The following is a 120,000-nucleotide window of genomic DNA, read 5'->3' on the forward strand; positions in this document are numbered from 1 at the left end:
GTTGATAATTAAACAGCAGTCACCCTTCCCTTTTCAAATGTTTTATATCATCCACAGCACTTGAATTAATCCATGTTCCTTTGTCATTTCACAAAAATAAAAGTTTAACACAGTACTACAATCAAAGCGAGCATCAAAAGAACATGGAAAATCCACAAAAGAAAAATATACAAAAACATTAACATTTAGTACATTTACTTTCAGTCTGTTATACACAAAAGAAAATTCCACACAGTTATGAAATTGATTAAAAAAAAGAAAAAGAAAATCAACATTCTACTATTCCCTTTATATTATTTTTTATTATTTCAGTTCAGGGTCAGCAACTCTCATGCACCTCTAGCACCTCTGCTGGAACACTCCATCATCGCATCACAGCCCTATATGAAGAAAAGGCAAAATGGTACACAAAGCCTACAGATGGTCTGCTAAATATAGTAGGCGTGGCTTGATTCTCCCCTCCATAATTAATTGGAATCCTGAAAATTAACATTTTTATGTCATTTCAAATGCCTTTAATTATACTTGTGTTGAAGCAATGAGCTACTAATTTAGACTGAAGTAATAACAGCGGGTCATGTTTGCAATGTGTTGTGGAATTGTAAACAGCTGAAACCAATATTATATCAGTAATCTGACATTAACATTAAGTGAAGGTGGGGGCCGCACGTGGCCCCCGGGCCGCCAGTTGCCCACCCCTGATATAGACCTATCTGTGATATCTCTTATTATATATATAACTATACATCTATCTAAGTAGACTTGTCATGAACCATATATTGGAATAGAGAGCGCCTTCTATTATAATATGTGTTCTTTTTCACTCCAGGTTGGCTTGGCCGCGGACAGACGAAGCTGACGCCCGACGTCATTTCGGCTTTTTAGACAGCTGGTGGATGGAAAAGAAGCTCCACCCCCGCGGCTGACTGGCTGACGCGGAGGAGAGCGTTTCCGGGAATCTGTCCGTCACGTCAGTCATCCGCGGAGGTGGAGCTTCTTTTCCATCCACCTGCTGTCTAAAAAGCCGGAATGACGTCGGGCGTCAGCTTCCTCTGTCCACGACTGTGCGCGAAGGTGTGCCCCCGGCCTGTGTCTGACAGCTCGTCGGGGAACATCACTATGGTCTTCCTCCGACCCGCTACTACGTGTGATTACTATAATGACGATATGTTTTAGTGTTGGGAGGATTTAAGGTAATGCTCCTATGTACATAATACATGTAATAATAATAATAATACATGTAATCTGGCACCACTGCCGTATCAGGCACAAGTAGTCATTACTGAGATTTGACAGTTTGTAGCGGTCGAAAGTACTTGCGCGCTCTGCTTGCGCACTAGTAGGCCATTTATGGCCTACTAGTGTGCAACAAGTAAGTATGCACTCGACAGAGTGCAGTTCTAGTTTGACCTATATTGTTCCGGACGCCCTTCGGAAAGGCGTTGTTTTCTTTATTGTATTTATTTTGGTTTGATTGTTTAAAGAGCCACTATTGTAAATTATTTTGAGTAAGGTTTATTATATATACATTATTATAATAAAACCTCGCATGTGATCATGGTTTCCTGTTCCTCCTTCTAATGTTGCATACTCATCTTACCCCTAGACATAGCTCTGGTCGATTCTTGGTCCTCTGCTGTTCTCCTTGTACATACTGCCATTGGGCGAACTCATTACCAATTACGGAGTCAATTTTCATTTCTATGCTGATGATACCCAACTATATCTTTCTGTGGCCCCAGATGATCCCTGTGCTTTAGACCCGCTGTTGACCTGTCTATCTAGCATCAAATGTTGGATGAGTGAGAACTTTCTCAAGCTAAATGAGGATAAGACAGAAGTTCTCATAATCGGATCTAGCGAGCAGAAAGAATCAATAATAAGCAGACTTGGCAACCTGACTGTAGAAAGTAACAGTACAGTAAAGAACCTGGGGGTTATTATTGATTCTGAATTGAATTTTAATTCACACATTAATCATGTTACCAAGATTGCCTTTTTTCACCTTAGAAATATTGCACGAATCAGAGCCTATTTGTCCTTGGACGATGCAAAAACGCTAATCCACGCCTTTGTTTTTTCTCGGCTTGACTACTGCAATGCACTCTTTTCAGGACTGCCTAAGAAAACAACTGACAGATTACAACTTGTCCAAAATGCAGCAGCTAGAGTTTTAACTAGAACTAAGATGAGAGAACATATTACTCCAGTTTTGGCATCACTGCACTGGCTTCCGGTTATTTTTAGGATTGATTTTAAAATTATTTTACTTGTCTATAAAGCTCTCAATGGTCTCGCGCCCTCCTACCTACATGACTGCCTGCATAAATATGTCCCAAACCGGCCCCTAAGGTCTTCCACTGCTGGCCTGCTCGCTTTGCCTAGAGAGGTGGCAACTAGAAAATACGGGGAAGCAGCTTTTTGCTTCTACGGGCCGTCGGCATGGAACAAGCTCCCACTGTACATTCGTCAGGCAGCCTCTGTAGACATTTTTAAAGCTCAGCTCAAGACCCACCTCTACAACATTGCTTTTAAGTGATTTTTTTTTTGTTATTCATGTCCTCACTGTATTGTATTACTGCTTGTTTTTTATTGTCGTTTTTTAATGTCATTGCCCTGCTTTATCTGTTCTTATCTTTGTACCACTGCCTTCTCCTGATTTGACACTGCGCTATTGTCCTATTGTTTTAAACTGCATGCCTGTTTTAATGCTGTTTTGTTTTGCTTTTGTTTTTATTATTTTTTCTGCTCTGTAAAGCACTTTGAGCTACATTTATGTATGAAAGGTGCTATATAAATAAAGTTTATTATTATTATTATTATTATTATTATTATTATAGCCTTCTACTGCTTCGATTCTGCCCTGCAGTAAGGCTATGTGACTTTCCGTTTTAAATCTCAAATCGAAATCAGACCAGCCTCTCATCTTTTGTGGAAATTTCACGAACGTTTGACCTACTCACCAATATTAAGACGGGTTGTGTCAATAGAAAGCCTACTTTCCTTAGTGGACGCACTCTGAGCCCCCCACCACACGTATAAACGGTACTTTTTGGCCAGTAACTTTTAGTTACTCCGCTGTGCCCTCTACCGATATTGCCCAGAGAACTGCCTCATAGAGAATATCTTTCCTCCGGTGAAAATAAATCCCTTTCTGGCCAAAAAGTAGCCTACCGTAGAAGGCTCTGGATCAGAGCTACCCTAGACATATGGGATAAAGAATTGTCATTAACAAAGTAGATTTTCTCCTGATTTGTCTCGCTAAAAGAAGCCATTTTACTATGAATTTCTTGTAAATATTGTGTGCCTTGTGATGATTGGGTCCAGTATATTTAGTTAGACCAGTGTACATGGAGTTAAGGAATGGTTCAGAAGCTCTGTTCACGTTCACTCTCCCATTGGAAATGAATAGACTACAACATTCTTCCCGTCTCCTAATAATTTTACCACCCACCTCACGCAGATACGGGAAGTAATAAAGCAAAGTTGGCCTCTCTTGCTCTCCTCTTGGCCTATAGAGCGTCGCAGTCCCGCCCCCTCGAGAGACCCGGAAAATAAATCGCCGTTCATTTTCCTCATAGGCATTTCTTACAGTATTTATTTAAAGACGGTTACGCCGCGGACAAAGCCAACTCGGATCGTGACAATCATTAGAAAGAAGAAAATAAAGGCAGGAGACAACACTATTTGTTTTGTTTTTCTTCTTATAAATTATTTGATCGGCCCAAAACATTGTGTTCATTGTCATGATTCGTCACGATCCGAGTTGGCTTTGTCCGCGGCGTAACCGTCTTTAAATAAATACTTTAAGAAATGCCTATGGGAAAAATGCATTGCGATTAATTTCCTGGGCCACTCGTTGTTCTGAAAGGGGGAGGGACTGTGACGCTCTATACACAAGGAGGGGCAGTGCACCAACGCATTATGGGAATTGTAGTCCGGGAAGGAAGTGTCTGTGACATCATGGACTTTGCTGAAATGTAAAATATCTAAAACTACATATTACACACATAAAGACCCCAGGAAAGTGTCCTTTAAATCCACAGAGGGGTGCCTTGGGCGCAGCCACTAATGAGGTGTAAATCAGCATAGCTACACCTGGCCATGCTCCATGGATGTAGTGCCCTGTTGGCCAGGTGTAGCTAATAATGGCTGCACCCAGGGCACCCCTCTGTGGATTCGCCTATACGAATCCACAGAGGGGTGCCCTGGCCGCGGCCATTATGGCCATTACTGAGCTGCATGTACTATTAACTGAATGAACATAATATTAACATAAGTGCAGGTTTTCATATCAAGGCCCATTATTTATTCAGCATTTGATGAGATTTAGCCTCTTGGACGCAAAATGAAAGAATATTTTGTTGTCGTTGGATAAGGTTTTGTCCACAATCCCATGCCTATATAGGTAGGACATATAGGTCATAACATGACAATTCTTTTACATTCTCTGGTGTAAACTTCTTGGACATTAAGTAGGCAGACTACCCCTGACTACTGTGGGTCTGGGGGGTTGCTTTGAATGCCAGCATCAAAGTTTTGTATTCAGGCCCAGGCCGTAGCGTAACGGTCTGGGCACCGGACTGGTGATCCAGTCGCGGTGTGCCGCGGGTTCGACTCCCGGACCCGACACGGCCTTTACCGCATGTCATCCCCCCATCTCTCTCCCGTTTCCTGTCAGCCTACTTTCTATCCCTTAAAAAATCAATAAAGGCGTAAGCCGCAAAAAAAATATCTTAAAGTTTTGTATTCTGTGCGGGCAGCCAATGGAGGGAGCGGAGAAGGGGAGAATTTTGGCTGGTTGAAGACCAAGCGAGCTGTAGCATTTTGGATCAGTTGGAGAGGCTTAAGTGCACATGCCGGTAGGCCAGTAAGGAGGGAGTTAGTCAAGTTTTGACAAGACTGTTGTCTGGATTAGGAGCTGGGATGACTCCTGGGTGAGGAACTGTCTAATTCGTCGTCTGTTATAGAGTGTAAATCTACAGGATCGAGTGACAGCTGTGATGTGTGTTTTGAACGAGAGCTGACTGTCCAGGATAACACCAAGGTTCCTGGCTGTTGGGACAGACGTCACCGCATAGGGCAGGAGTTAGCTGGAAATCAGAGAGAAGCTCAGTCTTGTCTAGGTTCAGCTTGAGGTGGTTGGAAGACATCCACATTTATTAATAACTTAAAGGACAACTTTAGTTTTTTTCAACCAAGGTTCATGTTTTAGGTTGTTATTAGAGAAAGTAACATTTATTTTTTATGATGATGATGATGATGATGATGATGATGATGATGATGATGGATCGCAGAGACGCCAGGTGAGCAGGTGAAACAATGCAAAGATGCGTTGTCATTATTTATCCATCTATGTACGTGTTGTCACTGTGTATAGTTCCAACTCGGCTAGCCGAGTTCGCAGAGGGGCGGTTGTGTTGCTGTTTTCCTCCGAGGTAGAAAGACTGGTGTGAGGCGGTTAGTGTTGCTGCCCCCCTCCAGTAACACAACAGCACGTATTTGCATTGTTCCATCTGAGCGTTGATCATCATCATAAAGAAATAACCGCCCACCATCCCTCGCCGAGTTTGCCGAGGGACGATACAATCCGTGATAGTTTTCTTGTTCGAGTATGCAGAAGAAAAGGAGACATGAATCTGACCGACTTTAGATCAGCCACCATGTTCCGACAGACACTCACACTACAACTACACACAAGACGCCCTTTTTTTGTTGATCAAGTGACCGGAGTGTTGTGGGATATCTCGGGGCTGTTTGAACTATTGTCCGGGTGTGTAGAAAGACGATTGAAAGTGCTCGAAACGTATTAGTATGGGTCTAGCATCGGACGCATGGCTAATAAAGAACGTATTAATATGCTTATCGCGTGCTGTGTGTTAAGGGCCCATTGGGAACCCACCTCAGGGTACCTGTCTTATGTCTGTAGGGGTCTGTGTGTATGGACAACTATTCACTCATGTATGGACATGACATCACACCACTGACATCATAGTGCTGATGTCATAGACTTGCCTCCAAGCATTGTGACAACGAGTACCGACACGCATGGTTGCACTGCATGGTAACATGCAAAGTTGATGCAAAGATGCAAATGCACTGGGCACTGACGCAAATTATGCAATATTATGACAAGTGCCATTTGTGTCTCACTAATTACGCCATATAATGTCATGAATGTGATATGACGTAATATGACATGAACGACATTATATATATATATATCCTGTATAATTATACTTTCCGCGAACAGAACTCAGACAAACATGAAAGAGACAGTCTGCCCCACTCTCCTGAATGATATATAGATTACAAACACAAAGCCCACTCAGATTGTACCTCGGTCCCAGGTGTTATACTCATTCCCATCCCACCGGCCCACCTCTTCCAAACTGGAAGGAGGAGAGCAAAACGAAGCCGAAGGCTCATCCTTCGCGCTCCGCCACAGAACCACAAACCAGTCAGAATTACCTACAAACGGCACGCCAACCTCAGGTTCCAACAAGGGGATTTCCGCGGGCAAACAGAGAGGGGCTGATGACGAGAACGAAAGAGAAGCGAAGGGAGAGGGAAGCGGCGACGAGGGCTTCATGGACAAAATGGAAGACTTCGTACAGAAGATGTGGGACGGCCGGTGGCGTGTCCGCTCCTTCGACATGCTCCCCGAGTGGCTGAAAGACAACGACTTCCTTCTTGACGGTCACCGGCCTCCCATGCCGTCGTTCAAGGCCTGCTTTGGGAGCATGTTCAGGATTCACACGGAGACCGGGAACATCTGGACACACCTGCTGGGCTGCGTGTTCTTCCTGTGTCTGGGGCTCGTCTACATGCTGAGGGACAACGTGTGGTTCGTGGCGCCACTGCAGGAGAAGGTCGTGCTCGGCTCCTTCTTCCTGGGAGCCGTCCTCTGCCTGTGCTTCTCCTTCCTGTTCCACACGGTCTACTGCCACTCCGAGAGGGTGGCCAAGGTCTTCTCCCGGCTCGACTACGGCGGGATAGCGTTCCTAATCATGTCGTCCTTCATCCCGTGGCTCTACTACGCCTTCTACTGTTCCCCCCAGCGGTGCATCACCTACATCACGGTCGTCTGCGTCCTCGGCCTGTGCGCCATCATCATCTCACAGTGTGAGTTCTTCGACACGCCGCAGAACAGAGGGGTCCGCGCCGGCGTCTTCGTCGCTCTGGGTCTCAGCGGCCTCGTTCCCACCGCCCACTTCATCATCAGCGAGGGCTTCACGAAAGCCACTGCGATCGGTCAGATAGGCTGGCTACTGCTGATGGCGCTGCTCTACATCACGGGAGCGTGTCTGTACGCCACGAGGATCCCAGAGAGGTTTTTCCCCGGCAAGTGTGACATCTGGTTCCATTCTCACCAGCTGTTCCACATCCTGGTCGTCGCCGGGGCGATGGTCCATTTCCACGGAGTCTCCAACTTGCAGTGGTTTCGTTATCAGACCGGAGGAAGGTGTGATGCAGAGACATAATAAGCACAGCAACAAATGGAAACGTACACACATTCAAAACAAAATACAGAAGATGTCATTCATATCAGGTTGATATTTTCTTTTCTTTTCTGCTTTAATGAGAAAAGAACAGAGCTACATTTATTTTTCCCCATGCAAATAAGATGTGTAACCTTGCGGAAAAATAATGATGAATTAAGATGATGAATAAATCAGGAATAATCAGAAGATGGAAACTTCTCAAACCAGTTGTTCTTTCAAAGAGGTGAGACGGAGACAGACAGAAGAGAGATGGACAGAGAGTGAGGGAATGTCATGATATAATCTGGTCAGATTACAAATAAAACAACACATGAATGAAACACCCACGCACAGCAGCTGCCGGTAGTCCATGCTTCCTCTTGTCTTATACAGCGCAGACACTGGGCTGCTTTCTCATGGCTTCTGCTCACATTCATCTGATTTTTTTCATTTTATTTTTTGGGGGGCTCAGCTTTGAGGGTTTGTGTGAATACAAACGTTGGCTGATGATTGGCTGATCACCCCATAGCGATGAGCAAAAGTATACATATATTGAGGATACAAGTGATGGCAGAAAAGTGAAGACGCCAAAAGTGATTGGCCGCCGGAATTACATTTTGTGACGGTTTGATTGGCTGAGCACGGAATGTGATGTATGATGATGGACAATGATAAGAACGCCCCTCACTTCACACGAGTGTGATTTTTCTTAATTACAAGCAGCTCCTGTATACTTGTAAATCACTATAATTTATTTTTTCAGAGAGAGATAGATATGTCTTTCACCCCCCTAAACCCTATCCAGAAAGATCACCACCCTCTTCAGTCTCCCCTCCCCTCCCTGCAAGCAGGCCCAGCTATTTGTTTATTTACAAAACAAGCTCTCACTGATACTTATAATTATGTCGTCAGTGTCGGGCAGAAATCCTTGTATGACCAAAACTGACTTTTCCTTCGTTATTATTATTGTTTAGTCATACCTTTTCATTGATTCAGCTTATCCACAAAACCCACAGATTTGCCGTGATCTCCCCCCCCTAAAACATGATCTTGATCAGGTACTATGTCTAGAAAAAGTGTACAGAAAGTGTTAAAATGATGTTTTTATGTGGCCACACCTACCAGTTAATTAAATTCGTTTTTAGCACCATCCGCCTGAACTTCCACTCTTCCACAGCTGTTGTATGATGATGGGGGAGTGGTTAGGGTCATGATGTCACTAAAGTAGTGTATTTCAATTGGGCCGTTCGACTCAAAGGCTTTCAGATTTCAGGAAGAAACCAAAAATACACAGGGAAGACCTATTTGAATATTCTAACCCCACCCTTCGTTAACACAAACAGTTAACAATCAAGCCACTCCATCTTTAAATGTCAGAATTATCCAAGCTCACAATGCTTTGCATTGTGACACAATGTGAGCTAGTAGATTAGCAATCTTTGCTCCGTTTGTATGACAAAGCACATAGCAGGGCCATACTGTACATTGACAGAAAACAAAACATGCATACAAAAGTTGAAACGTAGAGATACTAGGTTTCTGCCCGACAGCACGTCCACACACGCTGCCAGGCTTAATATGGCACTATTCCCAGAACAAGCCGGGCCCTGTTGTTCTGCCCCTATAGCTTCCTCAATCCTGTCTTGATGAGGTAAGGCCTAATAGGAAAGATCTAATCATCTGGATCTCAGGATCCGCATGGGAACCGTGTCCCTCCTCTGTGAATCTGGGACGTCAGATCAGCCTGTGACTTCAGCAGTCTATACTGCTGTATGACAGTGGATCTCAACCTTTTCAGACCCTCACCCCCTTTTCGGACCCCTCCAACATAATCATAATATAATTATTTTGAACTAGGGAAACCCACACTGACACCCTGACAAGCATTTGGAATTGTAGAAGTTGACTCGGCAACTTGTAGATCAGCTATTTTCATAATGTTTTTCCTTTTATTATTTGATTGACAATGTTGGCCAATGTTTGACTCGTTTTTATACTGTAGTATAGTGTGTTTATTGCTTTTTATGCAATAAAGTTCTTTTTTTTTTCATTTACTGCACTATGACTTCTGGTCTGACTGTATCGCCGTTGTTGGGGGAAACCTCGTATCAGATTCTATTAAAAAAAACCTTGAGGAAAGAGGCAGAGGAGAAAATAGTAGGCCTATAGAGGATATGCGCATGACATCATCACCAAACCAGGAAGTTATGCAGGAACGCCTACTGAGTGGCAAAAAACTACTTTCTGACCTTGACAGCCCGTACATCCAAACAGAAAAGTCCTATCTGATTGCATTAAACGACATTAAACAATGTTAAACTCACTTTGCATGTTGCTTTGCCACTCGATGGGCCATTCACTTTAAACATGCGCATACCCACTATACTAAGCCTACAGTCTGCAGGGGAGGTGTGGCTTGGGTATCAAGGCCACTGTGGCTGGACATGCTTCAGTCAAATCCGAGCCCCATTACTACTTCAAATACAATTGTACATTCAATATTTCACCAGATGAATGAGCATGGAGCCCCCAATGACAAGGTGAAACCTCAGGGATCTGCTTAAAATGCTGGTGTTTCACCTGCGGGCGGTACCTAAATGTCCTGCATTTAAAGCTGCCTACAGGTAGCACCGATGGTCGGCGTGGGAACAAGGCTAAAAGCGTCTGAAAGCGTCTCAATCTCAACTCTCAAGTCCTATACCAATTGATTGATTGACTCCTTGCCAGATTCTGTGAGTGAAACAAGTTTCCAGCAACCAGTTTCACCACATGAGCCCATAAATACATCAGCTATTTTCAAAAACGATTGTGAAAGCAAGCCCAAATAAGCAACTACACTTCAGAAACAAAGCCCAGACTAAAGCAACGCGCAACCATGAATATTTAAGCTATTTTACAGGAAAACTAACCCAAAGTCGCATAAGCAGAACTGGCAACACTGTAAACCAAACCAGCACTGCAGGCTAAAGAATGTAGGGACTTTAAGCAACGACGGTTTTCAGGACGGCTCCGCTAGGCGGAAGTACGGGGGCTATGGGCCTGATTTCGGCTCGTCAGACATTTTCAGTAGCACCGAAGAGCCGACTTTAGGACGGTACCCACCCCCGAACCTCAAATGACGTCACATTGTAGGCTCTACAGAGCCGAACCGACATTTATTCGGCTCTAAAATAGGAGTATGAATCGCGCCTATGTCGCCGTAGCTGTCAAAATCGTTAAGCAAACATCCGTAGGCGACGGCGACATTGGTTCCCATGGTGACATGTCTATGCAGCATGTGTCAAACATAAACGCTTCTTTTTTTTTACACCCCGTCTAACTTGCCGATATTGCTTAATTCTTACATGCACTGGATGGACATGATCAGCAGCTAGTGGAAAGAGGAAGGTGCTCGAGCAATTCTGTGTTATTCTAAAACCGTTTTAATAAACATGGTTAATATGACATTATTTGACATTATGGTATTAGTGTTATTCCTTCATTCAGAGCATGCCAACACATTACACAGCATAAGAGAGGTGATGGAGCAATCGGTGTAAATGTATGACAGCTATAATTTCAACAAACACGGTTGTGACACGGCGTTGTAGACACTACACGTGGAAGTGTAGGTTCTGCAGTATACTATAGTAGAAAGGACTGCGACGGCGAGCAGGTTAATCTATCGAGCACTGATCCATTTCTGGTTGCCAGAGCGGACTGCCGTAGCCGTCGTTTCTTAACCCATTTTGAGCGGGAACCCATTTTGGTGGTTACATACATTATGTTATAGATATTGAAAAATAGCAGATCTACAAGCTCAGTTCATAGCGCGCCAGTCTGCTATTTTTGAAAAACCGTTAAAATGTCCCTCAAATATTTCAGAAAATTGTCATGATTTAGAAAACTTTTTATTTATTTTTCGACGTCAGGCCTAAATGGGTCCCTCTCGTTTCATCAGCCGACTGGTTTGTGCTAAACTATAAATGCTAGCGTGCAATCTGACAGTTTTAAGTATGGAATTCTCCTTTAAAGGTCCTTCCACACCAAACTCAGAGCAGTCAAAGACTACTAAAAGGCTTTCTTACCTTTCTTGTTACGTCCCCATCAAAGAGGTCCAGGTGTTTTGTTTGTGCAAAAGCTCCTAATTGGCTATTTCCCCTATACCATAAGCCCTAAATGAATTGCATTGAATTGAATGGGAACTGAATGGGGCTATGGGGTGTTGTGCTAATTCGCTTATTTCCATCGCTCAAAATTATATGTTTTTGTATATATCCTCTCTTCATAATGTAAATAATATCCCAAGCACACTTTACTACTTATTTCGATGGAAATAAGTGAATTAGCACAACACCCCATAGCCCCGTTCAATTCCCATGCAATTCAATGCAATTCATTGAGGGCTTATAGGGGAAATAGCCAATAAGGAGTTTTTGCACAAAAAAACACCTGGACCTCTTTGGTGGGGATGTAACAACTACAAATAAAGGTAAGAAAGCCTTTTAGTATGGAATTATTTTTTAACAGTCCATCCAACTAATCTACAGTATAACTAATTATACTAGTTATACTGTAGATTATTATTATATTAATATAGGCTATTATGCTATAGCTGATCTACAAGTTCAAGGTCACACTGTGACATGTTGCATGCTTGTAGATCTGCGTATACCTATTTTTGTAAGACACCGTTGTACGACGGAAATATGGCATACGTATATGAAATAGGGCATACGTGGTTAATCAGACTACATATTGTGTACATGTGAATGTGTATGGATGAGTACAGACATACAGTACTAGATATGATACTATGCCCAATGGTACAGCATCCAGTTTTTTGTACTTTTTCCCTTGCATGCGTGGCATGTATTTCTTTTTGTCTGTGCGTGTACTGTATATACTTTTTCATATTATGTGTTCACCCACCCACCTATGTGTTCATTAATAAGCACCAGTATAATGAGTACCAGTAGGGGCACTGTTTGCCAGAAACAGAGAGAGAGAGACAGTGCTGCACTGTTGCCTGCTAAAGAGAGAGAGTGAGAGAGAGGGGGGGGTTGCAAACCGCAACACATTTAACTATAATTTTATAGTGTAAGTCAATGGGATTTCTTTTCTCCAATCATTTAAGAAACTGCAGTAAATTATATGAGGACAAATGACCTTGAGCCTCTTCGTGGTCACGCGGACGTTCAAGCTCAGGGGCCCCTGGATAATCCTCCCCTGGACTGTGAAGTCAGGAGCTCTTGTAACTATGATGATTATACACTAGAGCTATTAATAATGCCTTAAGTATGTTTATAATGCATTATACTGTAGACATGAAATGCATAACATTTGTGTAACAAGTGTTACCCATTGTAATCACATTATAATCACGAGAGGTGCATTTGCAAATCACACTAATAGTCATGTTCATCCTCCAAAGAACAGAACAAGAAGTGGAAATACTGAAATACCATGCTGTCGGGCAGAAACCTCATCTCTATATTTGTATTATTTTTTGTGTTTTTGTTCGTAAATCACCCTACAGGCCTACACCCTACTTGATCATATTACGGCATCACACAAATAAAGCATCAAAAGCAAATCCACAAGCTTTTTTAAATTTAATTCAATTTTTTATAGCTTTAGCTATTCATTTATTTGTATTTGAATCCTGGAAAGTAACAGCTTTGGACGTCTGACAGAGACGACATGTAAATCACATCAGCCAAACAACAGTAATCATTGTGAAAGAGAGGAAGAGAATAAACCCCCTGCAGGGACGTCAACCCCAGGGGGATTCACAAGGGATCGATACATCAAAACAAGATGAGTCACTTGATAACGTGACAAGGGAATAGGACTCTTTAAAAAACATGTAACACAGCTCGGAGCGCACATAGTAAGTAGCCTTGAGCCATGAGGCCCATAGGGCAGGAGGCTATCTCCTGTTTATGTAGCGTAAGGCAGCTTGATGTACAAGTACACCCCCTGGACATGACGCTAGTGTGTCGCAGGGACAAACCAACCCTTGATGCTGAGTGTCAAGCAGGTACTGCGTCCCATTTTTACAGTCTTTGGTATGACCCTGCCCGGGGATTGAACCCCAACCTCCCAGTCTCAGGGCGGACACTCTAACCACAAGGCCACTGAGCTGGAGTGGAGCGCACATAAAGTGACGTATAAAGACAACCTTAGCCAATATGACACTGGGAGTGAGAATGTGTCGAAGGGAATCCAAGAAGTCTGCATAAATAAAACAAATGTGTGTTTTTCGAACGATTCATTAAGCCCCCTTGTAAGGTGTCAAGGCAAACACACCTGCTTTCTTTTTTTGTTCAAATTATTTTTTTCCCCACCAATTTGTAACCCAATTTTTCACCCTGTGTCAATTATCTAAAGTAATCCTGGGCGCTTACACTTCCTCTGCCAACCTGTGGGGGCAGCGGACTGACCTCATGCTTCCTTATACGCATGAGGAGTCCAAGCTGATTTTTCGCCAAACCCATCTAGGGTATGGGCAGTGGGCACCGATGATGCGGAGGAGAGAACACACCCCCATCATCCCGGTGGGAATCGAACCCAGAAACTATAGGTAATAGTTAATATATATATATATATGTAATTGTGGGAAAAAGTCTAATGCACATCACACAATACAAAATTAACATTCTGAGGGTTGCACAAATTTCACTTCCTTAGTTTATTTATTTTTCTCAGATATAGTCTGCTGACGTGTGGGTTTTTTCCGCAAGGTTATTTCTTCACTGTTCAGTTCTTGCTTATGAGACAAATACTTACAATAGAATAATGATGAGAGAGCTCTATCCAGTTCCATGTATGGCACACAAATACGTATAGTGGCTGAGATGTCAGTTCCTTATTTATTTTTCTCAGTTCTCTTTCTGCTGGAAAGGATTCTAGTCAAATGATTTGTGGTTTGTCAAAAAGGGTCTTTCCAAGTTCCCTTTCTTCACCAATGAATAGTTTCTTCATCAATGAATAGTTGATTAATTTTCCCATCAAAGATTTGTTGTCTTTTATGTCCATATATCACTACGCCTAAATAACAGTTCCATGTGATAGAGGGGTCAATGTTGAACAAAAGTTGCGCTATAATATTTTAGAAATTGGTCAACAATTCAAATGATGCTATGGTTTTGTGGATTAATTTACTTGTAATGCGTGGCCCCAGTGTGCCCCCCACAACATGACCGGAACTAATCAATATTCACCAAAACCAGAGCAGAAAGTCAAAGTCAAAGTCGTACAATGTGTCACACACGTTACCGCAGTGAAATTTGTTCTCCGCATTTGACCCATCTCTTGCCAGCCGTGCCGCACTCGGGAATCATTTGATTCGTTGATTTAGTTGAACTCCCACCACGCGGGACTCGGGCAATCAATGAATACAGTTTCCATACAACTTAAGTTAAAAAATTGTGAACTATCCCTTTAAGAGGGAAAACAACAGGCTTGTCAACTTCATAAAGGTACAATAGAGGTACAATAGACGGCTCCAGACGATTGTGACTCGGGGGGTCTATTTAGTCGGGCTGGCTATTTAGTTTGTGAAGTTTGGTTTACATAGAAGTCAGTCAATTGGGTTTGTGGGGGCTATAAGCGTCCACCAGAGAGGACATAGCCGTCCCTGCAATAGAGAAAGAATCTCACCTTAGCCCATAATCACACCCCTCCCTCCTCTTTACAGCCATATACCTCTGCAGATTTATTATTTAGCAGTACAGTAAGTAACTTCTTCCTTATTATCTATAGATAATAAGGAAGAAGTTACTTACTGGACTTCTAAATAATACACTAACTTGTAAATGTATGATAGATATTTCTATACCAGTGAGCTGGTCACAACAGTACATTTATTCTGCAACGGTGTACAGTTTTATCTACGTTATATTGTAACTGTTTCATCACATCCTCTCAAATGCACTTTGATACTGTCACACCCCCTTCCATTGCTTCACAGGCATATTAAAAGCTATAACTGTTCTGTCCAGGGTGTCATTTATTTGGACCTCTCTGTCCAACACAATGCATCTCATACTCATACTCATCCTTGGGCTCACGTTACCAAAAGGTAAGAATCTTTTAAATGAATGTTTATATATATATAGTTATAGTTATTTTCTATGTGGCAACCATTTATCACCTATAGCAGGGGTTTTCAACTTATTATGAACCAGGGACCACCACCCTAAACTGAGAATCAACCTGGGGACCGCTGTTGTGTTGGGAGGGGGGATCATATGGGTGTTGTGTGGGGGGAAAATTAACCTTCCATATTAAAATCATGTTGCTATTGTAACTTACTGTATGTATGAGCGAGCAGACACATGCAGGACACATGCAGTTAATTATGGCCACATTTCCTTATAATGACTCAACCAGGCAATCCGGTAGAGTTTCCCTTGAGATTCTACCTCCCTTTTCTGTGGAAATGCTTGACGTCCGACTTGCCAGTAATTGACAACATTGACGCGTCATCATATGTCACCACGTCATTTACTGCATTGTTTCTCAACTTGTGGTCAAATACAATAAATTAAAATACAAATCTTCACTTTCCTACATTATTATCATTGCAAACTCTACAGTATGTACAATTTCTTACACCCGAATAAACCATCAACCTTTGCCAGTGTGCAGTGGAAGTTGGCATTCAATGGCCAACCCATCGCAGGTGGTCCCATCCACGGACCATCCACTGCAGGACCACAGTGCGCCATCTACAGGTAGGCCTACATCTATACAGCCCTGTTATTGTCTCCACCAGGCCGAAGGCATGGGGGGAGAGTATGTTTTGCACTCTGTCCGTCCGTCCGTGTGTCCGTCCGTGTGTGTGTGTGTCCGTGAGCAGCTAATCTCGGCCACCGTTAACCCGGTCGATGCCAAATTTTGCACACACACTCCCTAGATGCCAACGATGCCCCAAACTTTCCAGAACGGCCTGTTATAGCGCCACCAGGAGGCCACTTTGTGCAAAACAAGTTTTTGCACAGTACACCTACAGATTTTGTCCAAACATCACGCAAATTGGTACACAGTCTCTCTAGAGCCATTCAACGAAACTGGTCTTTCAGATTTCTCAGACTCCATCCTGATTGGTTAAGATTGGCTTCCAAAGTTCACAGGAGTGCTCAGTTTCAAACAAAATGCTGCAAATCATGAACACATCACGTGATTTCCGTGAAATTGTGCACCCACATTCCCACTAGGCAGAGGACGAAATGCCACATGAACAATTTCAACTCAGCCTCAAGGTGGCGCTATAACTGGCCGAAAAGTGTTTTTATTTACTTTTGTTGCCCTTTTATCCAACCACCAGATGAAGGCAAGCTGCAATGTCCTACATTCCTATCCTGGTGGAGACCTGTGCCCAGAAGGGCACTTTTTCTAGGGCACTTGTTAACCCTCAGTACATTTCTATTGACATTTCACAAAATACGAATTGCAGACGGACGGTATATAAATGACCCCTGAGAGTTTAATTGAGCATATGAATGATTGATTGATTGATTGCAATTGATTGATTGATTTCAATTGATTGATTGATTGATTTCAATTTCTATTAACAGTATGCAGAATGGGTACGCACAAGTCAATACAAAAACTGTTACTGTGAACGACACCATGATACAGCATTACACTTGTTTACAACAGGGTCCACCATTTTCAATTCATCAGAACATTTAGAGACATTACAAATATACACTTCTATATAACCAGTAAGACGCCTTAAAGCCAAGGCGAGAAGCGACCGCAGGGCTGAGACACTCTATCGGAATAATGTCACTTCATTATGTCAGCGCGACAGCGGAGCGGACAGACAGTGACATCTCTACCGAAGTCCTGATGTCACTCGCTCATCCCCTGGTCCATGCAGGGCTGTAGAAGTTTCATTTTAAGTCTCATATAAGGAAAAATAAATAAACTGTCTCAGCGATATTAAATGTCCCGAAACATTTAACAAATATCGGCCGTGCGTGTGTGTGTAGTGGCGTGTCGCCAGTGTGTGTGTGTGTGTGTGTCTGCATGGGAAGTCCCTGGCAGTCAAATTGACAAAAACGATCCTTATAATCTTAATACTTAGGCACAAACCAACAATTTTATAAGAACAATATTGATGTAACTAAGAGAGTCGACGAGTTAGCTATATTGTATATACAGAGAAAGTCGTGATGGGACAATTCCTGGTTTAATGCGGGAGGTCGCATATAGCGCTCCGCTTTGACAGCTTCGCGTGACATAGTGGAGGGCCAAACCCTCAAAAAGAGGCTTAGTTTTCGAGGTACCCCTCCCTCCTCATATCTTTAGGATGTCCCCTTCATGAAATGAATTGTCCCGAGATTTACTTTTACTGCAAAGGTCATGAAATTGATCCATGAAGTTACTCACCACATAGGCAAAAAACGCCTACTCTAAAAGATGGAGTTCCAAGAAAACCAATTTAGGCATTTAGCAGACAATTTAGGCATTTAGCAGACGCTCTTAATCCAGAGCGATTTACATTTAAGCAAGAACAAAGCATGGGAATACATCACATAAAAAGCATTTATCATGAAACATGCGTAAGCTAAGAAAGTAACAGTGGAATATTTATATAGTGAAACTATACATACACTATACATATAAACTATACATCTTTACTACTATGCTATATATGTGTACTATGGCGTGCTATGACTACATACAATACAATTACAGTGCTGTCTACATAACATGCTATAAGTCTGTATCAAATGCTATATAATCCAACAGAAATTGCCATTTTCTACCTGTTGCTTGTTTTTTCATCAAACTTGCACAGATTGTCTACATGTAGTGTCCCTACAACCCACAGCAATCAGAATGCAAATATTTGTTTCTATGTTGATTCAGCAGCCTTTTATATAGGACTTTCTATAGGCGGAAATTACATTTCTGAGGAATGCTCCCTTGTAATCCTGGTGATATCTTCTATAAGGGGTAGTACAAAGATGCTTGCTCACGGATGCTTGCTCACCCAGATCTTTTTGCAAATTATGCAAAATATCATCGGAGCTGTCTTGCACGTTATATTGCAGCAAGAAATATTGAAGCAGCCAAACGCAAGTCTTTGTCAGACCCACAAACTGCCCATGACAAAGCATTTGCTGAGTTATCAAAGGAAATAAACAACACTGTGTTATCAAAAAGAATGACCGTGTCATGTCTAAGTTCTCTCACTGAAACATATCGAAAGAATCTCCAAGACCATGCAGTCGACGAGCCAGGGAGGTACACATCCTGGAAGGTGAAAGAAAGGCTGACCAGGCATTATGGCAATAAACTGGTGTTTGTGAAGTGCTCAGGATTTTCAGACCTTGTATGCTCACATATGATGCCCATAGGTGATGCTATGAAGCAAGCTTCAACCCTGGACCAAAATGACAATGAATGTGACCCCACTGAATGTGATGTGTTGAACATGGATGAGAATCTAACGGTTAATCAAACACAGAGAATCAGGAATTATAAGGAAAGCAATGGAAAGTGTTCATCAAAACCCCAAATAGTATGCAAGCAGTGATGACCTCTCTTTCTCACACTGCTGTGACTTCGTGCCAAATCCATTGTATGATTTCATACATTGGTGTGTTGATGAAAAATCATTCCAAGCTGCTCAGACCCATGAAGAGACAGAGGAACAAAGGCAAAAACTGCCACATTTGTCACAATATCATTGCACAAAGCTGCAAAATCTCTACCCCCATAACACTTGGTCTGGCCATTCTTGTACACTATGAGTTTGGAAGCAAAACTATCATTAACGAGTTGCATGGATTGGGTCATAGTGTGTCCTATAAAGAAGTGAGACAGTTCCTCACGTCTGTTGCTGCAGACCAGATCAAAATAAATACAGAAGGATGACAGGGGTTTCATGTACCTATTCATGCAGCAATAGACAATTTCAATCAGAATGAGGAAACACTTGATGGGAAAAACACCACTCATGCCATGGCAATAGTTGTCTATACATGTGGTGACAACTCTGCTGATGTTGACCGCATCTTCCGAGTTCCTGAGAAATCCCTGAATGCCTTGGACACCTATGATGTCAATGAAGATGTCATTCAGAGGTAAGTACTGGGAAATACATTACAACTCACTAAATATTTCAAATACACAGTATGTAGGCCTACATGAAATTACATTAGAATGTTTAATTAATGTTCTATCATTCACCAATTCCAGATACCAAAAGCCTCCAGTACGACCTGAGCCTCCAGGCATTGACAAGGCGGAGAATTCACAACATTTTCAACCTGCAAAAAGAGACGCAGCTTGGAAAATGAGCAGGATAATGAAGGAAGGTCCGCAGAGTATCCCAGCATGGTCGGCTTTCAATGAATTTGTCAGTTCACCAACATGTAAATTAACAACTGTGAAGTACATGCCTTTCTTGAGAGCACCTCCAACAGACCTTTCTTTTTTTTTCTTTTTTTTTAATTTATATTTTTTGTCCCACAACTTTGTAACCCATTTTTCACCCCTGTGTCTCTACACACCCTCCGCCAACCTAGGGAGAGCAACGGACTTAACTCATGCTTCCTTCATGCTTGAGCATCCAAGTTGCTCCTTTACACCTGACAGGGGGGAGTTTCCCTGGTTGGATATAGCGCGTGGAAGGAGCACTTTATTCCAACCAGTTCCTTTCCCCGCCATCAGGCGTCCCGGCTGGCCAGGGGGAGGCAGTTTAGAGACCAGGATTACTGCATGTTTTTGTGAGGGTACCTACCCTAGGGGACACGGGGAGAACATGCAAACTCCACACAGAAAGGCCCTTTCGCCAACCCCGCCTTCGGGTATGGGCACTGATGACGCGGAGAGGAAACACGCCGCCAGCACCCACAGCGCCCGAGCAGGAATCGAACCCAGGACCTTCTAGCTGTGAGGCGACAGCACTACCAACAGTGCCACCGTGCCCCTCAACAGACCTTTCAACAATTTACACATCACTCTTAAACCTAGTGGAGTTAGCATCAAAATTGGGGCAGAGTCATATTTTTGTGACAGCAGATTTGGCTATTTATAGCAAAGCCCAACAAATACTTTGGGCCAATTAAGCCCCAATCATTGGAGGGCAGGGTCACTATGAGACTTGGTGGCATGCACATCACGATGGCATACATCGCCAGTATTGGGAAACTATATGGAGATGGTGGACTCCTTTCCATGATGGTTGAATCGGATGTGTATGCTGAAGGAACTGCGCGACAACTGATCCAGGGAAAACAATTGTCACGTGGAGTTCGATGCATCAAACTCACCCTGGAGGCTTTGTTTCGCCTCTTCTGGAAGGAAATTACATCATGGCTAACCAAACAGGGCCGGACACTGATCTCACGTGAGATGGAGCAACACCTGAGAGACATTCAACATGCCTTTCAGGCAAAGAACAAGGGATCAGCAAAGCATCTGGTGGACGATTTAGAGATGAAGCATATTGATGCCATTCAGAGTGTGATTGAGGAGTTTTCTGAAATTGGAAGCAAACAATCGGCAACATTTGCATACTGGCTGAGGTTCATGGAAGGAGCAGACCTTTTGTTGAAAATGATCCGTGCAGAGCGTAGTGCCGACTTTGAAATGCATCTGAGATGCATGTGTGATGCTTTGCCATGGCTCAGAGCAGCGGGAAGGTCCAACTACTCAAAATATCTTCCCCTGTATGTGGCAGAAATGAGAGCCCTTGAAAAAGAGAGACCAGAGGAATATCAATTCCTAAAAGAAGGGGGTTTTGTTGTCCGCCAATCAGAGGGCAAAAACTTCAACTGTGTCTCCACAGACCAAGCACTGGAGCAAAGTGTGAATCGTGAAGGGAAGAGCCAAGGTGGAGTAGTAGGATACACACTAAAAAAAGGCGCTCTCACAAGATGGCTCATGACAAGGCACAAGACTGCAGAGTATGTGAATGCTATGAAGCTACTCTGTGATGATAATTCACAACATCCGGAAACTCGTCATGAGCATGGAGCATCGAGGATGGATCGGGATGAGAAAGATGTGGAATAAATCATGGAGGTTATGGAAGAAAGGCAAAACCCATTTGACTTAGACACCGTTCCTGACATGCTCATTAACATTGCAACCGGGCAGCTGGCATCAGATAAAGTTTCCAAAGAGTTGTCAAACTTCATTGAAGATGGAAAGAAGCAGAGCATGACATTCATTGAAGAACGGTTGGTCAAAGAAGTCAAATCTAAAAGTTTCTGGGCTCCAGAGTCCAGAAAGTGTTCAGCCACCTTTGCTGATATGAGGAAGACATTGACTTCTAAAACAAAAGGACAGATTGCAATGGATTCAGACATCCTCTTCAGAAGATTGTTGGCAGTGTCTAAACAAAGAGAAGTATGTATGGAGGATGTGTTAGCCCATGAGCTGGCTGCTGTTCCACCTTCTCTCTTTCACGATGATGGAAGTATGCGGAAAACTGCCAAAGCAACACTGGCAAAGAAACTGGAGGCTACTGTTGAAGATGGAAATCACTTGCCAGATGCTGCTTCACCATCTGCTCATATCATAGATGGCATGGTCATGTTGCAGAGTTTGAATGATTCTGGATTTCAAACATTCAATGATCTTGGAGAGTGTGTTGCGGAAAATTCTCTCTCTACTGAATCAAAGTCAGAATGTAAACTGTGTCACCATAGTTTTTGATCGATATGATAATCCACAGTCAATCAAGTGTCTTGAGAGGGAGAGAAGAGGAAACGTAACAGACCGCAAAACACATCATATCACAGGCACAGGAAACGTTCCAAATTATAGACAGTACCTTCAGAGCTGTGGTAACAAAGAAGCCCTTTGCTTGTTTGTGTCTAACTACGTCATTGGAGCACAATCAAGACTCAAAGACCAAGATTCCATTGTATTGGCAGGAGGATTTGAAAATGGCCAGGAGGTCAGGATTGTTGACCATACAGGAGTCCGCTGCTTGCCAGAGTTGTACAGCACCCAAGAGGAGGCCGACACCAGAATGGTACTGCATGCAATCCACCTCTCTCACAAATACAACACAATCATTGTGAAAAGTGATGATACTGATGTGCTTGTGTTGCTCATCTACTATGTCAGTCGACGACTCCTTGGAACAGCTACCATTTTCATGCATGCCGGTCATGGGGATAGACAACGATACATCCCAGTGTCTGCTATTTCAGATAAATTGGGAACAGCTTTTTGTGAGTCTTCCAGCATGCCACGCATTGACCGGGTGCGATACAACGAGCAGCCTGTTCAGAATAGGCAAAACCACAGCTTTTAACAAGCTGGAGAAACACATAAATGAGCTTCAAGGTCTGAGAACCTTTGGCTTGACAGATAGTCTGCCAGAGGCTTTAACAGGTGCAAGACAATATGCCCTCACTCTCTACGGCCTAAAAAAGAAGGCAAAAGGCCAGCCATGTTCCAGTCTGGATGAGCTCCGTCATATTCTTGCATCAACGACAGACATGCCAGTCTCACATCTGCCTCCCACTGAGGACAGCACGTTCAACGGGCTATGTACCAAACTGGTATATGGTGCCACATGTCACCAAACCCCTTCTGTGGAATCCAGTTGGGAAGGGCTGGGTGCTAAAGGATGATGCATCACTGCAGCCTGTCCTGTTCAAAAAAGAGCCTGCACCAAAAGCAGTAAGAGATCTCACCCATCTCTACTGCAATGATAAGGATTGCAGTCAAAGTAGAAAGTGCCAATGTCTGTCTGTGGGATTGCACTGCACAGAATATTGCTCCTGGGTTTACATGGACTGTCCTAATGCTTGTGACTAATTCAACCTGCTGAACAATTTACATAATAAATACATTGCTCAGTCCCTCTCACACTATTCAAAATAGTTGTTGATTTGGAAATGAATAAATGAAAATGAGAAATAAACTGTGGATTGATTATTTGTCATTAAGAATGACACATGACCCAGGCCACAGGTGTATAGTGGTCTGCATTTGAGTGTTGCACATGTAGAGAAAATATTATGTAAATCCAACCAGTTAGTGGAACATGGTGCATGATTAACTTGTGGGGATGTTTCTGCTCTTTTTTGTTAAATCACTTTATTGAAGACTTTCATGACTTTTGCAGTAAAAGCAGAACTTCTGGCCATCCATTTCATGAAGAGGACAAGTCAAAGTAATGAAATATTTGTCCCTATACTGCCCCTTAAAGAAGAGTATCACTAGGAATCAGGATTACAAGGGAACAATCCTCAGAAATGTAAATTCCGCCTATAGAAAGTCCTATATAAAAGGCTGCTGATTCAACATAGAACCAAATATTTGCATTCTGATTGCTGTGGGTTGTAGGGACACTACCTGTAGACAATCTGTGCAAGTATGATGTAAAAACAAGCAACAGGTAGAAAATGGCAAAGGAGTGAAGGGGAACTCCATCTTTCAGGTTAGGCGTTTTTTTTTACCTATATGGTGAGTAACTTCATGGATCAATTTCATGACCTTTGCAGTAAAAGTAAATCTCGGGACAAATCATTTCATGAAGGGGACATCCTAAAATATGAAAAAACTATGTCCCGATTTGTTATACCTCGGGGAGGGGTATAGTCAACTTTTGGGGCTTTTGGCCCTCCACTAACAGCTTAGCGTTTCAGGCAAGCATAACGGAAGTGAGCGTATAGCGTAACAGAAGTGCATTACAGGCAAGCACTCTCTATGGTTGGCCCATAGCAGTGTTGTTTTCGTCGACTAAAACTAAGACGAAAAATGTTTGTCGACTACCTTTTTCCACTCAGGAAAACTAAATGGAAACTAAATTAAAACTAAGCTATGATGACTAAAACCAAGACTAAATATACTGACAATTTCGTCAACAAATAAAAACTAGACTAAAATGTTAGGAAGGGACTTGTGGACTAGAGATCCAGTATAAGTCATTTTACACGTTGTTGCATGCTGAAAATAGCCGATCTACAAGCTCACGCGCGACGCATTGTGAGCTTGAAGATCGCTTGTAGTGTAAAATCAGCCATTACGACGTCATCAAGGCCCGCCGAAATAAAAATTTGTCGACTAAATCAACTGTAGATTTAGTCGACTAAAGTCTTATGACATTTAGTCGACTAAAACTAGACTAACACCAAGACATTCCAGGTGACTAAAATGTGACTAAAACTAACTGAAAACTTTTCAAGAGACGACTAAAACTAAAATCAAAATTTGCTGCCAAAAACAACATAGAAAGCTATGTAAGCACTGCAGGCAAAGCGAGTACAGGAAGTGTGACAGTTTTCATACTACAGTAACTGCGACCTGTGGTCGCAACAAAAAACAGTCTGGAGCCTTGTTTTGAGGGCCTTTGAGGTGCTGTGGTACCAGGTGCATGCAGTCAAAGAAAACTTGTACAAGGGCTCCTGTTAGGGTCTTCAAGGTGTGAGGTTGACGAGATAGGAATCTTGTTCTTTGGTTGACTTTATTTAGTTACGTTGGTGGCCATTTTATCATCGGAAAGATTTGCCTCCAGGATGGAACCTAGGAAGGTAGGTGATGATATTGTCACCAACGCTAACCAAGAAGTCATCTGCCTTGCTGAGATTAAAATGTGATCCAACGAGAATGGATTCAGTTTTTTTCCCAGGTGTTATCAGCGAGCCAGAGTTCAGAGCTGAGGGCCTTCCTGTTCGGGGCCCGAACAGGAACAAGTTGCAGTCACACGCTGATGTCATGTCGTTTACATATATATGTAAACATATCATTTGTTTACATATAATATATGTAAACGATTATTATTAGGAACAGTAAAGTATGCTTCCTTGTGGAACGCCACAGCTCACTGGGAGGGGGGGGGGGTGGGGTGTTCCGTTCACCTCCACCATCTGTTCTCTCCCCTCCAGGTAGGATGGCATCCAGCTCACTGCTGTGCAGCTCGTGTTAGTGAATGGTTTCCCCCCATATGCGATTGTAAATTTGTTATTCCATATCGGAAACTACTTGCATGCTTTTATGAATTTCTGTACTGCTCTAATCACCTGTAATAAATACATTGAGAACCGGTATCAATAAACTTATCGAGCATAGCGGCCCATAACATCGAGGTTCAAGGTTCTAGCCTCCTTTATTACTTGCGCAAGCAGAGCGCGCAAGTAATAGTTTCGACCGGCTCGTACGCACCGTCCCAGCCAACCCGCCACTTTTGATGCGTATGCACCGTCCCAGCAAATTGTGCCTGATTTGCTGGGACCAGATTACATGGTGTGTATCTAACTAGCTCTCAATGATGACGTAAGAAATATGTGTATTAAAGGACCCAATGCCAGAGTGTAATTGGTTTTCGATGGTGACGTAATGACGATATGTTTTAGTGTTGGGAGGATATTAAAGGTAATGCTCCTGTGTATACATGTATGTAATCTGGCACCACTGCCGTATCAGGCACAATTTGCTGGGACGGTGCATACGCATCAAAAGTGGCGGGTTGGCTGAATGGTTTTTGGCGCAAAGTAACCAGAGTATGCCGCTAATCAACTTACAAATTACATATACATATATAGTATATGTATAACTAGCTCTCAATGATGACGTAAGAAATATGTGGATTAAAGGACCCAATGCCAGAGTGTAATTGGTTTACGATGGTGACGTAATGACGATATGTTTTAGTGTTGGGAGGATTAAAGGTAATGCTCCTGTGTATACATGTATGTAATCTGGCACCACTGCCGTATCGGGCACAATTTGCTGGGACGGTGCATACGCATCAAAAGTGGCGGGTTGGCTGGGACAGTTTTTGGTGCAAAGTAACCACAGTATACCGCTAATCAACTTACAAATGACACATATATATAGTAATATATAACTAGCTCTCAATGATGACGTAAGAAATATGTGGATTAAAGGACCCAATGCCAGAGTGTAATTGGTTTTCGATGGTGACGTAATGACGATATGTTTTAGTGTTTGGAGGATTAAAGGTAATGCTCCTGTGTATACATGTATGTAATCTGGCACCACTGCTGTATGAGGCACAATTTGCTGGGACGCTGCATACGCATCAAAAGTGGCGGGACGGCTGGGACGGTGCGTACGGCGCAAAGTAACCATAGTATACCACTAATCAAATTACATACATGTACATAGTATTATGTATAACTAGCTCTCAATGATGACGTAAGAAATTTGTGGATTAAAGGACCCAATGCCAGAGTGTAATTGGTTTTCGATGGTGACGCAATGACGATATGTTTTTTACACCTAATAATTAGAAATTTTAAACGTTCCTTCACAGAGATACTGAGATTTGACAGTTTATAGCGGTCGAAAGTACTTGCGCACTCTGCTTGCGCACTAGTTGGCCATTCATGGCCTACTAGTGTGCAAGTATGCACTCGACAGAGTGCAGTTCTAGTTGTTATCTCAAATAGTCTGCGGTTGAGATGGAGGGGCATTGTATAGTTGTACACATGCATGTTTAAACAATAAAGACAAAAACATGCCTAATTTCTACAGGAAACTCCATGACATCTACAACACCTCCGGCCACATCCCTTCCGGGATGGATGAATGTCACTGCCAAGCCACCACGAGGGGGAGACGTTCGACTGGTAAACGGAGGAAACAACTGCTCTGGCAGAGTAGAGATCTACTTCCATGGAGAGTGGGGGACAGTGTGTGATGATAACTGGGACATCAAAGATGCCCGGGTGGTGTGTAGACAGTTAGGGTGTGGCCAGGCGCTGTCAACTCAACAAAGCACAAATGTTGGACCAGGCAGTGGGCCCATCTGGTTGGATGAGGTCAGCTGCACAGGCTTTGAGTCAGAGCTGGCACGGTGCACGCATCGCGGGTTGGCATCCCACGATTGTAGTCACATAGAAGATGCTGGTGTTGTCTGTGCAGGTAATATTAATACAATCTCTCTCTCTCTCTCGTTGTGTGTGCGAGTCGCAGCAAGTGTCTCTGTAGTTGATTAGATTTTCTACGCCTGTCCTGTCTGTGTGTCTTTTCTTTTTTTGTTTAGAGACATATCTAGCTGTAATGCAAATGTTTACTTTCCACAGAAAACTCCGACAAGCAAACACCAGAGGGAGACATTCGACTGGTAAACGGAGAGAGCACCTGCTCTGGCAGAGTAGAGATCTACTTCCGTGGAGAGTGGGGGACAGTGTGTGATGATTACTGGGACATGAATGATGCCCGGGTTGTGTGTAGACAGTTAGGTTGTGGCCAGGCGCTGTCAACTCCACATAGCACTCGTTTTGGACCAGGCAGTGGGCAAATCTGGATGGATGATGTCCACTGCACAGGCTTTGAATCAGAGCTTGCACTCTGCACACATGAGGGCACACATGTGGGAGACCACAATTGTGGTCACGAAGAAGATGCTGGTGTTGTCTGTGCAGGTAATATTAATACAGCAAGTACAGTAGGTGTCAAGGCAGACAGGGAAGTTGGGAACCCAAATGTAGACAGAGACAAGGAAACATCGTATAATGCCAAAAATCCAGAGTATTTATTTACTCAAAAACACAGTAGGTCTTCCAAAACTTTCAAGGCAAAAATTAACTCAAGTCCAAGTTTCCAAAAGCAGAATACTTAGGTCTTCGGTTGGGAGCTGCATGGAGAGGTGGTCAGGCTGGCAGGCAGGCACTGAGGAAGGAGACCAAGAATTAGAAGCAGGCCAGTAAAGGAGCGGAATAGGTTCTTAAGTCTTCACAGAATACAACTGACCTAGTGCATAAAGCACAGAGGTGCACTGGCCGAAGGAGGAACTAGCACTGAGCACTGCGTGCCGTCACAGCAGGTATTTGTAGACAGCCAGCAGCCAGGTGATTGCCAGATGGAGACCAGCCAGGTAATTGCCAGGACACACCTCCCTGGATGTGGAATGGCAGTTCCAACCTAAAAAGACAGAAACAGAAGAGTCAGAACAGACAGCCAGTCAAGCTGCCATGACAGTAGGCCTATCTCTCTGATGTGTTAATACCCCTCTCTCTCTCTCTCTCTCTCTCTCTCTCTCTCTCTCTCTCTCTCTCTCGTCAGAGTTTGTGAGGTTGGTGAATGGGACAAGTTCGTGTTCAGGCAGAGTGGAGGTGAAGTCTAACCAGTCGTGGGTCTCAGTGTGTGAAGATGCTTTTGACCAGCAGGATGCAGAGGTGGTCTGTAGGGAGATTGGCTGTGGCGCTCCTTCAGTCCTCCAGGGGGCGCTGTATGGAGCGGTGGAGGCTCCAATGTGGACCAAAGAGTTCCAGTGTCAAGGCAACGAGTCTGTTCTCCTGGACTGTGGAACCTCAAATTCAACTAGAAACACCTGCTCACCTGACAAGACTGTTGGACTGAAATGCTCAGGTAACAAGCTGCACTTTGGGATAGAATAATAATCCAAAAATATAGTTTCTCTATAATAATCCAAAAATATAGTTTCTCTTTTACCTGAACCATTAATTGAGCCAAATAGTCAGTTTTCACTGCTTACTATTATTTAAAGGCGAATTCCGGACCAGCTGTTTTATTATTATTATTATTATTTATTTATTTATTTTTAGCTTAAACGACCACTTCACCGCTTTTCAACCTATGTTCATATAATAGGTCCTCACTAATAATCATGATAAAATGGCACGATTGTTTCTGTCTGTGTCTCATAGGAGGGCTGTGGGCAGTCATCATTAGGCAGATCCATTTTCATTATCGTGAGAACGATGGCTTCCATTTTCGCATTGCAACTTTTCAGGACTAGAAAGCCAGAAAGCCTGCAGTTTCTGGAAGACGGTTTCTGAACTGCCCACAGCCCTCCTATGAGACACAGACCGAGTAGAAAGAAATTGCGCCATTTTTTTTATGATTATTAGTGAGGACCTATTATATGAAGATAGGTTGAAAAGTGGGGAAGTGGTCCTTTAAATGTATCCATTGTGTATGTATCAATCCAGGAAAAACTCTTCTTCAATCGGGCGTTTTTTTTATTTCTTTTTCTTTTTTCTGTTGTAGATGATGTGGAAAATAACTCCACAGAATGTTGTCCTTTCATTGACAATGTTGACAATGAAGGGAAAATGTACGTCAATAGACGTCATAGGCTACAGCTTTTATTCTCACACGTCTCAATATTTGCCACTGGCAATGAAAAATGTGGTTGTTCATGAGATGATGTATGATGATGTATCATGTTAAGAGCGCCCCTCATTTTGAGATTGAGATGGAGGGGGCATTGTATAGTTGTACACATGCATGTTTAAACAATCAAGACAAAAACATGCCTAATTTCTACAGGAAACTCCATGACATCTACAACACCTCCGGCCACATCCCTTCCGGGATGGATGAATGTCACTGCCAAGCCAACACGAGGGGGAGACGTTCGACTGGTAAACGGAGGGAACAACAGCTGCTCTGGCAGAGTAGAGATCTACTTCAGTGGAGAGTGGGGGACAGTGTGTGATGATGACTGGGACATGAATGATGCCCGGGTGGTGTGTAGACAGTTAGGATGTGGCCAGGCGCTGTCAACTCCACAACGTTTTGGACCAGGCAGTGGGCCCATCTGGTTGGATGATGTCAGCTGCACAGGCTTTGAATCAGAGCTTGCACGGTGCAGATATCCCGGGTTGGCATCCCACAATTGTGGTCACGGTGAAGATGCTGGTGTTGTCTGCGATGCAGACGGTAATGCTAATAATGTCAGGTTGGTGGGAGGAACCAGTAAATGTACTGGCACAGTGGAGATGATAGACCTGGGACAGTGGAAACCAGCTGGGAATGATCACTGGAACCTGAAGTTATCATCTGTAGTGTGTAGAAGTCTGGACTGTGGGTATGCTGTTTCAACTGTGTCAACGCACAGCCGTTTTCCAAATGTATGGAGGATTTTATCTTCCTGTGTTGGATCTGAATCTTCACTGATGCAGTGTGGAACAAAGACGTTGGACAGATACAAGAACGGTGTGGTCGTGACCTGTTCAGGTAACCAACAATGACCTATACCGTCATTTATATTCTATCTATCTATCTATCTATCTATCTATCTATCTATCTATCTATCTATCTATCTATCTATCTATCTATCTATCTATCTATCTATCTATCTATCTATCTATCTATCTAACTAATGATGATGATGAGGATGCACACGCATATTAGACACACTGACATGCGGAAACAACGGTCGGACATGGGGTGGAACATGCACTGCTCCCGTGCTTGTGGTTATGGTTAGGTTAGGGTTTGAGGTAGGTTGTCTGTCTAATGACAGTCGGACCAATATGAGTATTTATATTATTGTAGGCTCAAGTAAAGAGTCGTGTAGACGACACATAATAATGTCAGTGTCTGAATGTAAATCATTGCAGTTAGCAGAGTTCAACCTGACGGTATTCAGGCCAGGTTTTTAAAGACCTCTATGCAAGTTGGTCTGCGCCCCGGTTGCCACCTTCGATATTTCCGGCACTTATTACCATTGCTTTCTTTTTTTTCTTTTTCTATAATTATGAATTCTTCTGTTTGGGGATTGTAATTTCCTCATTTATTTAAATATTTTAGAGACACCACACCTTACACATTATGTAAATGTACTTTCTCTGATGTGTTAATAATTTAAAATTCTCTCTCTCTCTCTCTCTCTCTCGTGCGCATGTGCGAGCGTGTGTGTGGGGTGGTGGTGGTGCGGCGAGTGAGTCTACAGAGTGAGTGAGTTTCTTTCTATATTCTTTTTCATGCTTTGCTGGGTTGCTCTTTAAAGAGGTTTTCTCTTTTATTGTTTAGCGTTAAATCCCCGCTGCAGTCAGCGGGTCTTGTGGCTCTTGTGCGCCGCAGCAGCGGCTGCTGCTGTTAGCGTCATGGTGTTTGACAAGTTGACGAGGAAACATGGCATTAAAATCTCGCCAAACTTCCCGTGCTCAGTGGAAGACTGTAGCCTGGCAGTGGCCAAGGTGGTCGGAGCGGCCAGTGTAATATCCGCCGCAAGAATGAACGGTGGAGTGGTGATTTTTGTGGACGGGGTGGAGAAGGCAAACACTGTAGTAACAAATGGTGTGGTCATAAAGGACAGGAAAGGATAAAGGTTTGTGTCCATGGCGCCCCTCGCTACACCAGCGAAAAAGGTGATGTTGTCGAATATCCCCCCGTTTATAAGTGATGAACTTATTGTGAAGGAGTTGTCCTGGTTTGGCAAAGTTGTGTCACCAGTAAAAAAGTTGCCATCAGGCTGCAAATCACCTGAGCTGAGGCACGTTGTGTCGCACAGGACACACCTGAGGGAAGCCAGCCTGTTGATGACAGTAATGTGGAGGTGTTGAACGCCGTGTTGGGCACTCAAGACAGCAGTCTAAGCGCCGGCCAGGCGGGGGAGGGGGTGAGTGTTGCAGGGGGTGGGGCTGGTTGACATGAGAGGCGAGGAGGACAGCTTAAAGGCGCAGTGAAATGAAAAAGACATTTTTCACACTTTTAGACCATATCCGTGGTCATCATATGGGCATACCTAACAATGGATGCCATTTTTTTTTGAAAATTCTCATTTCTGTGTGTTTTTATATCAAAGGTCCATAAAAACGATTGTATTATTTATTTATTAAAACGAAAGCGTGCTGCGTGATGACGTGTAGAGATACACATCGATAAAAGCCAATAACAATGAAGCTCACCCGTTTAATTCCCCATATTTGCACCTCCGTCCAACACAGCTGCTACTGATTACAGAATACTCCGTTTTTATTTCCATTCCAGATAACATCCAGGCAGTGTATTACTCGGTTTCAACTCAATCATCACGCTAAAATATGTACCTGAAAACATTATAGGGTAGAAATAAGCCACATAACAGTAAACTGGTACAGCTGGCCGACCATCTGATTTATAAACAAACACATACCACGCTGTTGCGCATAGCATAGCCACCGTCCCTAGCTACCGTCCCATCGCCTGAAGGGATGCGACGCTCTGATTGGTTCAGACCGGTGTTTCATGTTGAAACACCATTTTCATGTTGTTCACCATTTCCGTTTCACTACACCTTTAAAAGTGGGTGGGCAGAAAAGAAAGGCAAAAAATGACCCCACTGCAGGGTCACAACCAAAGAAGGCGACAGAGAGTAAAGCTGACGGGCTGATAGAACGGGGAGAGTTGGTTTGGGATGGTGGTGAAACTGGGGAGTGGGAAGGTGAGATGTCTGAATCCGAAGACGAGTCAATTCATTACAGCCTGGCAAAAAACAGTTTTTACAGAAAACAAAAAATGCAAAGGGAGTGAAGTTGAAGGATTCTTTCCCTCTGATAGAATCTTTCAAAACGTCAGCAAGAGAAAACATGAAGAAAAAAGGAAGGGGGGCTTTCACAGAACAAGAGGTCTATAGAATCAAAACGTTTCTACAGAAAGTGAATCTCGATCAAGAAAGTAATGATGTCTATTTTTTTTGTTTGTTTAATTATTTGTTTTCTACTGTCCACATTGGTGCCCTACTTTTCACACATGTCTGAGTTCAGAATTGCCACCTTGAACCTGAACGGAGCGAGGGATATTAGAAAGAGGGCAATGTTGTATGAACTGGCAAAAGTTAAAGGCATTGATGTAATGATGGTGCAGGAGACACATACTGATGGAAAAAATGAAACTGATTGGAAAGTAGAATGGGAGGGTGAAGTTTGCCTGAGCTCTTTGAGCTCAAACAGCGGGGGGGGGGGTTGCAATCCTGTTCTCCAAGAGCTTTTCTCCTATTTCGTATGATGTTCAGGTCAAGGTGGAGGGGAGGCTATTAATCGTCAAAGCAAAGTATGAGAAATATACAGTTGTTTTTATTAATGTCTATGCACCTGTCATTGGACAAGACAGAGTGATGTTTTTAAATACTTGATGATTTTTTGATGACATGTAATTCAGATGATTTTTTGTACCTCGGGGGTGATTTTAACTGTACTCAGAACGACAAAATTGATCGCAATCATGCTGAACCTCACAGGCAGTCACAAAGAGCAATGAACAACATTATTGAGACACATGATTTAATAGACATATGGAGAGAGTTACATGACACCAAGAGACAGTATACATGGGCTCACGTAAGGGACAATGTGATCTCTCTAGCCAGGCTGGACAGGCTTCATTGTTTTAAACACCAGTTCACTGTCGTTAGGAGGTGTGGCATGGTGCCAGTGGGGTTTACTGACCATTCTTTGGTGGTGGGGGATTTCTTCATCACCAATGTAAAACCAAAGAGTGCTTACTGGCATTTCAACTCCGCTCTGCTCTTGGATGAGAACTTTAAGGAGACTTTTAAGTTTTTTTGGAAGAGCTACAGAACCAAGAAACATAGCTTTGAGTCTTTAAGGCAGTGGTGGGACTATGGAAAGGTTCAAATTAGACAGCTTTGCATGAAAGCGCAGGGGGCATTGGTGCGGTCTAGGTTCTAGGGCGTTAACCAGATGGATGCACCTTCCAGTTTCTTTTTTGGTCTAGAGAAAAAGAATGGGCAGAGCAGGTTCCTGCACACGCTACGGTCACCGGGGGGGGCAGGAGCTTACGGATGCTGGAGAGATCCGGCGCACGGCAGTGGAGTTTTACTCTGACCTGTACAAGAGCGAGTACAAAGGCAATGAACTGTTGTTTGCATCATTCTGTGATGGACATCCCCAGATTCCCCCAAACGAAAACCGTGGTCAGGGGGGGACCTCTGACACTGGCTGAGCTGAGCGTTGCTTTACAAGGCATGGAGGGGTGCAAGGCCCCTGGCATCGACGGGCTGACAGTGGAGTTCTACAAAGCTTTCTGGGAGGAGTTGAAAGAGGACTTGTTGGGGGTGCTGAGTGAAAGCTTTGGAGAAATGTGTTTGCCGCAAAGCTGCAGGAGAGCGGTGCTAACTTTACTGCCCAAGAAAGGTGACCTTAAAGACATTAAGAACTGGTGTCCAGTGTCCCTCCTGTGCACAGACTATAAGGTTCTGTCCAAGGCTCTGGCCAATAGACTCAGGGAGGTGCTAGACCAGGTCGTACACCTAGACCAAACCTACTGCGTGCCTGGTAGGTCTATTGTAGACAATGTGTCTCTTATTCGTGATGTTTTGGACGTCTCTGGCTCATTGGGGTTAGATGTTGGTCTTATTTCACTTGACCAACTCAAAGCTTTCGATAGGGTGGAGCATCAATACCTGTGGAAGATCCTAGAGCGGGTTGGTCTACATCCTGGTCTTACAGCTATGATCAAGGTTCTATACCAAGACATTGAGAGTGTGCTGAAGGTGAACGGAGGACTGAGCGCTCCTTTTAGAGCAGAGCGTGGGGTCCGTCAAGGTTGCTCGTTGTCGGGCATGTTGTATGCTCTATCCATCGAACCATTGTTGCATAGATTACGGTCTGGCCTTGGTGGTCTGACCCTACCTGGCTTTAACACAGCACATGTTTTATCAGCATACGCAGACGATGTCGCAATGCTGGTCACCGAACAAAGAGACGTCGATGAGCTAGGGAAGATTGTGAACGATTTTTGCTTTCTAACCAAAGCAGGGGTAAACAGGCAAAAGAGTGAAGCCTTGGCAGTGGGTAGGTGGTCTCCCAAAGCTCCCGGGAGGCTTAGAGTGGAAACGGGGGGGTATCAAGTATTGGGCATCTACATTGGTGATGAGGCAACCATGAACAAAAATTGGGAGGGCGTAGTGGACAAGGTACAAGGAATATTGAACAAATGGAAATGGCTGCTGCCAAAAATGTCATTTAGGGGGAGAGCACTAGTCATCAACAATCTGGTGGCCTGTACCTTGTGGCATCGTCTAGCATGCATGGAGCCACCAAGTGGCTTAATGAGAAAACTCCAGGCTTTAATGGTTGATTTGATGGTTGACAGAATGCATTGGATACCTCAAGCAGTTCTGTTCTTGCCAAAAGAAGGGGGGGCAGGGACTGATTCACATTGAAAGTAGAATTGCAGCTTTCCGGGTGCAGTTCGCACAAAGATATCTCACAACTGGATACCAGTATCTCATCTGGAAGGACGTGGCAAGCACTATCTTGAGGAGGGTGGATGGACTGGGGATGGATGCTGCAATGTTTTTTCTGAATGTTAATGTTTTCAATGTGACTGAACTGTCGCCTTTTTACAAGGCGGTTTTTAAGGCTTGGGCTCTTTTTAAGTGGACGGTAGAGAAGCCAGTTTCATCACTGCACTGGTTTTTGGAGGAACCTCTTGTTGGGGGGGCTAGGCTGGACATCCAAGACAGTACAACACCTAACCTCACTGACACTCTGTGCGCTGCTGGGATGGTGACGTTGAGGATCTACAGTGAGGGGGAGGAAACCCCGGATGGAGAGGACCCTTTTCCTGAGTTGGAGATCTGGCCTGATCTGAAGGGCTGTTCAGGACCTTTGCTGGAGGAAAAAGAGGGTCAAGGCATTGATTTGTACACAGTAAATGGAAAGGGGTTGTACATGTGCTGTGTTAAAGCTCTTAACAGCTCTTCTGCAGCCGACGAGTTCTCTCGTCACCTGGGCCCCCCCCTGCCCGATACCCCCCCAGTGAATGATATGGTTCAAATTTTTAATCTTAAACTAGAGTCAGCTCTTGATATAGTGGCTCCTTTGAAAACAAAAAAGAAACATAACACCAGAGTAACACCCTGGATAAATGAGCATTCACGCTCACTGAAGCAAGAATGTCGTAGAGCTGAGCGAGCTTGGAGAAAAAACAAACTCACCATCCACCTAGAGATTCTTAAAAAGTCAACAGTCGCCTATAACAAAGCCTTGCGTCTAGCAAGGCAGGCATATTTCTCTGGCATTATTAATGAGAACAAGAAAAATGCCAGAGTCCTATTCTCTACCATTGAACGACTTTTAAACCCCCCCCCCCCCCCCCCCAGTCCTACAAGCAGTCATTCCCGGCCTCTAAAGCTAAGTGTAATGAGTTTGCATGCTTTTTTGACAACCATTTTTTTAACATTAGAGCTGATATTATGAATGGTGCTGCTGCTAGCGCAAACCTTCAAACAGCAGCTAATGGTCCCAGGGTAGATCTCTCCAGGGGGAGCCTATTATCGTTCTGCGCAATTGATGAAGACGAACTCCGCAAAACCATATCACAAATGACATCATCCTCCTGTTCATTGGATACAATTCCCACCACCTTTCTCAAAGAGGTCTTAGACAGTGTGATTGGAGATATCCTAAAAATTGTAAACAGCTCGCTACAATCAGGCGTCTTCCCAGACTCACTGAAGACTGCTGTAGTTAAGCCCCTTCTCAAGAAACACAATCTTGATCCCTCTGTTTTGGGTAACTATCGACCCATTTCAAATCTACCCTTTCTGGGCAAGGTTTTAGAAAAATGCATCTTTCATCAAGTGTTTCTACAGAACAATAATGTGCACAACAAATTCCAATCTGGCTTTAGGAAAGGTCACAGTACAGAAACAGCACTTGTAAAAGTAATGAATGATCTTAGGGTGTCTGCTGACAAGAAACATGTATCCGTTCTCTTACTTCTAGATCTAACGGCTGCATTTGACACGATTGATCATTCAATTTTAATACAGCGTCTGGAGCACTGGATAGGCCTGTCTGGTACGGCCCTGTCCTGGTTTTCCTCCTACCTATCAAATAGAAGTTACTTTGTCAATCTAGCCGAGTTTGACTCAGACAAACACAACATCAGTTCTGGTATTCCACAGGGCTCGATTCTTGGCCCTCTGCTTTTCTCCTTGTACATACTGCCATTGGGCGAACTCATTGCCAATCACAGAGTCAATTTTCATTTCTATGCTGATGATACCCAACTATATCTTTCTGTGGCTCCAGACGATCCCAGCTGTGCCTTAGACCCGCTGGTTACCTGTCTGTCTAGCATCAAATGTTGGATGAATGAGAACTTTCTCAAGCTAAATGAGGATAAGACAGAAGTTCTCATAATCGGTTCTAGTGAACAGAAAGAATCAATATTAAGCAGACTTGGCAACCTGACTGTAGAAAGTAACAGTACAGTAAAGAACCTGGGGGTTATTATTGATTCTGAATTGAATTTTAATTCACACATTAATCATGTTACCAAGATTGCCTTTTTTCACCTTAGAAATATTGCACGAATCAGAGCCTATGTGTCCTTGGACGATGCAAAAACGCTAATCCACGCCTTTGTTTTTTCTCGGCTTGATTACTGCAATGCACTTTTTTCAGGACTGCCTAAGAAAACAACTGACAGATTACAACTTGTCCAAAATGCAGCAGCCAGAGTTTTAACTAGAACTAAGATGAGAGAACATATTACTCCAGTTTTGGCATCACTGCACTGGCTTCCGGTTGTTTTTAGGATTGATTTTAAAATTATTTTACTTGTCTATAAAGCTCTCAATGGTCTCGCACCTTCCTACCTACATGACTGCCTGCCTAAATATGTCCCAAACCGCCCCCTAAGGTCTTCCACTGCTGGCCTGCTCGCTTTGCCTAAAAAAATGGCAACTAAAAAATACGGGGAAGCAGCTTTTTGCTTCTACAGGCCGTCGGCATGGAACAAGCTCCCACTGTACCTTCGTCAGGCAGCCTCTGTAGACATTTTTAAAGCTCAGCTCAAGACCCACTTCTACAACATTGCTTTTAATTGATCTTTTATTTTTTATTTTTCTGTTATTCATGTCCTCACTGTATTGCATTACTGCTTGCACTTTGAGCTGCATTTCATGTCATGAAAGGTGCTATACAAATAAAGTTTTATTATTATTATTATTATTATTATTATTAACAGGGAGAAGTTAAATGGGAAAGACGACACAATGTGGAGAAGGTATTTTGATCAATCCGACGAAAGTAAACCAGGGTGGAGGGCCTTGTACAAACTTCCCTCAAAGAAACAGACGGGGGACTTACAATGGAGGATTCTCCATGGGGCGGTGGCTGTCAATTATTTTGTGTCAAAAGTGAACCCAGCCATTTCAAATGAGTGTCCTTTTTGTGGGAAGGTGGAGACTATTGCTCATTTCTTTCTAGAATGTGGCAGGATCAATTAATTATTTGGTGTGTTAGAGAGCCTGTTTATTCGTTTCGAAGAGAAGTGGTCTGGTTTATTTATGGAGCGGGAGGAGGATCAACGCTAACAAGTGGCAGTTGCTCAATTTTCTGTTAGGGGAAGCAAAAATGGCAGTCTACTTGACCAGGATAAACCAGATTGAAAGGGAAGCAACACAGGACCTGGTCAGTGTTTTTATCTCACTGGTTAGGGCGAGGATTTGGATTGATTTTAGATTTCACCAAGGAATGAAGAATTTGGACACTTTTGTACAACAATGGTGTTTTAACGATGTCATTTGCTCAGTTGTTGATGAGACTCTTCTTTTTGGTTTGGCTTTTGTGTAAGAATGCCCGTGTTTTGAACCTCAAATGTCTGTTTGAAAACAACTGAAGTGTCACTGGTTTTTAGTTTGTAAATAAAAGGGTTTTAGAAAAGTCAAAAAGTCTCTCTCTCTCTCTCTCTCTCTCTCTCTCTCTCTCTCTCTAGAGTCTATGAGGCTGGTGAATGGAACTGGTTTGTGTTCAGGCAGAGTGGAGGTGAAGTCTAATCAGTCGTGGGTCTCAGTGTGTGAAGATGACTTTGACCAGCAGGATGCAGAGGTGGTCTGTAGGGAGCTTGGCTGTGGGCCTCCTTCAGTCCTCCAGGGGGCGCTGTATGGAGCGGTGGAGGCTCCAATGTGGACCAAAGAGTTCCAGTGTCAAGGCAACGAGTCTGTTCTCCTGGACTGTAGAACCTCAGACTCAACTAGAAACACCTGCTCACCTGACAAGGCTGTTGGACTCAACTGCTCAGGTAACAAACTACACCTTTGGATTAATAATACTAATTATAGAATAATTGTCTTTTACCTGAACAACTGAGCCAAACAGTCAGTTTTCACTGCTTACTATCTTGTCTCTTTAAAGTTTCTTATGGTGTCAGGTTGGTCGGAGGAGCCAGTAATTGTACTGGTATATTGGAGGCGAATCACGAGGGAGAATGGAGACCAGTGGAGCTTTCCTATTCCTGGAGCCAGAAGTTATCATCTGTGGTGTGTCGACAGTTGCACTGTGGCTCTGCTGTTTCATCATCTACAAGGCGTAATGGCTTTAAACCTCAACGTGTATGGGTGATCTCATCTATTTCCTGCGTTGGATCTGAGTCTTCACTGATGGAGTGTGCGACAATGACATCTCATCGGGAGGCATACTATCATCACAGCCAGAGCAGAGCGGAATTAATCTGTTCAGGTACTGTAGCAAACAATGACAGTAGTCTTAAATAAAATCACACCTGTGTGAAGTGAGGGGCGCTCCAAAATTCTCCATTCATTGTCAAAGGGAATTTAATGTTTGTTTAAGACAAAGTTTGTGGACTGTAACAAAAAGCTGGATGTAGGAGGGCCTCAAAAAACAGCCACTGGGACACTGTGCCCACATAAGGTACTGGAGCATTCGGTTATCTTAAAGAGATGTAAATTAGGTGCAAACAACATTTCATTGCCTTGTCTATTAACAATTTTTTGTTAAAAATGCAGTTAAGCTGTGCCACCGCTGCGTCCACTTTAACAGGATCAGTTTCCTCTCCCTTTCCAGCCCCCTGCATTGATTGATTGATTGAAATATTTATTAACAGTTTGCAGAATTACAGTATACATTTCAAGCACAAACTCAATACAAAGACTGTTAACTGTGAGTGGACGACCCAATTAAGCATTGCACTTGTTTACAAGAGGGTCCACCATGTTCAATTCATCAAAACATTTAGAGACGTGTACAATTAGACACTTCTATATAGTAAAAGAACAGAACAGGAATTCATCATAATGGCGGTAAAAAGGGAAAAGATAACATATACAGTGAGGGGGAAGGGGGGGGGGGGGGGGGGGGCGGTGGGGGAGTGCATACACTCACTGCAACCATTTGCTATCATTAGCATTAGCGCACACTGTTTACCTCTCGTCCAGAAACGTTTACATGTTGGGAGCGATGCGAGCCAAAGTTACAAATGACATCCGAACTTTGGATGGCTGAGGATCCTCACTAGGGACAGCTCTCCCAGATTTCAGAGTTATGGAGGTTTGAAAATCCTGCTTTGAACTGAGGTAAATGGAGAGGATTTTTAACGTCCGATAGCTGGTGGTGACGGAGGCGTTGCATAGCAACCGGATCAATGCTAAAAGCAGCTCTGGGGTTCAACCAGTAGGCGTATATATAACGGAGTATACGAGGGGGTACGTATTTACTTAGCAAATAACGTCCCATAGCTGGGGGGTACGTATACCTGTTAGAGAAATAATTAATATCCTGCTAGATAATGATAAGATAATACTGTATAATATCCAGCATGGTGGAATGTAACTAAGTACATTTTCTTAAGTAGGCTACTGTAATTAAGTACAACTTTTTTTTTATCAAAGTTTATTTTTTTTAATTCTTCAAGTCACATACATATGAGTCAAAAATAGCATGCAACATTTTTTGAACTTCTTTTTTTACCCCTAGCTCCCCCCAAAGTTCCCGCTCTGAAAGAGCCACAACCCCGGGATATATTGTACCATTAACAATGAAATAAAAGGCACATACAAATATACATATACATATTCAAAAATAGAAGAAATTAATCAAATGTTGGACACAATATGCAAACAAATAATAATAATAATAATAATAATAATAATAATAACAATAATTAAGTAGCCTACACATTTGAGTTATTTGTACTTTACTAAAGTATTTCAAATACTTTTTCTTATACATATATTGAACTTTTACTACACTACATTTATTTGAAAACTTTATACCAGTAAGACGCCCTGAGGGCGAGGCGCAAGTGTGCACGCATCCGCCTGGGTGACGGCAGACTGCTGGGCGAGCGCTGGCGCTTTGCAATGGGGGGTCAGATCAACATAATGGAATGAATTCTGTACTGGCCATATATGGAGCATGTCTTATGAGTGTACAGGGTTTAATGAGGTCAGATCAACATATGGAATGTCAGAACAGGTCAGCTCCATATATGGATATCTAAGGGGTGGCAGCGGGGATCTGTGATCTCTGTTGTGCTTGTGAAACTTTTCTGGGATTAGCTATATGTAAAAAATATATATATTTGTATTATTGAAATGTATAACATTTCAGAGTTCATTTAATGTTATCTACATTATTAATCTTTAGATCTGTGTGTTTATGGACTTTACATCAGGAATTTCTGGTGTTTACTGTAAAGTTAATTATTATGCAATCAAAGTTCCTATGAATTTATAGTTTTTGTAAATAAAGGTATATTATTTCTTACACATTATTATTATTTTATACAATAAAATACATAATTTTGTAAAGCTTGTTCTATTGTCTGTGTACAGAGTCTGATGTCAGGTTGGTGGGAGGAACCAGTCACTGTACTGGTACACTGGAGATGAAATACCAGGACAAGTGGAAACCAGTGGATGGTTTGTCTTACTGGAACCAGAAGTCATCAGCTGTAGCATGTAGACAGCTGGAATGTGGCCCTGTTGTTTCAACAAAATGGACTCATTCTACATCTCAACCTGTATGGAAGATTACATCTCCCTGTGTTGGATCTGAGTCTTCACTGAGGGTGTGTGGTCCAGTGGAGTCTGCTCCATCTTCCTCCAGGAGGGAGGTGACCTGTTCAGGTAAGCAATTGCTTCAACAGTGACAGTAATCAATACATTATTATTATACTAATAATAACCAGTAATATGCCTTAAAGGCGATTAAGTGACCACTAGGGCTGAGGCACTCTACTGGGATAATGTCAAGAATGGGTCAAATTAATTCATAATCATGGAGAAGAGTAGAAAGAACAGAGATGAGAATAATGTATGTGTTTGACAACACAAATGTTTATTATTTCTGCAGGTTGAAATGTAACATAAATATTTATGTAGGTTCAAATAGTTTTAAATGCACTTTGGCACAAAATTCAATAATGCAACAGTGTAAGTCCAATTTAAAAAAGCAACAGTCTAAGAGCAGCAGGAGGATCCCACTAGCATCATTAGAGCAACCACAAATGTCGAACACATATCCATTGAATGACTCACGGAATGCTGCAGGTTCCATGTTTAATTCCAACGTGTGTAAGCTACATTGTTTAAGTGACAGATCATGCATGGTTTTTATAATGTAAATATCCTATTGTCGCTAACGTGGCGACTAGCACTTTGACAGCTCATCCACCGTAGCTTGTTTACTACTGAAACGGACTTCCTGTGCAGAAACTTCCTCATCAAAATAAGAGCCATGCACTTGTAATGATTAGTCAACACTAGTTTTATTTCTAAGTGTACTTACGGGACGCTCGCATCTCATTTGAGTTCCTTTTGAGTGCCTGTCAGCAAAGACAAAAGCGATGCGACATTTGCAGGAGGATCCCACTATAGCAGCAGCTGTCCGTTTATCAATAGCTCAACCACAATAGCGCTCCACTGTTGTAGCTGACCCTTTGTGGAGCTGACACTTTGTGGAGTGGGCGGTGGCAGTGTGTAGTGGCAAAACACGCGTCACCCGTGTGCTGTGTATGGCGTGTGTCCCGTGTGTTGTGTGCGTGCAGCAGCAGCATACATGAAGAGCGTGACGGATGCAAGCATTACATGCTTCCTGCATTACATGCTTCCATGTAATTGGTGTATACTGACCATGGTATTACTGTGCTTAACTGACCAGCCAACTGGCCTGAGCTGAACTGAAAAGGTTTTTTTATGTACAATGAATTGAGTATATGTGAAAGTTGAGAAAACAAGCCTGAAAGGTTCACTTCTGTGGACTCTAACATTACACTCTAAGTAATATTTCATATTTACATTTCAGCTCTGACATGTATTCCAGACATGCTGTGTAGTATGTGAAGAGTCTGCCTGTGCTACAATATTAACACATTTAGGATTTAAAAATAAATGCTGTTTTTCTCCTCTGGTGAAAAGCTGTGGCTGCACGATGGCAGCCCCTCAGGCAAATCCTGCGGTCACAAATAGTTAACAAGTTAATTCTCCATTTTGATAGTAATTATTGCCACACAGTGATTGTTCAGTAACAGGGTCCCGTCTCTCCAGCTCTTTAATAAAAAATCACACCCGTGTGAACTGAGTGGTGTAGCTCCCCCTCCACCCCCTCTCTCTCTCATTAGCAGGAAACATTGCAGCACTATCCCTCTCTCTGTTTCTGGCGCCCCCTACTGGTACCCTATAGTCATATACTCGTGCTCATGGCCACATAGGTAGCCACATAGGCACATAGATAGGCACGGACATTGCTGGTTGTAAGAGTGGTTGCACCACTCAAAAATACATTTAACATTTTCACTGCATGCATATTCTATTGTCTGTTTAACAGAGCATGATGATGTCAGGTTGGTAGGAGGAATCAGTCCCTGTACTGGCATGTTGGAGGTGAAACACCAGAGTCAGTGGAGACCAGCTGATCATCAGAGTTGGAACCAGAAGTCAGCATCTGTACTGTGTAGACAGCTGGACTGTGGCACTGCTGTTTCAACACAAAGGACTTCTGATTCTGCATATAAACCTGTGTGGTTGATTACATCCTCCTGCGATGGATCCGAGTCTAAACTGAGGTGGTGTGGAAGACTTAATAGCAACATCAATGTGAATTCTCTTACTTCCACTACTAAGAGACTTGAGGTGATCTGTTCAGGTAACAAACCATTTATTTAACAATTATACTGAAGCTATTTAAATGTTATTTTGTCCAATGATGATAGATAATGTTAACACAAAATAGAATACAATTAGGGTGCTCTATTATTGAGACATTTAGATCCTGTGTCTAGGTTTGACAAGACCCTTGACATGATCCTGTTTCTGGTTTTACACACATTTTGACCCAAAGGTCAAAATCCAAAAAGCAAGCAGGCAGGATCTATTTGCGTAACATTTTCAGCACTTGCACTAGAGATCCAAGTTCACATAAATCCAGTTCCAAATCCACGTTTCATAGTGCAGTTTCAAAATTTAAAGTTTTGTATACCGTCTGTCTGTCTGTCTGTCTGTCTGTCTGTCTGTCTGTCTGTCTGTCCCTTGTTCGATTGTCTGTGTACAGAGTCTGATGTCAGGTTGGTGGTAGGAACCAGTCACTGTACGGGTACACTGCAGATGAAACACCAGGGAGAGTGGAGACCAGTGGATGGCTTGTCTTACTGGAGCCAGAAGTCATCATCTGTAGTGTGTAGACAGCTGGACTGTGGATCTGCTCTTTCAACAGAAAGGACTTCTAGTTCTACGCCTTCATCTCAACCTGTGTGGTGGACTACATCCAAATGTGACGAGTCTTCACCGATGGAGTGTGGGTCAAAGAAGTCTGTTACTTCCACTGACATACTGAAGGTGATCTGTTCAGGTAACTATCTGCCTATCTATCTATCTATCTATCTATCTATCTCCGCTTTCGCAAGGCCGGCCTGAGCATTTCATTTGCTGTTGGATTACTTGGGGTGCGCGCGCTTATCCGACACACCAAAAGTCCGACATGCGCAAATCACCCGTTGCTGCCGACATGCATTGAGCCGTGCTTGCGGTTAGGGTTTGCGGTAGGTTGTCGGTCTAATGGCTGTCAGACTGTGAGTATGGCGGAACTTATGCCTGTATACCCGGATGACTTTCCATATTGTGGATGTTACTTTATTTCAGATTACTTCTGACCCACACGTGAAAATAGTTGCTAAATTAGCGCATGTATGTTCTACACCTTGTACTGTTCTATTGATGCATCTGTAGGCCTACACATCTGCGTCTGCTGTTATATAACATTTTACAATATCACCATTGTAATGGTTTAATAAATGGATCTCTCTCCCTCTCATAGTATCTCTCTCTCTCTCTCTCTCTCTTGTCAGAGTTTGTGCGGTTGGTGAATGGGACAAGTTTGTGTTCAGGCAGAGTGGAGGTAAAGTCTAATCAGTTGTGGGTCTCAGTGTGTGAAGATGACTTTGACCAGCGGGATGCAGAGGTGGTCTGCAGGGAGCTTGGCTGTGGGGCTCCTTTGGTCCTCCAGGGGGCGCTCTATGGGGATGTTCAGGCTCCAATGTGGCCCAAAGAGTTCCATTGCGAAGGCAGTGAGTCTGCTCTCATTGACTGTGGATCTTCAGGCTCAAATAGAAACACCTGTTCACCTGACAGGACTGTTGGACTCACCTGCTCAGGTAAAAGACAAAGTACACTTTGTCTTTTTATAATGAAAATGTTATAATGAAAACATTATTACATTTTCCCTGCTTAAACTCTTGTCTCTTTATAGAGCCGAATGATGTCAGGTTGGTGGGAGGAACCAGTCAATGTACTGGGAGGCTGGAGATGAAATATCAGGGAGATTGGAGACCAGTAGATGGTACTTACTGGAACCAGAAGTCATCATCTGTAGTATGTAGACAGCTGGACTGTGGCTCTGCTGTTTCAACAGAAATTACTTCTGATTTTACACATGAACCTGTATGGTTGATTAATGCATTCTGTGATGGATCTGAGTCTTCAGTGAGGGAGTGTGGAACAAAGCAGTCTTTTACTTCCACTAAGAGACTGGAAGTGATCTGTTCAGGTAACAAAATCTTGAACAATTATATGAAACTTTGATTATTTAATCAATCAACCTACCTACCTACCTACCCCTACCTACCTACCTACCTACACTACCAGGTGTGGGTTCTAAATAATTCGACCCGCACATCACTATTGAGTGGAGTCCCCCAGGTGTCTATACTATACTCTCTAGATCAAATCTATTCAGAAAAAGCCGATCTACAAGGTCACAACACGACGCATTGTGCAAACGCATTTCAGCAAATGTTTGCCTATTTTTTGCCTAATGTTAACCTATTGTGATCAGAATTGGGATGCAATGGTTCAAGTGGTAAACTAGTGGTAAAGTGGTAATCACTTCACGATTACACTTTCACTATTATTACATGTAACATTTCTTTGTTGGCTTTTTAAAAGATGTCTTCCATCCATGTGTTTTTTGGTTTCTTCCTGAAAGCTGAAAGCCTTTGAGTCAAAATGCCTAATCGAAATACACCGCTTTAGTGACACATTAAAATCAGCCCCTCTCCTTATCATACAACAACAGCTGTGGGCACGGCTTCAGGTCAGGTGGGTGGTGCTTAGGTGAAAACCAGGTATACTTAAAGATGGAGTGCCGTGAATTTTTCTTGTGTTTAAGAAGTGACGGTACTTCATTAGACCCCTTGGTGTGGTTGTTATGTGCAATGATGTCTTCCCTTTGTATTTAGGGTTTCTTCCTGGAGGCTGAAACCTTGACAGTCAAACGTGCCAATGAAAAATAAAACAGTAATATAGTGACATCACACTATCATCCCCTCCCCTAACCCCTCCCCCTTTATCATACAACTACAGCTGTGGGTGCGGCTTCAGTTCAGATGGATCACCACCCATCACCACCCACCAGGCAAACCAGGCATACTTAATGAACTGGTGGGCGTGCCCACATAAAAACGACAATTTAACAAATACTGTACACTTTTTTGAAAATAAATCTTCCTCCTTATATAACATTACGACCTGATGATCATGTTTTAGGGTGGGAAAAAAATCACAGCACTTTAGAGCAGGGGTGCCCACACTTTTTGACTTGAGAGCTACTTTCAAAATGACCAGCTCAACAAGATCTACACACTGAAAGAAATATTATACCGTTGCTGAAAATAGTTTAAATATACCTGAGGGGGCTTTGGAATTGCGGCACTGGGCCACTGGCGTTACATATAAGACAAATGCACTGCCACTGTTTAATAGAGGGGATATGCTCTAACGTTTAGAGCAAATGTGTGGTCATCATATGGGCATATACACCTAACAATAGATGCCAAAACAATGAGAACATTTACATTTTGTGTATTTTGATATCAAAAGTCCATAGACACAAGTCCAATTTTGTCCCATTATCATGCAACGCTCTTAATTGGTACAGAAAGACACAGACTTCTGTTTCAGACTGAAACTTAAAAATTAAATTACCGAAAAAAGCCATTGCACCCTGACTTTAAAGGTATATTCAGTGATTTCACTTAATTCAAATATCACTTATTTTTTTGTTTTTTTGTGATAATCCTCTCTACTATAGAGTGTGCTGACCATATAAGGAGTTCCTCCCTGTCCCCAGTTAACCTCTGGGGGTCAAAAAACCTTAGGTTTCGTTTTTGGCTCTCTATCCTGATTGGATGAAAGGCTTTGGGTCCCAGCCAAAAACGAAACCTAAGGTTTTTTGAGTGAAATCACTGAATATACCTTTAACTAACTGGTGGGTCTGGCCACATAAAAACTTAGTTTTTTTAACACTTGCTGTATACATTATTAAAAAAACATCTTCCTCCTGCAGGTAAAATCATAATAGCCTATACCTGATGAATTTAGGGGGAGGAATCACGGCACCGTCTTTAACAGTCACTGCCTTTCAAAACACAAATAATAGTAGCCGAATAATGCCTCTCATCTAGGGTGTAGAATATGCATTTACTCAAGTACTGTACTTTAATTACTTGCGCAATCAGAGCGCGCAAGTAATACTTTCTCCCGGTCTGTGTGCACCGTGCCAGCCAACCCGCCATTTGATGCGTATGCAAATAAAACAGCAAATTCATGCCTGGTTTGCTGGGACCAGATTACATAAATGACCATATGTCTTACGTCATCATTTAGAGCTAGTCATACGTAAACTATATACATAATCAGTAAAATAAAATAGCAAATTGTGCCTGATTTGCTGGGACCAGAGTACATGGTGTATATGACTAGCTCTCAATGATGACGTAAGAAATATGGTCATTTATGTAATCTGGTCCCAGCAAACCAGGCACAAATCTGCTGTTTTATTTGCATACGCATCAAGTGGCGCGGGTTGGCTGGCACGGTTTTTCGCGCAAAGTAACCACAGTATACCACTAATCAACTTACAACTACATACTCTATATAGTATATGTATATGTATACGTATGTCTTACATCATCATTTAGAGCTAGTCATACGTATACTATATACATAATCAGTAAAATAAAATAGCAAATTGTGCCTGATTTGCTGGGACCAGAGTACATGGTGTGTATACAGTATGTATGACTAGCTCTCAATGATAACGTAAGAAATATGGTAATTTATGTAATCTGGTCCCAGCAAACCAGGCACAAATCTGCTGTTTTATTTGCATACGCTTCAAGTGGCGGGTTGGCTGGCACGGTTTTTGGCGCAAAGTAACCACAGTATACCGCTAATCAACTTACAACTACATACTCTATATAGTATATGTATAACTGCTTTGAAGGTTGTTAATTGAAGTTAGAGACACATATTACGCTGATCATGATTTAGTATTAATATCACTATAGTCCAAGATGAAATACATTTAAAACAATTGACAATTTACAATAAATAATAAAATAATTATACTGTATAACATATTTTAATTCAGTTTATATACCTTTTTTCATCACATATCAATGATTTATTTTTCTTTGAAAAACTAAAAAGGGATCTAGAATATTTCTAAATTGATAAAAGTGTATTTCTTATATAGATAGAAACTTGAACCATACTTAATAATACTAGATGTTTACATGCATAAAGTAGCAAATAGTTACCACCTAATAATTAGACATTTCAAACGTTCCTTCACAGAGATACTGAGATTCCACAGTTTACAGCAGTCGAAAGTACTTGCGCGCTCTGCTTGCGCACTAGTTGGCCATTTATGGCCTACTAGTGTGCAACAAGCAAGTATGCACTCGACAGAGTGCAGTTCTAGTTTAATTTCTAGTTTAATTTACTTATGTCCTACAGTATTTGCTTGTAGATCTGTTGGGGGTTTTTGTTTTGACAGATTTGTTCATATTTGACTACAAAAGTGACATGCTGTTTTTAAATCTCACAGCCGCTCATGTGACGTCCAGCGTTATCACAACTACAGTCACAGTGGTGCTTCTGGCCATGCTCTTCATCATCATCATCATCATCATCATCATCATCATCATCCTCTATCGTCTTAGGGTCAATAGGAAGGTACAGTATACTATTCATCCACCCAAAATAATCATATTTGAACTGGAGATGCCCCAAATAATCATATTTGAACTGGGGATGCCCCAAATAATGATATTTGAACTTGTAGATCCGCTGTTTTCACAATGTTTGCCTCTTTCTTACATTATATTTGCCAATTTGGTAATGAAAAGGTCTTAAAGGACCACCTTCACCAATTTTAAACCTATCTTCATATACTAGGTCCTCACTAATTATCATGAAAGAATGGCGCAATATTTTTCTACTTGGTCTGTGTCTCATAGGAGGGCTGTGGGCAGTTCACAAAACAATCTTCCAGTGACATCATCGATGGGGAATCCAAGCTAATAGAAACTGCAGGCTTTCTAGTCCTGAAAATTGCAATGTGAAAATGGAAGGCATCGTTCTCACGATAATGAAAATCTAAAAAATTGTACAAAAATCTTGTTTAAAAAAAAAATCAGCCTAATGATGTCACTGGAAAGTAGAAAAAAGTAGAAAACATCGTGACATTTTATCATGATTATTAGTGAGGACCTATTATATTATGAAGATAGGTTGAAAAGTGGTTATGGTCCTTTAAAAGTAATTACATTTCAACTTTAGAAATGTGCAGATACCCTGTATACACAGTTGTTTACTGTTGAGTGGAGAAAACAATGTTGCACATTAATCTAATCACCCCCATCCCCAAAATAATTATAATAATTCGGGGACCCCCTCTGTTTGAGAATCACTGCTATAAGTAAAACACTGCTGTGTTTCTCCAGGCCTCCAGAGGGCAGAGTGTAGGAGAGATGACTGCTGAGATGGTTTCCTTCAACAGTCTGGAACAGGAAGCAGAAGAAGTTCATCTTATGTCATCATGTAAATCACTAATCAGTGGCGGGACAATAGCAACGTAGCCTACATGGGCGCCAGTGGCTCAGGGGTAGAGTGACCGGATGGCAACCGCAAGGTTCCCAGTTCGAACCCGGGCTCCCCCAGAGTTCGTGTCGAAGTGTCCTTGAGCAAGACTCTGAATCCCTAATTGCTCCCGATGTACAGGTTGGTGCCTTGCATGGTTTCCTCGCCATCGGTGTGTGAATGGTTGAATGTAATGCATCTTTGTAAAGCGCCTTGGATAAAGGCGATATATCAATGCACCATTTACCATATCGATTAAATTCTTTCAGGGGCTTTCTGACAGAAAGGCTGCTTTCTGATACTGTATGTGTACATTCCTTACTATCAGCCTAGTTTCCTATCACGTCATAAATAGGCTATATCACAGGTTAGGTCTGAGTAGGATCTAGAAAAACATACCCATGCATTCATCTTCACTACTGAAGACTTCACTACTGTCGACCTGCAGGTCTGTTTACAAGACCTATCGGACCACTGCAGTTGATTCAGAACATTGCTGCTCGAATCTTTCTACTAATATCAATAAAGTGAAGCATACTGTATCACTCCAGTTATAGAAATAGAATTTGCTCCGGTCTATAAAGTTTTCAATGGTTTAGGGCCAAAATACATTTCTGATCTGCAAAATTATAACCATCCCGATCTCTCAGGTCATCTGCGCTGCCATCGATTGAGTATTTTTTTTCCTCTTCTGCACTGTAATCGTATTTGTTATTTGTACTTATTTTTGTTTCATTGCATCCTAATACCATTGTATAATTGCGTTTTCTTTGCTTGATGTTTGCGTAAAGCACATTGAAATGGCTTGCTGTTGAAATGTGCTATACAAGAATACAATTGCTACAGATAGATATTGATACAGTGCAAAGGTCAAAGGTTACATGTGGTCCATTGTGCTCAATGAATCAGGAATACTTATACAATACAAATACAATGACATGATACAAAACATATTGTGATAAAGCTGATAATCACTTTTTATTTCCACTCTGAGGAAGGCTGAGGCATTGGCACTCAATAAAAAAAGAATGTGCACCCGAGCCTGCATGTCGTGCACTTATTTTATTATTTCTGGAGTGCCACCTTTCCCACTTATATTAGTTTGGTGCTGTTTTTGTATATTGGGATAAAGCTCAGAACAATCATATATTTACATAGAACGGAGGGGTGGGGGCGGAGGGGCAGAGGACTCCACTATCAATATTAAGCGACTTTGAGTATACCTTGAAAAGCGCTAAATAAATTGTATGTATTAGATGTATTGACAAATCTAAAGTGGCAGACCATTAAATGATATACGTAGCTTGCGGAGTTAGTTCAGTCACATATACTCGAGGGGGTTCATGCCGTGCGCAAGGGCGCATTCATATACTCAAGGGGTTAACATGCTGCATTACTATGCTGTTACATGCTGCATTGGCTCCCCCCCCCCCCCCCCCCCCCCTTTATGTTTTATTAATGCATTTCTATTCCAACCTGTACATATAGATTTAGTGTGTTTGAGAAACGTATTGTTCGTTGTCACTGTTGTCATTGTGAATGAATGCATGGGACCCGAATGGAAACAAGACCGCAAGGTCTTTCTTCGGTGCTGTCCTTTTGGACCAATGCTGCACTTGACTGTACCCTGTACTGTTTGCATCTTATTGTCTAATACAATTATCAATCAATCAATATAAAAAAACTATGTGGGTGTATTCAGTGTGTGCAAGACCCACATGTCATTCGCTGATGTGGCAGTCAGCTGAACAATTAAGCTCACTAGACTGCATGCTCTTCCTGCCTTCCTTCTGCTTATGGTTCCTGGTTGCTGTTATGTGACCGGTGGTCTCTGTTATTTATGTTCCCCATGGGGGGTTTTATATCTCTCCCTGCTCTTAATGTTTAACGATGGTGTTTGATTGTGACAAGATAAAATATTATATGCACACTTGTATTCTCATTCTATATTAAATATTGGTTAATTTGTGAGTTGTCTGACTGAACTATTTTTAACTAGTGTGGCTTCTTCTCTTAATTAGATTATCTCTTCCCAGTTTGGTTATGCAAGAATTGCTCCATTTTATGATAAATGTAAGACCAGACCAGAACAATTTACAGTAAGCAAGAACAACACAAAATGCATAGAAATAGTCATGTATCAGAATTAAGTAAACTAAGAACCTAACATCAAGGCTGTGGACTTTTGTCAGATCATCACAGCAGGTTAATGAGTAATGCTATTACGACACAGCTCTTCTGAGAAATCACACAGTCAGTCTAATGCGACATTTCAATATAATGTTAGTGAGGGAATGTTGACTCGCTTACCGCTAGAACCGCACGCCACCATCACCGGAGAGCTGTCGGCGAGAGCAACGAGACGGTAGTCCTTTTATTTGTTTGTGAGGCTGCGCAGGTGTTGCTTATCTGAAGGTTTCCATCAGGTAATTTGGGAAGTACCTGCCTCCGATTACGTGGCCCAGCCCTCGGCGCTTCCGCCCCGCCTCACTCTCTCTCTCTCTCCCCGGGGTGGCGCCGCTGTGGTGCACGGTCCCGCCGCGAGACGCCACAATACATGTATGTAATCTGGCACCACTGCCGTATCAGGCACAAGTAGTCATTATGTGATTCGCTGGGACGGTGCATATGTATCGAATATGCTGGGACGGTGCATACGCATGAAAAGTGGTGCAAAGTATTTTTTTACATGCATGAAGTAGGTAGGTAGCAAATAGTTAAACCTAATAATTCAACATTTCAAACGTTCCTTCACAGAGAAACTGAGATTTGACAGTTTGTAGCGGTCGAAAGTACTTGCACGCTCTGCTTGTGCACTAGTAGTAGTACTAGTGGGGGGGGGGGGGGGGGGGGGGGGCAGAAGCAGCCTGAGTGGTGGTCTTTTGGTGACACTTGAGGGAAAATTAGAGGAAGCAGGCCAGTTTCAGTTCCTCATTTCAGTCAGACAACTCAAGGAGGATGTAATATATATTTATTGAATATAAGATAATCAATGCAATATATTTATTATGGTTTGGCGATGTATTGGATCTGCTTTTAGGTACTCAGGTCAAGCGCATCAGTCCCAACCATAGGGACTCTGAATCCCCCGTACCTAAACAGTAGATCCAAAACGACAGGTGGTAGCTGGGGTGGAGGTGGGTGAGCACTTTGTATACAGCAGCACGCAGTATACAAAAAGGCAGCAGCAGCAGAATTGAGCGCAGGATGTATGACAGCAGCACGCTGATACAACAGCAGTAAGCAAGCAGAATGAGCGCAAGTTGTATGACAGCAGCACGCTGATACAACGGCAGTAGGCTAAAGCAAGCAGAGTTGAGCGCAGGTTGTATGACAACAGCACGTTGATACAACAGCAGTGTAAGCAAGCAAGAAGGCAGAGGACTGCAACCCCTCTGGTTCAAGTAGCCGGTATGAGAGATTGGGTGAGCGTGTGATTGGCTGAGTGAATCATGTGGATGAGAGCTTGATGCTGCGGTGGCCCAATTAACGGCCGGCGCGCTGACTGAGGTTCCCTGACTGAACTTGCTCTGCGCATGTCTACGACAGGCGCAAATGCTCATTTCAGTCAGACAACTCAAGGAGGATGTAATATATATTTATTGAATATAAGATAATCAATGCAATATATTTATTATGGTTTGGCGATGTATTGGATCTGCTTTTAGGTACTCAGGTCAAGCGCATCAGTCCCAACCATAGGGACTCTGAATCCCCCAACAGCACAAAACATCCGAAACCCCCAAAAAGCAGATCATCACCAACCCTAAGCTATACATGTGTACAACAGAGCACCTGTTGTTTCCTGTAACAGGAAGACCATACCGATATCCATTCCGCGCAGCGACAAGGGTCATAGGACATGGATCAGACATAGGTCATGCTAGCATTATGTGATGACTAGTCAATGTGTTGGACAGTACAGCGCCTGTTCGACAGTACAGCGCCTGTTCTAGCATTATGTGATGACTAGGTCAATGTGTTCAACAGTACAGCGCCTGTTGATCCCTGAAATTCAGGAGTCCTAAACGGTGTCCTGGTTTGCTGCGCGCTGCAAAACCAACATGACCCACTGCACAAATAACCCAACCCAACCAGGATCACCGAAAGGGACATTCTATCATTATCATTAATATCTGAAATCAGTACCCAGTAGTCTACCACCTGGAGCTTCAAATTTTAGCTTGCAACATGATCGCATGCATGATCATGATGCTGCAACGCTGCAATGCGGCAAGTTCTGCAACAGTTATACGCAAAATACAGTTTTAAGAATGAATTGTACTTATGTAGTAAGTAAGAAAAAACAGCAGCAAATTACACACTATTCACGACTAGTTAGTATTTGAGCCTGTAAAATATCTTTCAAGACTAGTCTAACATAGCTTTCGTAAGCAGCAGAGACCACCGGCCTAAGAAACAGAAAGATCATGCAGAAAAACAGTTAAGAGTATTAATAATATCCTGCAGCATAAGGAGCAAAATAATGAAAATATGTAGCAGCAGCAACGTAACCAACATAATTCAGAGCTCATTAGTCTGAGCCTGAAAAAAGCATCCGAGTTTAGCAGAGCATAGCTTTCATCAGCTGCAGAAGACCACCAGCCCAAAGCTTGTAGCATTTGGTGCTGCTGCCGATCCTAAAGAGTGTGACGTGTAGCGATTAGGAGGCAGCCCACAGCCTTGACACTGAAGAAGCAGCTTTTGCAGGACCGGCCATGGCTTCCCGGAATCCATCATGAATAGGGGCTCATGACATTGCGGATGGACATCATGGCAGAAAACGAGGCATGGAAGAGAAAGGACAAAGACCAGTGTTAGTTGCTGTCACAGATATACCTTAATGAAATTAGTTGTTTTGAGTGATTTAATGGTGGGCATCCAAGCAAAGTCAGAAGTGGAAATATCATGCATAGGATTCGCCACATAGAAGGTATACAAATAATATATATATATATATTATAGAATGCCAGTAGATAACTCACTGAAGATCTGGAGTAAAGCTGAACGCCAGTTATAATGCCTTTGAGATTTAAACAATTAACTAAAAGCACTACTATGATAGGATACACAGAAAGCAACTTGGAAAGATGAATAGGACCCTGCAACATACTGTAACCTCATGAGCTTGCAGCTGCATTAAGAGAAGGCAGGAATAATTTACCATGGTTTGATTTAAGGTTACCAGGCAGCTTCGAAACCATCAGCATGGCCTCTGAGCTAGAACATGAAATTAACAGGACAAGCATCTCTATGTTGACAAACCTGGAATTAGAACAGCTCTTAGAATGAAATAATCCATAACACAGGTCCAAGTTATACCACTGAGCGATGGTCCTTATTGATGGGTGATGCTGATTCCTTCATTATGACTGATCCGTTTCCCATTCCAGGTTTTTATCCGACCAAAAGCATGCTACCGCTGCTTATAAGGTAGCTCAAATAACACGGAAGACTTGCATCTGCCGGCAAGTATTAAATTCAGCCATTTATCTGCAACCCATCTCCCTTCATACTCTTCCCCCAAGACCGTAGAAGGAGCTGCGTCCATGTCAACATATCAAGGATACAGATGTTTCGACCGAAACACTACTTAGCCTAGGTGAAGATGCGGATTGATTAACTGATGACCTGCCTCATGGTTTCAGTAGCAGCAGATCCACGTATAACACCAATGTGAGCCTATCCGATAATGGCTGCAGCTGCGATGAAGACTGTATGCAGCAACCCATGGGGAGGACCTTCCCAGCATCCAAGGTTCATCTCATCAGTATAAAGGGCTGTCGCTCAGGAAATGGAGACAGAAGCAGCATGAGAACAGCTATGAATCGCTTTAAAATGACATGGATATAGCTAAAGTTGACTTTAAGGCAAATTAGCTTCAGTCACGGTGTAGTATCATCTAAGCCGTAACACTGATAGAATTCAAATCAATCATTTAGCAGCAGTGTTAGCAGCGTGGTAACGCCATACCTCTTTTCCTGGCTGAGCATAGGAAAAACACCACGCCTCTGTTCCTGGGCTAAGCATAGCAGAAATGTTAGCAATGAGCCAATTCCTGTCTTTAAAGACAGACTGTGCGTTTAATTTAATGTTAAACACTTCCCTGGCGCACCATAAGTACTTACCTGTAAAACAGACCCATAGAGTAAGACGGAGTTACGAAACTCAGTTCACTTCATGGGGCCAGTTCAATGGCGTGGCTCTTCTTCCACAAATGGGTAGAAGGGTACAGAAGCAACAGCCCAGCTTTAGTATTCTTAAATCCCTTATTTTAGATTGTTTGTAGTAATCGTATGACAAACACATTACAGAGACTTTAGTCGTCCTGAATAATACTTTTAAAACATGTCATGTTGCACACATGCCTAAATGGCTTCTTATTTGCACTGCCGTCGTTGAAAACAATGTATTCGAAACTCCATTTGTCCGCCTTTCAGGCTGCATGAACAGTGCTCGGTTTCTGCCCGCTCATCGTAACTCTTCTATTAGATGGCTCTGCTGCAACCCATGCCGCCTATTTCTCCAAGCATAGGCATCGAGTCGTGGGTGCTTGAGGCCTGAAGCGCCCACTGACACAATGGGCGCGTTCGGAAATAGCGCACTGTGCAATGCAAACAAATGGACGAGTGCGCTCCCGCACTGGGGCCAGTGGGGCGGGGGGGCACCCACTATCAATTAGCATCCTAAATACCTCATAATAGGCCTACTAAAAATAATTGAGATCCCTGAATGTGCAAGCATCCACCTTATAGCCAGGTAAATCATTTATTTGAACAGCAGGATCAATTAGTTTATAGGTAGTTAGCATGAATCAATGGCATGATATTGATTCCTCCAGCCAAAATGAAAAAATAATATCCAGCATGGCTCTGCCCAACACTAGGTGCATGATACGGTACAATTCACACTGACATATTCCTTGGGACCCAGGTGCCATGTGGGCCTATGCAACCAAGAGCAACCTCACTGCTCTCTCAGTTGCTCTGGTCAACTACATTTACTTCTAACTGATGCTGCATTGGACGTTTCATTCTGATCAGAGAACTTGTGTTGCCATATGTGAAGAAAAATACACTGCAGTACAAACAAACAATAATAGAAAAACATTAACTAAAATAAGCAGGCTAATTAACATAAGAAAATGTACAAGCAAACATTTACTCACATAATGTAAATAAAAGAAAGAGGCAAAACTATATCATAGTTCCATATATATGCATAACACAAACAAACTTACAAGTATTAGGTGAAGAACCTCCAAACACAACATGCATCTCTGAATGTGAACATGAAACTGACAACAAACAAGACGGCTCTCTTCTACACTCTACAGAACAGGAAAGCTAAAGATATACTGCCCCTAGTGGACGGCAGACCCTTCAATATGGAGGAGACAAGCAGCTGGGTCAACGAAAACAAGCCACAAACTATCTTGAATCATTATGAAAACAATCCAACAACGTCAAATAAGTTTATCATCATATAAAATTGAGGGTGCCTCAAAAGAACCGCGGGTTTAAACAACGTTGACTGTTATAATGTGCAGACGTGGCAACATGCCTGACAGACGCGATGCGGACATACTCCCGAGTAATCTAGTAATAGTGGCGACATTAGTGTTGACTCACTTGGCAACAATGGAATGCGGAAGTGCTCGTTCTATCTCAAGGGATAGTTCCAACTTCCAGCCAAAGGAACAATGTTGGAACTATACAAAGCGTGTCGCCACTCTCCTACTCTATACTGTGGACGAATGTATGCTTTTAATCCCGTTGCCTTGAATCTATATTACGTCCACATATTGACTAGAAGCAGCCGAGACAAGAATGCGCACCAAGCGTGACCACCGTCATAAAACTGATTATAAACTTTGCCTGGATTTACATGTGAAGAACGGCGGAAAGCAGAGCAGACGGCAGGTAAGATGCTTCCTTGACTAGTGTTGTGAGCAGGACAGGACCCGACGTGAAATGCATTGGCTAACGCGATCTCGGTGTGATCGAGGCACAACGATAAAAGCAACAGAAGAGAACATTTAAGCAGCAGCTTCAACTTATTTCCGTCGGTGAACAAAAGCAGTGCACGTTCTTCCAACCAATTAAACTCACTGACTTACCAGAATTGTATGAAAGCAACGTTTAGTGCCTAGCCTAATCGCCCAGACGCCACAGCAGTGGCGAACTGGTGACATTAGCAGCAGTAGTAGAATTGAGCACTTTGTATACAGCAGCACGCAGTATACAAAAAGGCAGCAGCAGCAGAATTGAGCGCAGGATGTATGACAGCAGCACGCTGATACAACAGCAGTAAGCAAGCAGAATGAGCGCAAGTTGTATGACAGCAGCACGCTGATACAACGGCAGTAGGCTAAAGCAAGCAGAGTTGAGCGCAGGTTGTATGACAACAGCACGTTGATACAACAGCAGTGTAAGCAAGCAAGAAGGCAGAGGACTGCAACCCCTCTGGTTCAAGTAGCCGGTATGAGAGATTGGGTGAGCGTGTGATTGGCTGAGTGAATCATGTGGATGAGAGCTTGATGCTGCGGTGGCCCAATTAACGGCCGGCGCGCTGACTGAGGTTCCCTGACTGAACTTGCTCTGCGCATGTCTACGACAGGCGCAAATGCTCATTTAGGTATCATTTAGGCCCATGGGTTCCAATGTGTTAAGAGTATGAATCCAGTGGGCCTCTCTGCATAGCACTTTCTTGATAATGTCTCCACCTCGTGAAGAGGCAGATCTTTTCTATACCCCAGAAGCGTAATGATGCTGGGGAGCCCTGGTTGGCTTGTATGTAGTGCCTATAGCCATGGCATATTCTAGGTTACCAGTGCATATTGCTGTTTTGTGTTCCCCAATTCTGATTTCATGTGTAGAGTTACAATTGATGAAGGATTTAATTTTGCCAGTGCGGGGAATCGGGGATGTGTGATATATTTGGTGTTAGAGGAGTTGGGACATTGGGCGCAGTTCCCGCACTTGTAGAAACCCTGGGGGGGAGGGTTGAAAGCCAAGAGGGGGGCCTGGGGTGAGGTCAGAGTGCACCAGACGGTCTCTCTGGCTGCGACTGCGTCTGAAACAGAAAAGACGGGGGTCAATACAGATATTGGACACTTGTGGATCACTTTGAAGGACATGCCAATGTTTTAAAATTATGTTTTTAATAGAGCCTGCTGCTGGTGTATATTGAGTGGAGAAACAGAGTCTATTAGATGACTTCTTAGGTTTCTTTTGTAAAAGGGTCTCACGGTCAGTGCGTAAAGCTCTGTTATATGCCGAGTCAATTAATGTCTGTTGTGGCATAACCTCTCTCTCTAGAAAACGATTAGTGAGCCCTGTGGCTTTGTTTACAAAGTCTGGAGTAGAGCTACAGTTTCTCCTAAAACTTTGGCCTACAGGGATGTTGCCCTATGAGCCGTTTAGGGTGGTTACTGTTGGCTATAAGGATGGTGTTCCTACTGAGGGGTTTTCTATAGTTTCCCATCATCCCTTTTGAAGATGGTGAGGTCTAGAAATTTAATTTGATGGAGATCATGTTCCATAGTGAACGACAGGTAATCAGTGGTGGAATTGGCATATGTAAAGAAGATATTTAATTAATCTTGGCTACCTGTGTAGATCTATGTTTGTAGATCTATGTCAGTTTTATTTTATATTTTTGAAAGTTTTAAATTATTCTAACAGTTCTGTTATGTTATATTTGTTTGTTTGTTTATAAAGCCCTGAATGGTCAGGCTCCTGCTTATATCTGTGATCTTTAAACTCCCTGGTCCTAATTCATTAAAAATGAAATATGCCACCGTTACACTGTGGCGGAAACAGATATCGTATTTATCCGTCCGATCAAGCTGCGTTGAGATGACGTGTTATTCAGAGAGTAGTGTGTAACACAGGTGCACAGGCGTATCGCAGGTGTATGTCATACTGAAAGCAGCGGGTGCAAAGTGATCGGAAAAGCAACCGACAACCTCATCTGCATAGATCCACGCCCCATATCGACCATAAAAGGCTTCAAGCATGACTCAGCAGACAGCAGTTTGTCTGAGATCACAGCCGCGGTCACTGCTATATCCAAGCTTAAAACGGTGCGTGCTCCGCTGAAGCAATATAATTATAATTTATTTAATTAAGTTCGGGACCAAGGCGGGTGCTCACTCACACCTTTGCAGAGGTAAAACATATCCGATATTTAAAATATCGGATATGTCAATGCAAAAGTCGTCTTTTCAGAGAGAGCGAGAGAGAGAGAGAGAGACGAGAGAGGGAGGGGGGCTGCATGGGCCCTCGACACTGTTGCGCGATAAAGAACAGTAGCCCATACATTCATAAGTAAATATATTATAGGCCTACCTCGTAGGCCTGGGATCCTCTTGTCTGAAGAAATTATAATCCAGTGAGTTTATCCAGTGAGTTAAACTATTCTGTGTGTGGCATCCATGTGATCAATATCAATATACATTATTATAAATTCTGTCTGTGTGTCCGTCATGTTCACGAGTGGAGGTGAGCTGGTTTAAAACTGATATGACTGGCCGACTTTCAAACACGCTGCATTCATTAGGCTAATATTGGTCTTCTATTTTTTATATAGGGCTAATTAGCCCTATTCATTTTCCAATGTGAATCGGATCGGCAGCACGCTGCTAACTGCCCTCCGCCACACACACACACACACACCCCACACACACACACACACACACACACACACCGACAGTCAACTGACTCAAGGATCTCCGTAACAAAACAATTTCATTAGTCCTGCCGCCGCCTACTGCAGGCATTACTGTCTACACTAAACTATGTTGGATTCGTACAGTGCAGAATGCAGATAGGCCTATGTTCTTATTGTCTCCACCAGGCCGAAGGCATGTGGGGAGAGTATGTTTTGCACTCCGTCCGTCCGCGTGTCCGTCCGTCCGTTTGTGTGTCCGTTTGTGTGTCCGTGTGTCCGTGAACAGCTAATCTCGGCCACCGTTAACCCGGTCGATGCCATATTTTGCACACACACTCCCTGGATGCCAACCATGAACCTCTGCCCCAAACTTTCCAGAACGGCCTGTTATAGCGCCACCAGGAGGCCGCTTTGTGCAAAACAAGTTTTTGCACAGTACACCTACAGATTTTGTCCAAACATCACGCAAATTGGTACACAGTCTCTCTAGAGCCATTCAACGAAACGGGTCTTTCAGATTTATCAGACTCCATCCTGATTGGTTAAGATTGGCTTCCAAAGTTCACAGGAGTGCTCAGTTTCAAACAAAATGCTGCAAATCATGAACACATCGCGTGATTTCCGTGAAATTGTGCACCCACATTCCCACTAGGCCGAGGACGAAATGCCACATGAACAATTTCAACTCAGCCTCAAGGTGGCGCTATAACTGGCCGAAAAGTGTTTTTACCTCTAACTGCACGGATCTGTGGATAACCTGGTGGAGACCTGTGCCCGGAAGGGCACTTTTTCTAGTTATAACTGTGAATTTGTTTTTTAACATGCAACACGAGTCCGCGAGATCCGATCTACAAGCTCACAACCGTTGCACTTCGAGTAGAAGGCTGCCGAGTGAGCAGCCCCAATCGCATGATATAAATATCCTAATAAATAAATAAAAAGGTGTCGTGCTTGCGGGGCAGTTTCTGTATGGGACTCTATAGGCTAACTTGCCTAGAATGCATGCATTTAGGCATACAAGTGCACTCGGCTTTTATATATATATATATATATATCGTTTTTTTATGTGCTGATCGACCAATATGTTGGGGACACATGCCTACATATTTTATCTGAGATTTGGGAACAATTTATTGATTCAGCATGAAGACTAAAGCCTTCTGAATAAATCTATACGCAAGTGTATGCTTCCGCAAATTTCTCCGCCACCTAAAGAGGTCCCGTAGGATTTAGCGGAATTTCCGACCAACCAAAGTCAGCGTCAAGTTCACGGCCATTTTCATGAATTCCAAATTAATGTGGGAAATCCACGTAAATGCCTTTCCGCTAGCGTCACGTCAATATATAAGCGGAAGCGTGTTGAAGAATCAGGCCCAGTATGATTATAATATGTTAATGAGGGGGCGTGTTCAAAGTCATCGTAGATATATAAACCCAACACACTTCCACGACCACGATCACCACCAGCTGTGCCTTGACAACTGCTTCACGTTAAGATGGGTGGCTGTTCTTCATGCTGTGAAGGTAAAGTTAACTCATTTTGAGCGGGAATCCCTTTTGGTGGTTACATACATTATGTTCAGGGCTGCACACAACTTTTTTGGTCTAGTACTCAGAAGAGCACCTGGAGGAGTTGCTTGGTGCTCCTAAAATGTGTCGACCCGTCTCGCCGGATGGATAAAAGAGGGATGAATAACTTATAGCAAAACAATATTTATTGGATGAGTGGGGAGTCAATGGAGGGTATTGCAACTCTAGATTTAGCCCTAGAATGGCTCTTGTTGTAGATTCATCCCATTATTAAAAATATATAAATTTGCTAAAATCTAGGTCCATGTGTGGTCCAGCCCTATGGAATGCATATTATAATAAAAACAAGTTAACAACTTAAGGATAATATGATATGAGCATCAAAGCAATATTTAGATTTTGTATTATTTTGTATTTAAATAACCAATCTACTAGCTCACAACGTGTTGCGACACGTTGTGAGCTTGCAGATCAGCTATTTTTTTAACATGCGACACATCGTACGGCGAATCATACATCAGGCTTCCCTAGTTCCCTTTTGTTTTTAGATGAGGCGACGTACGTAGTCAGACAGTCAGACACACACACATGGCTCCTCGGTGAAAAAAATAAACAGTGTACACCAGCGACGTAGAGTCTGTGGGGGCCACGGGGCCATGGCCCCCATGAAGAATCCTAGGGCCCCTTTCGGCCCCCATGAAGATTTTCGTGGACATTTTACATTTACATTACATATTTTCTGGGAATTCCGAACATTTTGGACCTCTCCGCCGGCAATCTGAGAATCCCATCGTCAAATATTCGGGAAAACAGCGCCTCCCCTGTTGTTCCTCAGGCAACAGTCTGTCTTGAGAGACACCGGCCGTCCAAGAGGTGTTAAAAAGTGCTAATCGGGTTTCTTTTGTAGTTGTTCTTGAGGCGTGACATAAAATGGGCGCTTTCGGAAATACCACACCGGAGCACACTCGCCTATTAGTTTGCATTGCACAGTGGGCTCAGTGCGCTATTTCCGAACGAGGCCGCCGCCGCGGATTTATTTATTTATTTATTTCCCAAATGGTCTAAAAATGAGTTCTTTAGCATACTTACCAATGCCTGAGGAACAACAGGGGAGGCTGTGAATTCACCAAAGAGACCTAACCACAGACTAGTGAGACTACACACTGACTCGAGAAAAGACCCATATCGTCCAAAATAGGCTGATCAGTCGCTGTCTGTGTATAGGCTAATTCATTGGTAAAAGTATGCTAAAGAACTCATTTTTAGACCATTTGGGAAATAAATAAATCCGCGGCGACAGTCCCCCCCCCAACGCAATTCTGTAGCCTACCCAAAAACGCACCCGCCGCCAGCTATGATCTCTCTCTCTCTCTCTCTCTCTCTCTCTCTCTCTCTCCGTATCTCTCTATATCTCCCTCTCTCTCCCTCTCTCTCTCTCTCTCTCCCTGTCTATCTCTCTCTCTATATCTCCCTCTCTCTCCCTCTCTCTCTCTCTCTCTCCCTGTCTATCTCTCTCTCTCTCTCTCTCTCTCTCTCTCATAATAAAAATAATATAGTCCTGAAAGTCCTCACCTTGGCTTGGACATTGGCCTATAGAAGCTGCTTTAAAAGTACCAGCGAAAACAACTTATTTTTTTCCGCGCTGCGGCGGCGGGGGGGGGGGGGGGGGGGGGTGGTGCGGGGAGGCGGGGCTGCGGGGGGGGGGGGGGACGGGCCCCCATGAGGATTGATCAAACTCTTCGGCTCTGGTGTACACTACCCGACTTTACGATAATAAGGGACAGTATGTCGAGACACGGTGTTCATGTTGGGCAGCAGCAGTGCCAGTCCGCAATGCTTTAAACTCTTCCCACTCCACTATGTCGGAACTAAAACCTTAGTACCCGTAAAAAGTCGGTGGCCGGTGCCTAGGCTGTGAGAGACGCTAATATGGTTTCTGCCTCGGATTCGGGTTTTGAGACGGCATCGCACACGAGCAACCATGCTGCTCCAACAGCCGGAAAACAAACACAAGCACAGCGGCAAATGGGAAGAGTGCAAAGCATCCAAAGCATGACCTTTTACACCGGGGACTACAGTAGTTTGCTATCTGAAACGGAGAAGAGAAAACGAAACTATTTGTGTAAGGTTTTCCTGTCAACCGCCCTCCGCCTCCTCCCAGGCTCCTAGCACTCAGAAAGAAGCATGGATCCTCCCCCTTATGAGTAAGGAGTCTAAGGACGCGCTGTGATTGGGCCAGTAGCCACTTTGAGTGGCAGTCGGTGGGAAATGCTCTCGCCACAACATTTTCTAGTATTCTGGCCATAATAATCATTCTGGGCGGCCCCAGCTGTTGGTACGCAGAAGCGCTTCCCGGCGCTTGATTGACAGCGCATTTTTAATTTTTACCGCGCATGCGCACCTGCGCACCACTTATGTGCAGCCCTGATTATGTTATAATTTAGCTCACCCATTCTTGAGATAAGGGACAAAACTTTTTTCAAATCAGACTTTTTTTTTTTTTTAAGATACATTCAAATCAAATGGATGCATTTGTAGACACAGGTCTCAACTACCAATCTTGAGAAGGAACAGGTTTTTCGCATAACATTTCTTTCTAAAATGGGACATTTATGCACTTCATAACTGATTCATGTCAACTCCGTCAGACACCTGCTATTATTTTACCAATATTATCGGAATAATGTCAAATCTGTGAATACATTTCTTACCAATAATTTTCTTCACCAATATGTTTGTAAAGGTGTCTACTAACATATCCCACATTGGTTTCTATTGAACCACCCTAGGAGCATTTTTGACAGCTGAAAGTTGTGTACCATACCAAGTGGCTATGGCCAAACTAGGGAGTCTGTGGCCAAACTAGGGGTCAAACCCCTTGGGCTAAATTCGGACATATATCCACTTGCCCAAATGTGCCCAAATGTGCTGACCTCATTTTGTGATGACGGCTATGGCCGTTTTCAGCCCAAGGAGTGTTCTTCGTGCATAGCTAATGCTTGGAATGCATTCAGAATCATGAAAACTCCCTAGTTTGACATGTCACATGCTACTTAAAGACGGTCATGCCGCGGACAAAGCCAACTCGGATCGTGACAAATCATGACAATGAACACAATGTTTTGGGCCGATCAAATAATTTATAAGAAGAAAAACAAAACAAATAGTGTTGTCTCCTGCCTTTATTTTCTTCTTTCTAATGATTTGATCGGCCCAAAATATTGTGCTCATTGTCATGATTTGTCACGATCCGAGTTGGCTTTGTCCGTGGCGTAACCGTCTTTAAATAAATACTTTAAAGAAATGCCTATGAGGAAAATGAATGGCGATTTCTTTTCCGGGTCTCTCGAGGGGGACTGCGACGCTCTATAGAGGGTGGGTGGACGGTCGACATGTATGTCACAGATGTAAAATGCAGACCTGTGAGGCGCACTGTTAATCCAATCCACGTTGTTAATCCAATGCTACAACATGGCACCAACACTGGTCAGGGGTCCGCAATGACAAGCGTCACACCAGGGGCCATGTTATAGGGGCCCCCCCGGGGGCCACAGGCATGCTGTTGCTCCAATCTACAGCAAAATAGCCACACATGCTGTTCAAGGGTCTGCCATGACAATATTGTCATACCAACAAACCTACATAATATCACATAACGTGGACACTACAGCAGTGTCTAACATTTAAATGGCCATGCTCTGAGCAGTGCAATATATATAGGACTGGATTTTCAGGCCTGAATTAAAATCTATCAAAAAAAAACCGAGTGTGTCTATTCATTCATGTTCCCCTGCCTGCACTGTATAGACTGTCTTCGTTCTGACGGAACCAGCCCCTTCTTGGCACCCTGGTGGCACCGACTCTCCAGCCTCCAGATCTTTTGCTTCCCTTTAAGTAGGGAGTTTCACCGTCAGCTCCTGGGGGTCGGCGCAGACGAAGACAAACGGAGAAAATAGCAGATCTACAAGCTCATAGCGCGCCACTCGGTGGCGCGCTACGAGCTTGTAGGTCTGCTATTTTTTAAAAATCGAAGAACGACTGACATTTTTTAGTATCTGATCTCAGGTCAGAATGGGTTCATCAGACCAGTGTGTGTCCAGTGGAAACCTCGTATGAATCTGATCTCAGGTCGTCGGCCATCTCCTGCAGCTCTCGGTCCTGCAGTCTCAGCCTGGAGCGTTGAACTGCCGCCGCCTCGTCTTCCACGGAACCACGGATTCCTTTCTTTTGGTTCTGCCTGTGGTTCTCGCCGCCGCCACGTCCCACGTCCACCCACTCCGGCGCAGCCTGTACAATGTTGGGGTTGATCAGTTCTCGGACCTTTCGACGCACACCACCTCGTCCCTCGGGGTGTAACGGCGATTGTGGTTGAGCGCCTGCAGCGTTCATGGCCTTGATGGTCTCATCCAGTTTGTTGTAGTACCGGCTGAGGTCAGCTCCCTCGTCAATTACTTGACGACCAGCGAAGTCCAATGTGATCCTCCTGTCTTTCTGGGACGTGTCCCTGAGTTCTCGAAGCTCTTCCTCCTTCTTCCTCAGCTTGTCACGCTCACTGGGTGATAACCATTGATTGGAATCGACGCCGAAATAATCCGACTCGTCATCCAGAACCTGAGTTCTTCTTGAACAGTTCTTGTCATATTCCAGCAGTTTTTCCTTGTGTTGGATGGCCTTCTCTAGGCCCGCCTTCGTGCGAGCCTCTCGGTGTGGGAGACGGTCTCCATCTGAGCACTCTCCCATCAGTTTCTTTCGCAGTTTCTGGCTTTTATTGGAGTCTCGTTGCAGGAGCTGTTGCTCCTCGTTGGTGCAGACCAGGCGTCCACAGAAGAGGCAGGGGCCAGAGCCTTCTTGCTCGCACACGACGCGGCCACAACAAAGGCAGTTATTGACGAGGCCGTGCTTCTGGGCCAGACACTCACAGGTGTGGCGCCCAGGCAGAATTATAGCCAATTTGTCTTGTCCCTCTTTAGCGTAAATGTTCACAAACGTACTTTTCTTCTTTGATGTGGAAGTGGAAGTATTCCTTTCTTGGGCCTTCCTCGGGTCAATGGGGGCTTTGACTACTTCTACTTCAGGTTCTGCTTGGCTCGTTAATGTCATCGCCTCTTGCTTGTTTCGGCCCTTACGCTTTGGCTTCTTCTGGGGGTCCTTGGTACTGTCAAAGGAATCTGGTCCGGGCCTAGACTTCGCGACCAGGAAAAGGCCGTGGTTATCTGTAGCCCGTCTTCGATTCAGGAGCTCCTCTATAAACTCCCTCTTCTTCCCATCGGTCCCCTGGAGAAGGTCTCCCACGTACTCCACCATCTCATCGGCACTATCGATAGATAAAATGTACCGGACAATGTCTTCAGCCGCCTCCAGACCAAAGCTGTTGTGTAACTGGTCCGTGCACCAGCAAAGCAAAGCATTCGACATGTTGAAAATGTATAAAACCTATATTTGATAACAATGATTTAATAACAATAACAAAACATGGATCTAGTGTAATAATGCCGGTTAAATAACACCGTGCTAATACGGTCGATTCTAATTCCGATGTGTATGCACACCTTGAGGAGCAGATGTCAAGTCAACCTAAGTGTTTTAAATGACTAGGCTCATGGGCATTGGGACCGGTGCCCGCTAGGAACATTTCCCTCCAGATATGCAACACCAGTTGTCAAGCTGTATCCATTATGATAGCATTTGTACGTCAAGCCATGATTGATGACATCAGAGATCTCCATATTTGGGCATAATAGGGACACAGACAGACGGACAGACATATACAGAGATCTCCATACTGTATATGGGCATATTAGATTTATGGATTTATAGATATAATATTCTGGAAAATCAACGATCCACAAACAAGCACATCACTCCCCTGGGTCCTTCCTTGGCGATGCTCACAGCAAATGAAGTTGTTTAGGTTCTTGAGATGGTGGGGAAATACGGACAGACATGCAAGGATGCAAGCATGTACGCACACAGGGATCATCCTTGTCTTTTATTATTGTTACCCTATTTGAATTAGTGGTATGTACTGCATTTATATAGCACTTTTCTCCAAAGCGCTATAGACCGATTCCGTACCGGTTTCATGGTTGCAGCCTACGTATTTCCTGTAGGCGGACTCGACATAGCTGCGGGAGTAAAACCCTCACCAGGCGCACCTCTTCCACTACAGTGAACGGCAGAGTGACTGATGTTAGTTTGCCTCAAACTTGACTCCTTTACCTGCTTTTTTACTAACACTAACATTACAAAGATGCCCAGAACATCGAGATGAACCTGTGTAGTTTATGGCTGCTCCAACAGTAAGTGGCAACATAAAAACAAAACAAAAACGGAATGTCTAATATCCACCTCGGTGGCGGAGACCAGAGCCATTGAGTAATGGTTGAGACAAAGCAGTGAAGGGTCCTGAAAGATACGTAATTTCAGTCTTACCCAATACCCAATCTTTCTGTTTTATGAACACAAGGCTGCTGTGTTTTATACCTCATAGCCTACTAAGCATTTAAAGTATGAGGTATAAAGTACAGCAGCCTTGTGTTAATAAACAGAAAGATTTGGTATTGCGTTATGTATCTTTCACTGCTTTGTCTCAACCATTACTCAATGGCTCTGGTCTCCGCCACAGCGGTGGATATTAGACATTCCGGTTTTTTTTTTTTTTATGTTGCCACTACTGTTGGAGCAGCCATAAACTACACAGGTTCATCTCGATGTTCTGGGCATCTTTGTAATGTTAGTGTTAGTAAAAAAGCAGGTAAAGGAGTAAAGTTTGAGGCAAACTAACATCAGTCACTCTGCCGTTCACTGTAGTGGAAGAGGTGCGCCTGGTGAGGGTTTTACTCCCGCAGCTATGTCGAGTCCGCCTACAGGAAATACGTAGGCTGCGACCATGAAACCGGTACGGAATCGGTCTATAGAAAATATTTCACATTCACCCATTCACACACTGATGGCGGAGGAAACCATGAAGGCACCAACCTGCTCATCGGGAGCAGTTAGAGGTTCAGTAGCCTACGTGTCTTGCTCAAGGACACTTTGGCCCCATTTAGAATGCAGTCACATGATCCAAGATCTGTGCCACATACAGATTGGAATTGTTTGAAATAAGTCTAAACACAAACAAGTCACATGGAAGCCGGGGATCAAACGTGGAATCTTCGGATTCCAAGACGACCACTCTACCTGCCACTACCACCCCTACATACCTGTTAATACTGTACCTATTATGTACTTGTCTTGCCTGCATGTGCAATGTCTATATCTGCTACGTAGATAGCACTAGAATAGCATTTTATGTAGTCATAGCACTTTATAGTACACATGTATAATATAGTATAGTATGAATAGTTTACATATATAGTTTAATGATATAGATACTGCGCTGTTACTTTCTTAGCTTACGCATGTTTCATGATAACTACTTTTTTATGTGATGTATGACATGCTTTTTGTTATTGCTTAATGTAAATCGCTCTGAATTAAGAGCGTCTGCTAAATGCCTAAATTGTTCATATATAAGATATCTTTACGTTTTATTTTAGAATTTTCATTTCTGATAAGCAGCAAGCTATACATATATTATTTCATTATTTTTGAGGGGCGCAGGTTTCATGTTTGTTTTAAAAACGCCATTGACAATGAAGATAAATTAATGTTTGTTTTGTCCCTAACACAAAATAAAATTCTCAAAAAAGGCCAAAATGACCTGTCATGCTAAGTGTAGAGAAGCCTATAGCCTAATGTACTCATCAGGGGCCCTTTTTGAAACTATAGCTCCTGATCGCCACTCGCCCTATACGCACTTCCACTCGATTTGAGCATAGATATATTCAGGGCCATTATATTTAGCTCTGATCCATAACTCTAATGCGTTAGCTATGGACCAGAGCTAAGATATATTTATGAATAATAGACGGCACCAGCTGGATTCCCCTCTCATCCAGTGCCCATTTATTTATACATCTATATGCTCAAAACATGTGGAAGTGTGTAGGGCGAGTGAGTCTACCTTAGGGCATTAGCCTCGGTCGCAGCCATACTAACTCATCTGCAAAGAGAAAAAGGGCACTGCTAGGGCAGTGGTTTTCAACCCTTTCATGTCAAGGTCCATTAGCACGATTTATTATGCATTTATTTAGCCTCTCAGACCCTCTCGTTGAATAAGATGTTGTCCACATTATTTTTTATATAATATTAATTCTTATTTTTCCTACATTATTTTTAATGAACTATTAATTCTTATTTTTCCTACTGTGGGTGTATTTTTGGCCAGATGAGCCACCAAATATTTTGTGCATTAAAATTAGACGTTCTCATTACACACACGTTTTGCAACCGAAAAATGTATAGATAGGGGGACTCCTGTTTAACTGAACAAACACTCAGAATAGTGCTTTAACATTTTAACAATTAACTTTTTGTTTTAACCAAAACACATTTGGAATTAAGTACCGATAGTAAATAAACCTGAAATACAACGTAATTATTTCACTTCTTTAATTCCCGTTTTCCTCTAAAGAGGCACCAACTCTTCGGACGCACAGAACATTCAAACACCTTTATAATGTGAAAACCAAAAGAAACCAAACAATAAATAGTTTTGATGCGTTTGTGTTTTCTTCCAGAAATAACTTCCTGTGCAATCGGTACTCTGGTGACTGAAAACCCAGAGGTTGCCATGGAGACCAAAATGCTGCGTGTAAAACATGGAACATCTCTGACCCATTCGCTCTCTCCACACCAACAGTGAATCAAATCATACAGCAGCGATTCCCCCTGGTGGGTCGTGAGGGTAATGCAAGTGGCCCCCTCAAACAGAGGGCAAACACCAACAAGTTAAACGATGATATTATCACATGAATAATAATCTTTTACAACCTTGAAAAAAATAAATGCTCATTGTGATAGTAACTTAAAGGTATATTCAGTGATTTCACTCAAAAAACCTTAGGTTTCGTTTTTGGCTGTGGGACCCAGCCTTTCGTCCAATCAGGATAGAGAGTCAAAAACGAAACCTAAGGATTTTTGACCCTCAGGGGTTAACTGGGGACAGGGAGGAACTCCTTATATGGTCAGCACACTCTATAGTAGGGAGGATTATCACACCAAAACAAAAAAATAAGTGATATTTGAATTAAGTGAAATCACTGAATATACCTTTAAAATTATCCCTGGCTAATAAGCCAAACATGTCTTTTAGACATTTATACATTGCCCTCAATAACCAAAATTAAAAATTAAAACTATTTTAGAAATAGTACATCTTTCACCGAATAGACAACTCCAGTTGCACGTTGACGTCATTTGTCCGTGTGGTCCAGCCCCATAAATATGGAATGTCTGTGCATGCCAATAAAAAGTATTTAAAATAGTTTTGATGGTCATATTAACCGTAGTAAGTATTCCGCTGTTTTTAAGTTAGCAGTAGCACATTACTCACATTACAACTTCATAGGGCTGAACCAAACATGGACATATGACATCAACTTGTGAACAGAGAGGTTCCTATTGAGTGAAAGAAAAATAAATAGTTTGCTTAAAAAAAAAATGTTATACAGGGCAAGCATAATGCATTAAGGCATATTTGTCTTATTAAACAGGGATCAGTTCCACTGATCCAAGCCAGAGCACAAATCGATTGATCATACAAAAAAAATGCCCTGAAAATGCAAGTGACCCACCTATCTGAACACTGGGTGGGCCGCAAATACTTTTAAAGATATTCAAGCGGGCACCGATCGAGAAAAGGTCCAGGAACCGATAGGCCCAAGTTAAAAAATAACATCCACAAGACACAAAATGGCCATAGGGGTCAGTGTTGGGCAAGCTACAATTACTACTGTAATAATAAAGCTTCTCAGTGAATATAACTTATCTACAAGCTCTCTAAATCAAGCTCACACTTGTGTAGATTTGAGGGAAATATCAGTGGTCCTAGTACAGAGCCCTGGGGGACCCCGGCCTTATCTCAGCCGGGAAAGCATCTGTGTCATTTTAGCTTTAGCTATAAACCGTATACATAACATGTGTTTTTTCTTTTAATCAAACTGAGGTATGAATGGGTTATATAAACAAACAAACTAAAATAGAGTAAAGCAGAGTTACTTCAATAAGTAATATAATTACTACTTTGGCAATTGTAAACTATACATTATCGGGAGAGACAATTACAGCAATATTTTTACTTTAATTAAATGCCCAACACTGAGTCCCGATGCATTGTGGGTGGATAATGGACGGGATCTTTGAGTACTTGATTTCAATACCCATGAAAGTCATAAAATGATTTAGAAAACACACATCAATTAATTCAGCGTCAGGTCAAGGTTCGTCGAGGGGGAAACGGAACCTTACAGGTCTGTAACTCTTGAGACTGTACAAAGGGAACCAAATGGACCTCCACGGGTCTGTAACTGTAAGAGCGTACAGTCGTACACATGGAACTAAATGGACCCAAAGAAACCAAATGGAACCTTACAGGTCTGTAACTCTGACAGTGTACACATGGAACTAAGTGGACCCCGAAAGAACCAAATGAACCTTTACAGGTCTGCAACTTTTTACTCTCCGAGTTACGGGTGTCCTTGAAATGAAAAGATTTGAGAACCACTGAAGTAATTTGACAGATGACATAATACAAAAATAACATTAACTCTGACGGAGAGACAAGAGGAGAAGGAAGCTGTGATGAGGAGATGTCGTCGCGATGAAGAGGAGCAGCGAGGAAGACGTTGGTCCTTCATTCTAAATCATCTTCACTCAAGCTCTGAGCACTCACAATGCGCTGAGAGAGAACACACAAACACACACACTTTTATTTAACACTTTCAGGGCTTTATATTGTTTAATCCGGGGTTCCACCGCACTACACGCTAAACCCGCCATTAGTTTAATGCGTTTAATTCGCCGTTTAAGAATAATTCAAAAGAAAACCGATTCGTCCCGGGACCTGGTGACGAGGCCGTCGCGTTATGATGACGAAACCTGGAAATCAAGTCATCCCCTGGGCTGCTAGGGCTTCTGGGAAATTGAGCCCAATGCAAGTGGACGGGCCGTTTACAACATGCTGTGCACTGTGGTTTCGTTTCGCATCGTCATGGCCGCCGGTGCTTCTGATCAAAACAAACCGACGGATTTTCGTGGTTGAAAGCTGCAAGCAGAGAAGAGCAGCTTCTCACTCTGCAGCACAACGACCAGATCTTTACTTAATTTAATAATATCACATACAAAAACAATCCTTGGATTGTTTGTCACGAGGTAAGAAACTATATAATATTCACTGTTCGCACAGCACCCAGGCAGGTGTTCTTAATCGCTTTCCCATCAAAGTAGCCTATACCACACTAACTTTGTGATCAACCTTCTTAATGTGCATATTTTATTTGTAAAAAGCAACACTGTATTAAGACATGGCAGTATAATATTGGTGCAAAATGGAAATATATGTAATTAAATACAGAGAGAGAGAGAGAGAGGCAATTGCTATTGCTTAGAGAGAGACACGTAAAGCCGTTCCATTTCAAAGAATACAAAAATGCCGTCTCGCAGGCCCATGTTCAGCCGCACCGTTCGCACAACCAAAAAAGCGGCTCTGTCTCTGAGAGTGCAATATTATAGTTAGTTACCGCACTTATATTAGTGCAGAAAAGAGACAATAAATCCCACTTCGGAGAAGATGCGCTCCGAAGGGGTTGTAGTGGCAGGGAATCAGGGATGGATAGAATCCTCTTCGCTATATAGGTGCCAACTTTGCATAACGTGGCACATTATTTTTCCATCACAGTGGTCGTGGACTGCATATTTTAAAATGCAACCATGTCACTTTTGACTTATTTTTCCTGCGTGGACCGCTAAGGCGTGGACGGCAGGACTGTAGCTGCTTGACTTCCTTGTTAATACGTGAGGACGGAGGAGGCTCTGCGAGGCGCGAGCATGGCTCGCGGACCAAAATGGGCCGTCTCGCGGACCAAAAGGGGCCACTTTTTTTTAATGACTATTCGATTTTTTATTTCAAGATCAATCGAACGATTAATCAATTTCCACTCTGGAAGGCGGTTTCACTTTGTTGCGGTTTCAATCCCCAAAAACAGTTCCGATATCTGATATTTTATTTGCAGTGTATATACGTGTAGTGGCTAGTGGTTAGGCATGGTTACCTGGCTGATGGTGGGTAGTTTGGTGAGGAGCATCTGAAACACGGGTGGAGGTAAGGTCTGCTGCAGGACCTGCAGTAACTGTTGAGGCTGACCGCACACCGCGATGGCATTGGTCAGGTGGTCCACTCCCTTCTCGTAGTCCCCTGGATGGATGAATGAATGGGTGCACAACAGAAGACTTTCTTATATTGTGAGTGACGGACTGCATGCTTGAATCAGAACGTGAAACCTCCGTTTCATATCGTCCCTGTTGGGTGGAAACATCATTATGTCCCCAAAATCGTTACATTTCCAGGATTCAAATTCAAAAGTAGAACATCTGCAAGCTCAAAGCGCGCCGCACTGCATTTCGAGCTTGCAGATCATATTTGTTATGCTTTTGTGTGACACCATAGTATGGTCGTTAATAAGCTAGAATATATAAGTGGTTTCTGCCGGACAGCGACGATATCCAATCGTGTTGCTTCTCAGAAAGAAGACAATGTAATTGCTTTAATAACCTAATTAAGTTCCATAATGAGAGTAGAGTGGTTTTTACCCTGGGCCAGGAGTTCTTCTCCCAGCTGGATCTCCTCCAGGAAGAACTTCTGCACGGCCTCAGAATCCTTCAGATCAGGAAGCTGAAAAATACAAACACAATTATACTTAAACACTTAAAAAAAACAGATACTTAAGGATATTTAAGTGTATTATAGGGTTTAAAGGGGAATACCACTCATTTTCAACATTGTGCGATGTCATTAATATACCATAGAAGGTGGAACTATTTTTCTTGAGGGGGGGAGGGGGCTCTACACTAATATATTTGCAGAATGCTGCCAGTCTGAACATATTAATATTATATGGAGATTATGGCCCAAACAGTTAGCTCAAGGCACGCTTGAAACTTAATCATTTGGCACCAGCTGTGTAAAAATCCATGGGATTTCTCTTTTAATGGCTTTCATGTACTCTTTAGGCTACATATACTGTAATGTGTTGCCTTCACATGGGTCAAATTAAACAATGCCAAAGGAAGCCGGACATGACGTTCATTACTAATGGATGATCATCTGCAACGGAAAACACGGTTTGTTGGCGTCTGTAAACAGCCAAATTGTCACCAAATGGAAGCATAGGATTAGGAGACGATAAATTATACACAACTGTCAGAGCTTGTAAACACTGTTCTCCACTCTAAGTTCTCATCTGAACACCAGGGCTGGACTGGGTCAAAAGAATCGTCCCTGGCATTTGGCCCAAAAACATATTAAAGCAAGGGGGGTGGCCCACTGGACATAAGGTCAAGGGGGGCGGCCCACTGGACATAAGGTCAAGGGGGGCGGCCCACTGCCCACTGGACATAAGGTCAAGTGGCCAGTCTAGGTCTGATAATCACCGACGAGTTTGCTGTGCTTCGAACGACGATGTCATGCTGTCCTGTTAAACTTTCAATGGGATCCATCCCATGCCGATCGCGTTTACGTTTACACTCAACGTGTGTCATCCTCTTTCAAGAAAGAGGGAGTCGAGCAGAGGAGGAAAAGCCTTCTTGCTCTCTGCTGCCAAAGGACGCCAGGGGTACTTTTCTCCGCTTGCACCGAGGACCCGCTTCGTGCTTGCTGGATGACGCAAGGGGAGACATTTCCCTCACCCTCCGTTGCTTAGGGCTCCTTGCGTCGGGCAGAAAAAGGTAAAAAAAAAAAAAGATATTCTCTGTGATTCTACCTAAGTGTGGTTTGGGGATCCCCAGTAACATATTGTTACAATAAATAATGATAATTAATAATAATAAATAATACACATCTCTTTTGGGAGCCATTGTGGCACAAGATCTTTTCAGGGGTCTGCGACCAAATAAATGTTAAATGTATGTGTCCTTGACACAATGTTTGAGAGTACTGTAGTACAGTGTTGTTTTCGTCGACTAAAACTAAGACGAAAAATGTTCGTCGACTACCTTTTTCCACTGAAGAAAACTAAATGGAAACTAAATTAAAACTGTGCTATGATGACTAAAACTAAGATTAAATATACTGACAATTTCGTCAACAAATAAAAACTAGACTAAAATGTTAGGAAGGGACTAGTGGACAAGAGATCCAGTATAAGTCACAACTGCTGCAACAACTGCAACAACTGAACATTTGTTCAAAGATTGTTGGACAACAACTTCAGAAACTTTATACATCCACATATGATAACAGCATCCTAAGGTTAGCAAGGAATATCACCTCTAATACTAAGCATGTGTTGTATGGAGAATATAGGTTGCTACCTTCAGGAAGGAGATATGGTGTACCAGCATACAATAAGGTCAGACTAAAGAGGTCCTTTGTCTACCAGTCGACCTTGAGGCTTAATCAGGAGATGTAGTAGCCACAGGATAATCTAAGCGGTGGATATTGCTCATGTCTTTATGTATGTAAATTGTCTTGTTCTTTGTGTTTTGTATATGTGTTCTGTATACTTGGCTGCTGTGTCGCAAGACAAATTTCAGTGTGAACTGACAATAAAGTACTATATCATATCATATCAAGTCATTTTACACTTGGTTGCATGCTGAAAATAGCCGATCTACAAGCGCACAACGCTTGTGAGCTTGTAGATCAGCTATTTTCAGCAAGTGTAAAAACAGTCCTTACGACGGCATCAATGCCCACCAAATTTTAGTCGACTAAATCAACTGTAGATTTAGTTGACTAAAATCTCATGACATTTAGTCGACGGAACCTAGACTAACACTAACACATTCCAGGTGACTAAAATGTGACTGAAACTAAATGAAAACTATTCAAAAGACTATGACTAAAACTAAAATCAAAATTTGCTGCCAAAAACAACACTGCTGTAGTAGTTACCTTAGACAACCCAGCACTATCGTTGGATGTCCTCTGCTTTCTCCTCCCTGGAAGAAGATTACAGCATGTCAGAAGATATTTAGCACACTTAATTAGTGACATTCTGGGCAGACAGATTTTGGTGGTTTTATGAAACATATCAAAGCTTTCCTAAATAATTTTGTATTCTGGTTATTTAGTTTACATTATTTATCAAACAACAGACTGCCCGCAGCTGCACGTCAGAGAAACACTATGTACAGGACAGAAAGTACAGTTTAATTTGTTCTTTCACAGAACTTCTCAATATCCCCATCTTCATAATGCTCTGATATTCATTATATTAACCTGAACAGGACAGGAAATTGGGAGTCGAGTTATTTTCTTTTAGAGGGTATGCACATGCATGAAGCGAGTGGCAAAGTGAGTTTAATGCCGTTGAGCGTCGTTTTAATCAGATAGGACTTTTCGGTTTGGATGCATGGGCTGTCAAGGCCAGAATCTAGTTTTTTTTGCCACTCAGTAGGCGTTCCCGCATAACTTCCGGGTATGATGATGATGTCATGCACAAACCCCCTATTTCTCCATGTCTTTACAAGAAATGGACAAAACAGTTTGGCTATCGAGTGCGACCCATCACTTGTTTAAATGTCATTGTTCTAATGACTAGGATAGTGCACCAGAGGAGTTAGTGTGTGGTGTAGCTCTGGTCCATAGCCTTCTACTGCTTCGATTCTGCCCTGCAGTAAGGCTATGGGACTATCAGTTTTAAATCTCAAATCGAAATCAGACCAGCCTCTCCTCTTTTGTGGAAATCTCACGAACGTTTGACCTACTCACCAATACAAAGATGGGTTGTGTCAATAGAAAGACTACTTTCCTTAGTGGACGCACTCTGAGCCCCCCACCACACGTGTAAACGGTACTTTTTGGCCAGAAAGGGATTATTTTTCACCGGAGGAAAAATATTCTCTATGAGGCAGTTCTCTTGGCAATATCGGTAGAGGGCGCAGCGGAGTAACTAAAAGTATTTTCCCCGGTGGAAACAAAATCCCTTTTTGGCCAAAAAGTACCATTTATACGTGTGGTGGGGGGCTCAGAGTGCGTCCACTAAGGAAAGTAGTCTTTCTATTGTCACAACCCATCTTTGTATAGGTGAGTAGGTCAAACGTTCGTGAGATTTCCACAAAAGAGGAGAGGCTGGTCTGATTTCGATTTGAGATTTAAAACTGATAGTCCCATAGCCTCGAAGCAGGAGAAGGCTATGGACCAGAGCTAGTGTGTGGTGGTGGTGATGTTTAACAAAAAGTCTATCTATTATATCTCTCTTCCACTGAACCCAGCAACGGAAGGGTTCCAAAAATCAGACACTTCAGGTTTTATTAAGACAACCTTCAGTATTTACGGTACCATTATCTGACTTGTGCTGGTCTGTCAAATGTCAAATGTCTTTATGTGATGTGCGAGTAGCCCACATGCATTTGTTTTAAAATACTGTACCTTTAACAGCATGTCCAACATGTCCAGTTGCTTTTTATTATAGTTTAAAAACTTTTGAAAATAGTGAAAATAAATAATAGCCAATCTACAAGCTCACACAGGAGATCACAATCCATCCAGGGACTGCAGATCTGAATGAGCTCTTATCTATTGAGCATTGTCCCTCTGCCAAATAAAACGATGTATTACTAAAATTCTATGTACCGACAGTGACAGAAACAATCAATGGATGTTGAAATGTATTTATTTTTTATCATATAACTATCTTAATAAGAGCCGTTCTCTCTGGACCTTAAGTTTAAAACTGGACCTAGACTAAGTCTGCTATCTTGCCAAAATAAATTACCACCGTTTCTGTACAATTACTGCTCCTATTATTGATGATTTCTTATAGTAATGTATGTCTTTATGTATTATTGATGAATTGGCGAATTGAATACCTATATGGCCACAATGGAAACAAGTCATCAAGCCTTTTTGTGTCATGCTTCTGGCATTATTATTGTATAACTCTGTACAAATTAACACCTCTGTACATTTTGCAAACGAACGTATTCAATCAATCTCATGGTGGAGTCCATGACCCCAAGTGGAGTGTACGTCCTCTCACTCCAGCAGTGCATTAAAGAGTGTTCTTGTTACTGTAGGAGGACCATTTTAGATTCGGTAGTTCGGTTCCGTGACCGTCGGTCTTATCAAACCAGAATAAAATCAAACAAACTCGTCTGCTTTTTGCGGAGGGGGCCATTTTGACTACGGTTCGGTCGGTTCGTCTTAATTAAACCAGAACCGAAGCAAAGCAAGACGAAAAGGTCGTTCATTTCACGAATTAACACTCACGTTCTCTCAGTCTGTTCTTGAAGTCGGGGTCACTCCGTCTCTTCCTGTCGAAATAAATGCAGTAGCCGACAAACAGCGCGCCGCACAGCCCCGCGGCGAGGGTGCTGGACCTGCCGCCCATCATGGTACACTTAGAAAATATACTATGTATTAATAATGACTGCGCTAATTGTATTTCTTGTCTCTCGGATGAGGTTTAACTGTATGGGTTTTTTTTTTGGTGCAGCAGAACAGAACAGCACCATACAGAAGAATAAGGACCCGGAAGGACCCCCTTCTGAGTCACGTGACAGCTGTCTCTCTCGACGCCTGATTAAATATGAACACTAAACTTAGGAAAGTCTGGGTTGAAAATTGGTTGATTGAAAATGTTATTCGCGAGGTTACACACTCAATTAAACTAAATTAATAATAATAATAATAACTAGAACTGCACTCTGTCGAGTGCCTATACTTGCTTGTTGCACACAAGTAAATGGCCTACTAGTGCGCAAGCAGAGCGAGCAAGTACAAATTGTCAAATCTCAGCTTCTGTAAGGTTGGAGAAGGTTCTTGGTCACAAGAGCAGGAAGTGCTGACCAGCTGGTATAATACGAAGTTAGGTCTTGGCGATGTCTTTATCTTTATGGACAAGTTAATAAAACTTAAAGTGCAAGGCTTAGTTGTAGACTCTCAAACAGACTAGATTGAAGATAATAATCCGACAGAACAATTCTGGCAAGATGCCTTATATAAGGAGGGGATGACGTCGCAACTAGGTAGGCGTGACATCAGCCCTGACAGCTTCTCTGTGAAAGAACATATTGCCTCTATGTATATACAGTAATTTGTAAAAAAATATTGATGAAAATGTCCAACAGAAGCTGCCATGGTGAGGATTTTGGTTGGCAAATGTATTATTATGTTTTTGTCAAAAAAGCTCTACACAAAGCATCCACAGGGTACTGCCACACTATCTAAAGAGCTTTTTCCGGGTTTTTAGACAGCTGGTGGATGGAAAAGAAGCTCCACTTCCGCGGACGACTGCCGCGACGGCCAGATTCCCGGAAACGCTCTTCTCCGCAGCAGTCGTCCGCGGAGGTGGAGCTTCTTTTCCATCCACCAGCTGTCTAAAAACTCGGAAAAGAAGCTGCGGACAGCTTCTTCTGTCCGCAGCGCAAAACCGTTTTGCGCTTAGGTCTGGAAACGGGGATAGACTTGGCAGCCACATTTTTGGAAAGCCATGCATTGGATCTCAATAGTAATGATAATAGATCATAATAAAACAGTTAATTAGTAAATATAAATTGTGTAGCTAATGACAGACAAATAAGACTAAACCATCTGAATTCACCAGTTTGCTTTGCCAGTGTAGCCAATATCCATACATGTAACACACACACAGAAAAAAACCACTTTAATCCATTTAGGCCTGACGTCGAATAAAATGAAATAAGTCTTCTGAAAGAATATATATTCAAAGATTTGTACCACATTTTCACGATATTTAAAAATAGCAGATCTACAAGCTAATAGCGCGGCACCGAGTGGTGCGCTACGAGCTTGTAGGTCTGCTATTTTTCAATAGCTCACTCATTCTTGAGATGAGGGACAAAAGTGGAAATAACATGTCCCACACATAAGAGCCTTAATTATGTTAAAAATAAATTAATTCATAAAAATAAAAGCACTTGCAAAGTTAAATGTAATACAGTTGTGTATTATTATGCCATTAATTTCATTATAATTATTTTCATATGCCATCTGAATTAGTTAAAAGCAGACACTGTACCCAAAAAGGCCTGTATTTAGCCTGTCCCCAGCAAATGGTCACAATTTCAAACTGCCAAAAATGTGTCTAATACTGTCACAATCACATAAATATACTAAATGAAAGTAGATTGTCAACAACATAGCAAACAATATACACAGTTAATTCTAATTCATATTTTCCATTAAATATCTCATATCAAATGTGTGTCCCACGTCTCCGTCAACTCCGTCAGGTTTTTTAAAAGTCTTAAATTAAACAGAAAATATTGTCGACAGATTTAGCCTGAAGGCTCCTTTTCCAAGTCCTGTTTATATTTGTTGCAACAGTGGAGCACCTGGTCTGACAAGCATTCAATTGTTTGATATTTTAAACAAATAATGTTGATATCAATGTGGTCACAGCTTTTACATGTCAACTCCGTCAGGGCATTATTATGATCTTTGTTAAGAATTCCAAAATAATGTTTAGTATTTTAGTTTAGGGTTAGGTTTAGCCAACAACTGAAGAAAAAACAAAATGGCTACATTGTACTACAGAGGGTTAAGATGAAAACAAATGCCATTTTGTCAACTCCGTCAGACGTCAACTCCGTCAGGTTTTGTGTCTGACGGAGTTGACATGTATCTGACGGAGTTGACAAAAGTGTTCCTAAAACAATAAAATTATAGTTTTTGAATAATGGGACGTATTTCAATTTGGCACACAGTTAGAGCATGCCTTAAGGAACATATTTGGCTATAGGGCCATCACAGATTTGTCTCGTGGTGACCATTGCAGCCATTTTCCGAAATTGCCGCCACCTGATGTTATTTTACAATAACTCAAGTTCTACACCACCTAGGATCTTGATTCTGGTGACTAATCATACATTTTCAAGGATGTGGGCTACATTGGTAATATTTAGATTTGTCCTGTGACCATGGCAGCCATTGTTTTTCAAAATGGCCACCACCTGCTGTTATTTTACAATAACTCAAGTTTTAGACGGATCTTGATTCTGGCGACTAATAATACTTTTTAAAAGATGAGGAATACAGTGGTACTATTTAGATTTTCCTCTGACCATGGCAGCCATTGTTTTTCAAAAATGACCACCAACCTGCTGTTATTTTACCAATAACTCAAGTTTTAGACCACCAAGGATCTTGATTCTGGCGACTAATCATTACATTACAATCATTACAAGGACGAACTTTCTCTGGGAGGGGTCAGGGCTTATTTCAGGTGCAGATTGAGTTGCTACTGACAGGACATTAAAAGAAGGTGGGCTTTCTGGCCTTTGACTTGTCCCTTGTTTGACTTGTGTAGCGTTGTATCTTGGTGGCCTCCTGCCAGTGTTTCTCCATCCTTCTCATGAGCTCTGTGTTCTGGGGCTCTGTTATAGTCAACTTACATTGTCTTGGCTGGAGATTGCTTTCCTGCAGGGTCCAGCCCAGTCTTGTGCAGATGGCTGCTGGCCCACCTGGAGGCCTCAACCTCACTTGTTCGGTTGGTGTGATTAGGTGGGGTGGTCTTCCCCAATCAGGATGAAGGGTTTGACCCTTTCAAACGGCAGTCTGGCCAAGTGTCTGTATTTAGTTGTGAGGCTAGATACAGGATACGATTGCTCACCCAGCCCCAGGTGACTTGAGGTGAAGGCTCCTTTGATTTGGTAACATTGCTTTGGTTGACATGCTGGGGACACAGAATGACACTGATGCCTTCAGTGTCTGCACATCCTGCCTGATAGTCCTGAAGGCAGATCTTCTGTCTTCAGTCTTTCGCTCACTGTTCACTGCTCACTGTTCACCTCAAGCAGGTCTTCAAGGTGTTTGCCTTTGCACAGGCTTTATGGCTAGGACTCGTGCTTCAACCACTCAGAGAACTCCAACATGGTGTTGGTTGCTCCTGGGCCGCAGAGCATTGTGCGGCGGAATTCAGCTCTCATCTCTGGTGGCAGCTTGTTGAGGAGTCGTGCAACATGTGAGGCGCATCTAAGTTCTGTATCTCCCTCTGGGCCTAGGGTAGACACTTGCTATTTTCCATAACACTAATTGGTGGGGCTGTCCAAACTTGTTGTTTAGGTGTCAATCGGGTCTCTGTTGGTGAAGTCGGGTCTAGGTGGTCTAGAAGATGAGTTATTTAGTCAGGGGATATTAATACAATCTGGTAATAAATTCCTTATCAAGAATTTTCTTCACATATGTGTTTGGAAGGGTGTCTACTAACATATCCCACATTGCTTTATATTCAACCACCCTAGGGGAACTTTTGACAGCTGCTGAAAGTTGGGGTACCATCAACAACAAAGGCAAAATGTTCATTATGCTTTAAATAAATACTTTAAGAAATGCCTATGGGAAAAATGCATTGGGATTTATTTCCTGGGCCACTCGTTGTTCTGAAAGGGGGAGGGACTGCGACGCTCTATAGGCAAGTTTAATGAAGTTGTCGTAACTCTCTGACATCTACGACTCTGGCGTAAATCATGTTTAACCAACCCCTAAACCTAACAACCTCTAAATGCCTGATACTGTACTAGCCATACACACCAAAACACATCTGTGTTGCCATGGCTACCGCATGCAGCATCCTGGAACCATGGTGATGTTTCTGGGAAGAGCAGAGTGACACAGCATGCATTAATCTGTCTGCGATGCACGTTGCGGTATACAAACGCCAAGTCTGCACTCCTCTCTGCGTATAGCGTACAGTCAGTGTGCCCTATACAACAACAGTGGTTCTCAAAGCTTTTCCAAGTCAAGGACCCCCACATTGATATAGTTTGTAAATACATCATAGCTGCGATTATAATCCATCTATAATGGATGAAGCCTTCGGCCTGGAGGAGAGGTCATCATTCATCAGTTGGTCCCCGGCCCTCTTGGAGTGTTTCGACCCTTAACCACAACACTTTCCAGTTGGCGGGTCAGCAGTGATTGGTCAAATCACTCTCATCAAGGCTTCCAGCTATTGTCCTTTATATTTGGCCGCGGATCCATATACTCTCATCAAGGCTTCCAGCTATTGTCCTTTATATTTGGCCGCGGATCCATATAGACAATTGCGACATGTTGTGAGCTTGTAGCTCGGCTATTTTCAAACTTTATTTATAAGGTTTTAAAGTCCTCTGGAATAGGGGGCACGGTGCCACAGTCGGTATAGTGCTGTCGCCTCACATCTAGAAGGTCCTGGGTTCGATTGCCGCTGGGGGGGCGTGTTCCCTCCTCCGCGTCATCAGTGCCCATACCCGAGGTGGGGTTGGCGAAAGCGCCTTTCTGTGTGGAGTTTGCATGTTCTCCCCGTGTCCCCTAGGGTAGGTACACTCACAAAAACATGCAGTAATCCTGGTCTCTAAAACTGCCTCCCCCTGGCCAGCCTGGGCGCCTGATGGAGGGGAAAGGAACTGGTCGGAATAACGTGTTCCTTCCACGCGCTACGTCCGGCCAGGGAAATTCCCCCCCTGTCAGGTGAAAAGAAGCAGCTTGGACTCCTCATGCATAGAAGGAGGCAGAGGAAGGAAGTGTAGCGCCCAGGATTACATTAGATAATTGGCACTGGGTGAAAAAACTGGGTTGCAAAATCGTGGGATAAAAATTACTAAAAAAATAATAATAATTAAGTCCTCTGGTAGCCTATAGTCTCTTCTTTTGGGTTTGTTTTCATCTGGCCACACCGCTCTGGGGGTCAGTGAGGGGGGAAAGTGGCGTTGGTGTTGAGCTGCAGAAGCTTCTTCCATCCAGTTCTATATCCTTTCCTCCAGGATAGAGGCGAGACCCACTCCAACAGTAGAACCAGTGCTGTAAAGTAACAGAGTATATTTACTGTAAGTACTGTACTTGTGAGGTTGTAGATCGGCTATTTTTATACATCTGAAAACTTTGTACTTAAAGTACATTTTGATGCCAATACTCTTGTACTTTATGTTGAATTCCGGACTTTTACTTCTAGAGCACTTTTCTTGCAGTAGCCTATTGATACTTTTTACCTACAGTATGTATGTATGTACAAATTGTGAGTACTTTTTCCCACCGAGTATAACAACTTAAACTGTTTGCGCTGTAGTAGCAGCAGTGCTGGACCAATTACTCACATGTTGGACTAAATGAGGACCACTTCAATCATTTTCAACCGTGCCATATCATTATTTGGTCCTCAATAAGGCTCATTATAAGACGGTACCATTTCTGTCCACTCTCAGAGGAGGGCTGACATTTCGGAGACCATGTCTGCCAATGCAATGTCATCATCGCTGCAGGGGATTCCAAGCTCATGGAGCTTATACAGACTTTTTTTCAATTTTCCTGGAAAGTCATTAATACAAAAAGAAACCTGTCTGATGATGTAACTGGCAGGGTGGGTGGGTGTGTGTGTGTGTGTGTGTGTGTGTGTGTGTGTGTGTGTGTGTGTGTGTGTGTGTGTGTGTGTGTGTGTGTGTGCACGCACGCGCATGCGTACGCATGCGTACGTACGTACCCTATATGGGGTCTTGGCTCCAAAGGAGTAATATATGTTGTGGCTGTCGAGGATCACAAACCAATTCAGGCAAAAATGTATACATTTATTGAGAGAAGCTTCACAATATTCACAATATAACAGGGCAAGCGTGTATATATACAGTATGTCGTCAGTGTGGCCAATGCTAAAAATAACAAACAAAACTCCCCCCAACCCTACCCAAAAAAACAATCCTAAACTACACCAAAAAGAAAATCACAATCTAGGCTCCCTGACTAAACAGAAAACAATGGGTCAAAACTGGGGCACCAAAAGAAATAGCAGCACACCCTTAGCATATATACAGCTTCCCTTGGTTTGGGATACTTGGACAGTGGTTATGAGTTGAGTTGATTATGGTAACTATGGTAACAACTTTGTCAGACTAGTGACTTTATCTGACTAATTATTTGTTTCACTGGGAAAACAGAACAAACAGGGTCTCAGCAGCGGTGTTTGCATGTGGTGTTTGGTACAATGGCAAAAGAGAGCTTGTGGGCTGTTCTCTCTCTCCTTTTATACTGGGTGGTGATGAGGCCCAGGTGTGTCACAATCTCCACGACACGCCTCCAATCTCTACTGCCACTCCCACCATCCGTCATCAGTACTGGAAAACACTAAAAGTGGGTTATGAATATGCACGGACCAAAACAACACTAGGGCCACATAGGACCGTAACATTGGTTAATTCATGTTTTTGTAATAATAATAATAAAAATCTACAAAGTAGAAGTACAGAAACTTTGGAAAAGTAAGTAAAAGTACAGTAGACCACTGGTTCCCAAACCTTTTCATGTCAAGGACCCCCACATTGTCACTCATTAGCCTGCGGATTCAATTATATGCCAGGGACCCCCATAAGAGAAGATGTTTGCGGCTCTAGCAGTGATTTTCAACCATTTTCAACGACTGCAGTAGACCACCTCTAAAGTGTACTTAAGTACAGTACTTGAGTACTTGAGTACCGGTACTTAGTTACTTTCCACCACTGCCTAGCCCTAAAGCATATCAATGTGTGTGTCCTCTACACAGAAGAAGGCCCCTGTTCTTATTATGGTATGCTACAAACACTGTCTCGCAGTCTCCAGCAGGGGTAGCTGTTGCTCCAGCACAACGCTCGCACAAACACGATGAGCTGATTTGAACAATCACAAACATACTGTATTAGATGATATTGATTGATTGAAAATTGTATTAACAGTTTGCATAATGGGTACAGTTCAAGCAAAGTACAGGTCAATACAAAATCGGCTAAGAGGATAAAACCAGAAAAAGCACCAAGACTTGTTTACATAAGGGTCCTCCATTTTCAATTCCTCAAAACATTTAAAGATATACACTTATATGCAAAAAAAAAATATATATAGTGACATCATTAACCAGATTTTGTTTTTCAAACTAGATTTCAAATGTTGTATTTAGAATAGATTTATATTAACGCTAGAATGGCTTCCATTATAGCATGCTACGTTGCTAACCTTACAGGAATAGAAGGCCTGCAGTGTCTACTTGCTTGGATTCCCCATTGATGAAGTCACTGGTAGGCAGGTTTCTGAATTGTCCACAGCCCTCCCGTGAGACACCGAGTGAATAGTCAAAGAATATTATAATGAGCATCAGTGAGCACTGCACCGATTATATGAACATAGTTTGAAAATCGGTGAAGTCATCCTTTAATACAATTGGGGTGGTTGTATTTGGTCTCCCTGCTCTTCTATTCTCCATACAGACCGCGGCCATCTTACCATATACAGTAAGTTAATGGCAAGGGGCTACCTAGGTGCAGCTTCCAATGGCAGTCCATTCATCCAAACAGACAAGTCTGATTGTATTACACAGCGTCAAACTCACCAACATTGCAGCTGTACGGAAAGCTTGAATTATTCTCTTTCTATCCTCAAAGTGTTTGTTTCATAAACATCCACTGTAGACATGTTATGAGCTACTTTGTGTCCTTGCAGGTGATTATTTTTCTAAGTGCTGGAGTTTGGAAGTGCTCGTTAGATATACTGTATCACTCAACAGCCCATGTGTACCACCAGTTTTGAATTAAGCAATATTACACGAGAGGGTGTTGTTTAACGTGATTATTGCCACGACAGTGATGTGGTAGGGGAACGAGACGAAGTCGAGTTCCGCAAGCATGATTTTTTTTCAGAAAAATGTTAGGATTTAGAAGCCTTTTTTTTATCGACCTCAGTCCAAAATGGGTTAAGGTAAGGCTTTTTTCTTCTCAGTCTTATCTCAGTTAGATCACTGGTTGTGACAGTCCATGTATAGAGTGGAGAGTGGGAGCTCCTTGCTTGCATGGCAGATGAGCCAGTTCGGTCAGCATTACAAGAACGAGCCCTTTCCAAGGACTAGAGGGGGCTGTTCAAACTAGCCAACCTATATGTGCCTGCAGCCTCCCCTCCCACCTGCAGAAGACGGTGGAGAACACTGACGTCGCCACATTTGGAGCGCACTCTGGTTGGCTTATAGGCAAATACAACGTTCACTCCCACTCCTGTACCAGATGTCCTGGGCACTTCTCCCAGGCTTTTGTTTCTCTCTCTCTCTCTCTTGAAACCAAATGGCGGATTCGAATGAAAATCAACCCATAATCACCAGTAGGTTATACTTATGCAATATACGAATGCAATCAAGCCAGCAGGCTCACCTGTGCTTAGGAAACACAGAGACGTCTCTAGTGAGGCTATAAGGCCTCACTCACACCTTCGCATCTAGCATTCAACATTGTTGGATGCTAGATGTAAACAAAGGGTAAGTGTCATGGCCATCCCAATGCTTTCGGCTGTGTTTCGACTGCCCCCCTCCCCCTCATACAACACAAATGTTGTGTCAAACCATGTTACTCCCATTGGAAATGCATTGCGAGCTTGCATCAGTAAAGAAGTCTCATGCATCAGCTATACAACAGTCTGTTGTGAAGGTGTGAGTGAGACCTAACTCCGCGGCTCAAATGCCAAATAAATAAGATACGGAAAGGGTTGAAAACCACTGATCTTTGGTATAACTCGGCCAGGGATTGAACCCCGACCTATAGTCCCCGTCTCAGGGCGGATACTCTGACCAAAAGGTTAGATAGCCGGCTGTGAGGAAAGCAGAAAGGGTTACAACGAGGGAGGGGTTTCCAGCAGGAAGGGGGGGGTTTCCCTCCGAAGCAGAAGACAAGTGTTGGATGTTTGGATTGCACAGCGCTGTTTGTTCCTCTGCTGGTTGCCGTGGCGACAGGGGTGGGGAACGTAAACATGGCCATGTTTAGTGGAGAGGACGACATTAACATGACAACGTTACCCCTTCTCGCTCGCACGCACGCACACACGCACACACAAGTGTGCATAGTGTACTGTATGCTCGCATATACACAATTCCACACACACATCCAAGCCAAGCATGCATGCACACACGCAAGCACGCGTGCGCACACACACACACATGCACAAAGCGAACTATGCTTGGCATGCCAAAAACCTCCCACTTAAGGGGGTGGAAAGGGACTAAGTACATTTACTCAAATTGCATACTGTATTAAGTACATTTTTTGTCACTTTTACAAGTTTAGTTGTCAAATTTAATTATTATTATTAGTCCTATATTATACTTTGGCTATTCAAAACAGTGAGCTATATATATAGCAGATCAGAAAGATGTTGGTCAAAAACAAGTTAACAACCAGACTACAGATACAGGGCCACTGCTGGGCTGAAGCCAGGCTACTGCTGCTGACCATTACGGGTGTCCTATACACATAAATATCTTTGTGGTGTCAACTGGAATTCACTGGTAATCATCTGATCTCACTGCAATGTTTATCGTCGCCGTCGGCTATATAGAAACCTCTCATCTTCCAGATTTTAACTTGCTTTTTCCTAAATGTATAACGCCCTCGATACCTCGGCACGCAAAAGCATGAAAAGTAGCAGATCCAAGCTCGTGTGCGTGTGTGTGTGTATATGCATGGGGATTTAAGTGTCGAGGAATGCCGAGTTTGACCTGTTAACCTCCCACCCACATTTTACCATGAGGCCGGGGCTCCAGATAGGAAGGAGAAGAGGCCACTTTCAGTGGGAGGAGGTGTGTGTGTGTGTGTGTGTGTGTGTGTGTGTGTGTGTGTGTGTGTGTGTGTGTGTGTGTGTGTGTGTGTGTGTGCGCACGTGCGCGAGCGTGCATTTGGGAGACTCAGTCATGACCCTGGGAAAATGCAGTTAAGGCAGCTCAATACGAGATCTACTGTATATGACGAGGTTTTTTCTTTTATGATTCACAGTGCATTTAGATGTTACTTTACTATTATTGCTCTATTATTATGGGAGTATATGACATGTGAGATTGCGCAGCGTGCTCTAAATGTGCCTGCAAGGCATTGTCGTTGCTGTATATCGATGAGCGCACGATATGCGCACTGACTGTCATCTCACAGGTCTTAACTCTTAAAGGCAGGCAGGCCGACAGCCGCTATATGGATTGGGTTTCGCATAATACTGTACGGCTTCAGAAAGATTATGTCAGCGGAAAGCTAAGCCCCCACACCACCCCCACCACGTACAGTAAGTATACTGGAGTACGTACTGTATATACGCGCGCAGCCACGCACATCAATAGAGACGGGGTGCCGTGTTGATTTTTCACCAAACTAAAACACGATCGGCTATTACTATTATTATATTATTATATATAATTATTATTATAAAAGTGTAATCTTTGTAGTAAGTATATACATCAAGTCGTACGATTTGTGACACGCGTTATACCGCAGTGAAATGCGTGTTCAACGCATTTGACCCATCTCTCCCCCCACCGATCCAACCCATTGATGCTGATTGCCAAGCAGGGAGGTATTGGGTACCATTATTACAGTCTTTGGTATGAACCCCGATCGATCTCCAGTTTCAGGGCGGACACTCTATAACCACAACTTAAGGCCATACACAGGTCTGGTAGTATAAGTATACCTGGATTCCACCTGATCCAGTGCCTCCTCCTATGACCACCCACCTGTCTCAGCCACCTCCAATCAAGCCACCTCCACCCATATATAACCAACCCATCCAACCCCTGGTTCTCCCCCCGTTCTCGCTTTCGTCCCCCCACCCCCCAACCCTAATTCTTATCCTACTCCCTCTAACATCTCCTAACAGATCCCTAAGGGGGGTCTGACGTGCCTCGGGAGCATGCCGGATCCCCGAAGCTTCCCCACCTCGGCTCAAATCCCAGACGCCGCCGGTGGCCCGTCGTGGGCCATCACCCTGCTGTTGTATTCATAACCATGCCCTTCCTTCCTGTTTCAATAAATGGTTAAATGTTTCCATTGGTGGTGTGGTCCTTGATAGTGAAAGGCTTGGAAGAAAAAGAAGACATAAATGTACTTTTATAAACTCAGAGAGATACGGGTATAGGCTAAGTAAGGTATACATTTGGTTCAATAATTTTTGCCCTGCGTTGCGCAAATGCATTAATATGTTTTAATTAATTAATTAATTAAGAACTGAATGTATTCTTAAATTATTTTGTTTGTTTTTTTATTTTCATCCACACGCAGGCACACACGCACACGCACACACACACAGACACACACACACACACACGCACACACACACACGCACACGGATAAAGGAATGTGTGTCATTGTACATGCTTAGCTGTAATCCTGCAGTGTTTGTGTCTGCGTGTGGCGTATACTCCACTCTACTCCATGTCATGTGACGTCTGTTGACAGTCTGTCACAGCAGAGCTGTAAATACCTCGCTGTGCTGACAATGACACACACACACACACACACCAGACTAGACCACAGTATGTAGGTCAGGGTTAATGTCAGGTATAGCGCCACTATAGTAGTTGGTAAGCCTGGCCGAGCCATGTGGCCCATATAGGGCAGGAGCCTATCTCCTGTTTCTGTGGCGTGAGCCGGGTGGGTTGATGTCACCCAGCAGCCATGATGAAGACACCACGTATGTTTGTCGTACCACTTTTTGTTTTTATGTAGTCTGAGGTATTGAGAGTTCTCAGTAGTGGTGGTATAGTAATATAGTACTATAGTTCATGAATATGCATATTCAGCATATACACTAGGGCTGCAACGATTCATCGATTAATCGTAATCAAAACGATTATTCAATTAGTTGTCAACTAATTTAGTAATCCATTCATCTAATCGGCAACTAAATCACTAGAGTTTTTTGCAATTTATCAGACACCATGAGTTGCTTTAATTAAATACATTTTAGTTTGTCTTTTATTTGAATAGCAGCCTAATCAGCAGCTAATCAAATTCAATTTTGAATGAATTATATATTTTTTTAGAACATGTCTAAAATAACCTAAAATATATTTTGAAGGTGATAGCTGAATAAGTGTCATAATCCGATTCATCGATTCATCGTTTAAATAATCGGCAGATGAATCGATTATGAAAATAATCGTTAGTATAGCAGCCCTAATATACACCATTCGTATACTGTATACATATCTGTCAAAATGGTGTAAATTGTGAATCGTACAAAGACAGTGAAGCCAATAGTGTCTGAAGCCAGTAGGAAATCCTGACTTCCTGAAAGTCCATATAATGGCCTGTTGTGGCGCTGTCATTGGGCCCAAATGCACCTAGACTGTATTACCTTAATAAACATGGTCATGAATACTTTCCGCTTCCAGTCACTAGTTTAAAGTCTCATTTCTCATGTCATAATATTATTTTTTATTAAAAAAATGAATAAAGTCGAGTATGTTCTGAGGGGCGTGGCTGTACCGTTGCAGTCTATGATCGGGATCCACCCCCCGCTCGAGTCAAAATAAAAACCAACGAAGATGTCTGGGCCTCGTTGTCTGGGCCAGCCAATGGCCAGCTGGGCCCAAACGGATCTAGAAAAAAATGGCGATTGGACTGACAGGCTTCATCTTATACGTCCATATCATACCCGGAGAACGCTTTGTCCATATTCTTTTTACAGTCTATGATCCCACCGCAGTTCTAGGCAAGCCCCACTGTGACTGACCAGTAGTCGAACACCCACAAAGCCTCGGGGTTGAGAATGCTAGAGATAACATCAGTGATGTATTAAGGCCACAAAAGCACAACAGGTGTATAAACGGCAATATACTCCGCATACGTCCCGGTCTGTATACCTTTTGGCCAACCAAACCACGCACAAAGCTGTGTTCGTCTCCATTGTTATAAATGGATACCGCAGTAGATACAGATCTGCAGACATCACTCCATATGCAGGTATAAACTAGGTCTTCTGCAGGCATCACTCCATATGCAGGTATAAACTAGGTCTTCTGCAGGCATCACTCCATATGCAGGTATAAACTAGGTCTTCTGCAGACATTACTCCGTATGCAGGTATAAACTAGGTCTTCTGCAGGCATCACTCCATATGCAGGTATGAACTAGGTCTTCTGCAGGCATCACTCCATATGCAGGTACATATGAACTAGGTCTTCTGCAGGCATCACTCCATATGCAGGTACATATGAACTAGGTCTTCTGCAGGCATCATCACTCCATACAGGTGTAAATCTAGGTCTTCTGCAGACATCACTCCATATGCAGGTATAAACTAGGTCTTCTGCAGACATCACTCCATATGCAGGTATAAACTAGGTCTTCTGCAGACATCACTCCATATGCAGGTATAAACTAGGTCTTCTGCAGGCATCACTCCATATGCAGGTATAAACTAGGTCTTCTGCAGACATCACTCCATATGCAGGTATAAACTAGGTCTTCTGCAGACATCACTCCATATGCAGGTATAAACTAGGTCTTCTGCAGACATCACTCCATATGCAGGTATAAACTAGGTCTTCTGCAGGCATCACTCCATATGCAGGTATAAACTAGGTCTTCTGCAGGCATCACTCCATATGCAGGTATAAACTAGGTCTTCTGCAGGCATCACTCCATATGCAGGTATAAACTAGGTCTTCTGCAGACATCACTCCATATGCAGGTATAAACTAGGTCTTCTGCAGACATCACTCCATATGCAGGTATAAACTAGGTCTTCTGCAGGCATCACTCCATATGCAGGTATAAACTAGGTCTTCTGCAGGCATCACTCCATATGCAGGTATAAACTAGGTCTTCTGCAGGCATCACTCCATATGCAGGTATAAACTAGGTCTTCTGCAGACATCACTCCATATGCAGGTATAAACTAGGTCTTCTGCAGACATCACTCCATATGCAGGTATAAACTAGGTCTTCTGCAGGCACCATCACTCCATACAGGTGTAAATCTAGGTCTTCTGCAGACATCACTCCATACAGGTGTATAAACTAGGTCTTCTGCAGGCATCACTCCAGGAATGTTGTAGGAATGTTCCACATCCAGCAGCACCTCCAGGGAATCCTTTGGTATGAGCAGCGTGTGCTGTTCTGTTCGTGGACCGGCATCACTGGCACGGGGCCTGGACCAACAGCGCACGGAACTCATATGCCTCCTCATATGAACTGCTCCACCCGCTTATCTCTGTGTGTGTGCATGCGTGCGTTGTGTGAGCGTTTGCGTGTGTGCCTGTGGCCTCCGGAAAAAGTCCAAATGAAATACCTACAACGATCGCAAATGTACAATTTCCTGGAAACACACATTCTCCAAATCCCTCAAAGCCTCATACTATAACTAACCGTGTGTGTGTGTGTGTGTGTGTGTGTGTGTGTGTGTGCGTGTGTGTGTGTGTGTGTGTGTGTGTGTGTGTGTGTGTGTGTGTGTGTGTGTGTGTGTGTGTGTGTGTGTGTGTGAGAGAGAGAGAGAGAGAGCACTCTGTGGCGCGCTCCGAGCTTGTAGATCTGCTATTTTTCAATAGCTAAAGCGTAACATAATGCTAATACCAAAAGGGGTTCCCCCCCCAAAAGAACACATGTACATTTTCTAATTCAATTAACCCAACAATGTCTTTCTGCATTGTGTTCTGCAAAAAGAAAGTGTTCATGTCACACACAGCGTATACGTTTATCTATGGCGCATATCACATACAGTATAAGCCAATCTCACACAAGCACACACAGCACGCACACACAAGACATTGCTGAACCATATGAGCAACGGGCAGAACACTCAGGAAAGAAAGATCCCTTTCTGGGAAAGGGCCTTTCTGTGTGGAGTTTGCATGTTCTCCCCGTGTCCCCTAGGGTAGGTACCCTCACAAAAACATGCAGTAATCCTGGTCTCTAAACTGCCTCCCCCTGGCCAGCCGGGGCGCCTGATGGAGGGGAAAGGAACTGGTTGGAACGTGTTCCTTCCACGCGCTATACGTCCAACCAGGGAAACTCCCCCCTGTCAGGTGTAAAGGAGCAACTTGGACACTCAAGCATGAAGGAAGCATGAGTTAAGTCCGTTGCTCTCCCCAGGTTGGTGGAGGGTGTGTAGAGCCCAGGATCACAATAGATGATTGACACAGGGGTTAAAAATGGGTTACAAAATCGTGGGATAAAACATATATTTAAATTAAGAGTTACAGGAACCAAAATGGTCTGTAACTCGGAGAGTGTACAAATGAACCATTTGTATATACACTCTCAGAGTTAAAGATGGAGTGCCACAATTTTTGTATTTTTCCAGTTTTCCATGTGTCTATGAGGTGACAATACTTCATTAGATACCCTGGAGTGCAATGGTGTATTAACTTTGTATTTAGGGTTTCTTCCTGGAGGCTGAACCCTTGACAGTCAAACGGGCCAATGAAATAAACAATAATCATCACATTATCAGCCCCTCCCCTAACCCCTCCCCCTTTATCATACAACTACAGCTGTGGGTGCGGCTTCAGTTCAGGTGGAACAACATTTTGGACAACATTTGAGCAAATACTGTACACTATTTTGAAAAAATTATACCTCCTTATATAACAATAAGACCTGATGATCATGTTTTAGGGTGGAAAAAGATCACGGCACTCCATCTTTAAATAAAAAAAGGAAAGAAAGATCCCTGTCTGTCTGTCTGTCTGTCTGTCTGTCTGTCTGTCTGTCTGTCTGTCTGTCTGTCTGTCTGTCTGTCTGTCTGTCTGTCTGTCTGTCTGTCTGTCTGTCTGTCTGTCTGTCTGTCTGTCTGTCTGTCTGTCTCTCTCTCTCTCTCTCTCTCTCTCTCTCTCTCTCTCTCTCTCTCTCTCTCTCTCTCTCTCTCTCTCTCTCTCCCTCCCTCGTCTCCATGAATGGTAACAGGAGATATAGTCCACAGGGCTGCGGTGCATGCAGGGTCACTCGTGACTCACAAACAAACACAAACACAACGTCGTGCGGGGGGCCGCGCAGGGCAGGCCCACCACAGCCCCCGTGATGTTAATCTTTCTCACGCACATGCGCAATTAACCCACACCTCCTCCAGGGGGTTGTGTTGTGTTGTGCTGCTGAGCCTCTGGCCCACTGTGAGGTTTGGAAAACGCTGCGTTGGACGTTTATTTTACCTCTCCAGGGTCCCACGCTCAATATGGTCATCTCTGGAGCCCCCCCCCCCTCAAAACCCACCCCACCCCCACAGCACATGCCTTCGTTGTGTGGTGGGAAAGTAACTCAAGTCAGTGTATATAGTTCTCAAACCTTTTCATGGCAAGGGACCCCCAAATTGACGTGCATTTGTCTCCACTAATGTCAGAGACAAATTGTTTCTTGAGGGGCTCTGGTCTAGCCCCCCCCCCCCCCCCCCCACACACACACACCCACACACAAAAAAAAGCTAAAGAGAAGGGGCCCCATTCGTCAGCCAAGTCTATGTGGACGTTTAATGTTTGTTTCTATAAGCAGTGACGTCATGTGGCACCCCTCACTGGTTCAAATATGATTATTTTGGGGGTCGCGTTAGAGAGCCACTGGCGTAGTAGGTACTGTACTGTACTGTACTGTACTGTACTGTACTGTACTGTACTGTACTGTACTGCACTGTACTGTACTGTACTGTACTGTACTGTACTGTACTGTACTGTACTGTACTGTACTGCACAGATTGCCGGGAAGAGTCACTGCCTCGTTTCTTTCCAAGGAAATGAGGTAATTTGGGAAAGGCTCTGTTGCTCTGCCAGAGGATTGGAGTGCTGTGCACGCACACATGCACGCACACATGCAAGCGCGCGCGCACACACACGCACGCTCAGACTGTACTGTAGGTCCTGAGGAGTTAGGCGATGTGGTCAAGTGTTTAGGAACAGGAAGGACAGAGACAATCAGTCCATTTCCTCTTCCTGCTAGTGTCCATGTGGTCTGAGCTTCACATAACTGCCCATTGGCCACTGCATCGGGCCGTACTGTACATCAACACTGGCGCCATATCAGCTGTGCCAGGTTGCAATAAATCCAGTGCAATAAATCTATTATGTTATTATGTAAGATAAAGAGTAAACAAGACAAGTATCCTATAATATAGCATAACTCCCAGTCTGACATTTGTAACAACCAGGGGGGGGGGGGGGGGGGGGGGTTTGATTGTTTCAATAGTGGAGAGACCTCCTGCTTTTGATTGATTGATTGAAATATGTGTGTAAATATGTGTAGATAAACGGATCTCGGAGTAAAATAATTAAACATGCATTTCTCCCCTACATTTCAAGCACAAACTCAATACAAAGACTGTGTTAGCTGTGAGTGGACGACCCAATTAAATAAATAGACACTTCTATATAGTCAAAGAACAGAACAGGAATTCATCATAAATGAGGTAAAAAGGGAAAAGAAACATATACAGTGAGGGGGGGATTCAGATTTTACGGGGGCCAGTTTTGAATTGCAGCCGTCCGTAGGTGCCCTTTGAGAGTGGTTTTGAAGGAGTCAAGGGATTTGCATGTCTTAATGACTGTTGGTAGGGCGTTCCACATTTTGGTGGCATAGGAGCGAAAATAATTTAGTTGTTTGTGCCCGAATCTGGGTTGTACATGGTTCGCTTCAATAGACACACATGCATTTATGAGTTATGACTGTGCATGTAACGATACACTCAACTCACGATACGTATCACGATATGAGGTTCATGATACGATTTTTCACGATATTTTCAACACAATGATTTTCCAGACAAATGACCAATTCTTTTATTTTTTATGATTTATCTTCCCCCCAAAGCTTTTTTCACAATTTGTATTTAACTACATTGCAAAGACAATTGCCTTCCTTGATGTATTAATGAGCATCAATAACGACCATCACCTGGGCACAGTCACAGACACATATGCAGCTCCCCTCTCCAGGCCTCTACTGTCTCATTTCTCTCCAAAATCATGTGAATATGATGGAATATGATTACAGCTGACATTTATCACACACTAGCCCGCCCTTTTTATCGTCGGGATATAATATTGATATATCGCGATATACGATATATCGTTACATGCCTGCTTCAGTAGACACACATGGGGCATATGCAATATATAGGACAGTGGTTCCCAAAGTGGGGTCCAGGGACCCCTACAGGGGTCTTTGAGAGAGTTCCAGGGGGTCCCATGAGCTAAATGATAATTAGAAACCAAATTAGGAGTTATAGGAACCAAAATGGTCTGTAACTCGGAGAGTGTACGAATGGAACCATTTGTATATACACTCTCAGAGTTAAAGATGGAGTGCCACAATTTTTGTATTTTTCCAGTTTTCCATGTGTCTATGAGGTGACAGTACTTCATTAGACACCCTGGAGTCGTTTTTATGTGCAATGGTGTATTAACTTTGTATTTAGGGTTTCTTCCTGGAGGCTGAACCCTTGACAGTCAAACGGGCCAATGAAATAAACAATAATATAGTGACATCACATTATCAGCCCCTCCCCCTTTATCATACAACTACAGCTGTGGGTGCGGCTGCAGTTCAGGTGGATCACCACCCATCACCACCCACCAGGCAAACCAGGCATACTTAATGAACTGGTCCACATAAAAACAACATTTTAACAAATACTGTATACACTTTTTTGAAAAAAATATACCTCCTTATATAACAATAAGACCTGATGATCATGTTTTAGGGTGGAAAAAGATAACGGCACTCCATCTTTAAATTAACTTTTGATTTTACAATACTGTATATATATTGGGGGTCCCAGAGATAGAGATGCCATTAAATGGGGGACCGTCCGTGGCCTAATCCAGGTCAAACCTGGGGGGCCCTTGAAATGAAAATGGTTGAAAATCACTGCTAGAGCCGTGGAGATCTTCTCTTATGGGGGGGGGGGGGGGGGGGGGGTCCCTGGCATACCGTTTCAAATGGGGGTCCGCGGGCTAATGAGTGTCATCGTGGGGGTCCGTCACATGAAAAGGTTTGGGAACCCCTTGCAATAGGAGGCACAGGTTTACCCAGCTGATGTGGCGGTGACGCGATGACGCATGACTCAATGGCCAACAAAAGGCCATTGAGGTACATCTACATGTATACATATACTACTGTATGTGTTCGCCCATGTTCAACAACATGGGTTCTGTAAATGGAATCTGTTGCAATGCAACAGATTGCTCAGGAGGTAGAGAGGTCGTCCAATGAGGTCGTCCAATGATCCCTGGGTTGGCGGTTCAAATCCCAGCTCCTCCTGTCCACATGTGGAAGTGTCCTTGGGCAAGAAGACACTGAACCCTATACGTTGCCTCCAATGAGTCGGTCGGTGTGAGCTCGCCACCGTCGGTGTGTGAATGTGTGAAGTGAGGACGCTGGCGTCGACTGTTCGCCGCTTCACCTCCCAATGTATGAATGAATGAACCGTTGTAAAGCGCTTTGAGCAGTTGGAAAAGCGCTATAAAATTATTATTAAATTGATTAACCCATTTTGACCTGAGATCAGATTCTAAAAATGTCTTCTACCTCCTGACAGTTTTCTGAAAAAGCTATGTTTCTATGTCAGTCGTTCTTAGATTTTTCAAAAATAGCAGACCTACAAGCTCGTAGCGCGCTATGAGCTTGTAGATCTGCTATTTTATATAGCAGATCACCAAACACCAAAAGGGGTTCCCGCCCCCAAAATGGGTTTTAAAGGAGTAGTTCACCCTACAAATGCTGTATTGGATCTTTTTGTTTTTGTTTTCGCATTCCTAAGCCAATAATTTGACCGGAGACTCTTAATGGTCATCAAATCATTGGCTTAGATGGGGATGCGTGGTAGCCTACAATACACACTAATTAGCCTACAATACACACTAATTAGCCTACAATACAAATGTTGTCCTTGAAAATGTTTCAGAACCGGGGCTGAGGGCACAGCTAGTAAGCCTTAATTGGCATGCAGTGCTGATCTTTTTTAATTTTATTTATTTTAGATCCATGAGTAGGAGTTCTTCTCAGTCATCGAGCTATATAATCTGAAACAATTCAAAGCCTCGACATCCAAAATGATTTAAAAAAAAACATCCGCGTTTTCTATTTAAAGCCACCCCCCCCCCCTCTCTCTCTGCTGCATGCATGTGCTTCTTGGCAGGAGCGCACTAGAAGCTGATGAGACGAGATGAGTCCCACATGATAAGGGCCCTCTCTCTCTCTCTCCTCTCCTAGCTCCTCGCTCTGTGGCGTGTGATCCGATACCTTTGTGAACGGAAAGAACTTGCGCTCTGCCTTTTTCTTTTCTTTACGTTTGGGGCTGCCGAGGCACTTTTGAAGGGGGTTGGGGGGTGGGGTGGGGGGTATGGCGTTGAGGACAAGGAGTCTGGGATGCCAGCCAGCGATGCTTAAGAAGCAGCATTTGTTTCTCGTTTGGCCCTCGCAAAGCTTCAATGACCGGAGCGGATACTCACATTTCTCCGGTTACACACACACACACACACACACACACACACACACACACCGCGCTTCGTTCCTGTTTTGTCCTGTTCCAAACCGACCGACGGACGGACGGACGGATTTAGAGGGCCTGGACGGCGCTCAAGTCGTCGCTGTCGGGCATGAAACCTCTTATCTCCATATTTCAACTTTTTATGATTTTCTTTTCGGTTAATGCCCCGAAATATGTTTTTTTTAGGCACCGAGTGGCGCGCTACGAGCTTGTGTAGGTCTGCTATTTTTGAAAAATCGTGAAAATGTGGCACAAATCTTTGAATATATATTCTAAAGTGAACAAGTATTAACAAGAGCTTGTGACTAATTAACAGTGGATCCATTGTAACGAAGGTTCCTTTTTTTCTCCATTTCCTGACAAGTTTTTGCCTTTGCAGTCTTCTGTAGACGGGCAGAAGCCTCGATCTTATCTCCATATTTTAACTTTTAACTTAACACTGCGCAGCGTCACTGCCGAACGCGCTGCTTTGTATACTGCATTTCGAGCTTGCGCGGATCTGCTATACTTTTGCTTGTTTTTTAATTTGAACACTAAAAGTGAAACGTTTTGGACATGCGAGGTTTTCCTCCCCGACAGAGACGGGTTGCCATGAAGTCCATGTCTTGGACGACGTAGCGTCTCATGAGATCCACTGAGGAGAAATGCCATTAATGCTTTTCTTTTTTCTTTTTTTTTTACTATCAGACTGGGCTTTCTGGCACACAGGCTTTAGAAGCCTTCACTTCCAATCTCACTAGAGCATTAAGCAGTTAAAGCTGCACTCTGTTTAACTTTCCTGTTCTCTAGCGGGATCCGAAATGACTGAAATTGCAACGACTGGGCTAACAGAGCCTGCCTGCTTGCTCAGGGGAGAAATGTAATTGTATTGTATATTACATAGCATGCAAATTGGGAAAGAAATTACACTGTATTCAATAATAAAGTACATGGTACAGCACACTATTTTGTGTGTGTGTGTGTGTGTGTTCTGACACTTAAAGCATCACTTATGCTTTGTTATGAATAAAATGTCATTGTAGCTCATCTGTATAGTAGACTATGTTAAATCAATATAACATGTCCATCTGGGCCCAATTGGGTTTTGACATGGGCTATGGGCATGGGTTCCAAGTGGGCCGTGCACCCAGTTTTCACAAAGGGCCCACCCTGTACGTGGGTTTCTAACTGGATCTTAGGTGGTATCCAAATGGGCCATTTTATTTCAGAACCATGTGTGTGCGCCACCTGTGTTTGCCTATATGGGTTTGAACTGGGATCTGATTGGGCCTTAAGTGGGTACCAGCTGGGCGAATTATGTGACCCATGTAGGCCACACTTGTGTCCGCCCTCTTTGTCTTCCGTCCTGTTTCTGTTGTCACCTGCTGTCGATTGTTCATTCCTACGGATAGGATGCAGTGCGCCACATTGGCGGTGTTTCCAGTTTTCTGTTGTAGTTTCTTCAAGTGTTCAAACTTTATGACTGGATAGCACTCGATCTGTAGAGTCCTACATTACTATCTCCTACGATCAAGGGTTAGGGTTAGGGCACTGTAGCATGCTGTTTTTCATCATTTTTGAGGACGAAAATCACTCCGACACCATGGACTGTAGCCCATGGTCTGGAAGTGATTTTCTTTTTCTTTTTTCAAATCCTCGTTTTTCATCGTTTTTGACCATGGATTATAGCCGGTTTAGGGTTAGGTTCCACGGGCTAATAAAGTGTAAATTCGGGGGTCCTTGACAAGAAAAGGTTTGGGAACCACTGTTGTAGAGGGTCTATAGCAGGGGTGTCAAACTAATTTTGGGGCAAGGGCCACATTGCGCGAAAGGTGACTTGATGAGGGCGTTTTTTGATTTTTTGACTTTTTTTTTAATCCTCGTTTTTCATCATTTTTGACCATCCCACTGAGCAATAGCCGGCTATTGAAGGTGCGTCTAAAAATGGGTTAAAAAACGTCGAAAAATAGACGTCAAAAAAGGTCTAAAAATAGACGTCTTTAGACTATTTTTAGCTCGTCTAATAGCCCATATCATACGGCATACTGTAGCACGCCGTTTTTCATCATTTTTGACCATGGGCTATAGCCCATACCGTACGGCATACTATAGCACGCCGTTTTTCATCATTTTTGAGGATTTGAAAAAAAATCCGAGGGGTGCGTGGTGGCATGACTGAGTCCTGCTGGAGTGTTTCAACTTTACTAACTGAGGGCTAACACACACAATTACCAGGAGATGTTCACTGTGTGTCTGACTGATGGTGCAATGGTCTAATGATCAGTCTCTCTGTACGGACATTCCATGTTCAAGTCCCATTGCTCCTATATAGCACAATGCTAATGTTTCTCATCCTCCGCAACACCCATTCTCATACACCGCTATACTTTTAAGTATGTTGCGGTAGAGAGAACGTCATCATTTTGGACCATGGGCTATAGCCCATATCGTACGGCATACTATAACACGCCGTTTTTCATCATTTTTGAGGATTTGAAAAAAAATGAAAAAAACGATGGGTTATAGCCCATCGTTTTTTTATTTTTTTATCCTCGTTTTTCATCATTTTCATCGTTTTTTGAATTTTTGAAGAAAAACAAAATCCTCGTTTTTAATCATTTTTGACCATGGGCTATAGCCCATATTGTACGGCATACTATAGCACGCCGTTTTTCATAATTTTTGAGGATTTGAAAAAAATGAAAAAATGAAAAAAACTATGAGTTATAGCCCATCTTTTTTTTAATTTTTGATTATTATTTTTTATCCTCGTTTTTCATCATTTTGGACCATGGGCAATAGCCCATATCGTACGGCATACTATAGCACGCCGTTTTTCATCATTTTTGAGGATTTGAAAAAAAATGAAAAAATTCAAAAAAACGATGGGTTATAGCCCATCGTTTTTGAATTTTTTTTTTATCCTAGTTTTTCATCATTTTGGACTATGGGCTATAGCCCATATCGTACGGCATACTATAGCACGCCGTTTTTCATCATTTTTGAGGATTAAAAAACAAACAAAAAAACATTTGTTATAGCCCATCGTTTTTTGAATTTTTGATTATTTTTTTTAACCTTGTTTTTCATCATTTTTGAACATGGGCTATAGCCCATACCGTACGGCATACTATAGCACACCGTTTTTCATCATTTTTGAGGATTTGAAAAAAAAAAAAAAAAAAAAACATGGGTTATAGCCCATCGTTTTTTGAATTTTTGAAAAAAAATTAACCTCGTTTTTCATCATTTTTGAACATGGGCTATAGCCCATACCGTACGGCATACTATAGCACGCCGTATTTCATCATTTTTGAGGATTTGAAAAAAATGGGAAAAAAAAATCATAGGTTATAGCCCATTTTTAGACGCTTGTCTAATAGCCCATATCATACGGCATTCTCTAGCACGCCGTTTTTCATCATTTTTGAGGATTTGAAAAAAAAAAAAAAAAAGATTGGTTATAGCCCATCGTTTTTTGATTTTTTTATTTATTTTTAAAGGCCCAATCAGATCCCAGTTCAAACCCATATAGGCAAACACAGGTGGTGCACACATGGTTCTGAAATAAAATGGCCCATTTGGATACCACCTAAGATCCAGTTAGAAACCCACGTAAGCCCATATGGGCTAACACGGGTGTTCAGCTGGATCACCACCCATCACCAGGCAAACCAGGCATACTTAATGAACTGGTGCGGGCGTGCCCACATAAAAGCATGATTTTAACAAACACTGTACACTATTTTGAAAAAAATACAAAATAAGACCTGATGATCATGTTTCAGGGTGGAAAGAAATCATGGCACTACATCTTTAATAACTTTGGGGTCACGGTGGTGCAGTTCGTATAACACTCCATCTTTAATAACTTCCGGGGCACGGTGGTGCAGTTCGTATAACACTCCATCTTTAATAACTTTGGGGGCACGGTGGTGCAGTTCCTATAACACTCCATCTTTAATAACTTTGGGGGCACGGTGGTGCAGTTCATATAACACTCCATCTTTAATAACTTTGGGGGCACGGTGGTGCAGTTCATATAACACTCCATCTTTAATAACTTTGGGGGCACGGTGGTGCAGTTCGTATAACACTGTCGCCTCAAAAGGTCCTGGCTTGATTTCCCCCGGGTGTGCATGTGGCCGTGTTCTTTCCTCCGTGTCATCAGCGCCTATACATACGTGGAGTTGGCATGTTCTCCCCGTGTCCCCTATAGGGTATAGATACCCTCACAAAAAACATGCAGTAATCCCGGTCACTATACTGCCTCCCCCTGGTCAGCTGGGGCGCCTGATGGAGGGGATAAGGAACTGGTTGGGAATACCGTGTTCAATCTCTGGGTGCTATATATATATATATATATATATATATATATATATGTATAGAGAGAGAGAGAGAGAGAGAGAGAGAGAGAGAGAGAGAGAGAGAGAGAGAGTCTGGAAGTACACTTCCCGGAATCTGAGCAAGGAAACTGGTAATTCCGTTCACGGAAATATATTTAAAAAATCTTGTAAAAAAATGTAACATCCATTTCTAAGTCGCAAGCTACTGTATATACAGTATGCTTAGATGATTTCAATTCACATTAGGATAAATTTGCGCGACTTGAAAGACGAAACGGAAGTGGGGATCGAGGCTTCACTTCTGCTTCATCGCTTGCTCGTGGTCAGAGCTTCCGTGCTCCTATGACTGTATGACAGAAGCATTTGAAAATTGCAGGAGGCAACAACAGTCTTGGGCACGTGAGACTACCGTGTGAAGTGGCCTGCTCCACCCCGTTCGACCGGTGTCTCTGCATTGGATCGGCGAAATCATCCGTTATATAGAGCACCTTCGCATAGGGCCAGTATCATGGCCAGGCATATACTGGCATACTCACTCAGTATGTCATTATCACATATTGTGACGGTGGTGATAATGTCACTGATGTCCATGACGGAGGTCACGCCGTGTCTGGTGGTGGCCTTGAGCCACGTGAGGCACCGCCGAGCGAGGCGCTATAGCCGAGCGTTGCGACGGCCACCGGACCCGACTCAGCGTCGTCCGAGTTACGTTAAGTGTTTTATTCAGCTTATCAAAGAAGCGCTGTGGTCACAGCACTGTTTGAGAAACTAGTTGAAAACTTTATATCCAACTTAATTGTTTAAATAATAAAGTCTGGAGTGAGAACAGCAAAAGTAATGTATTAAACAAAACAATGATATTTCTGGTTGATTAAAAGTGCAAAAGTTTTGGTCATCTAAAACTAAGACTAAGAGATGACAATAACTGGTATGCAATGTAATTACATTATGGCAAACTAAACATCTTGTTTGCTCAATGAAAGAGTAAATGTGGGAAACAGAGTAAAAATGTTCCCACAGATGGTTTTAAACAATAACCTAAATCTCAGTTGAGTCGTCATGAACCCTGATCATCAGGGGTATACCTTTAGATTCCGTCATTCTGGCAGGGGTAAGCTACTCTAAGATGAAGCTACTCTAAGATAACCCGATAGGCAGAAAATAGTATATATTAGTAGCCCCTAGTTTCCATGTGCCGACAATAGAGTTGGAAATGACACGTTCAGCCAAGGGTGAGTATGCCAGTATGGCCAAGCTGGCCCTATTTGCGAAGGTGCTGCTGATAACGGATGATTTTACCGATCCAATGCAGAGAGAGCGGTCGAATCCAAATCCGCTGCCCGCTCACTCCTCATGCATTGAAGGAAGCATAAAAAGCTCAGCAGCAAGGAGGCCGGCTCTATAGAGCGTCGCAGTCCCGCCCCCTCGAGAGACCCGGAGAAGAAAACGCTGTTCATTTTCCTCATAGACTTTTCAGAAAGTATTTATTTAAAGATGTTTACGCCCGCGGACAAAGCCAACTCTTGTCGTGACAAATCATGACAATAAACACAATGTTTTTGGGTTGTTTTTCTTCTTATAAATTATTTGATCGGCCCAAAACATTGTGTTCATTGTCATGATTTGTCACGATCCGAGTTGGCTTTGTCCGCGGCGTAACCGTCTTTAAATAAATACTTTAGGAAAAGCCTATGAGGAAAATTAATGGAGAACCATTTCCTGGGCCACTCGTTGTTCTGAAAGGGGGAGGGACTGCGACGCTCTATTTGCTCAATGGTACAAAATGTCAGCACTTGCTGAACAGAAAAGTTACATTATGTGCAGCTCTAAATCCAATCAAAATATTGCACTGAATAACTGACATTATTACAGAGGATAAATCCTGCGGATCTATTCACAGATATGACTAAACAGATTGGAGAATATATGCCATCTATTCTAGATAATCGTGCTGGTTAACAACAGTGAAATATCTCAGCTTCATTGACACTTTCATTGACATCACTTTGTTGATGCTGGGTGGAAACATCGTACTGTACAGTACGATACACTGTACATACTGTACAGTATGTCCAAAACTGCTGCTTTTCAGAAAATGGGAACAAAAAAAGAACCCGCCTTCCAATCGGATTGGCTGCCAATTGTAAGTCACACGCATTGACGCTTTTTGTAAATACTTTTTTAGTGACTTCAACATGTATAAAACCCACTGACGCCACTTTAACTGTCACTTTCAAAGAATGATATATATATATATTTTAAGAATTTCAGATCCACACGCTCGCAAAGCATTGCATCGTGAGAATGTGTATGCCAAAGTATAAGCCCTATACTTACAGTAGTGTGATCAATTCATTAAAAAAATAAAAACCTCAAAAAGTTAGAACATGGGATAGATTGAAAGAGATTTCTTGCCTGACAGCGACAACTTGCTGCTGCCTCTGCTCTGCTGTGATTCAGCAGCTGAAATTAAAGTGCCGCTAGGCGACAGCCCTGCATGTCTCTGACACTGAGGGCCATTGTATCACCACTATAGACTGTAGAGACGCCGCGCCGTTGCAAATTATTAGGGGCAGTAATGGAGGTCAGACTCACCGGAACGCAAGTGAAATTAGTTATTTGTGGAAGAGGAGGCTTGAAATCTTTTACATTCGGAAATAAACGGAATAACTGAATAAATTGTACAAACCGCCAGGCTCTTTCAAGAATCGAGAAGCGGGTGTCATTTGTGCGTAGGGCTGCATACAAGAAGTCAACTGTGCTAACATGATAATACACTAAACAGCAGCACACGCACGCACGCATGCACGCACGCACGCACGCACGCACGCACGCACGCACGCACGCACGCACGCACACACACACACACACACACACACACACACACACACACACACACACACACACACACACACACACACACACACCGTTATATAACTATATATATATATACCAGCCATAGAAATAATCATTATAGGGTTAGGGTCTTGTCTTTCTGTTTTTATTTCTTATTTCACACTTGCCTTAATAGCAATGTAAAATAATATGTCTCCCTGCATGTCAATAAAGCCCCTATGAATTTTATAGAGAGAGAGAGAGAGAGAGAGAGAGAGAGAGAGAGAGAGAGAGAGAGAGAGAGAGAGAGAGACGTGACACCCGAGATTCACACTCAAGTCTCCCGTGTGGAAAGCCAACATCTTAACCACTAGACTAAAGTGATGAAGACTCTATAATGATGATCGAGGGGAAATATTAGACTTCTAGGTCATCAGGCTGAGGTTGTGATAGCTACTCTGCTACAGAGAGAGAGAGAGAGAGAGAGAAATGAATCAATCTGTGGCTGTTATGTCATTTCTCTCTCTCTCTCTCTCTCTCTCTCTCTCTCTCTCTCTCTCTCTCTCTCTCTCTCTCTCTCTCTCTCTCTCTCTATCTCTCTCTCTCTCTTTCTCTCTCTCTCTCAGCAGTGTTAGTCATCAGCTATGTCTGTCTGTCTGGAAAACCCCCCCCCCAATACACACACACACACACACACACACACACACACACACACACACACACACACACACACACACACACACACACACACACACACACACACACACACACACACACACACACACACACACACACACACACACACACACACACACACACACACACACACACACACGCCACAGCTCTCCACTAATCACAGTCTTTTCCATGACGACAAGTTACCAAGCAGATTTCCTCAGCTGAGCGATCCAACAGGCCAGGTAAATAAATATGCAGCCATCATTAAAAAAAAGTTCAATAGATAGACATACAGACAGTACAGGGCTTCATTGATCCTGAGGTATAATTAATGCAGTTGTCACAAAGCAAAGTGGGGGGAAAAAGGGATTGAGAAAAAAAAGAAGTAACCAGAAGCAGGGAGTGTGCTTTCAATAAGTCTATACATAGTTTGAAGTTGAAATGGGTTTGTATAGGAAGGGGGCGTGTCTGATCAAATAAATATGAATCAAGCAACATAGAGACAGTCTGAGGTGCATGCAAAAACCCCAAGTAGACCTTAAAATGTCCCCAGAAGTGTCTCAATATCCCATTTAACGATGAGGTAAGGGTTTGTATATACTGGATCTAAAGGTGCAGTCATCGGTCAGCAGTGTAAACAGAAGGGCACCGAGCACACAGCCCTGCGGTGTGCCAGTGTTTATAATGAAGGAAAGTCAGGATGCATTTACAACGAGAGGTGTTGAGGGCCGATGCAATTACTGTTTGTACAGTAGCACCCCGCCAAGGGCTGTGTGCTCGGTGCCCTTCTCTCTCTCTCTCTCTCTCTCTCTCTCTCTCTCTCTCTCTCTGTTGTGTTCATGCCTCCATATCTGTTGACTCCATGTAATCCAAACACAGAGATTTACTGTGTGTGTGTGTGTGTGTGTGTGTGTGTGTGTGTGTGCGTGTGTGCGTGCGTGCGTGCGTGCGTGCGTGCGTGCGTGCGTGCGCACGCGTTTAAAGATGTTTAGAATTATGCTTACGATTAGCAAAGTTTCAGGCTTGGGGTTACTGTTAGTATATTAGACATTTGCAGGCCATATTTAGGGGGTCAGGGTTGGAGGCTCGGCTACCTTATTATTAGTTGTGTTGCGCACCGGAAATAGCAGATCTACAAGCTCACGACGTGCCGCTCTGCGGTAGACCTGCTGTTTTTTGCATATATAGGGTTAAAATTTCATGAAATCACCGACCTCACCAGTATAGTTACAAAGGTGTGCATGCATGCAGCATGTGTGCATGTGAGTGTCTCTCTCTCTCTCTCTCTCTCTATCACTCTCAGCTCACTTGTGGTGCCGATACAGCAAAGCAAAAATGAAAAAACTTCAGGTGGCATATAATGATGCTTTTCGAATATTCCTGAGACTCCCAAGATGGACCAGTGCAAGTGAAATGTTTGTGACCAGTAATGTACCCACCTTTCATGCTGTACTGAGGAATTTTATGTTTAGATTCATGTGTAGATTGAGGGAATCAAAGAATGTATTAATTGTGGCCTTAACAGGGATCACACAGAGTGACACAGTCTTCTCCTCATGTTTCTGGAAACACTGGAGGCAATGTTTATAATGTTTTTAATTGACAAGGACTGCCTGGAGTGAAAATAGCCTGATACATATAGGCTATCTCTGTGTTGTTGTTTTGTATTTACTGTCATGTTTTTCCCTGTTGTTTTGTTTGTATATGGACCCATTGTGTCTGAAATAAAGTTTTCAATCAATCTCTCTCTCTCTCTCTCTCTCTCTCTCTTTCTCTCTCTCTCTCGCTCCAATTTACAATTTAGGCATTTAGACGCTCTTAATCCAGAGCGATTTACAATAAGCAAGAACAAAAAGCATGCCAATTGGTAATACAACACATATACATAAAAAGTAGTTATCATGAAACATGCGTAAACTAAGAACGTAACAGTGGAATATCTACAGTATATAATGAAACTATACATATAAACTATACATACTATACTATACTATACATACTATATACTATAAAGTGCTATGACTACATAAAAATGATATTCTAGTGCCGTCTACGTAATATGCTATAAGTATGTATCAAATGCTATCTAAGTCTACATAAAGTGCTATATAAGGGTTATAGAGCGTCGCAGTCCCTCCCCCTTTCAGAACAACGAGTGGCCCAGGAAATCAATCCCAATGCATTTTTCCCATAGGCTTTTCTTAAAGTATTTATTTAAAGACGGTTACGCCGCGGACAAAGCCAACTCGGATCGTGACAAATCATGACAATGAACACAATGTTTTGGGCCAATCAAATAATTTATAAGAAGAAAAACAAAACAAATAGTGTTGTCTCCTGACTTTATTTTCTTCTTTCTAATGATTTGATCGGCCCAAAATATTGTGTTCATTGTCATGATTTGTCACGCTCCGAGTTGGCTTTGTCCCCGGCGTAACCGTCTTTAAATAAATGAGGAAAATGAACGGCGATGTCTTTTCCGGGTCTCTCGAGGGGGCGGGACTGCGACGCTCTATCCACACTTTTCCTGGGCTGTGTGTGCTCCAGTTCCTGTTGATTTAATTGGATATCATTGGTCATCTGACCAGTTTCATTGGCTTTCATTGGATCAAATCGACAGGAACTGGAGCACACACAGCCCAGGAAAAGTGTGGATAGGGTAAGTGCTATGGGGTGCGGAAAGGTGGGCTTTCAGACTATACGACGGAAGATTGTGAGGGAGGTTGTGTAGTTCTGATTGTAATGGGAAGTGCATTCCATATAGTTTTGGAGCCAGAAGGGAGAAGAGCTCCCTCTCTCTACAAAAGAAAAAGAGAGAGAGAGAGGCAGCCATTGCTTGTTTTGTGGTTTGGTTTGTTGCATGCATGCAGTAATGTGTTGTGTTTGTCTCTGTGCGTGCGTGCGTGCATGCGTGCGTGCATGCATGCGCGTGTGTGCATACATTCCTCGGTATTCCCGTAATGATAAGTGCAGTTTGAACATTCCACATGAGCCGTGTGTCTGCCAAGCCCGCGTACCGCTCATTAAGAGGGCGGAGGGCCCTGGCTATAGAGCTCTCCTTTCCCTGCAACCGGAAACATCACTATATTTCATCCACTTAAAGACATCTTTTCAGGACAAAAACAATAACAAAACAGGAGACAGAAAGAGAGACATCAGGCCGTCACGTCTGTCCTGGACGCTCAAAACGTGGCGCAAAAGCAGCGCGTTTTGATCCGCTTGATCAGCTTCTTTTGATATTTTTTTTATTTGAATCATAAAAGTAACAGTTTTGGATTGTAGTAGCTTCAGTTGAGTTTTTTTGTTTTTTCACGCAGTAAAATCCTCAATGTTGAAAGTACATAGTGTAAATGATATTTACTTTCTGGTTCAAACAAAAAGTTTTAATTAAAAAGTTTAAAGCTGTTTTAATTTTAAAGTGTTTAAAGTAACATGTCTCTCCAGCTCTAAAGTAAAGAAAATACGCGTATCAGGTCCGGGATACGTGTTTCATCCAATCAAGAACTAACATATAATAGAACATGTTCATGCTAGGGATTCATCGATGTGACTCTCAGAGTTAAATGTGCAGTTTTTCTCTAGCACAAAAACACACAAACAAAAAAACTAAACAGGCAACCGGCCTTGCAGCCAGCTATAAGGCCGACTCGGGTGTCTGTAGGCTACTGAGAAAGCTACAATCAAGACTTTCTCTCAGTGGCTGGCTGTATGATAGCTCTGTCATTATGTGGAGATGGCAGTGTGCATGTGTGTGCGCACATGCGTGTGTGTGTGTGTGTGTGTGTGTGTGTGTGTGTGTGTGTGTGTGTGTGTGTGTGTGTGTGTGTGTGTGTGTGTGTGTGTGTGTGTGTGTGTGTGTGGTGTGTGTGTGTGTGTGTGAGTGGCTGTGACCTTTTGGTGCTTTTATTGCACATTTATGTGACTGCAGAGTGTTTGACCACGAGACGGGCGACACCGTCCTCCACCACAGTCCACTGACGTTCACTTCCACTGGTTCTCCCAACGCCCGGTCTGAATAACATGCTATCCAAATCAAATTCTTAAAGGGACACTTCACCCTTTTTGCAAAAATATATATGTTAATGAGGTTTTGAAGATTTAGAACACTCTCCTGGGGGTCTTTGTGTGTGTGTAAAATGTGGTTTTAGATATTTTAGATTTTAGCAGTGAGCCCAGTGTCTCTGATGTCATGGACACTGGGCTCACTTCCTTCCTGGACTACAATTACCATAATACTTTGGTGCACTGCTCCTCCTTGTGGATAGGGGAGGTCTGTCTTACTGAGACCACATGTAGTCCAAGGACTGTCTAAAGAGGACAAGGAGCGAAGACCGTTACACACATAAAGACCACCAGGAAAGTGTTCTAAAGCTCCTAAATGTCATTAACATATATTTTTTAGCAAAAAGGGTGAGGTGTCCCTTTAATAATCACTTGAATACCAGCATGATTCGGGACGGAACATAGCCATCTGCAAACTCAAAACACGACGCGGCAATTTTTGGCAAAGATATTTTGTCATTGAGAGGAAAAGCTACGCAAGTTTGGTTGCAATTCAAGTCCATGATGAGAGTTTAGGTGGTTAAGATGCTGAATAAATGACATTCTTAAGATGCTATCTTCTAAATCACATTCTATAACATTTTGTGGCCGAGAAAAAACAGATAGGGGGGTGAGGTGGAGTCTAAAGAGGTGAGTGCTAGGGGGTGAGGTGGAGTCTGAAGAGGTGAGTGCTAGGGGGTGAGGTGGAGTCTGAAGAGGTGAGTGCTAGGGGGTGAGGTGGAGTCTGAAGAGGTGTGTGCTAGGGGGTGAGGTGGAGTCTGAAGAGGTGAGTGCTAGGGGGTGAGGTGGAGTCTGAAGAGGTGAGTGCTAGGGGGTGATGTGGAGTCTGAAGAGGTGAGTGCTAGGGGGTGATGTGGAGTCTGAAGAGGTGAGTGCTAGGGGGTGAGGTGGAGTCTGAAGAGGTGAGTGCTAGGGGGTGAGGTGGAGTCTGAAGAGGTGAGTGCTAGGGGGTGATGTGGAGTCTAAAGAGGTGAGTGCTAGGGGGTGATGTGGAGTCTGAAGAGGTCAGGAATGATGAGGAACTAGGTGAAGTTGTTGTGTTGAGAGTTGAAAAACACAAGCTGTGTTTGTTCATTGAACGAAGCTTCATTGAAAGTCAACAAGGAAGACCATTTCTCTCATGTTATCTTTCATCAAGCTTCATTTCTTTTCTGGTGATTTCCGCTATATGGTCACTCCCCTGTGAAAATAAGCCGAACTGTCTACAAGCTGTATCAGTATAGAACCTCTGCCAGCAAAATGAACACTGTTCCTTTGCTCCCGCACCCGGAGAGAATATGTAAATAACTGTAAAACAGGAGATTTTAAATCCCAAGTTCTGCTGGCCTTCTGCAGCCCGGGGGTCAGCCGGGTTCATTCGGGTCTTCTGTCTTGTCACGCTCACCCCTCTGACCTCCATCCTCTGCACACGCACGCACACACGCACGTGCACACACACACACACACACACACACACACACACACACACACACACACACACACACACACACACACACACACGCACACGCACACACACACACGCGTGCTCGCACAGAATCCTTCACACACGTGCTCTGTTATCAATCACCCACGCAACACCGCGCCGACATGTTTATGTAAATAGCAGTCATCTATTGAATAATACTCCTCAGGTGTGCTCTCGAGAGGATCGCTCCCCCCCCCCCTCTCTCTCTCTCCCTCTCTCTCTCTCTCTCTCTAGTCTCGTCTGTGGAGATGTCACCATGTGGACATAAACTCCATGGTTACCAGAAGGGGGGAATTCCGTCTCCAGAACTATAGCCCGGACTCCTGGACACACTGAGTATCCAGACAGTCACGCCATGTCACCAATTCCTCTTCTCACACACGTAGCAATGTGTGTATGAATGTCTGTCCTTGTGTCTGTCCCTGTGTCTGTATATGTCCGAGCATGGAAAGCTGCAACATGCTGTGTAACTCTGTCATTTCTCGACCGTTTCGGACACAGGAAGGCTCGCCGGAACCACGCCGGTCCCCTGGGCGTGTTCCTATGGGGGTCTGGATGTTGTTTTGGGATCCCCGGGGATCTCATGGCAGCCTAGAGAGTCAGGTTGATTCATCTGGGAAACGGATGGTTCCATGCGGTTCCATCCCCCGGGCTCCTCTTAAGGCCTATATTCATACTTCAGTTTTAGGTGATAGGGGGACCACCGGAAACTACAACATCATTGCCACGCCGCGGTGATGAGCGACTCACCGCTCACCCAGACACATCTCTCTGTTTTTTACTAAAACTACAACATGACATCACTGAGCCACGGTGATGAGCGACTCACCGCTCACCCAGACACATCTCTCTGTTTTTTACTAAAACTACAACATGACGTCACTGAGCCGCGGTGGTGAGAGACTCACCTCTCACCCCGACACATCTCTCTGTTTTTTACTAAAACTACAACATGACGTCACTGAGCCACGGTGATGAGCGACTCACCGCTCACCCCGACACATATCTCTCTGTTTTTTACTAAAACGACAACATGACGTCACTGAGCCGCGCTGGTGAGAGACTCACCGCTCACCCAGACACATCTCTCTGTTTTTTACTAAAACTACAACATGACGTCACTGAGCCGCGGTGGTGAGAGACTCACCGCTCACCCAGACACATCTCTCTGTTTTTTACTAAAACTACAACATGACGTCACTGAGCCGCGGTGGTGAGAGACTCACCGCTCACCCCGACACATCTCTCTGTTTTTTACTAAAACTACAACATGACGTCACTGAGCCGCGGTGGTGAGCGACTCACCGCTCACCCCGACACATCTCTCTGTTTTTTACTAAAACTACAACATGACGTCACTGAGCCGCGGTGGTGAGCGACTCACCGCTCACCCCGACACATCTCTCTGTTTTTTACTAAAACTACAACATGACGTCACTGAGCCGCGGTGGTGAGAGACTCACCTCTCACCCCGACACATCTCTCTGCTTTTTACTAAAACTACAACATGACGTCACTGAGCCGCGGTGGTGAGCGACTCACCGCTCACCCCGACACATCTCTCTGTTTTTATTAACCTAAAACCGTATCACCTAAAACTATGAGTATGATGAACAGGCCTGTACTGTAAGTCTTTGAGCAACTTAACCACTGGACCCCTACAACTGCTCGAAATCAGCAGTTTTATTGGTGCCTTGCATGGTTTCATCAACATGTTGGTCTGTGAATAAAACACTGTGTTGATGATGTTATGAAATACTGCCAGTAATGTAATTTAAGTAGAACACGGCACAGTTCGTACTCGCCGGAATTTTTTATGATTGAATATGACAGATTTACATAACGCGTTGCTGAAAATCTATTCGGTTCTAGAAGCTGGCTGTTTATGAAAGTGTTCCCTTTGTGTGTGTGTGTGTGTGTTTGTGTGTGTGTGTTTGTGTGTGTGTGTGCGTGCGTGCGTGTGTGCGTACGTGCGTGCGTGCACGCGTGCGTGGCTGTTACGCAGGAAACCTCATATCTCCATAATTTAAACTTTTTTACGTTTCTCCGTAAAACGAATGTCCAACTTCATCATACATGAGTGTGTCGCACAGACGTTGTGAAAGTAGCCGATCTGCAAGCTCACAACATGTCGCCTCGCAACGCGTTCTGAGCTTGTAGATCTGCTATTTTCACCATTTGATCATAATTATCATGATCACAATCATTACAAAAAAAAAGAACGGTGTCGGACATAATGAGTTTGGACAATGACGATATGGCGTTCCAATTGGACCCCACAAGCAGCATGCATTTTCCCCGGAGGCCACGCTATAGTGTGTTTATACAGCATACATGTGTATATACAGTGCATGTGTATATATTATACTATACATACAGTGCATGTGTATACATTTTTTTTTTATCAACTCCGTTCTCCGCAAATTATCAAAGGCCCAAAGCATTTTTCACCGACTGTTATAAGCAAAGCTGTGTGAAGACACGCAAAGCGATCCCACATGCCCTGCAGCCCGGCCGGCGTGTTTTAGCAGGGGAAGAATGGCCGCTTTGTGACTGTTCCGCCTGATTTATGACCCGCCGCCGCCGTGCCACACGCCGTCTCCTTCCCAAAAATAGTCCACCGTCTACGAGCTCGACGAGTGTCTAGATGGGATGTTTCGGGGGCGGGGCCGTGGGGTGACACTGTGACGTGACGGAGCGTGCGTCCATGGCGTCGTGCAGGGCAGCACATTCTCTCTATCCACACTTTTCCTGGGCTGTGTGTGCTCCAGTTCCTGTCGATTTGATCCAATGAAAGCCAATGAAACTGGTCAGATGACCAATGATATCCAATGAAATCAACAGGAACTGGAGCACACACAGCCCAGGAAAAGTGTGGATACGGCTATATCAAAAGTAACACTATGACCCCCTTTCCACCGGTTGGTTTTTAGTCCATGAGCCAGAGCTCCAAAATTGGTGGGCATACCCTATATTAAATTGTTTATAGGATCAATACAAGTAAATTAATACATGATAACCCTTCCACAGTAGTAGCTTTTTCATATTTTCTATTATTTTGCATATTTTCCTATACATAATGCCTCATTTGCATGTTTAAAAATGTAAAATTTGTAATACAATAAATCATTGTCTTCATGTATAGTACTCAATTGGAGAGGTTTCATGGTGATAGCAATCTAATATATGTATGGTTTTGCACATACATACACTAGAGCGAAGACACTGCTGCATGTGTTCAATGCTCCACCGCCTCAGTATTCTGTGACAGATTCAGCATCGAGGATAATCTCCCGCAAGTCTTTTGTGTGCCTGAACTGACGATTTTCCAAAATGGTATTTCTTCAAGGCTGTAATCACACATGTCGTGTATAGTCAATACATGATTCTAATCTCAACAGTCAATGTGTCCCATCGCTTCGAAGGTGACACCCTCTGAGGCACCCTTATATGTGGGGCAGTGGTGGCCGAACGGTTTGCGGAGCGGTCTTGATATCGGAAGGTCGCTATAGTTCGTATCCCCGGACCGGCACGTTAAAATTACCACCGCTGAAGTGCCCTTGGAAAAGGTATTGAACCCCTACCATGAAATGTTCTATGCAGGGCCTGGCTGTAAACAAGTTCTTGAGCTTAGTCCAGTTACCCTGGGTAAACATAGTACCTTTCCTTTCCTTTCCTCTGAGGCACCCTTATAGGTGACACCCTCTAAGGCAATGGTTTTCAACGTGGGGGTCGTTGAGGGGGTTCCCGGAGGGTCCACAATGAAATGTGTTAATATAGAATCAGAATATATATTGAGTGTCGCGCTACGAGCTTGTAGGTCTGCTATTTTTGAAAAAATTGAAGAACGACTGACATAGAAACATAGCTTTTTCAGAAAACTGTCATTTTCAAACAGACATTTTTATAATCTGATCTCAGGTCAGAATCGGTTAAAGGATATTGTCAGGCATATACTGGCAGCATAACAGTCGGTGCATTTGTTGCCGATATGCTATGGAAAAGGCTCACGCCCACGCGTGCACACGTCTGTTTGATTTTTCCGGTGCCTCACAAATTTAATATCCTAAGGGCGTGACGGGTGATCTTTACGTTTTAGTGCAATCGTTTTTGAACCGTGCAGCCTGCAACTGACTGTCTTTTGAAACGAGTGCTCGCATTCTATTTTATAGTTACTTTATATTGAAGAGTATAACTAGTTAATTTACTGAACAGTTAATCAATCAGTGTTTTTGCGTCTGGGGGCACAGCCTCGATCCTCTGTTGTGTATAAAACAGTGACTCTGGTTTGGCTCCTCCACCTTTCCCAGTCCACTTCTGTGTTTATTCCTACTAACAACATTGCATGTTTAAGGCAGTGGCGCTGACAGATTCTGCTGCAATGTCTGTCCTGAGAGATCCATTTGTATTGATTGAACACTTTGAACACAATGGAAATTAATTGGAAAGGGATAAAAGCACAGCTATAGTAAACCCTGGAGGCATTTCCATTGTGCTCCTTTGGTATGAACTAAATATTTATCAAAATTAAACATGTTTCAATGTAATCAAATGTTCACCACTGTTCACCAGAAGATGTCAGCTCGCACACTATAGAGGCACACTGGAATGATATTTATTTATAACGCATTGAGTGATGATGGATTTCAGGTGGTAATAATTTCTCCAAATTGATGGACAGCTTTTTGTTCATAAGAGCTAGTCTCCTGTGTTGATAAACAAATGAATCAATGTACAGTTGGACAGATCATACCTGCAGGGTATACAGTCTTGATCATCACACACGTTCATTCCCAGCGTTTTGTCAACGCAGCTATAGAGCGTGTGCAAGTCTGGGATCTATACGAGTTTGAACTATCCATCCCTGTTATTTATTTATTTATTTAATGTATTTATTTGACAGGGACAAAGCTCATTGATCAACATGTCAGTTTTCACATCAATGTGAATGGGCCAGAGTTAGCCGAAGCTAAATTTCATCTGTAGTCCCTGGGCAGGCTCTTAAAAAATGAATGATAAAAAGAAGGACAAAGTGTAGTGTGCCTGCACACAACACCATGCGTTGATGCCATGTGTGCATATGTGCAAGCACCCAACACTACGTCCATACGAAAACACAATACAATACAGATAAAAGAAAGACAAAGTGTAGTGTGCCTGCACACAACACCATGCGTTGATGCCATGTGTGCATATGTGCAAGCACCCAACACTACGTCCATACGAAAACACAATACAGAATACAGGAACAGATCGACATGGTACAGGGGACAGTTATTGAGCAACCACTCTATATATAGCAACTAATACTATACTATCGGAATATAGAGATATGTAACCCTTATAAATATACATACCGTGCAATATACAATGCAATATAAATGTATTCAGTTGCCCTCCACCGCCTGTGAATGAGTCCTGGACTCATAGGGACTTTGTTTCCATTGTGGTCCAGTTTAATAATCAGGTCGCAATATGATCCTCATACAGGATACAGTTTAGACTTGATGACATAAAGAAACGACACAATTTAAACTGGAAACTGATAAATGACTGAATAAAAATTACTCCCAGAAGCAAATATTGTACTTCTCAGTATATTGATATAGTATATATACTGTAAGTATATTTTAATAAAACTTACTTTCAGCATTTTTGACTCAAGTACAAGTGTGTGTGTGTGTGTGTGTGTGTGTGTGTGTGTGTGTGTGTGTGTGTGTGTGTGTGTGTGTGTGTGTGTGTGTGTGTGTGTGTGTGTGTGTGCGTGTGTGCGTGCGTGCGTGCGTGCGTACGTGCGTGCGCGTGTG

At 43.1% G+C, this 120,000-nt stretch overlaps 3 protein-coding genes across 3 annotated transcripts; 1 reads left to right on the top strand and 2 right to left on the bottom strand.

Moving 5' to 3' along the window:
* Positions 1–27,790: 27,790 nt before the first annotated feature.
* Positions 27,791–64,777, top strand: LOC310858275 (scavenger receptor cysteine-rich type 1 protein M160-like; the record flags this gene model as incomplete). Its single annotated transcript, XM_083764381.1, has 12 exons — positions 27,791–27,844; positions 28,589–28,790; positions 29,715–30,404; positions 38,904–39,209; positions 39,323–39,646; positions 41,761–42,054; positions 43,754–44,071; positions 44,477–44,773; positions 45,270–45,575; positions 45,671–45,967; positions 49,310–49,437; positions 64,709–64,777. 12 exons carry the CDS (start codon positions 27,791–27,793, stop codon positions 64,775–64,777), a joined length of 3,285 nt encoding a protein of 1,094 aa, XP_083620507.1.
* Positions 64,778–66,437: 1,660 nt separating this feature from the next.
* On the bottom strand, positions 66,438–67,962 carry LOC310858276 (activating signal cointegrator 1-like; the record flags this gene model as incomplete). Its single annotated transcript, XM_083764382.1, has 2 exons — positions 66,438–66,464; positions 66,685–67,962. 2 exons carry the CDS (start codon positions 67,960–67,962, stop codon positions 66,438–66,440), a joined length of 1,305 nt encoding a protein of 434 aa, XP_083620508.1.
* A 3,073-nt stretch (positions 67,963–71,035) lies between these two features.
* tomm20b (translocase of outer mitochondrial membrane 20b) lies at positions 71,036–80,105 on the bottom strand. Its single transcript, XM_083765928.1, has 5 exons — positions 79,862–80,105; positions 77,543–77,589; positions 75,241–75,322; positions 74,703–74,845; positions 71,036–73,330 (listed from the first exon to the last, which is right to left on the bottom strand). The coding sequence occupies exons 1-5, from the start codon at positions 79,983–79,985 to the stop codon at positions 73,286–73,288; spliced, it is 441 nt and encodes a 146-aa protein (XP_083622054.1). The 5' UTR covers positions 79,986–80,105; the 3' UTR covers positions 71,036–73,285.
* Between the last annotated feature and the right edge of the window lie 39,895 nt (positions 80,106–120,000).

Source organism: Protomyctophum parallelum, assembly GCF_964188405.1.
Source record: "Protomyctophum parallelum genome assembly, chromosome: 5".
Lineage (NCBI taxonomy): Eukaryota > Metazoa > Chordata > Actinopteri > Myctophiformes > Myctophidae > Protomyctophum > Protomyctophum parallelum.

Bases quoted from the DNA above. Each gene is read 5' to 3' on its own strand.
- tomm20b (XM_083765928.1), bottom strand. From the start codon at position 79,985: ATGATGGGCGGCAGGTCCAGCACCCTCGCCGCGGGGCTGTGCGGCGCG. The intron at 75,323-77,542 runs GTAACTACTACA...TGTATTTTTCAG, and splicing joins ATAGTGCTGGGTTGTCTAAG to CTTCCTGATCTGAAGGATTC. The intron at 73,331-74,702 runs GTAACCATGCCT...GTTCTCTCTCAG, and splicing joins AACTACCCACCATCAGCCAG to CGCATTGTGAGTGCTCAGAG.